The sequence below is a fragment of the Prionailurus bengalensis genome, chromosome E1 (genome assembly GCF_016509475.1).
Source record: "Prionailurus bengalensis isolate Pbe53 chromosome E1, Fcat_Pben_1.1_paternal_pri, whole genome shotgun sequence".
NCBI lineage: Eukaryota > Metazoa > Chordata > Mammalia > Carnivora > Felidae > Prionailurus > Prionailurus bengalensis.
This window is the reverse complement of record NC_057347.1, coordinates 36,381,658-36,518,532: the sequence shown is the minus strand read 5'-3', so window position 1 is coordinate 36,518,532 and position 136,875 is coordinate 36,381,658. Positions and strand designations below refer to the sequence as shown.

Here is a 136,875-nt window from a genome sequence, read left to right as displayed (position 1 = left end):
GAGACTTCCTGTTCCAGCAGGAAGGAAGTCTGAAAAAGTGCTCAGGTCCCCCGAGTAAGAGGGAAGCAACTTTTGCTCAGCCACTGCGATCTCCTCCGTACTTTCTAAGCATTTTCTCGTGACTTGGGAGGTTTTGGTTCTTGTCTCAGTTCTTCCACAGCTGCTGATATGTTCTTGGTCTCTGAGCTTCAACTCGTCCTTGGTAAAAAAGCAGCAGGTGACTTTCCTTCAATCTTCACTTCTAACATTTCATTTTATTTTTTATTTTTTACATGTTTATTTACTTTGAGAAAGAGTGTGTGTGTGTGTGTGTGTGTGTGTGTGTGAGAGGGGGGGGGGGAGGCAGAGAGAGAGGGAAACACAGAATCTGAAGTAGGCTCCAGGTTCCATGCTGTCAGCACAGAGCCCCGACGTGGGGCTTGAAACAGCAAGATCATGACCTGAACCAAAGTCAGACGCTGAACTGACTGAGCCACCCAGGCATCCCTACTTTTTTTTTTTAATTTTTTTAATGTTTTTACTTATTTTTGAGACAGAGGGAGACAGAGCATGAGCAGGGGAGGGGCAGCGAGAGAGGGAGACAGAATCTGAAGAAGGCTCCAGGCTCTGAGCTGTCAGCATAGAGCCCGACGCGGGGCTTGAACTCACGGACTGTGAGATCATGACCTGAGCGGAAGTCGGGCGCCCAACCGACTGAGCCACCCAGGCGCCCCATGAAGCTTATGTTATTTATTTTGAGGGAGACAGAGAGTGAGCGGGGGAGGGGCAGAAAGAGAGAGAATCCCAAGCAGGTTCTGTGCTGTCAGCAAGGAGCCTGACACAGGGCTCTATCTCATGAGCTGCAAACTCATGGTCAGAGTTGAACGCTTAAACCAACTGGCCGCCCAGGCGCTCCACTTCTGACGTTTTACGGTTCTGTTCAAGAACGCACACAAAAATGAACATGAATGTATACATAGGTAATTTTACAAATCAATGGGAAGAGTGTGTTGTTGCGAGAGTTTCCAATCAATGCTCTATCACTGATAAATGTCCTTTGTGGCACTCAAAATGATGATAAATTATCAGCCGTCCTGTCCTGACAAACATCTTTGTGACGTTATCAACAGCCTAGCAACCACACTGAGGCTGTAGCAATGCCAAGGTTGAAAAGGTCAAATGTCCAAACCCAGGACCATTTTGGAAGTTTACCCCGGGTCCAGGGTACTCAGAAGAACTTAGACCTGCTGTTTTTCTGAGACCTGATCGCTCTGATTGATTCATCATTATCCTTTCCACTGCCCTGTTCATCCAATTTAATGACCGCTGCTGAATACCTCCCATGTGCTAGAAAACTTGGCTTAGGCTAAAAACAAATATGACAGGGTGCCTGGGTGGCGCAGTGGGTTAGGCGTCAGATGCGAGTTCGGCTTAGGTCATGATCTCACGGTTCCTGAGTTCGAGCCCCGTGTCGGGCTCCACGCTGGGGGGCAGAGCCTGACTGGGATTTTCTCGCTCTCCCTCTCTCTCTGCCCCTCCCTCTGCACAAAATGAATGAAGTTAAAAATATATATATATGACTCCTTCCCTTAAGACATTCATTGTCTTTTACGTGAAAATACATGCAAACATAGCAAATAAAGGCAATGAAATGCTGTTCAATGTGGTGACAGAAGTCTGAATGGAGGCCACTGGGGGTGCAAGGAGGAAGTGGTCAGCCTATACAGCGTTCTACACGTTAATGCTTGTTGGATGAGTGAATCAGCCAGCAAATAGCCTGGGGTAGGAGATTTCTTTGAGGGGCGGTAGGGAGGGAAGAGCAGGAAGGAAAAGAAATCTACCTCCCCGCCAGCTGTGCTATGAAACAAACCAACCAACTCAGTTAAAGGAAGTAGGAAGGGGGCTACGCATCTCTGAGAACAACCACTTGAAGCCGGAAATAGACATAGCCTGAAGCTAGTGCTGTCTTTCTTTCTGCTCCAACTCTTCCAAAATCCCAAGGCAGCAGATTTCCTGGCCAAAACAAGTTGAGCAGGGTTGGGGCAAAGGGAGGGCTTTCTTCCACCCACACCAGAAGAGCTGAATCCCAGCCCTACCCACTGTTATGTGGAAGCCAAGTAGTCATTTTGCTGACAAAGGAGTTGGATGAGGAGGAACCAGCCTCTCTAATGTTCAGATGATCAAAGGCCACATTGCATCTTGTTGCATCTGGGGCTCACTCTGTAGCTTAGAATCCGCCGGGTACAAAGGAAGACAGAGTTACGGGTTTATCTGTCTTATGGCTCGCAGATTTCACCAGACACCAAGAGGGCTGGATGAGAGCATGTGGGTTAAGCAGCACAACCAGCCCTACCCAGGTGGAAGAACCCCCAAGTACGTGTCCTGCTCAGAGAGGGTGAGGATTGACAGCTTCCTTGTAAAAGACAACATATTCCTTTCATGTATGTTTTGGTGTAAGATACTAAAATGCACGGAGAAGTGTTATAGCTGTCAAATTTACTAATGGGATCTGTCTTTATAGCCCAGATCTTCAGAAAACTTCTTACAGGATAACAATTCAGCCCTCCTCGGAGCTTCGCTTCATTGCTGCTCTCCTGGGGAAGCAAGCAAAAAAAAAAAAAAAGAAAAAGAAAAACCTAGGCATTTCCTACTCAGCCCTGTGTCATTAGCTGCGCTGAAATCCTCTGTCTGGTTAACTTTAGGTTTTTCCCATTGTCAACAATCTCGGAGGAAGCCTCAAACTTCAGCCAACTTTTACAGGCAGATCGCAGTTCCTGTCACCCAGTAATATCTTTCTGCTGACCCCTGGCTTCAAACTTGGCTCAGTCGATGCTCTTGACTTTTCCCACACTCGATGCTTCCAGTCAAAGAAAATGCGGCAAAGCCTGTTTTCCAGTGTAAGCATGTAAATTCCACACTCATCAACTCCAGGCATTTGCAACTCCTGGCTTGGTCCCTACTCAGGAGGCAGACACAGACAATGGAATTTGTTTTTAAGATCTGCCTTTTGGGTTAAGAAGGTGGTGCCCCTAATTCTTGTCAAGAGGCCCTGTAATTTGAATGTTTCTCTAGGACGAGAGAGAGGAGCCACAAAGACCCACAACACTCCTTCACCAATGCACCTTGGTAATCAGCAGCTGCAAGCTCTTGCTAATGCTAGGTAATTCTATTTGGCTCAACAAACATTTGTGGAGTGCCTACTAAATGCCAGGCACTGTGACAGGTGCTGGCAATTATTGCTAACAGCCTGCACTTGTGAAGCAGTTGGCCAGGGTTAGAGATGCTGTTAGATGGCTGCGGGATAGAGGACAGAAGGGACGACCGAGCTCATCAGCACAACGCTCCCTCCTTCAGAGAGCATCTTACTCGTGAGAAAAACAGACGCACAAAGGGGTCGAGTCTCACGATAACTCATTTGCATTGCATCAACCGCTGGTCTGTCCTTCAGAATCATGGCGTAGTAGACAGAGCCAGGGATCTAGAGTCAAAAGATCTGGGTTCAAATTCCAATTCCTCCGTGTAGTTGTGTGAGCGGGGGCAAGTAACGTCACCTCCGGGTCTCAGTTTCCACTGATAAAATGAAAATAATAATACCCACCCTGCCCACCTCACAGGTAGAAGAGAAAATCAGATGAGATAATGTAATATGAACCAGCGCCTCTCAAACTTTAATGTGCATATGGATCACCTGGGGGTGCTGTTAAATTGCAGACTCTGAGTCAGATGTAGCTTGGTCTGAGAACCTACACTTCTCACCAGCTCCCCGGTGGTGCTGCAGACCCTGGTCCATGGATCACGCTTCGAGTTGAAGGCTATGGACTGTTTACTAGTCAAATGAAAAGGATGGTGATACCAATGAGCATCGCCATCTAAGTAAACATCCGGAACTCATTCAGAATTCAGTAGAGTCTTGCTAAGTGATTGGAGATGTATGAGCAGCCATGTTTGGGGCAATGGAAGAAACTTATAGCAGGGCACCTGGGTGGCTCAGTGAGTTAAGTGGTCCAACTCTTTTTTTTAAATTTTTTTTTTTTCAACGTTTATTCATTTTGGGACAGAGAGAGACAGAGCATGAATGGGGGAGGGGCAGAGAGAGAGGGAGACACAGAATCGGAAACAGGCTCCAGGCTCCGAGCCATCAGCCCAGAGCCCGATGCGGGGCTCGAACTCACGGACCGCGAGATCATGACCTGGCTGAAGTCGGACGCTTAACCGACTGCGCCACCCAGGCGCCCCAAGTGGTCCAACTCTTGATCTCAGCTCAGGTCTTGATCTCAGGGTCGTGAGTTCAAGCCCTGTGTGGGGCTCCACGCTCCCCTGCTCCCCACAAAAAGAAAGAAACTTATGGTATGTCTTTGCTTTCTTAGGTGAACCATTAGAGAATAATACCAATCCATCCAAACTCTGCAGCTGGGTGAGAAGAAGAGAGAGAGAGAGAGAGAGAGAGAGAAATCTCCTATCTCTTTCAGTTAAAAACATTTACCCTGGATGTAAAACATTGAGATTCAAATCAGAAGGTCCTTGATCCTGCCAGATCATATCCTGTACGTTGTAACTATCTCCTGCCAAATTTCTATGGAATCTTAAAAGCTGTTGGAACAGATATGCTTGAGGTTAGGCACCTCATGTCATCCCCAGTCCTGACTGGGCGTGGCCCTTATCCTAGTGTTTAAAGACCTTCCTGGGGTCATTTCAACCTGCTTCTGAGCACTGACATTACCCCAGATGAGAAACACGTATCTGTTTTTCAAGTACCTTCAGAAGAAGCTTCTTCATTTTCCTAATAAGAATGATGATTCACTCACACCCTCGGGAATATTAAGTGTTAGTTAACGTGTGTGTATCTCTTACAAGCTCATAGCGTAATCTTAGTAGTATGCAACTGAGAAGAAAGGAGCTTGAATCTAATTGTCCTACTTACCTACAAAGAGATGACCCATTTCTTAGAATGTTCATGACCAGGTCTCCAAGGGCCAGACCAAAGCATCGGGTTGAGGGAATTACTGAGGTAGATAGGAGGGGAGATATTATAATGAAATATTCTTGGTGGGAGGCAGGAGTCCCAGATTTTAGTCTTATCTTTACAACTGCTCTGCTGATCTGGGATGGGGCTTCCGACCACTCTAAACAGAATTGACCCATTTGTAATGTGCAAAAGGAGATATGAAGGGAAAAAAGAGTAGTAAAAAGCAAGAAAGCAGAACACAGAAATTTATTTTCACACAATTCCGGAGGCTAGAAGTCCAAGATCAAGGCGTTGGCAGGGTTAATATCTTCTGAGGTCTCTCTCTCCTCGGCTTGTAGATGGCCATCATTTTGCGTCTGCACATGGTCTCCCCCCACCCCCCACCGGGGACATGTCTGTGTCCTAATCTCCTCTTTCATATAAGAACACTAGCCGTATTGGATTAGGACTCACGGTAACAGCCTCAGTTTACCTTAGTCACGTCTTTAGAGAACATGTCCACATGGGTGCCTGACTGGCCCAGTCGGTAGAGTATGCGACTCTGGATCTGGGGGTCCTGAGGTCAAGCCCCACATTGGGGGTGGAGCTTTCTTAAATTAAAAAAAGAAAAGAACGTATCTGCAGACACACTCCGAAGTACTGGGAAATATGGTTTTTTTAAGTTAACATTCCCCTAGTGGTTTTTACCTGTATTTTTCAGATGGTTGCTGGTTTCCTGCTTCTCTTCGGGCCTGAGAGTTGAGTTCATTGGGAGCTAAGGGGAATCAGACAGGCTTCTCGTCGGAGGTAACTCCGGAGCTTCCCCGGTACTGGGGTAACTCCAGAACATTCCCCGGAAACCAAGTTTGCTGTGCAAAGTGGAGAGTCTTTCCTGGAGAAGGGAGGGCTGGGAGGAGTAAGTGGCGACAGTTTATCTGAAGCTGGCGCTGGGTTCATTAAGAGGCCTGGTGCAGTTTATCTGCTTCTTGTCCACAAGCCTCGAACGCAGAGTCCAGGCCCTGTCACCGTCCCAGCCCAGGCGGCGTCGGGTTGGGAGAGTGCGAACCAGTGGATCCCCTCCCCCCACCCCAATCTCCCCTTGTCTCCACCGGTCTGTCCTCAAGGGGTCAGATAGGAGCTGCAGTTGTGGAAACGAAGCTTGAAGACCTTCTGTCAATGCTTCCTACCCCTCAGACAGTGAGGTCCTGGGAGTTGAATTGGCTGCTCCAATAAAAAAGAGACCCAGAAAGCAGTGGAAAGAGGTAGAGAGAGAAGAGGCATGCACTTACCTTTATCAAAGCCACCTTGCCGGGGCACCTGGGTGGCGCAGTCGGTTAAGCGTCCGACTTCAGCCAGGTCACGATCTCGCGGTCCGTGAGTTCGAGCCCCGTGTCGGGCTCTGGGCTGATGGCTCAGAGCCTGGAGCCTGTTTCCGATTCTGTGTCTCCCTCTCTCTCTGCTCCTCCCCCGTTCATGCTCTGTCTCTCTCTGTCCCAAAAATAAATAAACATTGAAAAAAAAATTTAAAAAAAAAAAAGCCACCTTGCCTTGAATGTAGCCGACACTTATTTTAAAGGGTCCCATTTGTCCTTGTCCTTGTCACATTTTAATGATAGGGAACGCGATAAACATCTTTGCTGCAGAAGAGGAGGCCCAGGGATTAGGTCAAGCCCCTTTCTTAATGTCTCACAGCAACCCAGCAGTAGAATCAAAAATGGAACGCAGACCTCCTACATCCTAGACCAGCCTTTCCTGGGACTGAGGCCCTGGCCTGGCCTGATGTTCCTTCAATGCAGGGGAGGGTGGTGACTTAATCCAGACAACCCAAAACCTCTGTCCCGGGACGGAGGAGACGCCTGCCCGGAGGGACCACGTGTCATTCAACCATTTGGAGTAGACTCCGCAACCTGAGATTATTAACTTCCTGCTCTGTCCAAAGAGTTAGCACCACTGAATCTACTATCAGAGTTCATTTTCAAAGAGTTACTGACTCTTTTCCAGGAAGGTGGAGGGCACCAAGTGGATTTGTCCAAGTGAAAAGGAAGCCGTTGTTTTGATGGGAATCTGCCTCATCAAAACCCCCAACGTTGTCAGCGGCCCCGTGGTCTCCTGCCCCCTCTCCAAATTCAGCTTCCTTGAGGGGCCCGTTTGCACGCCCCCTTTGCTACCCGCTTCTCCGAACTCCCCACCGACGTCTGTTTCCTCAGTCCAGGTTCAAGGACCAGGGTGTCACCGAGTAGAACCAGGCACCGGTGTTCCTAAACGCACGTCAGTGGCCACGATCTCTGGACTCCCGACTCGGTGGCCCACTACACATGCTCGTTCAAGGTCAGCATGGTCGTTCAAGGCTTGGGACCCTGGAGCCGAGCTATCTTGTGTTTAATCTCAGCTCTTCTTACTGGCTGTATACTTAATCTCTCTAAACCCCTATTTCCTCAGCTGCTAAACGGATACAATAAGAGTATTTACCTCTTGGGATTAAATGAGATCAAGGGCTTAGCACAGGGCTTGGGCGCATGGTAAGCACCCCATAAACGTTAGTTATTATCATGAATGTCTCTTTATCTTCAGGGACTTTTAGGGAGGGGGCTTCCGAGCCCTCTGCGCCCACCGCCATCCTTCCAGATGGTTATATCTTACTGGGCCTTTCTCTACTTTGTCTGTCCTTGTCCTTCACAGACCTCACCCTTTGCCTAGTAGATGCCCTTCCTCTCTTACCCCCATGGAGGCAAAAAGAGCAGATGGGTCATTTGGCTACCGATTTCCCAAATCGGTCAAGTAGAGAAGGAGTACAATGCCCCGCCCCCCAGGTAGCTGGAGTCAAGGCCACTTGACCTTCCATCTAAGCCCTCAGCAGCCTCTGCCCCATCCAGCCCTGCTGCCCCCAGACTGGGGTGGGGGTGGGGGGCCGCGGCGAGGTACGCAGGCCTGTACGTGGCTCTCCCCAGCCCCTCAGCAAGCTGCTTTTCGGGGACTGAAACACCAGTCCCAGCTGCCTTAGGCCCAAGCTTGCCATGACAGCAGGAGCTGCCTGAGAAGAGAGGCTGAGATAATGAAGGATCCTTCAGACCCGTCAGCGTGGGCCAGACAGAAACCAGGTGCGAGGCAGTGAGCCTTCATCTCTTGTAAACAACCTTCCATCGCCCACTGCAGCCGCCTGAGCCCGAGACGGGGATTAGAAAGCACAGCTTCTGCAGGCCTGGGGCCTCTCAGCTGGACAGCAAGTTAAAGGGCTCACGAGATAACTCGCTGCTGGGAAAGATGCTTGAGGAAACACAGCCATTCGTCAACAGGGGGTTTGCTTGACCTGGCAGGAGAGAATCTGATATCTAAACAGTTCCCCGCATCCCCAAAGCTCTGAAAGTTCTCCAGCTAAATATTTGATATCACACCGGATAACAGCCCAAGGCTCTTCCCACTAGTGCCAGAAGGCTCGACCTGAGAGAGGCCGCGCCAGCCCTGAATTTGGCTGAAATCAGGCAGGTCTCAAGGTGGACGCGTCCCAACTAGGATGGTTTTGATGTCCTTTAACCCGGGCCGGTCCAATCAGGGGACAAAGGGCGGTCTCCTGTGAACCCGCGAAGAGACCTGGAACCTGGAATCTCTTCCAAAGACAGTCGTCCCCTTCCCGCCCCGGACCACTTGCTTCCCTACGTCTTTGGTAGAAGGTTCCGGTTGCAGGAACTGAAAAGCTAACCGTGACCCCTGTGCTCAGCTTCATCCACCTGAGATTACAAAGCAAAGTTAAGTGCTTGAACCCCCTACGGGAGGTGAGGACAGACAGGCCTGGCCAAATAAAAGAGTGCTTCTGTTTCCGAGTCCTATGTCTCCAGCATCGGGGCTAAGACAGTCTCCAATCCATGTTCAGAGTTTCTCATCAGGGGAGGAGAATGAAAGCACATTTCAAATAGTACTGCCTCCAAGAGGGTGCTCCATTGATGATGGTGTGACTCTTGATCTCAGGGTCATGAGTTCGAGCCCCACGTTGGGTGTAGAGTTTACTTAAAAACAAAATCTTAAAAAGACACAAAAAAGGTGGGGCACCTGGGTGGCTCAGTTGGTTAAGCATCTGATTCTTTTTTTTTTTTTTTTAAGCATCTGATTCTTGATGTGGGTTCAGGTCATGATCTCGAGGTCCTGGCATCAAGCCCCGAAACAGGCTCCACACTGAGCATGGAGCCTGCTTGGGATCTCCCTCTCTCCCTCTCTCTCTGCCCCTCCCCTGCTTGCACTCACTCTCTCAAAATAAATAAATGAACATTAAAAAAAAAAGAATCGGGACACCTGCGTGGCTGAGTCGGTTGAGCGTCTGACTTCGGCTCAGGTGATATCTCAGGGTTCATGAGTTTGAGCCCCGCATCGGGCTCTCTGCTGTCACCGCAGAGCCGGCTTCGGATCCCCCGTCCCCCTCTCCCTCTGCCCCTCCCCCACCGGCACGCGTGCTCTCTTTCAAAACTGAACATAAAAAAAAAAAAAGAATGAAAGATACGGCTCTCAGGCTGGACAGATACAAGTTCAAACCTCAGGTGTGATATTTACTGAAGGTGTGGTCTTGGGCAAGTTCTGTGACCTCGCTAAGCTTCAGTTTCCTCATCTGCAAGATAGGGATAGTAGCACAGTCACAGGGTGGTTGTGAGGTTAAATGGTGAGACATGGAAAGAAAGCACTGAGCAGAGTACCTCATACAATAAATACTAGATAAATGGCAGTCATTATCAGCAATGAGATCTCAGGCAATCAAGAAGACCTGGAGATAGGAAAGTCAGATTTATCTAAGAAGTGTTTCAAAGGGGTATGATTTGAGCACACAGCACAGGTTTATTCTTTTTTTAAAACTTTTTGAAATATGGTTTATTGTTAAATTAGCTAACATACAGTGTATTTAGTGTGCTCTTGGGTTTGGGGGTAGATTCCCATGGTTCATCGCTTACACACAACACCCAGTGTTCATCCCAACAAGTGTCTTCCTCAACGCCCATCACCCATTTTCCCCCTCACCCCCAGCCCCCCATCTACCCTCAGTTTGTTCTCTGTATTTAAGAGTCTCTTATGGTTTGCCTCCCTCTCTGTTTGTAACTATTTTTTTCCCCTTCCCTTCCCCCATGGTCTTCTGTTAAGTTTCACAAGATCCACATAGGAGCGAAAACATATGACACCTGTCTTTCTCTGACTGACTTATTTCACTTAGCGTAATACCTTCCGGTTCCATCCACATTGCTGCAAATGGCAAGATTTCATTCTTTCTCATTACCAAGTAGTATTCCATTGTGTATATAAACCACATCTTCTTGATCCATTCGTCTGTTGATGGACATTTAGGCTCTTTCCATAATTTGGCTATTGTTGAAAGCGCTGCTATAAACATTGGGGTACAAGTGCCCCTATGCATCAGCACTCCTGTATCCCTTGGATAAATGCCTAGTAGTGCTATCGCTTTTTTTCAAGTAATTTTATATTATTGTTATTATTTTTTAAGTAGGCTTCATGCCCAGTATGGAACCCCCTGCAGGGCTTGGATTCCCAACGCTGAGCTCTACACCTCAGCTTAAATCAAGAGCTGGATGCTCAATCAACTGAGCCACCCAGGTGCCCCTAAAACCTTTCATTATAGAAAATTTCAAACAGATACATAAATGACAGGACATAACGGACTCTCATATGCCCAACAATACCCCGTTTCGACAACTTGATCGATCAAGGCCAATCTTCCAACGTCTTTATCTCCCTAGGCAGTTATAGTCTCTTTCAAGCTAGCTCTTTGGGCCACAAATCTAGGTTGTTCTTTTATAGGGGAGGGAACAGGGGATTTAGAGCCTGAAGACGTGTCCCACTCTTGATTCGCTGTATGACCTTGGGTGGATCACTTAATTCATTAAATTCTCAGATTCTTCACCTATACAATAATAATGATAATACTTGCCGTAGGTACGTCACAGAGCTCTTGTGGGAATGAGACGCCTTGAAGGGGCCTTGTAAAAGGAAGTGCTATGCAAACACGGGTTAATGCCTCACCTCTCACTGTGTGTGATACTGTTTATGCTGTCAACAAACATTTACTGAGGCTGTTTTGAAGTGCGAGGCCATGCCAAAGAAAAACCTGCTCTTGGATCTTAGGTTGTGCCCCCGAGCCCAGCTGGTCACACTGCAAATGCCGTCAGGAAGTCACCTAGGCCAGACAGAAAGGATTCCCCCGGGTGTCTCAGCCCCCACCTCGGGGAAGCCCCTCAGCGTGTCCTGCTGGACCAAGAGAGTCACTTCTCATACCCCACGTCCCGGTTCAATGTCAAGGCCTGGAAAATGTCAAACCGCGTCAAGTCTCCAGGGCTGTATCTCCGTTAAGGTTCAGAGTGAGAATCGCAGAGACAGTGGGACCTCAAAGGTTAAAAACCTCAAAATCACATCTTGAAAAAAGAAGCTGTTGAGGACATAACCCAAATCACCCTTTCAAAAATTATTTGGAGAGGGGCGCCTGGGTGGCGCAGTCGGTTAGGCGTCCAACTTCAGCCAGGTCACGATCTCGCAGTCCGGGAGTTCGAGCCCCGCGTCGGGCTCTGGGCTGATGGCTCGGAGCCTGGAGCCTGTTTCCGATCCTGTGTCTCCCTCTCTCTCTGCCCCTCCCCCGTTCATGCTCTGTCTCTCTCTGTCCCAAAAATAAATAAACGTTGAAAAAAAAAATTTTTAAAAGAAGAGAATTCAGAATTTCATCTTGGCCCCAGTCCCTGCCTCCTGGTGGCCCATGAAAACAATATTTTCCTGCTCAGCAGGGCAAAACCTCTTATTTCCCGCTGTCCTTTTCCCATCTCCTAGCTCCACACTGGACTCCTCGCTGCAGACAGATTTCTTTAGCAAGTGATTCTCCCGCCACTGAGCCCTGGCTGTTCAGCATCCCTGGAGCACGTCAGGGCCAGAGCAGAAATGAAAGGACCGAGGCGGTGTCAGCTGCGCTGGGGCCCAGGTCACTGGTGATCAAATTTTTTAATGAACATGGAGGCCAGGGACTTGAAAGGAAGGTTGGGGTTCACCGAAAGGCGAGCACAATACGCTTCTGGATTATTAAATCCTGAACGTGCAGACATCAATGTCCTTCCAACACCCATTACTCCCAGGAGCTCAGTGCTGCACTGAGCAGCCAGGCCCCCAGATCTCCTGGGAAGCCTTTGACGTCATGCTGTCAGAGAAGTATGAAGGACATTTGACAATAGGGATAGGCCCCAAGAGTCAGTATCTTGAAGAGATGTCTGCACTCCCATGTTCATTGTGCATTACACACAGTGGTCAAGATATGGACACAACTCAAGTGTTCGTTGACAGGTGTGTGACAAAGATGTGGTTTGTACATACAATGGAATATTACCCAGCCATACAAAAGAGTGAGATCCTGCCATTTGTAATAACATGGGTGGATCTTGGGGGTATTATGTTAAGGGAAATAAGTCAGACAGAGAAAAACAGGCCCTGTGTGATTTCACTCCTATGTAGAATCTAAAAAACCAAACCCAGGGGCGCCTGGGTGGCTCAGTCGGTTAGGCGTCCGACTTCGGCTCAGGTCATGATCTCGCGGTCCGTGAGTTCGAGCCCCGCGTCGGGCTCTGGGCTGACAGCTCAGACCCTGGAGCCTGTTTCCGATTCTGTGTCTCCCTCTCTCTCTCTGACCCTCCCCCATTCATGCTCTGTCTCTCCCTGTCTCAAAAATAAATAAACATTAAAAAAAAATTAAAAAATAAATAAATAAAAAACCAAACCCCAAACAAACCCAGGAACGGAATCATAGATACAAAGAAGAACAAATTGGTAGTGGCCAGAAGGGATGGGAATGGAGAATGGGTAGAATCGATGAATGCAATTAAAAGGCACAAACTCCCAGGTCTTAAAATAAATAAACCGTGGGGATGAAAAGCATAGGAAATATCTTCGGTGATATAATAGCCTTGTATGGTGACAGATGGTAACCACACTTATCATGGTGAGCATAGAATAACGTATAGAGTCGTCAAATCACTAAGCTATACACCTGGAACTAATAGGACATTGTACGTCAACTGTGCTTTAATTTTAAAAATAGTAAAATAATTTTTAAGTTATATATAGATTGCGATGGTATTAAGCCATAAAAACGAAAGAAAGAACTGCCATTCGCAGTTCTGGAAGAACCTGGAGGACATTACGCTAAGTGAAAGAAGCCAGATACAGGCAGACAGATGTTGTATGATCTCACTGATATGTGGAGACTAAAAAAGTTGAATTCACGGAACCAGAGGGGAGAGTGGAGGTTGTTAGGCACTGAGAGGTAGGGGGCAGGGGGAGATAGTGCTCATAGGATACAAACCTTCAGATCTAAGACGAATAAGTTCTGGGCAACTAATGTACAGCATAGTGATTGTATATAATTAATAACATTGTATTGTATACTTGAAATTTGCTAAGAGAGTGGATCCTGAGTGTTCTCACCCCACGCGTGCACGCGCACGCACTCACGCGCGCGCGCGCGCGCGCGCACACACACACACACACAATGTGAGGTAATAGATGGGTTAATTAACTTGACTGTGGTAATAATTTCACAACGTATATGTATATGACATCATCACATTGTACACCCTAGAAAATCACGCTGGGCTACCTAAATTCCTACAATCTTTATTCGTCAATCATACCTCAATAAAGCTGGGGCGGGCGGAGAGAATGAGATAATATATGCCTACATTATCTGATGATTATAAAGCACTGTACACACGCTTTCTAATCATCATCGCTCTCCTTCTTCTTGGTTGACCTCCTCTGGATCGCTTCAGAATATTTGGCTACATTTAATATTTGTTAGTTCAGTCAGAACCTGTGAGCCAGACACAGGAGAACAAGGACTAACAAGATGATCCCTGCCTTAGAATTAGATCTCTGGGGCGACTGGGTGGCTCAGTCGGCGGAGCGTCCGACTTCAGCTCAGGTCATGATCTCACGGCCCGAGAGTTCGAACCCCGCATCGGGCTCTGTGCTGACCGCTCGGAGCCTGGAGCCTGCTTCGGGTTCTGGGTCTCCCTCTGTCTCTGCCCCTCCCCTGCTCATGCTCTATCTCTCTCTGTCTCAAAAATAAATAAAAACATTAAAAAAATAAATTAAAAAAAAAGAATTAGATCTCTGCCGTTAGAATGGATTGCACTAAGGGCTATAGGGGAGGCACATGCAGAAAATAAGGATGTAGGGTAAAAGCTCCTAACTCAGAGTGGAAGAAGTGACAACAGGGCTGAGTCTTAGAGGAGGCATAGGAGTCAAACAGACAAAGGAAACTAGGGGGGCTTTCTAGGCAGGGATGAGACCATGCAAAGCCATGAAGTTTCACTGAGATAAAGGTAAGCTACTTTGAATTTAAAAGTCACTGTTGCATCAAAGGACACAATCAGCAAGAGTGATATCATCATATATCTGAGAAGGATTTAATAACCAGAATATATAAAGATCCCCTACAACTCTACCACAAAAAAATGAACAGCCCTGTTAAAAGTGGACAAAGGACTTGAACAGACATTTCCCCAAAGAAGATGTACAAATGACCAATGAGCACCAGACAAGTTGCTTAACATCACTAATCGTCAGGGAAGTATAAATCAAACCCACAGTGAGAGGGCTGCCTGGTTGGTCAGTTGATTAAGCCACCGACTCTGGATTTTGGCTCAGGCCATGATCTCACAGTTCGCGGGTTCGAGCCCCTCGTGGGGCTCCACACTGACAATGCGGAGCCTGGTTGGGATTCCCTCTCTCTCTCTCTCTCTCTCCCTGTCTCTGCCCCTCCCCAGTGCATGTGTGTGCTCTCTCTCAAAATAAATAAATAAACTTAAAAACAAAAACCCACAGCAAGATACTATCTCACACCCATTAGGATGGCTACCAGGAAAATAAAAAAAAATAAAATAACAAGTGTTAGTGAGGATGCAGAGAAATTGGAAAACTTGTACACTGTTGGTGGGAAGGTAAGATGATGTAGCCACTCTGGAAAATAATATGGCAGTTCCTCAAAAAGTTAAAAAGACAGTTATCATATACTCCAGCAATTCTGCTTCTGGGTATATGCCCAAAAGAATTGAAAGCAGGGTCTCAAAGAGAGATTTGTTCATAGTAGCACTATTTGTAATAGCCTAAAGTTGGAAGCAACTCAGGCGTTCATCAGCAAATTAATGGATCAGCAAAATGTGATACATATGTGCAATGGTATATTACCCAGCCTTAAAAAGGGAGGAAATTCTACATTTCCCATGCTGCAATATGGATACATCTTGAGGACATTGTGCTAAGTGACATAAGCCAATCATAAAAAGACAAACCCTGTATGATTCCATTTATAGGAGGTACACAGAGTAGTCAAATCCATAGGGACAGAATGTGGTTGTCAGTGGCTGGGGTGGGGGGGGGGGTAGGAAAGTGATTGTTTAATGGGTATAGAGTTTCAGTTTTTCTTTCTTTTTTTGTTTTTAGTTTTTTTTTTTCAGCGTTTATTTTTATTTTTGGGACAGAGAGAGACAGAGCATGAACGGGGGAGGGGCAGAGAGAGAGGGAGACACAGAATCGGAAGCAGGCTCCAGGCTCTGAGCCATCAGCCCAGAGCCTGACCCGGGGCTGGAACTCACGGACCGCGAGATCGTGACCTGGCTGAAGTCGGACGCTTAACCGACTGCGCCACCCAGGCGCCCCAGAGTTTCAGTTTTTCAAGATGAAAAGAGTTCTGGAGTTGATTGCATATTACGTGAATGTTCTTGACATTAGTGAGCTGTAGGCTGAGAAGCGATTACGATGGTATATTTCATGTGTATTTCACCACAATTTTTTTTAAAAGGTATTTGGGGAAAGTTAGAAAAAGTTGCTATGCACTGGATATTATTGCTGATTTTTTTTTTTAGGTATGATAATGGTACCGTGGTTATGTAGAACGCTGTCTTCATTCTTAGGAGATGCACACTGAAAAACGTAAGATCGAAGTACAACCTGTTCTGCAATGCATGGATGGAAGGACAGATGCATAAATAAAGTTACACAAAGCCAACCTGGCAAAATGAGCACAAGTGAATTCAGGCGGTAGATGTAGTGTTCCTTGTACTACCCTTTCAATGTTTTCTTTTTTTTTTTTTTAATTTTTTTTTTCAACGTTTATTTATTTTTGGGACAGAGAGAGACAGAGCATGAACGGGGGAGGGGCAGAGAGAGAGGGAGACACAGAATCGGAAACAGGCTCCAGGCTCCGAGTCATCAGCCCAGAGCCTGACGCGGGGCTCGAACTCCCGGACCGCGAGATCGTGACCTGGCTGAAGTCGGACGCTTAACCGACTGCGCCACCCAGGCGCCCCTCAATGTTTTCTTAATATGTGAGTGTTTTTGTAATAAAAATTTGGAAAAAGAAATGTTACAACCGCTGTATGGACCCAGCTGGAGAAAATACAAGCAAGCCAACATACATGCAAAAATAACTAGATTTTTCCATGTGTGTTAACTCTGATACGACTGCCAAAAAAAAAAAAAAAAATCCAACAAAACAAAAAAATAACCATTAGCTGTATTAATAGAAATGGAATATTTGTGGTGTGACCCTGGACAAGTTATTTACCTTTTGTAAGCCTTGGATTCCATAGGCTGCAAAAGGAGAATTCTTTTAATACCTTTCCTCTTTGGGTTGTGACAAGAATTAGATGACACAATGTATGTAAAAGGCTTGAAGCAAGAGCCAATATTCAATAAAGTCTCCATAAGGGGCTGGTGGGAGCAGAAGAATGAGGAAAATATTGCAATCCTAATCGACTGTGCTGGTGGTGACACCATGAAACACAGTGTTCTCACGGGGTTGTCCTCTGGGTCCTTCCTGGGTGATACAGTCACGTCCTACAATGAGCAGCTGAAGGATAAGGGGGTTGTTTCACCTGGAATGGGAAAGACCTCGGTGGGGAATGCATCATGACTTTCTTCTGGGAGTGGAAAAACAGCACTAGGAGCAAAGGGTAAAAGTTTTAGTAAAACAAATCCCATCTTCAACAAGGAAAAGCAGTCAAAGTAGTGGTGAACAGAAAAGTAACTATCTTGGGAAGTTGTCAGCTCCCTGTCTTTGGTAATGGGTGGGTGGTAATCAGGCTGAACAACCACTCAGTGACAAGGAGATTGGGGGGGCACCTGGCTGGCTCAGTCGGCGGAGCATGCAACTCTTCATCTTGGGGTTGTGAGTTCAGGCCCCACGTTGGGTGTAGAGAGTTCTTAAATGAAAGGAAGAAAGAAAGAAAGAAAGAAAGAAAGAAAGAAAGAAAGAAAGAAAAGCAGATCAGGTCAGTCTGTCCCTTCCAAGCCAGAAGGTCTAAGAATGCTTTTAAAATATGGCATCTGGGGGGCGCCTGGGTGGCTCAGTTGGCTGAGCAAGTGACTTCACCTCAGGTCATGATCTCACGGTTTGTGAGTTTGAGCCCCGTGTCGGGCTCTGTGCTAACAGCTCAGAGCTCAGAGCCCGGAGCCTGCTTCTGATTCTGTGTCTCCCTCTCTCTCTGCCCCTCCCCCACTCATGCTCTGTCTGTCTCAGAAATAAATAAACATTAAAAATAAATAAATAAATAAATAAATAAAATAAAATAAAATATAGCATCTGATGGGCACCTGGGTGGCTCAGTCCATTAAGCGTCCAACTTCAGCTCAGGTCCTGATCTCGCAGTCCATGAGTTCAAGCCTTGTGTTGGGCTCTGTGCTGACAGCTCGGAGCCTGGAGCCTGCTTCGGATTCTGTGTCTCCCTCTCACTCTGCCCCTCCCCTGCTCGTTCCCTCTCAAAAATAAATAAATGTTAAAAAATGTTTTAAGTATAAAATAAATAAATTAATTAAATATGGCATCTGAAAGCAAATGCAATGCTATAGATATGAGTTAGTAAGATGAATATCCCCCTTAATGTAATCACTGGTATTCAACCCTTAAAAATCTTTGTATTATATGAAGACAGAAAACCAAAAACTAAAAGAACTTGCTGTATCTGTCAGTTATTAGTATTATGCCATCTATGCTGTTAGATCGGTCTTATCTTTTTTAAAATTTTTTGAATGTTTATTTTTGAGAGAGAGAGAGAGAGAGAGAGAGAGCATGAGCGGGGGAGGGGCAGAGAGAGAGGGAGACCCAGAGTCTGAAGCAGGCTCCAGGCTCTGAGCTGTCAGCACAGAGCCTGATGCGGGGCTCGAACTCACAGGGCATGAGATCATGACCTGAGCCGAAGTCGGAGTCAAAGTCGGACGCCTAACCAACCGAGCCACCCAGGCGCCCCCCACACTATAAGCTTTTAAGTATTTTTTGTCCGTCCAGTTATCGCTGAGTTTGAAGATGATTTGCAGATATAACAACCTGGCATTGCTCTCTTCCTGGTTGCCCATTTCGTATATTTGACCCCTCCTGCTTACTTTACATGTTGATGGGCTTGTGTTGGATCCTACATTAGATCCAATGTACAAGGTTGCCATGTGCAGAGTGCTTGGTTTCTTCCAAGATCACCTCCAATTAAATGAAATTCTTTGGCCTCCATTGCTTTAGCTAACAAGCAACGCTGACGATGGGGGAGATGAAAGTAAGAGTGGAAAGACTCATGAAGCCATCACGGGACCTTATAAAAAGGAGTGCTAACTGCCTCTCCCCCTCCAGACTCCCACTGCTGTCTAATGATTTTTACTGATTCTCAGCAAAAACTGGTATTCCCTTTGGTTAGGGGGCTAAGTGCCTATCCGCAAAGTAAGTGAAATATGGTGTCCTTGGAGCCCCTTAGCTTGTGAAATTACCAAGACCCATTATTTCAGCATGGTTGTCTCCAGGCCGGCTCCAACACATGACAGAAGAACCGGTAAGATGCGTGGTTCCTGCCTTCCCAGAAACTCTTTAATTTGTTTGACACCCCTTACTGGGAAAAGATTCTGAAGCCGGACGAGGGCTGGGATCTCTAAATATGTTGAAAATGTTATCTGTCTTTTCTCAAATATGTCTCTCTCATTCAGGTGTTTGCTCTGTGATAGCCTTTTACCTTGACAGCCGCTGAGTCTCTGTGGCTTGTATTTCAGAACCGATAAGGAAAGGCAAGATCCCCCCATACCGCTTGCTGGGAGCACCTGGTGAGGAGAAGCCGTATGTGACTGGGGCTGTGTGGCCTCACAACCAATGCTGACCCACCTCCCCCTTGTCGTGCGTGCCTCACTCATCTAGAAAGAAGGTAACAGAGGGGCGCCTGGGTGGCGCAGTCGGTTAAGCGTCCGACTTCAGCCAGGTCACGATCTCGCGGTCCGGGAGTTCGAGCCCCGCGTCGGGCTCTGGGCTGATGGCTCAGAGCCTGGAGCCTGTTTCCGATTCTGTGTCTCCCTGTCTCTCTGCCCCTCCCCCGTTCATGCTCTGTCTCTCTCTGTCCCAAAAATAAAATAAACGTTGAAAAAAAAAATTTAGAAAAGAAAGAAGGTAACAGAAAGGAGAAAATAAATGGACTGTCTCTGAGGGGCTCACACACGCACTCTCTCTAGTGATCTTCTCATCTGCAGACTTGGCAAATACTTTACAACGTCTGATCAAGGAAGGGTTTTGTTTTTGTTTTTGTTTTTTAATTTTTTTTTTCAACGTTTATTTATTTTTGGGACAGAGAGAGACAGAGCATGAACGGGGGAGGGGCAGAAAGAGAGGGAGACACAGAATCGGAAACAGGCTCCAGGCTCTGAGCCATCAGCCCAGAGCCTGACGCGGGGCTCGAACTCACGGACCGCGAGATCGTGACCTGGCTGAAGTCGGACGCTCAACCGACTGCGCCACCCAGGCGCCCCAAGGAAGGGTTTTTTTAATCTGTTTTGTTTTGTTTTGTTTCTGCACCTTCTCGATTTACTGCCCTGCTGCTGGGCTATATGAATGACGAGATGCCCCTATCAGGAGCCCCTTCAGAACTCTTCAAAGTCTGCATCTATTGAAATAAACAGCAAGCCAGTCTCAGAATGTAGCTTCTTTGGGGCTAAAGCAACATTTGCCTAAAGCGAGAGAGTAGATGCCAGACCCAAGTGATCTACTGCCCCTAATCTGGCTCTGTGTGCCTCATGTACCTCACCCCTCCTCTTCCTGTCTCACCCCAGCCTCCCCATCATTCTATCGTCAGGACCCCTGACAATAGGTCCCCAGGACCTGGGCTGAGTTATAGGAAAGGAAGCTGCTTATGGCCTCCAGGTTTCTGCCTTCCATCTGCTTTGTGCCTGGCTCTCCAGACCAGTGCCAGGAGGCTCACAGGTGGAAGGGGTTGGAGATTTGGACTTTTGATCTGCTTATTCCTCAAAGTCTTCAAAGCCCTGACTATATGTCTGCCATGACCAGGATCTCGAACAAGGCCTGGGGGAGGAGGATGGCGGGGAATGGAGAATGTAGAAGAAAGCTGACTCCAATGAGAGTAGGCACCTGGGCAGTGCTATCGTCTCTAACTCCAGGGCTAAAACCCCTACTTCTTGACTATCCGTGTGTTATGACTCCCATCTCCTATGAAGTCCTAGCACCCACACACCCATCATAAGAATTTGGCAAGATATGTCCTCAAAAAGACGCTTTCCGAAATTCACGTTAAAAGCCCCTTTTCCATTTTCCCCAGGTTTTCTATAATATACCAGACTTGAGCCTTTCAGCTTCAAGATCGGTCATGTTCAAAGTGCCTGCATCTTGGGGCGCCTGGGTGGCACAGTCGGTTAAGCGTCTGACTTCAGCCAGGTCACGATCTCGCGGTCCGTGAGTTCGAGCCCCGCGTCGGGCTCTGGGCTGATGGCTCAGAGCCCGGAGCCTATTTCCGATTCTGTGTCTCCCTCTCTCTCTGCCCCTCCCCCATTCATGCTCTGTCTCTCTCTGTCCCAAAAATAAATAAACGTTGAAAAAAAAATTAAAAAAAAAAAAAAAAAAAAACAAAGTGCCTGCATCTTTCCAAACTGGGAGAAGATCATTCCAAGGGGAGGATCCCTAAAGCCAGACCTCCCATCATGGCCAAACTCTGGACCATTAGAGGTTTTCACAGAGTCTAGGAGTCAACCGATATTTGATTTGGACTCTATTTACAGAATTCTCCATCTTTAAAGGTTATACAGAGGGAGAGATTCCCTAGTTGAAGCTGGTGATCTTGGATATTTGGGTAGTCTGCTTGATATCTGTTCCCTAAAAGGAAAAAGTCTATGACCTAAAACCTTGAACAATAGCTAGGGGTACAGTTGGGGCAGGTGGAATAAAAGCCATCATCCTAAATGCATTGCATATGCCAAATATGTGGACCAACATATAGATTCTTTAGGGCCAGGGACAGAAAAAGAAAATCACATGTTGCTTTTCATATCTGCAATCTTGGGTACCTTACTTCTCTGAGCCTCGGGCTCCCCTGCTGTGAAGATAAGGATCATACTAACCAGGTTTCTGGGTGGCTCAGATGGTCGGGCATCCGACTTCAGCTTGGGTCATGATCTCGAGGTTCGTGGTTCAAGCCCCGCGTCAGGCTCTGTGCTGACAGCTCGGAGCCTGGAGCCTGCTTCAGAGTCTGTGTGTCTCCCTTTTTCTCTCTCTCCTTTTTTTTTTTTAATTTTTTTTTTTATTTTTTACATTTTTATTTTTGAGAAACAGAGTGAGACAAAGCGTGAACGGGGGAGGGGCAGAGAGAGTAGGAGACACAGAATCTGAAGCAGGCTCCGGGCTCTGAGCAAGTGGTCAGCCCAGAGCCTGATGCGGGGCTCAAACCCACGAACTGTGAGATCATGACCTGAGCCGAAGTCGGACGCTCAACCGACTGAGCCACCCAGGCGCCCCTCCCTCTCTCTCTCTGACCCTCCCTCACTTGTACTCTGTCTCTCTCTCTCTCAAAAATAAATATCAAAAAAAATTCTTTTTTGGGGCGCCTGGGTGGCGCAGTCGGTTAAGCATCCGACTTCAGCCAGGTCACGATCTCGCGGCCCGTGAGTTCGAGCCCTGCGTCGGGCTCTGGGCTGATGGCTCAGAGCCTGGAGCCTGTTTCCGATTCTGTGTCTCCCTCTCTCTCTGCCCCTCCCCCGTTCATGCTCTGTCTCTCTCTGTCCCAAAAATAAATAAACGTTGAAAAAATTCTTTTTAAAGGATTATACTAACCTCCCAGGGATGTGATGAAAACTAAAGGCTAACAGCAAAGTGCTGTCTACATGTCAATAACAACAACAATTGATCACAAGAAAGTAACTGCTGCCCTCAAGAAGGAGGGTCAGGGTGAAGCACTGTGAAAGAAGTAGAGTTACCCGGACAGCGAGTGATAAGGACATGCAGACCCTGAGCAGCTGGCTTAGCCCAGGTCACCTGCGCTTCCTGCCCTTGACATAATAGAGCCTCTCCTTCCCACCTGTCCATGTGGTTTCTCTACTCTAACGCTCCTTTCCCTTCTCACAAATCACACAGACGCCGCTCAGCAAATGTTTGTTCCCCACAAATGACTGCCAGTGGGATAGTACTGTCCTGGAGCTTGGGGATCTGTATGGATTATGGTACAGATGCCTGATGCAGCCCTAGAGGTCAAGTAGATGGACACACTTTGCAAGAGGTAAAGAGTTCCTCTAATTTCTCACCAGCCACCAGCCTGCCCTGTTACCCTCTCCTGCCCAAGCCATGCTGCCTGCATCAACAGAAATATAGTGGCCAGCCCAAGGGTTAAGATATTCTCACTCTACTTAGAACTGACGCAGTCACACTGTGGATTTTCCGGACAGTTCGTTGTATAGAAACTATTTTTTTTTTATTTTTTTTAACACTTATTTATTTTTGAGACAGAGAGAGACAGAGCATGAATGGGGGAGGGTCAGAGAGAGAGGGAGACATAGAATCCGAAACAGGCTCCAGGCTCTGAGCTGTCAGCAAAGAGTCCAACGCGGGGCTCGAACTCACAGACTGTGAGATCGTGACCTGAGCTGAAGTCGGACGCTTAACCAACTGAGCCACCCAGGCGCTCCTCGTTGTATAGAGACTATTAACTAAGGAAAGAGGAGCAGGATGGGGAAAGTTGTGGCAATGAGGTCTTAGGAGAAACAAATGAAGGAATCAGGAATGTGTATCACTCTGGAGAAGGAAAGACCCAGGGGCACACATGAAAGCTGTCTTCAAATATTTGGAGAGGTAGCACGTGGCAAAGGAATTCAGAGTCATTCTGTTGGCTCCAGAGGCAGCAAAGAAGTAAGGTGAGACCTAAAGAGTCAAATTCCTATTCCATATACAGAAATATTTCCTATCATTTAGAGCAGTCCAAATTGGAGGAATCTTCCTTTACAAATAGCAATTTCCCTATTGCTAGAGGCGTGGGAGCCCAGCACGCGGTCGTGAAGACTGGGTGAGGGTGTAAAGTCTATACAGTCTTTTCCATCTCCACGGTTTTCATTGTCCTTTTGCTTTGATTTGCCCCACCCTCATTCGCTAAGGCCATGTCAAGGGGGTACCAAAGCGGAGAATTCCCAGCAATTGTCGACTTCAGCACTGTAATGTCCCGGGAAATTCACTCACCGGAAGGAGAAATAAAAGACTCTCGGGCTATGTTGAGGGGGTGCGTGGGGAAAGAGAGAAGGGAACAGAAGAGAGCGAGGCAATGCAGATTCCTCAGTTCTATGAGCTAGGAAGCAGCTAGATGGTCAACCAAAGGCAACATTGATCTGAAAGCCAGAGTAGTATCTCATTTGGGGGCAGGAACTTCTCTTCACATCTGCCAAAGGCCAGGAGAAAAACACTTCTCCCTGTTGCTAGAAGCAGATTTACAAGTAACTTACTCCTCCTCTGTCTCCATTCCCATAAACAACAAAACTCCTCCATTAAGTTTACAGAGTTGGGGAGTGTGTGTGTGTGTGTGTGTGTGTGTGTATTGGGAGGAAGGGAGAGTCCTTTCTCTCCAGGCACACTTAGTATGGAAACACCTGCTATTCAGACCTTCGGGGACCTGTGAGCTTTTCTCTCTGCTCTCCCAAACAAGGGCTTCAGACTCCACTGGGAACCACACCCTGTAACTCAGGAAACTGCTCCCAGAATGAAGTGGGAAGGAGGGACTCTGGGGGTGCCGAGTTACATCCTCTGTGCCGGCAGGAAAATTCTTGGCATCTTAAACCTTGCCTCAGTTGAAAGGAGAGGTTGGGAGAGGACTCCCCCAGGCTTCAACTGACCTGAGAGAAGAATCTGAGTTATGCCTCGGCAACTGAGCAAACATTTACACTTGTCACCAAAAATAAATTTGAAAACTAAATTTAAAAGATCTGGGCGGGGGGGGGGGGGGGGGAAGAGAGAGAGAATCAGGGCTTCTCTTGTTTTCCAAAGGAAGAATCTGACATTCAGTTCAGCTCAGCACCTGGCAAATGCAGAGGACAGAAGAGCAAGAGGTTTGTGTACTGATCAAATTAAATTCAAACCTAGGATCCTGTTTTTCTGCTCCGCCTTGGAGATTTGTGAACAAGAGAGCTGGAGGCAGAGAAGGAAAAAGAGCAAAATTTGCTTTTTTTCCAGTCTCGTGTATTCCTTTGACTTAGAAAATCATAAAGAGGTAAAAGGAAGACCCGTATCTATTGTATGGGTCTTTTCTTATTCAAACAGAGGGATTTTTAAAAACGGGGCTTTCTCTAGTGAAATAGAGGGGGTTTTTCATAAAAGCAGGACTTAGGGACACACAGGTTATTTTTGTTAGATTAATATGACTCACATTTGATTATCTTGATTTTTTTTTTGATGTGATAAGTTTGATTTTTTTTTTCTCAAATAGATTAGGATGTTGAAGAACCCGAAACTGGGGTTGGTAATAGGCACTAACCGGATGCTATTTTTCTTGTATTTTTGTATCCGTGCCTTTGTTCTTCACCATTAAATTCTAGGGATAAACACAAGTTCTTGCTCTTTTCCCTAGTCAAGGCAGGAAGACACGGGCAAAGCCTCCTAAACTGTGGGTCCAAAGACCCAAATGAAAACCAAGGGGAAGAAAATCAGCTTTGCAGATCTTTGGTATTTGATGAAGATATTGTAGGAGAACGGCCATGTTTGGGACTTTTTGTTTGTTTATCTGTTTTGCTTTGTCTTCATTTTTGCTTTCCCTCTGAGCGCTTAGCCACCCATCACCAAACTTGGTGAGCTGATTCATTTCCCACCGATTTCCTTTTCGTTTCCATTCTGGGAGTTCTGTAGAGATAAACTCCACCAGGGATTTTTCAGCAAAAGGCCCTCTTCCTTTTCACCTGTATGCCTAGAACGCTTCTGTTTTCCACTCACACTTCTCAGAAGTTTTGCTTTGCACCACTTAGAGTCAAAGTAGAAACTCAAAGAGCGGGAGAGAAAGAGGACATTTTCATGCAGGCATCATTGGCTGTCTCCCCGGGAGCCCGCTTTCTCCAGCTTTTGCAGCCATGTCTGCAAAGCTGTGTACTCGATTTTTGGTCGAGAACACAAGTAACAATGCTTGTTTAAGCGTGAGGGAGGCCAGCGTATCTGTGGGAATGTGTCAAGGTGTGGATTTCAATAGGTTTTGAAATGTTCCCACTGTAGGTGGGGGAGCCTGTGAGCATGCAGGCACTTTCAAAGGCATCTTCGCAATTCTCCGTTTCCAACGCACCTAAATTGCTGGATTTGAATTGCTGAATAGAGACCCCATGCCGGATTCAGCACCCCACCCCCACCCATCCTCCGGCAAAGCCGTTGCCTTCCTGCCCGCCTCTGGCTCTTGGTAGCTTCAGCCCCCTGGGTCAGATCTCTCCTGCCAAACCCCAAAGGTGGGGATTGAACACTGAGTTCTGGAAAATGACTGAGTGTAAATGGGAGACACCGTGGAATAACTGGAGGTCGTGGAAGGGGCGCAGGGGGGGAAGAAGTTTGGAACCGAAGAACAATGTGGGATAGCTCGTCCACCATCTACCGGCCTGTGTTTGCTTACATATACTCTGAAGACTCTTCTCCTGAACAGCATGTTGTCCAGATTTTGCCCCTTCCGACTCCCCGTCCTAAAAAACAACAGCAGCTGGCAGAGGCTGTTTGAAGTGGGGAATCCGAGAACCCTGGCCAAAGGCATTAAAACCATGCCCAGGACCCGTGGCCCTTGACGAGTCTGCAGGTTGCTGCTGAGGCATTCTTTCCCCCAACTTTGTTCCTCCTAAGGGACCCCCGATCTAGAAATCTAGCCCCAGGGTGGAACAGAGGGTGCAGGGGACCGTTCCTTTTCCTAGACGGTTTTCCCTTCCCTTTCCCTTTTCTGTTCCAGGGTGGAACAGAGGGTGCAGGTGCCTGTTTCTGTGATCAGGATCCATGTGTATACCTCGGTGGTAGGAATGATCAAAAGGATGTCATCAATAGCCAACAATTTCCAATGATAGCAACTGACCAGGCTAGGCTGGGTGACCTTCCCGAGAGCAGGGAACTTCCAACAGGCGGCCATCTTTGCCCGAGTTCCATTAAGCATTGAAAGTAATGCTTTCCCTTGTTGTTCCCTTTCAGACCCAACAAGCCCATCATCCCCTGCTCTGTGCCTACTGGCCCCAGAAAGGGAAGATATCCCAAGTATTTTTAGAAAAGATAAAAGGAGGGGCGCCTGGGTGGCGCAGTCGGTTAAGCATCCGGCTTCAGCCAGGTCACGATCTCGCGGTCGGCGAGTTCGAGCCCCGCGTCGGGCTCTGGGCTGATGGCTCAGAGCCTGGAGCCTGTTTCCGATTCTGTGTCTCCCTCTCTCTCTGCCCCTCTCCCATTCATGCTCTGTCTCTCTCTGTCCCAAAAATAAATAAACGTTGAAAAAAAAAATTTAAGAAAAGATAAAAGGAAACCTTAGTCTATCCATGTCTGAGTGACCCTAGACTCTGTGGGGTTGAGTTGGGAGATGGAGAGGGAAAAGAAAGGCTTATTTGCACCAGGAGTGACTCACTGGGATCTCCTCACCTGGATCTCTCTGCAGAAGGACAACCGTTCCATCCCTTTTCTACCAACGTTTCTACAAATCTAAACACCCAGGGGCCCCTGGCTGGCTCAGTCCCTAAAGCATACTCTTGACCTCAGGGTTGTGAGTTTGAGCCCCATGCGGGGAGTAGAGCTTACTTTAAAAAAAATCCATGGGGCGCCTGGGTGGCGCAGTCGGTTAAGCGTCCGACTTCAGCCAGGTCACGATCTCGCGGTCCGTGAGTTCCAGCCCCGCGTCGGGCTCTGGGCTGATGGCTCGGAGCCTGGAGCCTGTTTCCGATGCTGTGTCTCCCTCTCTCTCTGCCCCTCCCCCGTTCATACTCTGTCTCTCTCTGTCCCAAAAATAAATAAGCGTTGAAAAAAAAAAATTAAAAAAAAAAATCCAGCTGGGCCTTCAAATCCCTTACATTTCCAAAGTTGAGTCTTTTCTTGAGTTTGCTAAACTAAAGGAGGCCCAAATAAAACTTCTGCGGGTGAACCCTGGGAACAGACTAACCCTGAAGCTACAGAAATCAACTCTCTCTGTCATTTGCCAGAGATAGACACCTTTAACGTACAAAGGTAGGAGAAGAAGAAAATGCCTCCCGAGTCCCCTCCCATCCGCAACCTTACTTTAATTACCTTCATGGTAACACGTCGATTATGTTAACAAGCTTGCACTAATCAAACACCTGAAACTGACATCCTTTGAGAGCACCATTTGGGGGGTACCTGCCTTCTAGACAGGAACATTTTGCTTCAATAGTCACTTTATCAACAAATACAGCATCTACTCTGTGCCAGGCACTAGAAACGGAGCCAGGAACAAAACAGACAAAAACCTCAGCCTTCGTGGACCGTAAAATCTAGAATGTTAGGAGATAAGAGACTGTTCTCATATGTGGCTGCTGGAAAACCGTGTGTCGCCTCATTATGTACAAGCGCTTTTAGTGTCTTTGGAAAAAGAGCCCAGACTGTTACGAGTTTACCGAGTGTCTCTACGATTAAACATAGCCCATGATACTAATCACGTGCAGAGACATGACCCTTTGTAGCCCTGGACCGGCTGCCCAACCCAACGGGTCCATTTTAGTCCAAAAAGACCATCGTTTGCTGAGTCGTCTCTCCTCTGGGAGGCCCCCGTTGCTTGCCGGTCCAGCAAGAGTGGAGAGACCAGGGCATGACCCCACGACCGGGGCCCTTCCCCTCCCCTCTTCTGGCCTCAGCAATCCCCTGGACAGGCAGCTCCGCCAGGGCTGGGGGTGGGGGGCTGCTAGCCATTTTAGGGCTGAACTCTCCATGAACCAGGAAAGGAAGGGGGGGGCAGCAAAGCAGAGCCAGCAGGAGCAGGCTAGGGAGGCCAGGCTTCTGGGCAAACCTCTCTGGCTGGGTAAATATTGAGCTGCCTCATCTCCAAGGTGGGGGTTGAAATGGAGCTGTCAGACCAGAGTAAACTGAAGGGAGCTTCAGGCCCCAAAGGAGCAGAGAGCACATGCTTTGTGGGGCTCTTTCCCTCCTAGGTTCTCTTGCAGGCAGAAAAGGCTGCAGGACTGAGAATTGTCTGGACTCAGGCCAGTGATCTTGAGAGCCTGGAGGAAATGGACTGGGGGGTAGGAAGAGAAAGAGTGATTTTAATTAGCTCTAACTAGGCCAGTAGACTATATCCAACAGGATGATTCCTCCACCCACCCTCCCACCCTCCGATCCCCCCACTAAGCTTAACATTCTTTCTTACTTATGTCTTCTTCTGTCCTCAGATGAAAGGATGAGTCAAGCTGCAGTGGGATAATCCAATTTACATCAAAGACTGGGAAAGCAGGCCCAGAGAGACGGGGTGACTTCCCTGAGGACGCACAGGAGTCTCTCGATAGAGTAAACTTGCGTCTCCCGACTTCTTACAAAATTCTTTCTTTTCTCTGAAGTATCTGACCCGTTCATTTCCTAATGAAGAGAACAACCGTGGACAAGGGCCAGGAGGCCTTTGAGCTAAAGTCTACAGCTGCTCGAGCCTCTCTATTCTCCCAAGAAGGGATATTAAATAGCTTGCGTCTCCAACTCCTGTCCCACCCAGGACTCACTCTGATTATTGAAAGCATTGAGAAAGCCAGGGAAACAACAAAGCTGAAGCCTCTGGAATATTGCGATTGAGTCATGCAAAGGAGGTCATTCAAGGAAGTCCTGAGACTCCGGACTGAGTCATCGGACAAAAAAAAAAAAAAAAAAAAAATCTAGTACAACTGCAGGGGGTGCCAATGTCGTGGAGTATAGTGAAAATGTGCTCCCAGAGTTCTGTAAAAGGCTATCCTGCCAGGAGCATGACTCATCGTGACACTGGACCAGTCTTCTATGGGGCTACCCTGAATCCTTTTGTTCGTAATCATTCTGTTCCCTCACAGCAAGTCCCGTGGTCATGGTACCAGGTGGGTCTGTGGGTGCAATGCAGGAGGACCATGGCTGGAGGACGTCTGCTGCCATCATGCCAAGACCAAGAACAACTCAGCGCAAGAAAGAAAGAGAAAGGTCTTATGCGAATAGAAACATAACACAGAAAATCTCTACTGAGGGGCGCCTGGGTGGCGCAGTCGGTTAAGCGTCCGACTTCAGCCAGGTCACGATCTCGCGGTCTGTGAGTTCGAGCCCCGCGTCGGGCTCTGGGCTGATGGCTCAGAGCCTGGAGCCTGTTTCCGACTCTGTGTCTCCCTCTCTCTCTGCCCCTCCCCCGTTCATGCTCTGTCTCTCTCTGTCCCAAAAATAAATAAACGTTGAAAAAAAAAAAAAGAAAAAAAAGAGAAAAAAAAAAAGAAAATCTCTACTGAGTCCACGACCAGGCAGTGTTCTTTTTTATTATTATTTTACTTGAGAGAGAGAGAAAGAGAGAGCTGGGAGAGGGAGAGAGAGAGAATCTTAAGCTGGCTCCATGCTCAGCGGGGAACCCGACGCGGGGCTCAGTCCCAGGACTGTGAGACCCCAACCTGAGCTGAAATCAAGACTCGAGACGTTTAATGGACCGAACCACCCAGACGCCCCTACCAGGCAGTGTTCTAAGTAGGTCTCATATACCTCCTTTATTCCTCAACAGTCTCCATTTTATAGCTGAAGAAATGGAAGCACAGGGAAATTGAGTGACCAGCAATAGCTCACCCAGCTAATAAGGGGGGAAGGGGGGGACCGCATTGAAAATGAAGTGACACTTTAGAACCCTTGCCCTCCACCAGTGTAAGTCGGGAACTCAAAATGTCTGCCTTCTTCTTGCCCAGCCTCCCATAATGGGAGGGAGAAAGGTGCGGAGGCCCTGAGAACTGTCCCCCTCCGTGGGGGAGTGCCCTGAGACCTGAAGGAAATGAGAGGGTCCCCCAAACCCTCATTCCTCCGTTCTCAGCTGCTTAGCAGCTCCGTTCTCAGCTGCTAAGGAGGGAATCCCTTCTATGGACCCGTAACTTGCCCTTAGACCCCTAGACGTATCAGGGATCCAACAAGATCTGAGTGTGACAAGTAAGCGTATGTGTGTGCAGTCCTGAAGGTCCAGATGTGCCCTGGAATAGATTAAGGACCATAGAAGTGGGAGAGGACATGTCCTCATCTTATCATGATGACAATTACTATTAGAGCTCACGTTTATTTATTAGGGACTATTCCAAGTATTTTTCACATACGAACTAATTTAATCCTAACATCAACCCTATGCGATAGGTACAATTACAATCCCCATTTTGTAGGCAGGGAAACTGGTCGCAGGGAATTAGACAACTGGCCCAAGGCCACCAGGCTATGACAGGCGAGGTTTGAAGGAGTTGAACCCAGGTATCCCAGACACTTCCCCAAATCCTCAGCCTTCCTTCCAGACTCATCTGGATCCCCACCCACCCCCATCTGAATCATCCCGAGATGCCCCCAGCCTCCCCATCCCAACTCCCCTCCAGCAGCCCAGCGGTTTGGGTGCAAAGGAATGTTCGTAACAAAGAAACTAACTTAAAAGTAAGAACTTCAGCGTTTTTTAAATCTCTTTTTCTTGTCTCTCTTGTGCAGGAGATCAAAGGGCCTCACATTGGGAGAACAAACGCTGAAGAAGAAGGCAAATGAAAGAAGAAAAGTTCACACTTCGGGCTGAGAAACAGATGGTGTGGAGGGAGGCTTGGGTGGAGTGGGAAGGCTCCACCGCCCCCCTCCCCCGACAGTGGGGGAGGGGGGCAGAGATACTCCTCCGAAGCCTTAACAGACTTGCAACCAGCCCTGAGAAGAATTCTGTCTCTGGTGAGGAATCAAGGGGAAAAAATTCTCTTAACATTTTAATTTTCGGGCGCCTGGGTGGTTCAGTAAGTTAAGCGTCTGACTTCGGCTCAGGTCATGATCTCGCGGTCTGTGAGTTCAAGCCCCGCGTCAGGCTCTGCGCTGACAGCTCAGAGCCTGGAGCCTGCTTCGGATTCTGTGTCTCCCTCTCTCTCTCTGCCCCTCCCCTGCTTGCGCTCCGTGTCTCTTTCTCTCTCTGTCTCTCTCAAAAATAAAGGAACATAAAAAAAAATTTTTAAGATTTATATTTTCAAAACAGGAGATTTTTCTCGAGTTGGTTGTGCTAAATGGAGGTGTGGGGGTGGAGGGCTTTCCAGTTCTGCAGAAAATGCACTTTCAGATCTCCTGGTGAATATAATTCTCCTCGCCCCCTCGAGGGCTGTGAAAAACCCACCTTTCTGAAAGCCACAGAGGAATCCATGAGTAAAGCAGTTTGGCATCTATTCTGGAAAGTTTAACAGTGAAAGCCATCAACATACTTCAATAGCGGAAAAATGTGTTTCTGTTTGTGTTGCCATCCTCCTCCTCTGTCAGTTTTGATAGGAAAATGCACAGCGACCTTTTCTTTATCCAACTAACTGCCTTCTGTGTAGACCAGTCTGGAGTCCGAGTGGGATTTAGGGGAGCGCAAAGTGGGAACGATGTTTGCATCTAAGGAGATAGGAGACTCAGGCTCATTGTGGATTATTTTGAGGCGCCCCGCTGTTAACAGAGAATCAATTTGCCCCTCACCCTTCCCCGGGGGAATCTGAGGGTTCCTTCTGCTATGACCAAAATCAAATGGGCCGGCCTTCCCCTTCCCTCCTGTCTCCTCCATCACGCTTCCCTCAGGACCTGTCAGCCCCAGTCTGAGGTCCAGCTCCACCACCCGTGTGGTCCTGCTCTAACCACTGCTCCTTCTCCTTCCCTGCATCCTTGCCCATTTGCTGGCCCCAAGGTTGGAGGGTCCACAAATCCCTCCACCAGAAGGCTCTACCGGCTTACAGTAAATGGCTCCAAGCAAGGGGAGTTTTGTTTCCACAGACACTTGCTCTGTCCCCTCGGTCAAGGTGACCCCCTTTGGGGAAGCCAACCTTGGTGGCAATCTCAATTCAATGCAGAAAAGCAGTTCATAGATTTTTTTAAGGACAGAGGGCAAGACAGCAGCCTCTGGGAAAGCTAAGCACACACTTCCCTTCCCCTCCGGCTGGGCTGTGCCACTCTCGATAACGTTGCCGCTACTATAATGGCATCGTTTTCATTAGGAAGCAAGTGCTCAGCGTTTCTTACGGACGCTCCTAGTCCTTTTCGCAGCCTCTCTTCCTTTGAGGTCAGAATTAAGTAGATGGGGTGGATAAGACAACCCCTTGGTCCCGCGCCCCCACCCCCATGCCCAGCTGTCCGGGCTCCGGGGCCTTTGGACTCCCCGGGTCACCGGAATCAATAAACCGGGCCGAGCCCGCAGGCCGATGTCAGCTCGACGGCGCTGCGGGGCGAGTGAGCGATGGCGGTTTGGTGGCCGTCGCGGAGCTTCCTGAGCCCCGGCCCCCCGCCTCCGCCGACCAAAGGTTTGTCAGTGGGACCGGCCAGGAGACAATAGCTGCCCCCGCGGGCTCGCTGTTGGCTTGTTTGGAAAAGCCCAGAGGCGCTCCGAGGTAAAAAGGTCAGCGCGGGATTGGGATTTACCTCGGGGGGGGGGGGGGGGAGGGCCTCTGCTCCCCGCCCCCAGGCCCTCCCACGTCCTCCAACAGGCCCGCTGGGCGCTGAGCGGGCTACCTGCCCTTCTCCCGAGCCCCACCCCTCCCGCCCCTGTCGTGGCCGCCTCCCCTCTGCCGTCCAGCGGGCCCGGAGACCCGGGACGTTCACCTTGAGCCAGGGAAGGGCCCTTCGGAGGCGGGCCGGCTAGGGCCAGAGTCTCCCAGCTACCCTGGCTTCCTTTGTCCCGATGTCCCCATCCCCGTTGGGTGGGGGCTTGCGGGTGGGAACTGCGGGCGTTAGGGGGTAACCCGTGTACCCTTCTGGAGGTTGTCAGCGACCCATCCTCTTTCTCTGAGCAAGAATTGATTGGGAGGGGGCACCTTACACAGCCTCCCCACCCCCACCTCACTCCTTCAGCAACCTTTCAGTGTGAAGGCCCACTCCATGCCAGGCCTCCCTCTAGGCCTGGGGGAGAGAGCAGGGGGGAGGGGGTAGAGGGCCTTTGCTTTCCCCCACACTGCCTCCTCTTTTTTTTTTTTTTTTTTTTTTTTAAGCACCTTTTCTGTTCTCTCCAAATAATGTTTCTCCCTTTTCCTGCCTCCCTCCCTCTCAGGACCCTCTCCGGGGGCGGGCGATTTCCTTCCCACTCTCTTTTTCCCACCTCTTTCCTGGCTGCTCCAATGACCCAAGGACTGACCACAGTCAGACCTGGAGGCTGGGGCCCAGTTCTGCTTTGGTCCCACCCAGTAAGTCCTCTTGATCCAGCTGAGGTCTTCCAGCTCAAATCTTTCCAGCCCAACCAGCATTCACCAAATCTTCCCCCACATCTCCTCAGGGCTCTTGGAGTATGACGCCTCTTCCACCCTGGGGGGGGGGGGGGGGGGAGGGGAGGGGGAGGAGCAGACGGAGTCGGGAAGAGGGAAAAACACAGACTTTATTGAAATGAGGTAGCTGGAGGTACAGAGAGAACCCGGCTCGCTTGGGGCTCAGGTTTCCAGAAACTCCCGTGGCACCTCCACTGTTTCTAAGGTTCAGAGAAATGCTTGCTGCTTTTGGGAGCTCTCACCGCACCTGGGCCTCCCTAGGCTGCCCCAGGGGTAGAGGTGGATGGGGAGGAGGGTCCTGGGTTTTCCAGGAGGCAATAAATAGGGGAGGAACTAGTGGGGGCGTGCCTGCGCCTTCCTGGTAGAGGCTTGCTGGGGGCAGGCCTCGAACAACGAACAACGTTCCAGAAGTCCCCGAAGTACCAAGTTCCAAAACACTTTGGTGGCTTAGAGATGAGGTCGCCAGTGGAAGGAGGCAGGTCTCAGAAAACAACTTCTGGAGGCTGAGTTAGTGCAATACAAATGTGCCAGGAGGGGGTTAATAAGGTGGGGGGGGGGCAGTTTTTTTGGTCTGTCACAAGGCAGCTGGTGCTGTTGTAAGGTCTGTGGTGACTGGAGAGATTAAGCATCGGTAACAGGCCTGCACCCAAAAACCTCCCTCAGGAGAAACTTCAAGGCCTTCCCTCTGTCCCGGCCTAGAAGGGAGAGTTAGGAACCGAGGGCTCCGGAAGAGTCCTTGAGACTCAAAGGCACTAACCGGACACACGGAAGTTGGAAAGAAGGGAGAATTCAGGAGGGTGTGGCTGGCTCCTACCCCACCCACGTGCTGGTCCCCAGATGAAAGGCGGAAGGAAGCCCTTCCCTCCACAGTTGACACGTTCCGTGTCTCCCATGCCTCTGGTCCTGTAGGGTCCCCAGCCATCAACACCCCGCCCGGACCAGAGAAAAGCGTTTCCCCAGTCTCCCCAAAAGCAGCTGTAAACGAGCGCCCGGCCTTGGTGACGGGTGGCTGGAACGATGAAGTCGAGGCCTGGCTGAGGGAGAGCGCAGGAGAGGGGCTGGACTGAGGCGCTCCAGAGCGGAGGAGCCCCGACGGTCGGTCGGACGGTTTCATTCAGGAGGTGATAGAGCTGGGCGAGGCCTCCGGGGAGGTGCACGTCGACTGGTCGGAGGCGTCTCCAGCCGCCTCCTTGGGACAACCCGGAGGGGCTGGGGGCACCCGGCCTCCCTCCCGCTCGCGCTTCTTCTGCTTCATGCGCCGGTTCTGGAACCAAATCTTGACCTGCGTCTCGTTGAGCTCTAGGGTGGCGGCGATCTCCACCCTCCGGGCCCGGCTCAGGTACTTGTTGAAATGGAACTCCTTCTCCAGCTCGGTCAGCTGCCGCGTGGTGAAGTTGGTGCGGAGGCCGCCGGGCGCGCCAAGGCCCAGCTCAGACACCTTCGCTAGGGGGGGCGGGGCGGGAGAGAGAGGGGGCCACGTCAGTTCTCTCACCTCTTTCTCCTTCCCCTCTCCTCCTCCTGGGCCAGCTCTAGCTAACCACCCCCCCCCCCCCACCGCTTCCTTCCAACTTCAGCTCTCAATGTGCCCTTGGATCACCAGACACCCCCAAATTCAGACCAAGCCCCCTTCTACCTCCCCCATCTCCCCCCCCCCCCCAACATAAGCAGGTCCTGGGTCTGTGCTGGGCACACAGATCGAGAAGCAAGGGAGTGCAGGGGGAGGGGGGCGGTGTGGAGACTTACTCCTAAACGTAACCGGGCACTCGCTGGGCACTCGCTGGGCAGGGAAACCCCAAGTGACCTGAAACTGGGCGGAGCGCTCTTACCTGCCTCTACTGGACTGCTCCACCTGTCCTGCCGTCCCAGGCCTAGGACACCCTCAGTGCAGAAGCAGAGCTGTTTGGGGCCCCGGAGAAGGGGTGGCCACGCCTGTCTCATACCTGTCTTGGGTGGGTTCCTCTTAACCTTCATCCAGTCGAAGGTCCGGGCTGTGGGGGTGCTGGGTTCTGACGGGCAGGGCGATTCCTTGTCCTCGGAGAGGAGATCAGCATAGGCCGATGCAAAGCTCGCCGTCTGCTCGCTCCCAAAAGGGGGCTGCGGGGGAGGGTAGGGCCCCGGGCCCGCTCCACCGGTTCCGTAGCCGTCCGACAAGCCCCCTAGCTGGGCCCCGTAACTCGAAGGATGGTAATAGCCTCCGTCTCCTTCGGGTTGGCCCAGAGGGTAGTACTGAGAGGGCCCGTAGCTGGGGCTGCAGGCGGCCGGGGCGTACCCCGAGGTCGCCGAGCTGGGGAAGGGCACCCCGAGCGCAGAAGGCGGCTGCTGGGGGGGATAGCCTGAGTTCTGCTGGAGCGCGGGGCTGGGCAGTCCCCCGCCATAGCGGGTCTCCCCTGCGTAGCTGTCAACAGCCGGAGCCGAGCTGGGGGGGAAGGAGGTAGGGGCGCTGTGGGCGCTGTGGGCGCTGTAGGCGCTGGGTCCCCGGTTACAGAGTGGGTACTCTAAGAAGGAGTTCATCCTATTATAGTCCATGCGTGGAGGCCGCAGGAGGGTCGGCCCGTCTGGGGGAGACACCCTCTTGCCCTACAACCTTTCGGCAGTATGTCACAACGCTGAAGCTTGCATCCATGGCCTGGCCCAGCTCGCCCGGGCCAGGGCTCCCCCAGGAAGGGGGTAGGGAGTGGGGGTGGAGGGGCGCATGTGATCTCTCCCAGGCCAATGGGCGCAGCGGGCCAGAGTTTGGCAGCCCCAGCGCCCATCCATCACCCCCCAAACATTAGCATGACAAAGACACTTCAATCACCCGCAGCCCATCCATCTGAGAGCGACGTGGAAGCGTCAAAAACATCTTTCTTCAAAGACTTTTGGAAAGAAGGGACCAGAGGGAGAGGGGGTAAAAGTTAGAGGAATATTCAAGACTTTCCTCCCCTCCCAACCCCCAAGGCCTTCAATAGGCTCCTGGGTTATTAGATTTGGACAAATTCAACCCAGCTGCCCCTCACTCTTTCCACCCCCCCCAAAGGACTCTTCCCCCCCCCAAGGCTGTAGACTGGGAGGTGGGGTATCTAGCCTCCTTACTTTGCCCAGAACTCCCACTCCTGGTCTCTGTCTCCCAATTTATCTTGGGGTGATGAGCTAGGACAGCGGGGGGGGGGGGCGGGGGAGGTATGTTATCTTGGGCCAAATGGATACCTGTGAAGGAACGGGGTGCAAAACACCCAAGGGCGAGGCAGGGCCTAGAGTCTAGAGGGAGAATTCATTAACCGAGAGGTGGGAAACGCATTTCAGGGAGCAAGACAGGACGACAGAAATGTGCAGAGGGGGGCGAGAAACGCCCCATTTCTCCCTCCACGTCTCCGCATAAACGCTCTCTCCTCATTCACACATCCATTCCTCTCCCTCAGCCTCGCTTTATATTCTCTCTGTCTCAATCCATCTCTCCATTCGTCCGTCTCTCTCCATATTTATATTCGTTCCCTACCTATCCATCACCTCATCTCTCTAGATGTATTTATCCTCTCTCTAGCCATCCATAGCTGTAGCTGGCTCACTCACTCAGACTCAAATAACTCCTTGTATCTCTCCAGAGAGCCACAATGGGCACAGAGCTAGGTGATGTTTACAGGGGGAAGAGGAGGGAATTTTTATTCTCTCTCTCAAGTGCTCGAAACTAGCGTAGCTCCTGTGTTCCCCCTGGTTGCCTCCTCCCCCTCTCTCCCTCACCACCTTCCATCCCCTGCCCCTGCCCCCCCACCCCACCCCCACTCCCCCACCCCACTCCCATCCCCCCACCCCCCCCACCTCCCGCCACCGCCTATGCCAAACCTCAAATTCCCCAATTCAATACCAATTGCAGCTTAAAGATTAGTCCAGTTTTTTCAGGGAACTTTCTAGAATAGGGCGAGGGAATTTGTTTGGAGAATGGGAGAATCAGTGTGGAGGTCCTGAGGTTCAGGAGTGGAGTCTCACCCCTCGGGGCTCTGTGTCTGTCGGGTTAGGGTTGGGGGAGGGGAGGAGAACAGGAAGTGCCTCCTTCTCTCTCTTCAGACCCAGATGGGCCTGGAAGCGAAGCTCTTAGGTAGACCCCATTGATTCTCCTCCTCCAGACTCGGAGGACAAGAGCTTGGCGCAATCTAACACCCACGCTCATTTGTAACCTGTCAGGGTGTCTGCCTGACCCGAGGCCTGGGGGCCGGGGCTAGGGCAAGTCCAGGAGGGCAAGAGTTCAGGGAAGGGATCTCTGTAAACAACTGAATTCAGGAGAGGAAAGGAAGCAAGCAGGTGAGACAGGTCCAGAGAGGACCCTCAAAACTTCTCAGGTTTCCCCACGCCTTCAAGGGCAGGGTGAGGACTCATCCTTTGCAAAGAACCCCAAAGCTGGCTCTCTCTCCCAGTCTCTGTGTCCATATTTCTGTGTCCCATTTCCCCTCACTTTGCCTGTGCCTTCTGGTCCCTTCTCCCGCTTTCTATCTTTATCACCAGAATCACACTACCTTTCTCTTCTCTTGATAACCCTTCATCACTGCATCGCTTAGCCCCCAACTATGAAAGAGCTCACAGGCCCCTTGTCCCTTTCCCTCCTTACATGCACTCTGCTTGGGACCCTGCTTCAGACCAGAACAAGTTGGGGGAAGGGGGACCAGCTGGTAACTTCTTTAAGGGAGATACAGTGGGGGAGGGGGAGAGAATGTTCACTGCCAAAGGGGTGAGGGCAGACAAAGGAAAGGAGAATCGAGATGGGGGCAGGGGTGGCCTGCAGGGGGGTTGAAAAGAAAAGGAGGGTGGAGGTGAGAACAAGCCTATTTTTTTTCTGTTTTCTCTTCTTGGGTTTACAGATGCCCCTAATGGTTCCCTCTCACTTTAAGATATTCTCCACCGAGACCTTTGCAGAAGAAGGGTAGATAGAGGGTTAGGATTTCTCTTCTAACCCCAAATCTGATTGAGGCCTGTGTCTGACCTGGCTGCCCAGCCTCTGAGAGTTGTCGCTTCACTCTCTACCTTTCTCCCTCTACCCAGAGAGAACCCGCTCATCTCGTCCCTTGCTTTTCCAATTAAGGGAACAATTTGAGGTCTAGGGGAAGCAGTGAATTCCAAACCAGTTTAATAAAATAGCAGAAATCTGTCTGGGAGTTGGGGAAACGCAGCCTCCCTGTAACAGCCCAAGTGACCAATAGTCTATCACTAATGACAAGATGAAAAGGGTTGGGGAAAAAGTGTCTCAAGTGAAACCGTCGATTGCAGAGATGGTTTTGGCCTTAGCTCTCCAAATTCAGTATAATCTCTAATTCATCCCTGAGTCTTGCTCCCTTCGCTCGTGTAGCAGAGAGATTAAAACTTCCTCAAATTCCTGCTGGCTCTCCCAGCCCCAGCAGAAATGACTGGGGGGAGAAAAGTAACTTGGCTCCCTATGTGTTCCCAAGTCCCTTCCTCCTCAAGAAACCGCACCAGACTCTGGCTTGAGGAGAAGGTCTATGAAGCCTGAATTCTTTGCTAAATTCACAGCTGATTATAAAACAAAACAAAACAAAACAAAACAAACAGAAATAATCCATAGCTGGAAAAAAAAACCTATGGGTGTAGGATTTTCTGATTGACCAAACTCAATTCACCAGAGAAATTCTGGGTAGACCCAACACGAAAGTGAAATAAAGCGGGTTGATTTCCTCTTTTATATACTGTGTGTCTAAATAGTGGAGCAAGGGGAACATAGGCATGTTTAGAGCTGAAATTATCTTTGAGAGGTGCCCCTCCTTATCACACCCAGGATGCAGGCAGGGGGGCCATTCTAATCAGAATGGGGGGATGTGTTAGAAGTTTACACCTGATTCTGGCCTCTGTGTGTGTGTGTGTGTGTGTGTGTGTGTGTATAGGAAGCTGCCTTTGCTGGGGGTTAGCAGGAGCTATCTGCACAGTTTTTTCATAAGGTCCCCAAGTGTCTCTCTGCCTGCTCTCCCCAGCCCAGTTCTTGAAGGCCAAGACCAAGATCAAAGGTTGGAACTTAAGAATTAAAAGGGTTGTCATTTTTTTTTTCTCTATAAGAGATGGCTGTTTGAAGAGAGGTTGGAGTCTGAATTCACTGGTGTTTCTTTTAATACAAGCTGATTAAATTGTCACAAATCTGGTTGAGAATCATAGACTGTGGGCAGTACATATCATAAGGGGAAGACTACTAGTTTGGAGGCTGGAATACTTGGGTTCAAGTCCTTGCTTGGCCATTTCTTAGCATTATGACTCCGGACAGATTTCTTGGTCTCTCTGAGTCTCAGCCTCAGAGAAGAAGAATGGGTTTAATTCTACTGACTTCACTGCATCCTTGGTGGGATTAAAGCAAACAAGAAAATATAAACAATGGAAAACTCTATAAATGTCGATATTAACATTGCATTCACATTCTAAAATACTATGAGACAGATTTCTGCTTTTTACTATAACTGGCATATTAAAATCTGGACAGATGTGATAGGAAAATAGCATGTGTGCTATGTTTTCATGTAACGGATCACCATATATTATACATATGTATTTTATCATATGCAAATTTCATCAAGAATTAAGAAGTTTGGCTCTGCTTAGGCACAGGATTCTCTTTTAAACTGCAGAGTTCAGGGGTGCCTGGGTGGCGCAGTCGGTTAAGCGTCCGACTTCAGCCAGGTCACGATCTCGCGGTCCGTGAGTTCGAGCCCCGCGTCAGGCTCTGGGCTGATGGCTCGGAGCCTGGAGCCTGTTTCCGATTCTGTGTCTCCCTCTGTCTCTGCCCCTCCCCTGTTCATGCTCTGTCTCTCTCTGTCCCAAAAATAAATAAACGTTGAAAAAAAATTAAAAAAAAAATAAACTGCAGAGTTCAGGGGTGCCTGGGTGGCGCAGTCGGTTAAGCGTCCGACTTCAGCCAGGTCACGATCTCGCGGTCCGGGAGTTCGAGCCCCGCGTCAGGCTCTGGGCTGATGGCTCAGAGCCTGGAGCCTGCTTCCGATGCTGTGTCTCCCTCTCTTTCTGCCCCTCCCCCGTTCATGCTCTGTCTCTCTCTGTCCCAAAAATAAATAAACGTTGAAAAAAAAATTTTTTAATAAAAATAAAAAAAATAAACTGCAGAGTTCTTTGGAAACTCTGGATTATTATATAATCTACAAAGAACCCAAAGGATTAAAATTGTAGCAGGAAGGTGGAGTTCGATATTAGCAAGAATTTCCTGATCTTCCAAATATTTGGAAAAAGTTTTCTAAGGAGGATGTTATCTCTCCTTCCTTGAGGAATGTAGCTTAGAAACTGCCTTTCTGGGTGGAGTAGGGGTTGAACCTAACTTCTGTATTCTAGATAGATTTCATCTGGAATGAAAGGTGAATCAGAGAGTTGGAATCTTCCTAAAAGGAAAGATTAGAGTGACACAAAGAATTGAAATAATTTTCTCCTTAATTGGGTTTCTCCAAGTGCATTAGCTGTGGTCAAAATACCCACTTCGAAAACTTTATAGAACAATGACCAAGATGAGTTTGTACCTGGATGACTGTCCAGACTTTTTCTGTAGTGTTTGGGAATTAGAGAAGGTTTGAGGAGGGCTCTTTTACTTCTGACTCTGTTCTCAGGAGGAAGCGGTTTTTTAGATGTCCTTCAGGCACTAAATATCTGCTTCCCAGCTGAGTGTGAAGAGGGGGGTGGGGGTGGGGACAGGAGGGCAGAACTAAGCCGGAGAGGTCAAGGGAGGATTTGGGCCACACCAACCACAGGAGGTGGAGGGGATCCCATGGGGGCTAGAGGCCACTTTCTGCAAACTGAGGACATGTATTTGACTAGAAAAAAATACATCTTCAGGAAGATGTACAGCACGGCCACAGAATGCTTGTCAGAAACTTAGGGGAAAGGTGGGCAGGTGAATTCAGCAGGGCTATTTAAGGAGACCCAGAACTTGTACCTGTGCTCTGATGCCCCAGCACTGAGACAAAACCTGTCTAAAAGGGACTTTTAAGATCTAGTACACCGTGTCAAAGAAGAAGTTTGGTGGCTCTTTTTGTGTAAAATGCCCTACTGTTTTTGAAACAAGAGGAAACATAACCAAATGTTGGGGAAGGTGACAAGGGATGAAAGTCAGAGGAAATCTTGGTTAGGACATTTTGGAATACCCATATTTATTGAAAACTTGACACATAACACTATACCCAATTCATGCTTGCTGAAAAGGTTTCTTTCTCTACTAGTTTAATGACACGGGCAGGGGGGTGCCTGGGTGGCTCCGGGGGTGACTGGGTTGGGGGACTCTTGATATCGGCTCGGTCGTGATCTCACAGGGCTGGGATGAAGCCCCACGTTGGGCTCAGTGCTGAGCACGGATCTTGCTTGGGATTCTCTCTTTCCCTCTGTACCCCTCCCCTCCTTGTGCGGAGGTGGGGCACCTGGGTGGCGCAGTCGGTTAAGCGTCCGACTTCAGCCAGGTCACAATCTCGCGGTCCGTGAGTTCGAGCCCCGCGTCGGGCTCTGGGCTGATGGCTCAGAGCCTGGAGCCTGTTTCCGATTCTGTGTCTCCCTCTCTCTCTGCCCCTCCCCCATTCATGCTCTGTCTCTCTCTGTCCCAAAAATAAATAAAAAACGTTGAAAAAAATTAAAAAAAAAAAAAAAAAGAAATGACTCACCGAGAGCAGGGCAGACTGATCCGCAGTTTTGGGGACTGCACTGCAACCTTCCCACTCCAACCACAGCCAATTTAGAACTAGTCTGTGCTCCAGACCACTCACAATGGTCCTGCCCCAAGAGGAGCCCTGCCCCAATCAGAATGGGATAAGTGAGTGTGGCCGGCTGGTATTACCTTCTAGCTTACCATCACTGGTGGTGGGGCAGAAGCGGGGGGGGGGGGTCCGGGGAGAGGGTCTACTGCTTTATCTGGGAATCCCTACCCCTTCTCCTTCCTTCTCCAAAGCCAGCTGGGAAATCTCAGGCTAAATAGGATGGCCGCAGAGATGAAATAAGGAAAAGGAGATGATCTGGGACACAGGGGTCCCGAGTACCAATCCTTTACGAATCCCAAATTGCCAGACATTCCTTTGATTTTGAAGTTGGGTGGGGAGATTGAAAACAGGAGTCATTTCCTTCTGGAAATGCATTGTCTCTTTGTGCTGCTGGAGGGGCATCAGAGACGGTGAATTTTGTGAATATGGAAAAATAGAGACAGAAAGTGTCCTGGGCTGCCTGTGAAAAGAGTTCCAACTTGTCTCTAATAATCAACCAGGGGAAATGCTGGCAGTGCTCCTGAGTCCCTGAATTCATTGCTTCCCACTCTCAGGATACACAAAGTACCCAGATCTAAACAGGTAGATCCAGCCTTTGGCTGGACTCCCCTGGCCCTCCACTCACTTTGGCAGGGAGGAATCAGGACTGGTGCAGCCTCAGGAAGGAGCTGAGATTCCCTATCCTTTGGTCCACTGCTTTGAGTTGGGGGAGGACTGGGAGGGATCAGCTGGGTAAAGAGGATCAAAAATTCTTAAGCACGGGAGGAAGGCAGGAAGCAAGGTGGCACTATGATCTAATAGTGCTTCTCAAATTTTAATGTGCATGTAAATGACTTGGGGATCTGCTAAATTGAGACTTCGCTGCAGCAGACTTGAAGTGGAGCCTAAGGTTCTGCATTCCTAAGTAGCTCACAGGTAGTGCTGATGCTGTGCGTGGGTCCATGGGGCAGCAAGGTTTTAAGAGAACGGAAGCCTCAGAGGCCCCAGAGTGTTACAGACCAAGCCATGATCCCAGGATGTGAATTCTCTCCAGCAGAGCAGAGCCTGTATTTTTGGCATTGATGAAGGGTGCCCTCCTTTTGACCACCAAAGAAAGCTGGAAGGTGGGCAATTAGTAAGATCCTTCTGGTATTCTTGATCCTTGTAACAACCTGCTGTAGCTGAAAGAGCATTTTTAATTAGACCAAATTATCTAGTTTGGCTGTCCACAGAAATCAAAGCCCCAGCTGAAATGTCTGTTTCGTTTTGTTGGTGTAGAGATGTCTATGTGCTGCGGTTTTTAAGATGTTAAGCACTGCCTATGGGCATATTTTATGGAGAAATAAACACACAGCCCAATGAGATGTATAGTGTGGTTTTAATATATTGTATATTCACTTATTTATGGGGAAAATAAATACGCGAGCCAATAAGCTGTGTATTATTACTTTAATATATTGAATTTATTTCATACCTATGTATTTTATGAGGCAAAATAAACTAATAAGATACATGATATTATTATAATAACACATCTAATTGTTCTATATTAATTTATTTATGAAAGAAATAAGTGCAACTTAACATGACATAAGATTATTTAATGCAGGAGATGAATTCCATATTAAGACAGTTTAAGGGATTCAATTCCAGCTGAATAAGATGTGTGCACTTCCCACACTGAGGGGCCAGTTAAAAAAATATGCGAGAGCCTGTCTAGTCCTATGTGTCACGACCTGTGTTGGCTCCTGGCTTTTCCTGACAGTTGTTGCCTCCCCGTGCCTGGTACTCCAAGTCCCCGTCCTGCTGGTCCAGGGGAAAGTCTGGGAGGCCCAGGAAATAAACTGCTTTTCGAGAATGGCAGCATCTGCTGGGGAGGTAGCCCTGCGGTGTCTGTTTCTGAGCCAGAGAAATATTAAGTAAACCTAAGAAGGATGGATGGCTTTCCAGGGCCCTTTAAATCTCCGCGTTCCCCGGAACGAACCAGGAGGCAGATGGGGGAGATCGATCCTGGCTTCCCCGCTCGCCGGGTTTGCAAGCAGCCGGGCCGGGTGCGGTGGGGGATAGGAGACAGAGCTGAGATGGCAAATGAAGCTGTCGGTAAGACAGGTAGGCCTGAATCTGGAGGAAGCGGCGACCAGGCTTTAGATCCCAGAGCCAAGGGTGCACAGTCAGACCCCGCGAGGCCGACCCGGGCCTGCAGACCCGCCGCTCACCCCTGCGCGGCTCACCCCTGCGCCGCCCACGCCGCGCGCACTCCACGTTCCCCGCGCGTCCTCCGCCTCCGCTGGCCTCTTTTTTTTTTTTTTTAATAACACAAAAACGAAAAGGAGGCTCCTGGCTCCCTTTCCTCAGGGGGGCCTGGAAGGTCCGGAAAGGAGAAGGCGGGCGCGGGGACAGAGCCCCGAAGCGGCTGTCATGGCGGCCACCGACTCTCCCCGCGCCCTCCCTGCAGCCCGGCCCCAGCGCCATTTTGAGCATCTTCACGGCTGTCCTGTCGCCCTCCAGCTCTCCTCGCTCCTCCTTCCCGCCCCCGGAGGCCTAGCGCCTGCAGAGGCGGCGCGGGCCTCCCCGGGCTGGCGGCCCCGCCGCTCCTCGGACGCCCTCCCGACCCCGAAGCCCTAGAGTGGCTGCGGGCACCGAGGAGCACTGGGGTCCGGGCCTCGCTCCATTTTTCCGCGAGCCTCCTTCCTGGCCCGCTTGGAAACCTGCTTCCCGAGAACACCCCCCAACCCCCACGCCACTCGGCCCACGACCCCTGGCCTCGCGTCCCCAGGCTTCTTGTGTTCCCGAAAAAGCCTTTCCACCCGGCTTGGGGGCACTGAAGCCAGAAGCTTGGGAAACCCTAGGAGCCCTCCCGCTCCGGCTAAACCTCTGCGCCCCCTGCTACGACCCCAGGTCGCGTCCCCCAGGCCTCCTCTCCCTCCACCCGCCCACCTAGATCTCTAAGCAGAGCCCCGGGAACCCCGACGCGGGATCCAAGGCCATCTGTTGGAGGGTGTGCAGGTGACAGAATTCCAGCAAACTCCCCACTCCTCTCGAGCTGCGGGTCGAGAAGCGGTGGCCAAGTAGGGTCGCTTTTGTACCACCCGGACTTAGCCGACGCGGGGTCGGGCAGCCTCGCGCGGGTCCCGAGGGAATGAGGGCCGGCCTAGGGAGGTGCGGGGCAAGGGGCTGGGGTTCCAACACAAACACTCGTTTTCGTATTATAAAGACATTTATTTAATCTATGAAAATAATGTACAATAAATACTTTCCCCTTTTCCTATTATTAAAGAATTTCAATAAATAATCTACGGGTCTAAAACTTAAAAAGAGAGGAAAACAAGTTCCTCTAGTTCTTTTTTAAGAAAGCCCCCCCCAAGAGTTTAATTATTCCTGAGATTTCGTTGGAAGGAGTCTACCGAACGGAATTTGTCTGTGTGTTTTAAAAAGACACCCGAGTGCCCCATATTTTAGAGAGGAACGAAAGGATATGGATTAAACACGAATTCAGTAATACCTGAATTTTAGCAAAACACAGAAAGAAGTCTAAGCGACTTGGGGGAGGGGGGGGGTCCTCGGGTTTTCCAGCAGACGGGACGAGGGGACGGGGGTCGAAGCGGCCGGGAGGAGGAAACAGGTTAGGGGAACTGCAGGTCGATGGCACAGAGGGTGCTGGTGAAGAAATCCAGCTCTTCCTCGGAAAAGGGAACCGGGCTGTCGAGCGAGCCCTGCAGGCTGGGGGACAGGCCTCCGGACAGCTGGACACAGGAGTCGGCCGCGAAGAAGTTGAGATCGGGCAGGAAAGGCGAATCCTGCCGCTCGGGGAAGGCGTCTTCGGGCAACGGCTCGGGCTCCAGCCTGGCGGCCGCGCGCAAACTACCCCCCACGTGAGCGGTCAAAGGCTGGGGGCCCTGGGCGCCCGGGAGGGCCGGCGCGACCTCGGGCGGGTGACAGCAGGCTTCCCGCGCCGGCCGGGAGGCGGAGGGGCGGCCAGGGCTGGCCGCGGGCTCGTCGGCTGGCTCGCCGGCGTCCTCCAGGGCGCCTGGGCAGGCCGGCTCCCCGTCGGGCGGCTCGCGGTGCTGCGTCTGCCGCTTGTGCTTCATGCGCCGGTTCTGGAACCACACCTTGACTTGCCTCTCGGTGAGGTCCAGCAAGGCCGCGATCTCCACGCGGCGCGGCCGGCACAAGTACTTGTTAAAGTGGAATTCCTTCTCCAACTCCAGCAGTTGCGTGTTGGTGTAGGCAGTGCGCAGCCTGCGCGCCCCGCTGCCGGCGGCCTCCGGCAGTCCCGGACCATCTGCAGGGAAAGAGGGCTGGGTGTCAAAAGCGGGCGGTGTCCCCTGCTCAACCTCATTCAGCTTAGGTGAAGACCACCCCAGCCGCCAAAAACAGTATCAGCAGCACCCCCCCCCCCCCGCCTTCCCGCCTACCGAAGCGGCCCGCTCTCACGGCTTTTCCCGTCCCCCTCTCGCCGGCAGACCCTGCCCGGGTCAGGGCACAGCATTCAGAGAGCCGCCCACGGACCACGCAGGGGGTAGGGAGCGGCTGTCTTTTGCCCCCAGAACCTCAGAGCCTCCATCCCGAATCATTGGCGTGGAGCCCTCAATTCGGCATTTTCGAGCTTAACCCAGAGAGAGGAGGTTCATTAAGAAAGATTATTCCTCACCTCCTGTCCTCCCTGGCTTTCAAATTCCCCTCTTTGAGAGCAGGGAGAAATGGGACTGAATCTTTTCCTGCGCCCAGGTTCAATCCCCAACACCGCTTTGATTCCTCCGTACAGATAAAGGTGAAAAGCTAAATCAAATCCTTTTTCTAACAGAGAAAAGGCTCTTCCCCGACCAGCCTCCAAAATCTGCTATAGTGTTAAAGAAAGAAAGAGAGAAAGAAAGAAAGAAAGAAAGAAAGAAAGAAAGAAAGAAAAAACCAGGCCTGAACCCCAGCAGTGTATTTTTCTTGTTCATCCCTGGACTAGACGGGGCAAGGATCCCCAACAGGCTCGACACCCTTTTTACCTCCCCCATCGCTCTTTCTCCCCCTCTCTTCTAGCTGCCCCTCACCCCACCCCTACCCCGCTAACCGACCTGCTGGCGATCCGACCCCGGAGGCCGAAACGGAGGAGGCGGCTGGAGGAGACGAGGCGGATTGGCTGGGTTTCTTGGCGGATTTCTTCTCTTTCATCCAGGGGAACTCGGGGACCAAGGGGGCGGCGGGGAGCGGCGGCGGCGGCGGCAGAGCGGGCCCATCTTCGCCTCGCTTTTGGCTCCTGGGTCTCTGAAGGGTGGAGGCGCCGGGCTGGAGGCTGGGGAAGGTTTGCTCGAAAGGAGGAGGAGGAGGAATTAATGTCGACTCCTTGATTGATGAAGTTTGAAATGTCTCCAAGACAGCGGGGAAGGAAGTCAGACACTCGGCGAGCGATGGCTGGCTGTTTATAAACCCAATCTCCCTCTCAAATTCAAAATTCATGGCTTTCAATGGTGGGGGAGGGGGCCTGCTGGGGGGGGCGTCAGGAGGGAGGATCGGAAGGGACCCCCCCTCCCGCCCCCCCCAGGTTTATGTGATGGAGCGATTTTGGGAGGGGGAGATTTCGCTCTTTCTCTCTCTCTCTGTTTTTGTTTTTTTTATTTTTTTTTTTATTTTGGGCCTTTATAATTGTATATTGCTGATAAATACAAGCGTATGGGGACTCTCTCTATTAAACCCAGGACTCCGGCGAAATTGCAGGGAATTCATGGTCACGGGACTGGCCTCGGCCAATCGCTTGTCTGGGCCTGGTGGAAAACAGAGAGCATTATTTGCTTTAATTGATTCAAAAACTCTAGAGAACCACGCACGACCTGGACACCGTGAGCCCCCAGTCCTACACTCCCTCTCCCCAGTGCTTCCCTTTCTCCAGAAAAGCTACAGGAACCTTTCTCTCACCCCCTTCAGAAGATGGGAGGCTCCGAAAGGTGGAAAACAAGAGAATCTAAGGGAGAAGTCTTCCTCTCTTCCAAATATTTTTAAGAGAGTACATTAGTGCTTTCTTTATAATGCCAGCCGTATTATCTTCCCCACTCTCCCCCCATTAAAAAAAGAAAGAAAGAAAGCTGAGTAAGGATCTCAGAGTGAAAGAAAAAGATAGTAGAAAGAGACTTCCATCCTTTGGGAAAGGTCAGTGTTAAGGTGCAGTAAGGAAGAGGAGAGATTTACAATCATCAGCACCTCCATCCCCATCCCACCCCCCCCCCCCCAAAAGCAACAGATAAATCTTAGAAAATCGACAGACACTCCCAGGCTGACACAGAGGCGTGAGATAGATGGTGAGGGGCTCTTTGGGGCCTCTGGCAGCCAAAGCTGTGTGGTCTCAGTTCCCTTCTCTGCCCAGTGTTTGCAGCACTTGTCCACCTGCCTTCCTCACCTGGAGCCATCTCACTCCTTTTCAGGCCCCCACAACAGCCAGGGTGTCAGGTGCCTATGCTCTCCCTCAAGCCTCAAGCCTGTATCTGTATCTATACCCAGGGACATGAACAAGAACCAAGGTAGTAGGAGGTTTAACTTAGAGCACTCTCAAACCTCAGGCCAATGTTTGGGGGGGAAGGAATCCCCGCCCAGGACGAAGACAACCCCCCTTCCTATTTTTGCCAGTGTGCTAGTTTTAATCATCATCATCATCCCTGGCAGGAAAGAATTCTCTGAGCACCGAGAGGGTGGCAACAATGACTACTGAGACTATATTCCATTTAGGGGGGAAGGGGAGGATTTTTTTTTTAAATTTTATTTTGAGGGGATCAAGACAGTCTGAACTTTAGAGAATATTGTAATGTACTGGAGAGAGGGGACACAAGACTCGCCCCCCCCCCCCCACACCCCGGAGCAATTGGTGGGAAACTAGATCTCAAAGCAGAAAATGAAAAGTCGATCTGGGGGAAGATTTTTAAATAAGTGGGTCAGAGGGACCGAGAGGAGATGAGGCGATCAATCTTAGCCCCCTGACAGCTCCCTCCGATGGCATCAAAGAATTTGGCTCTTTGGGAAAGCCGAGGGTACAGCCGAAATTCCACATCCCTTTAAAAAGGCCTGGGGGTGGGGGTGATAGCAAAAGAGAAAGGTGATTCTGGGAGAGCAGGGGAACAGATGGGCAATGGGGACAGAGGGAAGGACGCTGAGTTGGGTGGAAAGTTTGTGTGGAGAACTCCCACGGCTCTGGCCTCCCCTCCCCCTCCTCCTCTCGGCTGCCCAGCAAGGAGGAGAAGGCTGGTTAGCAGAGAAATGGCAACTCAGCCGGGAGCTGGAACTAGAAACTTTCTGTCAATGTAACAGCCGCGTGGGTGGCGGTGAGTATTCATCCGCGTGGGTGGCGGTGAGTATTTAAAAAGGACCGAGAAGGCCAGAGGAGAGCCAGGAGAGAGAAAGGGGATTTGTAGGGTGGGGGCTGCAGGGACGGGAGGTGGACCGCTGCGGAGGGCTCAGAACAGAAGGAGCTGCTCTGAACTGGGCAAACTGGCCAGAGACCGTTGTGTCCAACTCCACTCCAAAGAAGGCACTTTTCGCCATTTGGGGGGGGGGGGTGCGGATGGGGCGGGGGAGGGGAGGTGGGCACAGAAGAATCCGAAGAGTAGTTGTCTGGAAGTTGTGCAGGGAGGCCTGAAAGAGGGTGCTCCCTCCATTCACCCCCTTGAGAAGCCCTGGAAGTTTTTCCGCAGCCTCTCCAGCTGGCTGCAGGGTAGAGCGCTTCTCTCCGCATCAGCTCAGGCCGAGACTGTCCCTGCAGGAAATACGGCTCTCTTTAACCCTGCTGACAGATTTTATGGCCAGATTAGAGAACAGCAGAAAAGTTGGGTGTTAAAAGGGGCCAAGAGAGCCCTCCTTCCCAGAGACACCGCTTCCCCGCCTCCTGTTATGCTGTGACTCTTACAGCACAGATATTTTTCCCCCACGACTTTGGCTGCTTAGCTAGAGGCTGGAAGCCCGCAGAAAGAAGGGCGGAGGACACCAAAGCCAAGTGGGCCCTTATTTTTCTTTTGCAATTCCAGCTTCAGGCCAAAGCTCTGTTTTTCAAACTCAAGCTCAATTCCTTCTCTTGGCCTGCCTCTCTCGTGCTAGATAAATAATCAATCCACTCCACCCCCAGAGCCAAACATGGCGCTCCATCTAGTTACATCATTCAGAAAATGTTATTCAGGGAAGAGGAAGAGAGAAAGACAGAAAGAAAGAAAAACCCTTGAGCGTTATTTGATCCCAATCAAACTTTGCACGCTCTTATGCCTTTAAATTATAGCCTGACCCGATGCTAAATTGCTTGCTGCTTGGATGAGCCGAGTCCAGTTAAAACCCTACTTGGTGAGGGGGGGGGGGGTAGAATTCAGGTTGCTTTTTTATTGTTATTTATTGTTGCATAAAGACTGTAATTACTAACCTTGGACTGCCAGGATGCAACATAAAAATGAAAATCAGCCCTCGCTTTAAGGCTGAGGGCCTGGAACGATTCTCACTGACACTGCCCCCCCCCACCCCACTACCACCAAATATATGCTCCTAATTAAGCAATGCGGGCGCATCGCTTACAATTAGAATTATGCATCTCTTCAGCAAGCAGCCATCGCTTCTCTTTCAACGAATTAGCTCCATATTTCAGCCGCCCTGTCTCTTCGCTCTTATCGGCTCCAGCGACGCGGCGGTGACATTTCATCTTTGACAGACCCTCTCTATCCTCGCTCCGATGTGATAAAACTTTTATGGAACCACGACTAAGAAATGAAGTTTTCCCAAGGATCATGGAAACGGAGCTGCACATTTGCCTGGGGACCATTTTATTTACGCTTGGATCCCACCGCCTCGCCCTCCCTCCTCCCTCTCCCCTTTCCTTGGCAGGGAAAATCTAAAGCGCCTCCTCTCCCTCCGCCCCGAGTTTTATTTAGTGATTTAATTTCACTTTAGTTTTAAGGTTTGACCTGAGAAGTCTAGGCCTCAGATTTTTTTTTTTTAATCATTTTCCTTTGTTTTCATTTTAGACCCAATGGTGGTTGGGCTTCGGGTCACGTGACGACTTCTTTGTAGCTCCGGAAGAGAACTGTGAAGTTTAGGTTCCTTGGAAGAAGCAGTAAACGGCCAGATGTTGTTGTTGTTGTTGTTGTTGTTGTTGTTGTTGTTGAAGGTGTGGCCAGGAAGTTGTGGCCAAAGGCGCGAGAGGACAAAAGGTCAATGAGAAAAACGGAGAGGCCAGGATAGGGTCCTCGATGTCCTTCTTTCCTTGGGGGAAGTTTGGCAGTCAGCAGCCTCCCCCTGCTATGTAAATCGGACCACCAGGACAAGATAAAATTGATAACAGAAAGTTTATTCAAGAATTGTTTGACAGACAACCCTTTTAAGTGAGGAAAAAAGTAACTACGGAAGAACAAAGAAAGTTTCGAGAGGGAATTAACTCTAACTCTACGAATTCAGGACTATACAATGACAATAGGAGCTGAGTTCATGCCTTTTAGAACTAATTACAATTGCTCATAAGTACGCGTTTAACATAAATCTACAGCTCTTTTCTAGAGTACAATAATAACTAAAATAGCTGGTTTTACATGACAGGAAACACAACGTCCTTTATAACAAGTAAATACTAAAAAAGTACAATTTGTCATTTTTTTTCCCTCATATAAATACATAATGTAGGGGGGGGATAAATAATACAAAAAAGAAAATATTTTAACAGGCTATAACCAATAAATATATATGAAAATGTTCACTAGAACACACACTTTTTGAGCGATGCCGGACTCCTGCAGACCCAAGCATCTCTCACAGTTGTTTTTATATCCATTAAAATGTAAACTCTAAGTGCAACAAAAGTGTCCTGACAGGGGGTTGAGCGAGGCGCACAGGCCCAGCTGCAGCCCCTGCCTGGGACAGACAGTTTGTTAAAATATACCCTGTTTTCACGTTAAGTCAAGAGAGCAACAGAAGAAAAGAAAAGTGTAGAACCTCGTGTCGCCCGATTGCTTTCTGTGGAGAGAGGGGGATGGTCCTGGAGCTCAGATGGGAGACAGCAGAATGGGCAAAGCTTCAGTCCTGACACCTTGCCTGCTCTGACCTCCCAGCGTTCCATAAAAGAAAAAATATATATATTTATAATATAGACAGCTCTGACTTTCAGGATCTCTCGCCATCCCTGAGCCCTCTGAAAACTGTAATAGAGGGGGGCGGGGTGTAGACATTAGTGTCCTAAAGCAGAAACTATGGGGCTAAAAATGGAGGGAGCGCCCCCAGAAACCTCACATGGGTGGGAGGAAACTTGAGGCTTCAGGAAAGTGGGAGGGGAGCGTGCTTTGGGCCCTTGGTTTTGAAATGGGCTCTCTTTTTTTGTTTGTTTTTTAAAGGAGAACTGCAAGGAAAAAAAAAAATCAAGATTTGGAGGAATTACTCACAGAGATGGAAGGTAAGTTAGCTGGTTGGTTGGTTGGTTGGTTGGTGTATGGCCTAGCCATCTTGTCTGCTTTTTAAAATGTGCTTCTCTGCCTTGTTTCCCTATCTCCTAACTGGGTATTGCTGGAGGCCTAGGGTTGAGGGGATCATCTCCACAGTCGGCTGTGGATTTCTCTCCAGTGGGTTGGCAGGCGGACCGAACAAGGACCGGAGGACCTTACGAAGCAACTTCTCAGGCCAGGGGGAGGGGAAGGGGCTCCAGCCCCGGTCTTCCCAGCAGCAAGTCTGGCTCTCGCCTCCTTGCCTCCCTATTTCAGACTTCCGGGCTGCCCCCTCAGAGCGCACGGCCTGCGCCCCCCGTAGCTCTCACCCACCCCAAGACCTCGCCCCTCCGCCGCCCCGGCCCCCCCGGCCCCTCTCCGATCACAGGTGTGTTAATTTGGGCGCTTCTTGGATTCTACCCTGAGGAGGAGGCGCATGGTGAGAGGAGAGGTCTGTGTAGGTAGGGTGGGGATCGCAGGGTCCGTGGTGCTGGTTGGGGGCCATAGGGGGCGCCCCATTGTAGTCCAGGTTCCCCGAGGGGTGGTGGGAAAGGTGGTTGAGGCCGTAGAGGGAGGGGCCGGCAGGGGGCGGCAGCGGATCCGCGTAGCCGCCCCCGCCCACGTACACGGGGCTGCCCTGCATGGTGGGCGTCCCATAGGCGCCCCCGTTGGCTTGGAGGACGTGGGGCTCGTAATCGGCCGCCGGAGTCGGGGGGTACTTCTGCGGGGCGCCGCAGCCTTTGAGAGGGGGCTGGTAGTTGGAGGGCAGCGCGTAGGCATTCTGGTGGGCTTTGCCGAAGGCGGGCGGGGACGGGCTCTCGTAGCTGGGGGTCATGGAGTGTAAGGCGTTCATGAAGCCGGCCGTGGACTGCATGGGTTGCGGGGGGCTGCCGGCAGGGGAGGGGCCCCCGGACGACGAGGCCAGGCCCTTGGCCTTCTGGTCCTTCTTGTACTTCATGCGCCGGTTCTGGAACCAGATCTTGATCTGCCGCTCGCTGAGGTTCAGGAGGTTGGCCATCTCCACGCGGCGCGGCCGGCACAGGTAGCGGTTGAAGTGGAACTCCTTCTCCAGCTCCACCAGCTGCGCGCTCGTGTACGCCGTCCGCGCGCGCTTGGACGCCGCCGACCCCGGGGGGCTCTTGTCCCCTCCCCCGCCGCCGCCGCCGCCGCCCCCGCCGCCACCACTGCCGCCGCCTCCGCCGCCGCCGCAGCCCTCCGCTGGATCCGAGGGGGAGGGGTGGGAAGGGGACAAAATGAAATAAAAGATAATTACTGAACACGCCGAAATTGAATGCATGGTTTCTTAATAAATCCAGGCCTGGACTCGGAGCCCCCGCCGCCCTCCCCTTCTCGTCCCCGCCTCCTCCTCACCACCCCCCCAACGCCCGTCGCATTAGCGGACACTCTATAATAGTGGCATTTATTAAGAGACCTGTTCTCCTCTTGCTGCCCCAGCTTATGAAAATTTGATCATGTCACGCAGACAGAGCCGCATGGCCATTTATTTAGAGCTGGGTTTTCGCGCGCGCGCTTTCTTCCCCCATCACCAACTCCAGGTTCTGGGAAGACACCCCCCCCCCCAACACACACACACAAACTTCCTGCCGGGGTCCTGTGGACTAGGTGGGCGGCCGAGGAGAACCCCTGGGGGAATCTGAACATTCGGGGGCAGGGCGCGGAAGTGTGGCTCCAAGAGGCTGCCTTGCCTGGAGGCCGGGACCCCGGGCGGCCCGAGCGATTGTGATTAATACCCACAGTAATCATACTTAATAATAATCAATCGTTGACGACTCTGCGTCTACTGGCAGCGTCTCGTGGCTCTGCGGCCTTGCAAAGGGCTGAGTCCGAGCACCTGGCCTTCTGGAGCTCTCGGCAGCTCAGGTGAAGGGTGGCTGGAGGGAGAGGGTGTTGGCCGGGTCAGGGGTCATCAGGTGGGTGGGGGCTACGGGAAAAGCGCCGCTGCAGGGCCGCCACCTGATATTGTTCCCCGGCCGCCGCCTGGGCGCCTAGGGGCTGGGTGCTAGAATAACAGTGACATTCCTGGCCTGGACAAAAGCTGACGACGAGGAAGGCAGAGAGCTGGTACCTGTGCCGGGGGAGCTGTTTTTCAGCTTGGACGTTTGCCTTGACTCTTTCATCCAGGGGAATATCTGTTTGGTGAGGGTGGAGTTGGAGCCAGGAACGCACTTGGGGGTGCCGGTTTTGCTGGGCCCGCCCCCATTATTGCTGTTGCTAGTGGTACTGGTAGGTGCGGCGCTGGGCGGGGGTGAGCCGGGCGGGGCGGGCAGGGGCTCGGGGGCCAGGCCGGGCCTCATGCAGCTGCCGTTGAGCTCCTTGCTCTTGGCATGCGGGGCGGCGTTGCCCAGGGACTGCAAGGAGCACGCCGAGCGCTGGTAGTCGCCCTCCAGGTGCGTGGCGGCCTGAAAGGGGGGTTGGGGGGGACCTTCGTAGCCGAAGCCATTGCTGCCAGGGTACGAGGAGTAGCCTCCGAAGAGTGCTGCCGCGGCGTTGTCGTAGTAGGTGGCTTTCTGCATCGCTGGGCGAGGCCCGGGCAGTGGGTGGCAACTTGCAAGAGCCTGATACCCTCACGACCGGACATTGGCACCCGCGGGGGTCACGTGAGGCGCCGGACCCCCCCCTCCCCTTTCTGCCCCCCTCCTCCCGAGTCCGTTGGGAGCTGCTGACCTGTGGGGTGAGAGAGAAGAGACACAAGGGGGAGAAGAGGACCGGGGCTCGAATCCATCTTAGGAGCTGAAAAGGGAACTGACATCAATAGGGTTTTTTCTTCTCCCCAACCCCAACATCTTCAAAGCAGATGCTGAGGCCACTTTCCTGACCTGAAATGGATTTTTCTTATTTCAGTGCTTTAATTAAAAAAAAAAAATTTTTTTTTCCACTTCAAAAATAAGGATTCTACTCCTTCGGGGACTGCCTAGGTATACAATCTTACTACTGGAAGGCCATTGCTTCTTTCCTGCCTGCAGGCTAGTCCCTGACCTCTCCTCCTCCCTCTCCCTATCTCCCCCTACTAACTCTGGGATAGGGTGGCTCAAGGAGGGGGGGGGGGGACTAGGAGACTCCAAAATAAAGACATCGTCAACACCCTCCTGTGAGCTGAGAGGCCTCCTGCCTGCTGTCTTTGCCTCCCTCCAGGTCCATCTAGGTCTGTCACCCAAGCAGAGTCTAGCCTGGAGAAAAAAAACCCCAAAGATCTCCAAAAGAGACAGGAAGGAGAAGCAAGTTGAGCAGGGAACCTTCTCCTGTGAGGGATCCTCTCTTTCCCTACCCACCTCACGAAGAAGACAACAACAGCCTGACCTAGAAACTTCCTGAACATTTTTAACCTCCAGAGCCAGCAGAACCGAGCCTCCTCCCTGGCCCCTGGAGGAACCACCACCTCCAGTCTGAGTCTTTGCTCAGCCAAGTCTGGGACCCAGCAGCTAGCAGCCAGCGGCCCCCATGGGGCCCCCAAATGGAGCAGGATTGTTTCTATTTCCCTGGCCAGACGGATTGGTGCAGTGACCATTTGGCCCAGGTCTCTCCCCGCTCCATTTTCTTCATCAGACCGAATTTTTTCCCACCCTTTCCTTGACAGTCTGTGTCCTTTGATTTCCCCAAAAGAAGACTTTACTACCAAAAGCTGGACTTTACTACCAAGAGACGCAAAAGTACTTCCTAACTGAGGACATCTTCTCCCAAAGGAAAAAAAGTCCACAGAGCAATTAGAACAATATTATTCTCTGGGTTGGAAACAGGGTACCTTGTTTACTGAAGTTTTCTCAGGCAAAAAAAAAAAAAATCATTATTTTAATGCAGACGCTTAAAACTGTGCAGAAAAAAAATAAAGGTCCGTGCTGTCATAGGATTTTGTATATTTCTTCTAAAAGTTCTGACTGCATTTTTTTCCTCCCTGTCTTCCCCAATTTCTCATCATCACATTTCATAAAACCTCCAGAGTGACCCTCTCTTCTGACATGTGAGTTTAGACTACTTAAATCTCATTCAGCCCAGCTGTTCAACCCCAAAGAAAACTAAAAATAGGCAAATAAAATAAAAGGAGTGCAGGTGAAGAAGTCCCTCCCACACATAAATCCCCTTCTTAATGGCACAGATACACATTCAAAAGGGAGCCGGGGAGCCCTGAGTTCCGATTGGTTTCTGGGAAGAATTTGTTTCTGGGAAATACACATGGGTCTGCAAACAGCAGGTCCTTCCAGGGAGGAGAACTGGAGTTCAATTGACCAGGCTGACCCAATCCCTTTATTATTATTACCATTAGCCTCCGATGATTTAACCAAAATTAGCTTCAGAGCAGCCCTGGATGAAGGGGGAATTAATTAACAGGCATCAGTTGAGTTTGTTATTAATAGAGAAGAGAATGAAATAAAAACGTTGGAAGGGGTTGGCTGGCTGGGCCCTGGCTTTATTTAGTCTAAATGATTGTTACAGCAGTAATGATGATGATGATGATGATGATGATGGTGATGATGATGATAAAGCAATAATCTGACTAGACGCCTGGGGCCGAAATTCCTGTCGTTCCCCCTGCAATAAACCTGCAAACCATCGCAGGACAGAGGCCAGGCGAGTGTGGGAAGCGGAGAAGCCAGAGACGTAACAGGAAAGAATGGAGACTCCGCTGGCGGCGAGAAAAGGGCCGGGAGGTTTGTGGACGGAGCTAGCCCCTGGCTGCCGCCTCCGGGCTGTCTCGGCCACTGCTGCCGCGGTGGCTGGTGACTAGCTATGCTGGCCCAAGGAGGCGAAGAGAAAGCGTTCAGGACGCCTCAACGGCTAGCGGCGGCAGGTTCCAAGCACACCGGGCGGAGGGCAGCAAGTTTGGGCGCTGGAGGTAACCGAATTAAAAGGCGCCTTAGCAACTCCGCTCTGGGACTTTGCCAGGCCCGGATCGACCGGAGGGCGCAGAGGCCTGGCTGGTGGGACAGTGAGAAGAGGTGAAGGTGCTGAGGGGATCTGAGATCTGGGGATCCAGGAGAAGAGGGGGTGGGGAGCAGCTCTACCAAGCCAAACATGTCTATTTCCCTTGCCTCCATGTTGGAAAAATCCAGGCTCCATATGGCTTCTCGGGAGAGAGGGAGGGAGGGAGACGGTGGCTCCCGGCTTCCCCCCAGGGTCTCGTTGGAGGAGGGCGGTGAACCACCCCAAGAACCCCACCTGTCCAGGCACACCCCTGAAAAGAGCCGAGGACAGTAACAATAGCTGGGGAAGCCCGGAGAGAGGGGATAGGCCACCTTCCAGGACTTAAAAAAAAAAAAATTAGTGGAAGGAAGAAAAATAAAAGAACAAGAAAGGAAAGAAGAGAAAGCTTAGGCTCTTCTTAGCAGCCGGGGGGAAATTCAGCTCTGGCTCTGGCTGCTGAAAGAAAAAAGAGGAGAAAAGGAGAGAAGCAAGAAGGGAGAGGGAGAGAGGGAGAGAGAGAGAGAGAGAGAGGGAGGGAGGGAGGGAGGGAGGGGGAGGGAGAGAGAGAGAGGGAGAGAGAGAGAGAGAGGAGAGGAGAGGAGAGTCGCTGCGTGGAAGGAAGCTTAAAGCTTGTGAACTCTTCTTGAACCGAGATTGGAGTCATATGGGCCATAAATCATTGAGACATACTCTCCGCCATTCACAAACTGATAGCCTATTTCAGTCCAGCTTACCTTAGCCACCGACGAGGGGAGAACAGGCAGACATAATATATATTCACATCGAGCCCCAGCGCGAGCGGCAGGCGAGAAATCTCCCCTCCTTGAAGGCAAAGGAAAAAAAGACCACTGTTTAAAGCTGCGTCGCCCCCCCCCCCCCAGTAGCCACCCCGGCTGGGGAGCCCGAGGGGCAGAGCGGCCGGTGGAGCCGCGCGGCGTCCGCTTCAATTCACTCGGCTTAGGAGCGGGGGTGCGCAGGAGGGAGGGGGGTGGGGGAGCGGGGGAAAAAAATAGAAGAAGACCGAAAGGTGCTGGAGCGGCTCAGCTCGCTGAGAATCCAGCTCCGGGCTCCGGCTTGGCCAAGCCGCCACAGTGTGGTTGCCCTACAAGACTGGTACGCCCTACTCTCCGTAACAATGGCCTCTGCTTTTGCACAGGGAAAAAAAAAAAAACCACACACACACACACACACACTCACACACACACACACACACACAAGCTCACACACACCCCCACCACTCCCCCTTTAGTAAGCTTAGATGCCAGATAAGGAGGGAAGGTGGTGGTGGTGATGGGGGCGGGGGAAATTTTTTAACGCCCCCCCCCCCGGGAAAAAAAAAAAGTGAGAAAGGAAAGAAGGCAGAGATGTTTGTTTGTTTGTTTGTTTGTTTAAAGAACAGGTAAATTTTTAAATTGAGATTTTGGCGGGGGAGGAAGAGGAGAGCACGGGCAAGGGAAAGCTGGTGGAGTTCAGCTCCCCCCGCCCTCCCGCCCCGCACCCCACTAATAAGCCATTATGCTAACTGAGAAGTAGGTGGGGAGGCCTAGTCAAAGGCACCCAAGGTGTCTGGGGGTGGGGGTGCTGGGTGCCTCTCTGCATTCATTGGCAATGGCAACACCAAGGCTTTTTTTTTTTTTTTTTTTTTTTTTTTAAGTAGTTTCACTCCTCCGGGACTGGTGGCTGGGTCTCCCGCCCTCTCACCCTGGCTTCCCCCCCAACCACACTCTGAGTCTCCCAGTCTGTCTCGTCTCTTCCCCCACACCCTCCCTACTCCTCTTCTCCCCCTGCAAGTCTCCAGGCCCAGTTTCCAACCGGTAGGGGGGACAGCCAGACGTTTTTTAAAAAACACCCCCCCCCCTTTTTTGAGAACAGACAACAAGCGGTGAGTGATTATTTTAAAAATCCAGACCATCTTGCAGCAGGAGGGGGGGTTGAGGAGAGGGTGACAAAAGGGGGACTCTGTTTAGCTCGAGCTCCAGACACGGCTGGCAATAGAGAGGCTGTAAGAACTTAACAGAGAAGTTTCTGTTAAGATTCTCACCTCGGGATAGGCAGAAGGGGCTAAGAGGTGATAAGGACATTTGTACTTCTGAGAAGGTGAGAAGAACTACCAAAATGGCTTCATCTTAAATGCGCTGGCAGAAGAGAAAGGCGGTTATTAGTATTGTTCCGCACAAACCTGTTTGTTTCTCTTAGCTCTGCAAGATTTATGACTCTTGGCACAACTGAGGAAGACTACAAAAGCTAAACTTTTCTTAGGGTGTGTTTGAGAAGGGCAGGAAAAGGCAAGGAGGCCTGTAGGAGGGAGCCAAGAGCCAAGAATGTAGGTGTCTGCAGATTTGGGGCGGGGGTGGGGAGAGCCATTCCCGCTGGAGGAAAGAGACAAAAAAGAAGACCAGGACGTTTCCCAAAGCAGGAGTGTTTGCAACTCTGCCTAACTGCTGAGTCGGGACTTAGGGGATGACACAGAACGCAGAGAGTCTCTCTTTTCTACAAAGGCAGCTTGGAAAACTTGTTCTCTTTAACTTGGAGTAGACAGAGCCAGCCACTACCCTGTGGCCTCCTGGTTAGAATGCTTGGCTTTTGCCTTCTCCCATCTGGACGCACCAGAGGAGATGGGACTGGGAGAACAAAGGTGAGAGATGGCTCCAGCTATTGTCCCCCTCCGGGAGAGGGTGGCTGTGTCTGGCAAAGGTCCCCTCACACCCTATTGCTCCCCACTCACAAGCTCTGCTTTGGGCTGAGAAAGGGTCCTATTCTCCCAGGGTCTCCTCCAGCTCCTACCTCTTTGGGGCCTGCTAAGTCAGTTTTCATGGGCTGGAGCAGCCAGTTTTGGGGGGCCTTGCTGAACGGGGTGGGTGGGACCCATGGCCTCCCTGCCCTCCAGCAACAGGAACCACATGCAGAACCTCCCACTGTGATGCTCCAAGGACCCTACTACCACCTGCCTAGAGAGCTGGTGGCCGAAGGAAGGGGTGGGGGGGGATGTGCATGAGGATGAAGGGTGGGGGCCATTTTTCTGTTTATCAGTAGTACCAAGAAAAGAAAATGCTCAAGCCAGAGCCGATGTTGCGGCTCAAGCCAGGACCCTCAAAGAGAGCCATTAGGGCTGCCTGTGTACGTGGCTGCACAGAGCCTGTCCTGAGATTTCTAGACCCTGGTCAGGGGCCTACAGTGTTGGTACCTATGTAGCTTTGGGCCTCGTGGGTTGGGGACTCAGCCCAGGGAGGCTTCCAGAGGCTTAAGGGAACCAGCACCTTTGGGTCTTTTCTCTGACTCCCCCAAATTAAAAGTCGAAAATGGACCTCAGACCCTCCAGCTCTCCTAGCTGTTGCTACCACTGGCTAGAGAAGGTCATTGCAAAACTGAGAGAAGAGGAGAGCCTGGTGGCTATGGGGCTGCACAGCTTTGCTTCGAGGAATAAAAGAGAGCCTAGAGGGCACCCAGCCCAAGGCGGGCCTGTGAGACTGGGGCTGCGATGCTTTCCCCAGACAGTAGCGGACCCCTCCCCTCCCAGAGCCTCCTCAACTCATTGTGGTCCCTTCTGGTGACACAAGGAGCTGGAGCACGGTGGGATGGGGGGCGAGAAAGAGGACTGGGGCTGGAGAAAGCTAACCTGGAGAAAACTTTCAGAAGACACGCACCCCCCCAAATGCGGTAAGAGATGGAGTGGGGGCTTCTTATTAAACCTGGAGAACAAAGTCCATTTGAAATGCTTGGGAGGCAATTAGATCCCAGTTTGGTTTCTTTCTTGCCTTTTTCCTTCCTTTCTTGGAGATTTCTGGCGGGCCGGTTGCCCCTGATCGGGGCTGGGAGATGGGAGGCTGATGGTAAAGAGGCAGCCTGGCCGGCACCCATTCCACTGGGTGGGCAAAGGCAGGGCAGTGAGGAGCTGGGCCAGGGGACTCGGAGTAGGAGACATCAGAGGGGTGTGAGCGAAGACCGGAGTCTAGAAAAAGACAGGGGAGAGGAGTTTCTCACTCCTGACAACACAGTGGTGATTTAGGGGCAGACCAGAGAGAGGAGTGACCAGTTTCTTCCTGAACCCAAGAAGGGAAACTTGGGCAACTTACCGTGTGCGTGTGTGAGAGAGAAATTGAAAAGGAAAACTCGAGAAAAGATTAGGACAGATTTTATGATAATCTAACAGAGGCAGAAATTAATAATAAAGGTAAATATTAGAAAGAAGAGCCCCCTTCATGGGCATAGTTTCCTCTTCCACTCCCTACAGCACTCCCCTCCTCCATTCCTAATCCCTACTCAATATCAGGGGACAAGGAGCACTTTAAACCTCTTTAAGCCATTCCTGGCGCCCACCCTCCCAGGCCTTAGAGGGATCATGTCTCTTTCTCTCCCCCCTCCCAATAAAACCCATTAAAGAGCAAACGAAAATTCTCCTCTCAATAAGGACAAAATGGCTGGCTCCTTTAAAATCGATTTCTGGTTTCAGCTTTGGGGAGACCAAGGATCTGACCCCCAGTTCAACCAACCCCCGGCTCACTGAGAAGCGGAGACCTGGGAGCGGGGGTGTGAAGCGATTCGAGATCTGTTTCTTTCTGGTCCTGTCTGGGCTCCGGGTCCCACACTCTTCCAGCTTCACTGCCCCAACTTTGTGGCCGCTGCGGACTCGTGTGAAGTTCACACACACACGCACCGGAATGTCCATCTCTTCTTGAATATTAATAAAGATTTCAAAGCTGGCGGTTGTAAAATTAAATTGCTAATGAAGATGGCTCTTGGTTTGTTCATTCCCAACCCCCACCTCTCTAAGATGCCCTTGCGGGAGGAAACAAAGGGGAAACGGGGCAGGAGAAGATTCGGTGCCTCCGCGGAGGCCAGTGTAGACCCGGCTCAGCGGAAGCCGGGATCGAAAGAAGACGGAGTACGGTCAGAGAAGAAAAAGGCAAGCTGTGTTCTCTCTGCCCCGAAAGTGTAGGGGCGCGAGGGGGAAGCAGGAAAAAAAGGGGGGAGGGCAGCCACGTGGGTTCGCAAAGTGTCTCGGTGACCACGGAGGCCGCCTGGATGCGCTGACCATACGGAGCCGATGGAGGTGCCGCGGGGCCGAGGCTGGAGTCCGGGGCAGGCGGGCGCCCTGGGGGCTCAAGAACCCGTTCTGAATCCGGGGTCCCCGCCGCATCTGGAAGCTCAGTCCCGGCCTGGCAACCCCCCACGCTGGCGGGTGTCGAGACAAAGGTGGGCAGCCCGGAAAAGGCAAGAGGGAGAAGGGCGAATCTTGGACAGCTTGGGGAGGAGGTGGGCTGCTGGGGAAGGGAGGGAGAGGCAGGCAAGAGAGGACAGGGGCCCAGCCTGCTGCCAGCGACTGCGCAGGTCTCTCCTGACAGATTGGATGTCTCTCTCCCTGTGACCTCTGTTTAGCAGACAATAACTCACCGGATTAATGACCAATCAGCGGAAGGCCTTCCCAATTGCCTCCAAATATAACCCCCCACCCCCCCCACCCCCCGAGTCAGAATAGGATAGGGCCAGAGTCTGGACCTGCCAGCCCTTTGAGTCCCCGCCCCCCACCTCTCAAAACAGAGCTTCTGATTTCCAGAACCCCAAAGAGTTCTGCCCATCTCTTCTCACTCCTCCATCAGAACTCATGTACCTGGCCACACTTCCCAAGGCAGTCTGGAAACCTCTGGTCCCCTGCTGGCCTCCCATGTCCCTGACCCTATAAGAAATCTCCCTCTCACAACTCTGCAACTTCTGAGAAGCTCTCTCCTCTTTTGAATGTTATCTACTTCCAGTTGGGTAAAGAGATGAAGACAAGAGCAAGAATAGGGCAGGGGGTGGGGCGCCTGGGTGGCTCAGTCGGTTGAGCATCCGACTGAGCGTCTCACTTCAGCTCAGGTCATGATCTCACAGTCCAGTCCGTGAGTTCGAGCCCCGCGTGTCAGGCTCTGTGCTGACAGCTCAGGGCCTGGAGCCTGCTTCAGATTCCGTGTCTCCCTCTCTCTCTGCCCCTCCACTGCTCATGCTCTGTCTCTCTCTGTCTCAAAAAGAAATAAAAACATTTAAAACATTAAAAAAAAAAAAAAAGAATAGGGCAGGGGCTCATCCACCTCATAAGCCTCCTGTCTTGGCTGCCCGGGGAGGAGACCTGATACAGTGCTGTGGCACCCTGTGTGTGTCATCTCCCAAAAAGAGAGGGCTCAAAGGCCCTGGGGTCAGAGTGAGGCTGGGGGACAGACAGTGGCCTACCATTACAGAATCTAAATTCTGAAACCATAATTCAGTCTTTGGGCTGGAGTAGGAAGAATTTCAAAAGCTGAAGTCTGAACAGCTCCAGACTCAGCCCGGTGCCTGTCAAGGAAAATGCCTTGCTCTGTGAGGGGAACCCTCCTCTTCCTTAGCCCCTCACCCCCAAATGCCAATCCCAGTCCAACCCAGCTAGCCAGCCCCTCTCCACTGCCTTCTGTTCCTATTGCTCTCAGCCTGGGCTTCTCTGCTGAGAATAAAGACACCTTCAAGAGGAAGAATGGTCCAGATTCTAATAGATTTCCTAGAGCCAGTCAGAGTAACTATCCACTGCTCTGGGTGAACACAAACTCCCTGTATATTGCAAATAAGCGTGTGCGGTAACTTCTATACCCAGATGCTCTCAGGACCCCAAGCACTAGAGAGTTACCCAAGGTTACACCTAGGGAGAACTCAGACACTGTCCTGTCCTACCCCTGCTACTGTAACAGACAGGGACACTGAGGCTCAGAGCCAGGAAGTGGTTTGTCTAAAAATTTGGCATAGGCGTAGCAGTTGGGAGGCTAGGCTTCTAGGCATTCCAGATTGGCTATGTGCTCTGAAGCAGTGAACTCCTGGGGCCTCAGTGTCCCCTCTATAAAGTTAGAGAACATGTGTGGAGGGGAGGGATTGGGCTTAAATGATCTCTAAGGTCCTTTTTTGGACTGACAGCTTGTGGTTCTCTGTGTGCTAACGTAAAAGCGAATGACCATTATTGCGCAGTAGTAAACTGAGTTCAGACAATAATGGGCACCATCTCTGGCAAAAGCAGAATATTTCTTCTTGGGATTTAAATGGGACACCCCCACTGCCCAGCCCCCACCCCACTCCTGGTTGTCCTTGCCCCCACAGAGGCTCATGCACGGTTTTAACTGCTTTTCTGTGTGTGTGTGTGTGTGTGTGTGTGTGTGTGTTGTGCGTGGAGGGGGGGGTGGTTTTCTACCTTCATCATCAAATCAAAAGTGCTATTTTTGGACAGCAACCTAAGCAGTAAATAATTAATTTGTATAATTAGAAGGGGAAGGCTTTGACCTGGCAATTTTTAACCAGGAGTCAATGCACCCATTGTACCAGCCTGGCTTTCTCACCCGACCCCCAACTCTGCCCACACACCTACCGGCCTCCCTAACTGCCCCCTCCCCCCCCCCACCAGTTGGAAACCAGCATTCCCAAGATGACCAGCAGGGTTCAGAGTCAGATTCTGCTCCCTCCCCAAGAAAGTTCCATTCTTTGCCTCGCTCCCTCACAGAAACAGGCCCTCTGGCAGCACCCCTCACAGCTTGCTTTCCCGACCCCCTAATGCCCCTAACCCCCTAACACGGGTTCCAGGTCCAGGCTCTCTGCTCTTGGGACACATGAAATCCACCTCCCCAGTTCGAGATGCCCCAACAATGCAGCGGAGTTTGCATTTCAAGAAACTCCCATTAATATCAATTTACTTCACTGAAACCTCGGGTTCTTCATCAAGTTGATGATTTATGATAAAATCAATTAAATTACGGCCACTTAGGGCCCAGCCGCTTCCTCTCAGATTTCATTGGTGCGGGGCCCAAGTGTCTGGTGGAAAAATGCAAGTTTAGCTGGAGGCGAGGAAAGATAATTCTGCGGCTGAGAAAATTTAATGCAAAACAATTTCCAGGCAAAGCCAGGCTTCTAGAAAGAAATGCAAGAGCCACCAGTTGGCCTGAGGACATAACTATCTGGGGTCAAAATATTCCTCTCCCCACCCCCAGCATCCTGCATGGCTCCCGTCCTCTGTTCCACTTTGTGCTCACTTGTCCCTTCCCAAGCAGAGACTTCGGGAGAATTGGAGAAGTAATGGTGGAACTCAAGCCTGCCAAGGCCCAGTGTCCAAGCACCGATGATCTCGGCTACCACCCCAGGCCTTTTTCTTCTCTCCCCCTCCCCTCCCCCCTCTCCACGCAGCCATGCTCACTAATTCCTTAGTCTCCCATAGCAAAGTTAAAGGTTCAAAGGGAAGATCAGGCAGCGTGGGCAGATGGCACAGAGGGGCCAGGGACCAGGCCAAGTGGACTGTGCTGCATGTGGCTGTGGGAGGAAAGAAAGCACGGGGCAGGGGGCAGGGGTGGGGGGAGCATGGTGAGAGGACGGGGCAGCAAAGCGCGGAAAGAGCTATCACATCACAGAGTACCAGGACCAGAGAACACGGAGCCTCTCTCCCAGCTCCCTGTGTGCCCACTCCCAAGGCGATGCTGTACCCCCACAGACCCCAGCCCAAGCGCACGTGTGCCCCAGTGTGCGGACGCTCTCACACAATACACAAACACACCTCCACGTGTGCACGCTTGCACACTCTCCTTCTGCATCACACAGACCCACCGCATCCTGCGCCTGCAAAGGGACGGGTCCCACCAGCTCCTCACATCTGGGAAAATAAATCCCAGCCAGTGAGCCTGGCATCGTCTCCCACTACAAGGAGAGGGGCTCCTCCCGCCTCTGCTCTGTTTGGTTTTTGGTTTCCAGAGCAGTCCCGGAGTAAACATAGCTTCTCTGAAGCCATAAATCACCCCCTCTCCTACCTTCTCAGTTTAACACCCGGCCTCACCGCAACCCCTTGTAGTTTCAGCTTCAAATAACCCGCCAGGTGCTAAAAGGCTCACCAGGATGGCAGCTGGACTGTGGGAGCGGGGCCCAGCTGTCCCCCCAACTCTAGGAGATGCCCCCACATTTCCTCCACAACCCACAGCTTCCGGCTCCCCTGGAAAACCCTCCCCAGCCTCCAACACTCCCTTCCTAAGCCGGAGAGCCCCCCCCCCCACATTCCCTAACCCGGCTCCCGTCCACACACCCGCGGCGGGGCGGCGAACAGCCCCACATTCCTCCACATTGCCCTGCACACCCGGATCCCTCTACCCCCTCAGCACCCACCCACCCGCCTCTTTAAGGTGCTCACATCTTTGTCTGCCACGATTCGGATCCAGCCTCTTTCCCGACCCAGGAGAGAGACCTAGGGGCTGGGGTCTCGGCCGCCCCACACGCACACCCTTAGCCGGACCTCCCCCCGCCCCACACTCCCCGCGCTGGGCCGCGGGGCTCCGCACCCCCACTTACCTGGGCGGACTCCCGCTAGGGCGCAGGCCGCGGGCGGCCGGGAGCAGCGGACGCGCGGGAGCCGACTGCCAGGCCCGGGTCCCTCGGCCCCGCCTGGGGCGCCCCGGCCGCAGCCGGCCGCATCGCGCTGGTGCAGACCCCGGCGGCCCCCGGAGCGGCCGGCGGCGCGGGGAGAGGCCCGGAAGCGCTCGCCCCCTCCCCGCCCCCGCCCCCGCCCCCGGCTTTGTTCGGCCTTCGGGGCGGCGGGGCGGCGAGGCGCGCGCGGAGGCTGCGCTCTCGGGGCGCGGCCGGGGAGGAGGGCCCCCCCGGGGCCGGAGGAGCCCGGAGCGCCCCCTCGGCGAGGGCCCGCGTGGGGGCCGCGGGCGGCCGCGCGCGCCTGGCACCGAGCCCGGTCGGGGCCGCGAGAGCCGGCCGAGCTGCCAGGGGAGAGGAGCCGCGAGTGACAGGGGGCACGGCGAGGCGCGGGGAGCGCCGGGGGCGCCATGGCGGAAGGCGGGCGCACGGGCGGCTCTTCAATGTCACCAGCGAAATGGGTTCCATATGTCCGGCCCAGCGGAGAAGGGAGGGGAAGGCAGAGAGTTCTGGGCAGGACGGGACGGGAGGATGGGGGTGGGGGTGCGCAGTGGGGAGAGAGAGCGGTGGCGAGGGGGTAAAGGGACTGGTGCGAGAGAGAGGCGCGAGAGGCTTTGCATTTTCCAGGTTCCCTGGAGTTTTCTAAAGCTGCTTAGGCTGGTAGGAGCTTGCTTCCCCTTTTTCCTTTTCTTTCCTGAAAGATGGGGGAGGGAGGAGATCAGTGAGGGCAGCGTCCGTCGGTTCAGGCTGGGGGTTCCAGGGAGGAGATGTGGATTGGAGGTGAAAGGGAGAGTTCTTGGGCGGCTGGCAGATCAACTTCTTCTCCGCGTCCCTACAGGGGGAAAGGAGGGACCAAACCCGCCAGGGGGAAGAGAGGCCGAGGAAGGGTTCCAGGGCCCAGGTGTGAGAGCCTGACCCAAATCCACCGCCCGCTACCCCCTCCCCCCCTTCCCCCACCGCCGCAGTGGAATTCTGTTTTGGGAGATTCCAGCCATTAAGTTACTGGCGGGAGCCGTGGAAAAGTGCTAAGGTAGTCTTGGCCATTCCCTGACACTTCAGTTCCTGCCCCAGCTGCCTCAGACCTGATTTAGCACCCCCAAGGGCCTACTCGAGAGGCAGTTGCTTCTGGGACGGCCCCAGCTTTGGGCAGCTGCCTGTAAAGAAAGCACCGAGTCTGGAGGAGCTTCCAGACCCCTGCAGCCCTCCCCTCTCCCTGTGGCTGCCCTCCCCAAAGGGTTGGGCTCTTTCTCCATGTCTCTCTCTCCCTCTCTCTCCGCACCCTCTCTAATAACCATCTCTGCGGTCTCTGTCCCTTTCTCACGGCCTCTTTGTCTTCTCATACTCTGCCTCTCTATCTTCAGGGAGTTTGAACTGAGTCCCGGGAAAGACTTAGTAGCTCCAGAAATTCACTTCTGGGCTCGCTTACTAGGCTGCCCCTCTCCTTGGGGGCAACGCGGCCCCTTGGCCTGAGGGCCCTTTCATCTGTAGGGGTAACACATCCTTCCATCACAGAGACATTCTCTTTGACAGAGAAGGGGGCAAAGTGAGTGGTTCCCTTCCCAGTTCCCTCCTTGTCACTTAACTGTGTGTGTGTGTGTGTGTGTGTGTGTGTGTGTGTGTGTACCCATGCAAGTTGTGGAACTCCTTATCCCAGGACAGCCTCTCTGCCCCTCTGACGGGCCTTTGTCTCTCCCTGTCATCCCCTCCTTGGGCTCTGCCTCAACTTCCCCCCCTCAGGAAGGGATCTTACTGCTGCTTCTCTCTCTGAGGCCCTCTCTTTTCCTTTGGCTAAAACATTGGCAAGCCCAGCTTCTTACAGGCAGGGGGATACACACTATAATTACTAGAGAAAGTGTACACCAGCAGAGTTGGGAAAGAAGATGGAAACAGCCAGCAGCTTTCCGAAAGCCCCTGCCACTAAATACGTTCTACTTCATCCCCTGAACAGCACAAAAGCAAATGGGGTGGTGTGTGTGTGTGTGTGTGTGTGCGCGCGCGCGCACGCGCGCACACAGAACTGATAAGAGGCAGGATGCTTTGTGGCTAAATAAACCAAGGGTGTGTGTGTGTGTGTGTGTGTGTGCGTGTGTGTGTGTGTGTATTTAAACAACAACAACAAAGTCATTGCAAACTTACGGATTTGGGGGTAGGCCTATATGCCTGGGCATCAGGCCTCACATGGAGAGATTCAACAAGGAGCCAGCAACTAAAAGATAACATAATGGTGGAGAGGGATGATCTCCCCGCTTTTGTCTCCTGGGGGAAGACTCTTGAGTGTGAGTTGGGGAATGGGAAGGGGCGGGGGGGGGGAGCATCCCCAGGGCCAGAAGAGACAAAGACCTGAAGGGGGGCGCTGAGAGAATGGAGAGGATAAGAGGGGGATCAGACATCCACGTCAAAGGCAAAGGCAGCAGGGGGAAGAGGGACAGAGAAGGAAGGATGGTTGGTAACCCGGGGTAGAAGCCTGTAGGACTGGCTCCCAGCTCACCTACCACCCCCCACCGCCCAAGCTGTGACCTGTCCCAAGGAGCAAATCCTTCAGCCTTCCCCCTCTTTTCCCCCATCCTCCAAAACAGGCTGAATTCAGAAGCTAATAAAACACAACTCTACCCTCTTCCTTCTTCCTCATGTCCCTCCTCCTCTCCAAGGAAGAGGTAATCCTTCTCCCTTCTCAGGGATTCCAAGACTTTGGCCTAAATTCTGGAACACTGATCTGGGGGCGAACTCACCCTCTCCACATTTACACCCGCCTTGCAACTTCCCAGGTGAAGGAGAAAGACATACTCCCCTCTCACACCCAGAGCGAGCACGTATGTGTGGGATTCTCCAACACTGAAAGAGAGAGGGCCTGAAGGGTCAGAGCCTCTGTCCCTCAAGTCTGCCTCCCCCCAGCCCTTCCCTCCTCCCCCACAATCTCCAGTCCTGTCAACAGCTACCCCTGAATCCAGATTCTCCCCAGTTCCTTTTATCCAGACCAGATAACACCCCCACCCATCCCAGCCTAGGGTCTTGATCTCTTTTACCCTAAACCCTTTTCAACCCAGACTCCCACCACGCACCCACAAAGCTGTCTATTAACAAGGATGGGGCTCCCTGCCACTTGGAGCAGAGCATGGGAGCGAGTTCCTGGATGCCCCAAGACTGGGGCCTAAGCCGACACTCCACGAGGCTGATGCCATGAATAATTAACACCTGGGCACGGCGTCACTCTAATTTTTTTGCTCGAAGGTTTACACTAGCAGGCAGAGTTAAATATCACAGATAATCGTGGCTATAAAGTCACTTGGCCAGGCTCCAGCCAGAAAAGGAAAAGCCAGCAGCCCCGATCGGACTTGGCAAAGGTTCTGGCCCTCTGCTCCTCACCCATCACAACTTCGGGGCGCAGTGTAGAACATCCCCAGAAGCTATTTCTGGCTTTGCTCTGGACCCATCAGGCTCTTCCCTAACGGGAAGGGACTGAGCACCCCCCCACACACATAAAACCCGAGGGGAAAGTTACCAGCTCTCCTCCTCCCAATATGCACCCCATTTGCTCCCTCTTTGGATGGGGGCTGAGGGAGGGGAACACACCCCGTGTTCTGGAACACTCACCAACTTTCTGGGACCACCTGATTCCCGGAACATTTCTTTTCTAGAAAAACTTGGAGAACTTCTCTTTGCGTTAGCCCCAAACACACATAGTCCCTCACTGCTGAGGAAACTTTCTTTGTTTCAGGAGGTCGAAGGAAGGCTACTGGGGTGTGAATTCATTTCCTTGTTTTGTTAGCCAGGAGGGTAAGCAGCCAAGGCTTTCAGCTTCTCTCCCTGCCCTTCACCCTCCGACCCCCACCCCATCTCCCCCAATGTGGGTAGCTTCTTCTTCACCCTCGACACCGTGCCACACACATCAACCCTATAGATGACGCTTCAGTACCATAACTGAATCCTTCTAGCCCCTTCCAATTGCAGAGGGCTTCAATTTGCTCCCCATCGATTACAAAAACCTTTGCCTTCAACTCCAGTAATTTCTTCCTCCACCTGCACTTCTCTTGCCCCCAGGCTCCTTCTGCCTTCAGAGTTGGGTCCTTTACCCTGGGCTGCAGACAGAGCAGCCAAACTCCTGGAGGGGAACCACTGAAAAATGAGGCTCTGCCTGCTGCTTCAGGAATGCTGGCTCTATCAGGCTTGCAAATATAATTTTTATATTAGGTCGTGGTCTTTGACTGGGTTTATATGCCAATGAGGCATTTCTGGTTTACCAAATTTATACAAATCTTGCCTTAATTGATAATCACAGATGCTGTAATTTAAGACCTCCAGCTATAGAGCTTTCATATTAACTGCTGATATATTACTGTAAATCGTCTGAAATAACCAACTCCTGGGAGCAGAGCAGAGAGGGAGGAGTAGCTCCGAGAGCCAGTCTCTCCCGGCCGCAGAAATGGCCCAGCTTCCACATCATTTTCCGTGAGAAATGATTTATCGAAGACATGGCCATAAACAACACAACTCGCTCACAAACACACACAGACGCGCGCGCGCACACACGCGCTCACACACACACACACACACACAATGGCTGGCATGCCGGCCGAGAAGCTGACATCCATATTGCTATAAATCAAGAAAAAGGTTGGAGGAGAGAGAGAGGGAGAGAGAGAGAGAGAGAGAGAGAGAGACAGAGAGAGAGAAGAGGAATATTCCTAAATTCTCTATGCAATGCCTCAATGGGTATAAACACACAGAGCACCGTGTGAAGAGAAATGGCAGGAAATGAAGATGGCTATTTGTCACATTTTACGACAATAACATTAATAACAAACAATAAATTTACATGGACATATAAGACGCGGTAGGTAGTGAGAAATCCCTTCTACTTACAATACCCCAGCCCGCGGTGTGGCTCCGGCTGCGGGGCTGTTTTATTGCTGCCTCCCTCTCTTTTTCTCTCTCTCCCTCTCTCTCCCCCTCTCTCTTTTTTTTTTTCTCGGGGTACAGGCTTGTTTTTCAAAGGACAGTTGAATTGCACGTCAGAAACAGGGAGACCGAGCCCGCGATTTTCCTGACGAATACATATCTATTCTGCAACCTCGGCATTAATTATTTAATGAATCACGTGACCAGGAGGGGGAAGGGGGTCTTTCGATTTCAGACTCAAAGGACCACTATGACCTTCCCCTTCAGGAGGAGAAATTTTCCTGCAAAATAGGTTCCCCCCAACCCACCAATGGAAGAGTAGCAAGTTCTTGTCTCCCACATTCACATCTATACCTCCTCTACCTACGGCTCCCTAACCTCCCCCCAACCCCCCGCCCAGACACACACTTACCTACAGCCCACCTCTCCTCTCTCCCTTCTCCTCCTGCTTCTGCTTAGTTCGTGGAGGTGCAGAAATAGTCTGCAGGGGCGTCTGGGGGGTGGGGGTGGGGTGGGCGCAGAGCCCTGCTCCAAGCCTCTGGATTTCTCAGCTTCCAGCTCGTCTCTCTGCGTCCTTTAAGATTAGGATTCCCCCCAGCTCCATTCTCTCCCTCACTCCTAGGATATTTATTTTAGTGGGACCCACTCCCCCTCTCCTAAAAAAGCAACAACATTTCTAAAGGGACCAGCTTCAAACGAAGCACTCCCCACAAGTCCGCGGTACATAGGCATGAAGAATGGGGCTTCTGGCTTTAATGCTCTTTCTGATCTTTTGTGGTACATTTTGAAGGGGCAGAGAGGGGACAGGATGAAGAGACGACTCTGGAGCTCCCAGAGCTGAGAATACCCGCAAGGGGGACTTCCCCCCCGCCTTGTGTTACTACCACCACGAGGAATCAAATTCTACTGACCAACTGAGAATATGTTCTAGACACAAAGACTCAGACTAGGGTTTCTACACAAAAGAAGTGGGCACTCAGGCTCTGTCTACCTATGTCACACACCATCTCGGTGACCCCCTCCACCCCTGACACACCAGGGAAGACGGCTTAAGATTTGAACTAGAGGGGAAGGAAAGGGAAAAAAGACGAGGCTTTGAAGTCAGTCTGGCAGCCCCAGGGTCCCTATTCCCCAGGTGTCAGTACCCTGAGCTCCCAATCAGCAGACAATGGAGACCGATCAATGGGCAAAGAGGAGGGGGGGTCGCATATTAAAGGGTTAAGCACAGGGATGATAGGGGAAATCCATTCCCTAGGCCTGGAGAGGGAAGCGGACACACAGTCCTTCATCTCGGATGTAAACAAAACAAAAACAAAAACAAAAACCCAAATCCCCCAAACCTTCACTTACAGCTTGGCCCCAGAATGGGCAGACCAGTAGCAACCAGAATCGGAGTCCTGGGCCATCGCGTGGGGTGGGGGGCGCAAAGGGGAGCAGAAAAGACATTCCTGCAGGAGCCCCTGTCCGCACATTCCCAGTCTTATCTTCGGCAGCAACTGGGGCAGCCTGGCCTCCGCCGCGCCGGCTGGAGCAGACACGAGAGAGAATCAATGCGGCTTAGGGTAGGGGAGCAGGGGCCGCGGGGCCGCCACTGGTTTGTTTGGAGAGGTCTGACCCAAAAACAACTCAAGGGGGAAGAGGCTGAGGACCCAGATGCCTCAACCACCCGCAAAGAAACAGCCACCCTGCACTGGCACTCGGCAGCCCCCGTAAATTCCAGCTGTGGCGGCAGCTTGGCCCCGGCCGCCTCCTCGGAATCCCGCTCCCGACGACGACGACGCACGGGTGGGGCGCCGGCGGGGCCCAGACTCTGTAGGGGGGTGGTCGGCTTTGATTGTCCCGATACAAAACACAGACTGGGATTGAATTCAGCCGGCTGCGGCTCCCGATGTGGGCCCTGCGCCTGGTTCCAGCCAGGGCAACTCCTTGCAAGGTCCTGGCCACAAATGCATTAAAAACGGTCCCCTATAGGAAAACAGTCCACTAAAGTCTGAAAGAAAAAAAAGGAGAGAGAGAGAAAGAGCGAGCGAGCAAGAGAGAAATTGGAAGCAATATGCAGGAGCAGGGGAAGACAGCAATCTCTGAAACCTGAGAAATTGTCTTTAAGGGCAAGGAAAAGAAACCGCAAAATGACACGAAGAAGACACGCTGGGCAGGTTCTGTTAAAATGCCCACACTCTTTTCGGATCCTGGGAATGTCCGTGTTCAAATAAACAAGCGCCTGAGCGCGCGCTGAGCGCTTTCTTGCTGCCGATAAAGCGAACGTTCATTCTGCGAGAGAGGCAAGATTGATTTACGAATCTGAACGCGCCGGTTTTATGGCTGATCACAAATCCGTCAGCGCTCAGCTCACGCTGGGAAACTTCCCAACTCCGTTTTCCAAGCAGACTCCCCTCCCCAGCCGGCCACTCTTCCCAGGGAGACCCACCACGGGCGCTGGGGTGGCCTCCCCGGGCTCTGGCAGGACTGAGGAGCCCCTCTGCCCCAGTAAGTGCAAGGAGGAAGGTGAATCCGGAGGGCCCAGGGGCCTGGAGGGAAGAGAGGCCAAAGATGAGGATGGGGTGGCCACCAGAATTGTAGAAGGTGAAGGTGAGTCTGTCTAGCTGGGGAGACTGCCCAGCCCCTGAAAAGACTGGGGTCTGGAAGTGAGGGAAAAGGGAAATCTGGAAGCTCTGGCCTATGGGGCTGAAACCCTTGAATGAACCCCAACTTTCCCTTCCATTGTTTCCCCCCTCCTTCCCTTTGATGGACCCCTCACTCTGCAGAGAGCAGCTTTGTAAAGTCCCAGGTGACTAGATCTTTGCCACCTGGGACTATAAGAAGGCCCACAATTGGTTATCTGCCCTTATGAGTAATGGGTGCACGTCTCCCACGAACCTCAAACATTTCCAATCCAGGAGCAGCCCAGCTCACCTTTCTACCCACTTCCTCTCCTGCCCCAGGCCTCCAGCCCCTGCATTTATCATGCCACTCAGGGACAAAGGAGATGATACCAACCAACGCCAGTTAGTTCTTGCCTGAGACTGAGTCCCCAAGTGACAGGAGACCGATTGAGACGATTTACAAAATACAAACCAACATCCCACACGCATCCCAGCAAGGTCCTGTGTCTCCTGGTTTTAAGTGAAGGAACATTTCCTCCCTTCCCAGCTGGAGTCTCAGTCTGTCCGTGTGTCTCTCTCTCACCCTCTCTCTCTCTGTGTCTCTTTGTCTCTATCTCCTCTTTAAAAAAAAATTGGTTGCTGGTATGGATTTTCAGACACATCAAGTAGAAAACAGAATTGGAAAGGCTCCATGTTAGCAAATTCTCCACGCATCTCTTAAAATTCAAAGTTGCTAAAACTCTGGTTGATGTGGCAGAACTGTCCTTGGAAACGGTCAGGACAGCCTGTACTGACCCTTCTCCCATCTCTCCTGCTCCCCCCTGGTGGGAAGGTATCCATGGGCTGTGTGAGAAGCTGGGGTGAGACTGGGGATTAGGGGAAGGGGGCACAAGTGATTGCAGGAATAGTCTCCTAAACAAAGGAACTTCAGAAAAATGGGTTAAGAAGCTGTGAATTTGGATATCAGACCTTGAGAGACAGTAACCTCCAAGGGACTGTTAGTGGGGGAGCCTTCCCTCTCTTTAGAACCCAGGGGCTTGTCCCTTAAGCCCTCTGAAGCCCTGTGGACCTGTCATATCGTCTCCCTTTGTCTCTCTTCCCTCCGCTCTCTCCAAGCGAAACAGGAAACGAGAGATGAACTGGACATGGGGGGGTGCGGTGGTTAGAACCCGGCCTAGGGAAGGAGTCCTACACAGAGAGCCAGATCAGCACCCTACTCCCTTCCCCCAACTGCACCCCAGGGCTAAAATTTTCACTCCTTTTCTCCCCAGGGGACAGTAATAGAAAAACAATCCAGAAATTCCCAGTTAGCAAAGAAGGGGTTGGGGGCTAGAGGGAGATGACGAAGGTGGGCCACGACAACAGCTCAAAGTACCCCTCCCTGCAGAGGTAGGACTTTCCCTCCTGGGCAGGAGGCAGGAGCCAGCCCACTGTCCAGTCTCAGAGAGGTCAAGGGGCTTCCGAGGTCATTTTGTGGTTCTAATACTGAGCTAATCGCCTAGAAAACGTGGCCTCTCCATGAACTCTCTCTCCTGCCAGCCTCCTGCCTCCAAACCCTTAGTGAGCCCCAGGGTAAAAGAGCCAGCACATTCGGGCACAGCCCACTGGCTACCTCACCCTCAGAAGCAGGGCCCCAGAAGGGGGAACAGAGACCCCAAAACAAGAGAGCAAAAGGAAACCAAATTGAACACTGAGCCTCCAGGAAGAAGAGGGGGGCAGAGTTGAAAAGGAAGATTCCGGCATCAACGAACGTCGCCTGTAAACGGAACAGTTTCCTGCTCCAGAGTTGCAAATATTTGTCTAGAATCCCAAGCTAGACACAAAAAGAAGGAAAGGAAAAACAACAACAACAAACCGACATCTACCTATACCCTGCTCCAAGCCTGGGGCATTCCATCCAAGAACTGCATTCCATTTTTTCCAGGAGGCGGCAGTGACAACATCTCACCGGTAAACAGACATATGGGACGCAAGCCACCAGTGTAGACAAGCGAAGTCACAGAACACACGGGCCACATGTGCACATCACCACACACGCACACATGCACACACGCTAGCCCCCCCCCCCCCCCCCCCCCGCCAGGCCCGCCTGCATTTTCCGAAACCCGAAAAAGCACTTCTGAGAGCTGCCTCACAAACCACCCTCTCTGGGGTTTTTCAGGGGTCCTGACACCTCAGTCCCAAGCAGTTCAAACACTCTCCAGGTGTGAGGCCCCTCTCTCTCCCTCTGACCCGAGCATCAGTCATCATAAAAGGCAGCAAATCTGACCAAGCATCCCCCATAAAAAAAAAAAAAAAACTGCGAAGAAAGTTGAAAAAGGAAAAGGAGGGGAGAGACTTTCTTCTTTCCTTTGTAAAAAGAGCTCATAAAATGATCAAAAAAAAAAAAAAAAAAAAAAAGGCAGCCCAGGCAGGGGCTTTGTTACCTTTGCGCCTCTCGCCTCCTCTGGCCTGAATTCTGCGGATCCCATTCATGACGAAGGGCTTCTTCCAAACTGAGAGAAAAAAGTTTTCAACTTTATGGTTCCAAATTTTTTCCCCCTCGCAGATCCGGGAGAGCCAGCTAACACTTTTTTCCCCCAACAGCCGGTCTGCGGAGATTTGCTGTTGAATAATAACAAAGGAGAGAGGATACGTATTTAAAGAAAAGAAGTGATTAATGGTTTTCTGTATAATTCTCACATTTTTCTTAGCTCTTGTCTACACAGAATGGCTGTGAACTTTAAGCTCCATAGAAATCTTTTTTTTTTATTCTATTCATACCTTCCAAGGAGCAGCTTTGATTTGGTTCTATAGAGACATTCCTGGGGGGGGCATATGCTTTTTAAGGACTATTTTCCCCCTCCACTAAGGGCGGCATCCCTTTGGCAGTTAAACATCACACCGCGATTCGACCAAAACAAAGCTCGCCTCCAGGTCCTGTCAATTTTTTTTTTTTTTTTTAAATGAGACCTCCAGGAGCATTTCAACGGGCAGTTCCAGCGCCCTTTCCCCGTGCTGTGGACACCGGCCCTGTGTGTCCCAGGCCCTACCCAGCCTCAAACTCCCGGGCGCTGCAAACCGGAGGAATACAAAAGAAATAACAGTAAAAAACGTGCTGGTGGAATCAGCTATGTTTATTTTCTGGAGGGAGATGGGACTGAAAAACGACTTTTAATTGCATACGCTCTCTCGAGCCCCAAGTTTTTTGGAGGCGGGTGGCTGTATCCTGGGCCACCACAAGACCAGAGACCCCGAGGCTGGAGCCCTCGGACCTTAAGCACATCTCTTGGGTGCTGCCCCAAAACGGCCCAAGCCCGACAGAGCTTGTGAGGGTCATCGGCACCCCCACCCCCTTCCCCCACTCCATTCTAGGGGTGACTGGGACCTCAGAGACAGAAAGCTATTTGGTCCCCGGTCTACTTTCGATACTTTCTATGAGAAAGAAAATGAAAATTAATACAGGAGCAGGGCTTCACAAAAGAGGCCATTTGTCTTCTTGATTATCTATTTGCTTGTCAGAGTTTGAGCTATGGCACCGGCTAGCTCCTTTGTAATATAAAAATACTCTGAAAACCTGCAAACACCCAGAAACATCTGTGCAAAAAATTAGACTCATTAAAGCTTTAAACACCTCAGAGGAAAACGATACCTTCTTAGGCGGGAGGAAAGAGGCCGGCCTCACAGAAATCCTCCCTCCGAACCTTAATAAGCAAAGAGCCGTCTGTCTAGAAAGAGACAGCTTAACCGCATTTTATTTGCTTATGACAAATAAATCACGATATGAAAGGCTTTGCCATACTTAAGCCTCTCGTGTCCTACAATGAAACATTTTCTCCCCCATTAGGGATTGGAGTCGGCCCTCCCAGTACTTTCAATCCATTTTTGGACTGGAGGGAAAAAATTAAAAGCCCCAAACAAAACACACCCACCCCAAAAGGAAAACAAACCAGCTACCACAATTTGGAGTCCTCTGAGATAGAAATTCTCCTTGGACCCTTCGAAAAAAAATCCTCAACCACATACAATGTGAGGCCGAATGGACCGAGATGCTTAAAATATACGCTGGGTGGCATTCGTCTGTATCTTTACATCAAGGTTTCAACAAAAACACGCCGTGCTGGTCACAAGAAACCAAACATTTATTTCTATCGTCACTCTGTACAGGACACAAAATTTTCACGCCAACGAAGGGTTCTAGACTCAGGCAGCCCCAGAACTAGGAAGGGACCTGGTTTGGAATGTCAGAGAGAGAACAGGAGACAGGACGCGCATGACATAAAATAATAATAATAATAATAATAATTAATAATAATAATAATAATCAATGCAAAACAATGATAAACTATGGGAGAGGTCTCTGCAATATGTCTCCCAGACCGGGAGGCCCCACCACATTTTCTGTGCTAGTCTCACATTCATTTGCAGCGGAGGAGAGAAGGCCTGGCTGCACAACTCAATTGGCCAGAGGGTTGTGCCCAGCTTCCAGAACTCAGCTGGCCCCTCACTCTGCCAGGAATGGCTTGACCTTCCAGAAGAAGGCCCTCTCGGGTCTCCGGGTCTCTTTTCTGTTGGACTCAATTTCCCTGCCTGGTCCTACGGTGCCAAGGCCACCCCCCACCTCCACGTGTCCTCTTCCTGCTGCTGCCCCCCACCCCACCCCTTGGTGGAAGGGGGTGAGCAGTCAGTGTGCCCGTGGAGGGGCACCGAGGGGGAGGAGGGTGTGTGTGTGTGTGTGTGTGTGTGTGTGCGCGTGTTACCGTGGCCAAAACACTGCGCTATCTGGCAGTCACAGGGTGCTTTCGCTGGGTGTCAGGAATGGGGGACAAAGAAAGAAAATCCAGGCTGTCTTCCAGCAGCGGCAGCAGCAGAGGCGGCGGCGTCGGAGCCGGGCCTCATTTGTTAGCCGGGTGTCGAGGTAATGGTCGCCACCGAGGCCCGTCCTCTCCGCGGCAGAGTAAACAAGACAGATGGGCCTGGGCCTGGCGTGATTAAAGATGAAACGTGGATCCATCTTCGCCAAAGCTGAAAACGAGGAGTGCAGCCTCCTATTTCTCTTTCTGTCTTTTTCTTTCTTCCTTCTTCTTCTTTTTCTTCTTTTTTTTTTTTTTAAGGAAGAAAGCAAGAGACTTGAACCTTGCTTCTGGGGGGCCTCGCCTGGCTCCCTATTGTCATTTCTATAAATAAAGCTTCCCCTCCCCCTCTTCTGCGTTTATTCGTGTAATAGATAAAGTAGGGGGAGGGCAGGTAGGCTTTTGCGGACCCAGGCCCCAGGGTCCCCTCCCGCATCTCCCCCTGCCGCTCCCCCCCCCACCCCCCGCCCAGCGCTCACAACCCACCCCCGCCCCGAGGTTCGCGGCTCCCGCGCGGGGGGCACTAGAGCGCGGGGGGGCCTCCGTTGGGCCGGCCAGGGGGCCCTCCGGCTGCGCCTGCGGTGCCACCCGAGCGGATCTTGGTGTTGGGCAACTTGTGGTCTTTTTTCCACTTCATGCGCCGGTTCTGGAACCAGATCTTGATCTGGCGCTCGGAGAGACAGAGCGCGTGGGCGATCTCCACCCTCCGGCGCCGCGTCAGGTAGCGGTTGTAGTGAAATTCCTTCTCCAGTTCCAAGACCTGCTGGCGAGTGTAGGCTGTCCGAGAGCGCTTGGGCTCCCCGCCGGCGTAATTGGGGTTTACTGGACACACACAGAGAGAGGGAGAAAGAGAAAGTTTTATTGCCCCGAAAGGGAGGAGGGAGAGAGCCTTTTCTTCCAGCTAACACAGCGTCTCCCTCCCTCCCTCCCTCCCTCTCCCGCCACCTCTCCTTCCTTGGAGGGGGGGGGGGCGGTGGGCATGAAAAGGGAAGAAAGCGGCCCCCAGGAAGAGAAAGAGACCTCAAAGTTCTGGAGGGTTATGTTGTCTCCACGTTGTTGTTTGGGTGTCTGGAGAGGGGGGTGGGGGCAGAGAGGAATCTCCACAAGGTTTTAACCGCTCCTCTCTGCCCCCTTGGCCTGGGGCCCCGGGATGGGAGAATGAGGGGTGAAAGAGGGAGGGGGGCTTCCCTAAACCTTTCTTCTGTTAGTTCCCACCCTCTGTGCTCAGATTCCAAGCAGCGCCTGCCCCCAGTAAAAACTTTTGCCCACTTCTCGAGCCAAGGAGCCAGACTAGAGGAAAGAAAGGAAAAAATAAATACTGGGAGTTGACTCAACTCTCCGCTCAAATACAGATTACCCCCTCCTCCTTCTCCTCCCCCACCTCTCCCACCCCTCCCCAACTTCCAACTTCACTGAGACTGCATCTCCCTGGCGAAAAAGTCGCTGGTGAGAATGGCAAAGAGGATGGGGAACCGACTTCAAAGGCGCGGGGCCCACCAGGCCATAAAAATTTATGGGGGATGTAATTATGTGGCTCTGAAAACAGGCGACCGTAAATCTCCGGCAATGGCGAGTTTATAGCGGGGACAATTGGCTTCCCCCAGCTCCCCCCCCCCCCCATGCCTCCGAGGTCCCTTTGGTGTAAAGCACCGGGGGTGGGAGGGGGAAGGGGTGCCCACGCACTCACCCGTGCTCACGTGAACTTTGCGCATCCAGGGGTAGACGACGGGCTCTTTGCACGCGGAGTGGGACGGGCTGGGGTGCAGGGGGTTCTGGGCGCAGGGAGGCGGCGGGGGGCTGCTGCTGACCGCCTCGCAGCGCTGGCCGGGCTCCGGGAGGAGGGCCCCCGAGGGCGGCGGCGCAGGAGCCCGAGGGGACAGCCCGGGCGGCGGCGGGGGTGGCGGGGGCGGCGGCGGAGGCGGCGGGGGCCCGGGGTCCCGGCAGGCCGCGTAGCGCTGCACGGTGCACGCCGCGCGCCGCCCGAAGCCCGCCTCCGGCTGGAAGCCGCTCTCTCGCCTCTGGCCGCCGGCGTAGTACCCCGGCGAGGGCTCGCTGGGTAGGTAATCGCTCTGTGAATATTCCTCGCACGGAGGGAACTTGGGGTCGACATAGTTTGAGTTGATCAAAAAAGAACTCATAGCCATTAATTTCTGGGAATTGCCCACAAAATATACTAAAATTTATTCCGACCCCTGACTCGTTTTCCTGTTTCCGAAAGCCCTCCTACTTACTGTCAAGTGAACAAAGTTAGGGGCCCACGTGATCCCCGGAGCCAATGGCCGCCCCGCCTGCGATTCCCGGATAAGGAAATCTGCTCACCCGGACCCTACTCCAGCCAAAGAGGTTTATTTCCCCTTCTTCTCTTTCCCCCTCCCCACCCACCCAACACCAGGATTTACATAGGGCTCCTGCGGGGCGACCGCCTCCTCGCCAGGCTCTCTCCGGGATCAGAGAGAGAGAGACAGAGAAGGAGAGAGAGAGGAACAGGGCAGGTTGCCGCTGGAGGGCCTGTTGGGGCGCTGGGCAGAGAACAATCCTGGATCCCCTCGGAAGTTGGGGTTCCCGGTGCAGCCCCTCCTGTCCTGCCTCGCCTCCACCCCGCATTCTCTGCCTTCCATAGGCCCCCATCCCTCCTCAGGACGGCGAGGAGCCCAGGAGTCTGTGTGGGGAGTTAAGTGAGAGACAGCCTGGGGGCTCTGCCTGGAGAAGGGAACCCACATTGGGGGCGAGAGGCACTGAGCATGGGGCTTTTCTCTGCAGTCGCCTGGGGAGGGGTAGGGAGTGAGAGAGGAGGCGTCGGGAGCAAGCAGGCGGGTGCACGGAGGGACTTGTCAGAGATGAATGGAACCGCGGGCGGATCGATAGGAAATTCATGCACTAATTCGGGGAGACCTCGCCTTCCAAATCGCATTTAGCTGCGCTATTAGTTTGGTTGTGTCAGTCAGTCCTTCCGTTCCCTTCTCCTATCCACTCCTCCCCGTGCCCAACGCGGCCCAAGCGGGGAGAAATGACTTGGTTTCTCACACTGAACACGAGCGCTGGAGTAAAAATCTTGCAACTTTTGAGAGCACACTGAATAGCAATTTGCTAATTCCAAAACCACCGGAGCAATGCTAATCACGGTGTGCAGACTTTCTAATTGCCGCTAATGCAGCCGCCTCTGCAGTGCAGAGAAATCTCACATCCTTATGATGCTGGGGGTAGGAGCCCTGGGGGTGACCCACACACAGAATAACACCCCTTCGTAACTGCATATTTCCAGGCCCTCTTGTTCTGATCCCAAACGAAAAGGAGACCTCAACATCCGTTTGAAAAGCGATTTTCTGTGCCTTTGCCCACTGACGACGATAGTCGTTCCCCGCCCCCCCCCCGGATTTTCAGTAAAGCCTCCCTGATCCCAGAGTAGAGAATTAGTGGGCTCGAGGGAGAGAATAAAATTAAAACACCACCAGCAATATTAACCTATTAAGAGAAGCGAAAAGGGACCAAGCCTTCCAGGGGCAGGCGTGGGAGAATTCAGGTAGATGCTTCCTCTGTCTCTAACCAGTAAGGGAGGAAAAGAAAGAAGAAAGAAAAAGGAAGGAGTCTTCGTGTGGTCAGTCACCGGATGGTCCTCATTTGGGAAAAAAAAATTTTTTTTTCTTCGGGGAAAAAAAATGAGCGGAGTGTTTATGTCAACTACATATTCCCCTAGATACGAATTTGTGACCACAAAATTCCTTACACAAATTCGGATCTACAGGGTATATACAGAAGACAGACAGATCTTCTTGGCCCAGAAATTTTCCAGTTCTCCCACTTTGCGCGCCTTCTTCTCGTTTGGGGTGTGATTTCAGTGCTTTGATTTTATTTCGTTTTGTTCTACTTTTGAGCTCTGGGAGCAGGAAAAGGCACTGCGGGTCCATTTTGGGGATTACAAGGTTTTCAACTCTCTTTCTCTTCTATCAGAGAGAAATTGAAACCGCCGGTTCCGCAAAGGGACGCGAACCTCGCGGCCGCCGCGCAACCCTGGGCGGCGCATGAATTATGAGATGTAAACATTAGCTAAGCACAAAAGGAGGAAGGGTCATCCTGAGGCTGCAGCATAGTCAGAATCAGGCCCTTCTGGGTGCCCTCGCGCCCCTCCCCTCCCCCCAGGACTTTTATTTTTTTTTTTTTTAAGAAAAACAAAACCCCAATCGGTTCCTCCATGCCCCTCGAAGCCTTTAGTTTGCCATCAAACGAATATCTAGATATTTTCCAAGGCGCCTCTCAGCAAAGGGAGGAGGGAGAGTCGGCTGGGTGTGAAGGAGGTGTCATAAAAGTCCTTTTGGAAAAATTCAATGGTAAAAAGAGAGAGAAACAGCTGTAAAGAAAAATGCTGGGAGACCAAACAGATGGGGCCCCGGATATTTAATGACGGGCAATTCCATTTACAACCTGAGAAAAAGATCAAAGGCGTTTCATTTCCGAATGAAGGGCAATGAGGAACCATAAAAGATGCAGCCAGATGATATTCTGGCCCCTCCCAAACTCCCATACCTCCTGGGGCCAGGAAAGGGGGATAATCCCTGAAGTGTGCGAGGAACCCCGCTTCTCCCACCTCCCTAGCCCCAGGCAGACTCTCTCTGTCTAAATTTGCTCATTCTGCCACCTGCTAGGGTCGCTGGCAGTGCGACCAAAATGGGGATCTGGGAAACCTGGGGGAACCTGGGGTTTCTGAATGAACTTCCTGACGGTCCCAGTAACTGCTGAATATACTAAACTGGGAGACTGGGGACTGGGCTGGAGGGAACTGGGTCCTAGACTGAATGCTGAGGGCCAGCACAGGGTTAGGGGAATTGGCGCAGAGAAAGCCTCCGCCTTGCCCAGACTCCCTACCCATCTCCCTGAGAAATACTTGCATCCCTGGTGAGCAAGTCAGAATCATATCAATTTCATTAACAAATACCGCGCGATAACACACACACACACACAAACAGCCCTCTAACCATCACATTCCAGAAGTCTCTGTCCATCCACAATTCTGGGACCCTTGCAGGTGGGTAGGAGGAGTGCTCCCACTTGCCAGAAACTATGTCCAGAGACCCTCTGATTTTCTATCCTAAATCCAGATTGCCAATTTTGGCCTCCGGGCCTGATTTCTAACAACAACACTCTCCCAGCCCAGCCAGGCTGACTTGCATATATTTGAAAAATCACACACACACACACACACACACACACACACACACCCCACACCACACCACACTTATATTTTAATGATCTTTGCCAAGAGAGGGTCCAATAGACCCCCCCACATGGGCACCTAGAGAGACTACTAGAGTCTGGCCCTGGGCCCACAGACAAAATGCCTGGGTAGGACCCCCACCAGCCCCGCGACCTCAAGCAGGGATCTTTCCAAGTCTTATCAAAGGCCAGTTAGTCAGGGGTTCCACGACCCATTCCAACTGGCCAGGCCCCTCCCCCACCCCATACCTCCTGTCCTTCTCAACTCGCTCGCTCTCTGAAACCCGTCCAACTCAGTCGGCTTTTCCGAATTTGGGGAGGGCCGCTAGGCCGGCCACCGGGCCTCTCTGTTGCTCTGCACTTCACAAAGGATGCAGCCCAGGTGCTCGGAGCACCCCAAGAGAGAGGTATGGGAGACAGAGACACTGCGGGGCTGGGTATGGCTGATCTTAGGGACAGAGCGCAGAGATTTTCTCTTCTGCGCGCTGGGAGCCGCCACCTGCCCATCCCACCGAGGCGCCGCACCCCCCCCCCCACCAGCCCAGTGCAGCCGCGATGGGTGGAGGACAAGGTTTATCAGCCACTCCCTAGACGGATTTCACCAAAACCGGGGGCTGCCTCTCCCTTCCACCCTCAAAAGAATGCTAACAGGAGTAGTCATAATAAAAATAAGAAAAAGCAAAAAGCTTTGCGCGCGCATCCCGAGCCACCTCCCCTGTACTCCCCGCTCGCTCGCTGGCTCGCCGGCCGCCTTCCCCCCCCCCCGGGGCAGCCACAGGTTGCTAGAGTGACCTCTCACTGCTCAGCCCCCTTCGCTGTCCCGGGCGTGCCCAGCCCGCACGGAATCCGTCTACCTTTTGTCGCCCGGGAGAGGGCACAGAGCGAGGGAGAGAAACCGAAGGGTCGAGGAGGCGAGCCCCCAGCCGGCCCGCGCACCGGAGGCCGCACCGAGGAGTGGAAGGCCCCGAGAGGGAGCGGGCAAGAGTACTCACCGGCCCTCCCGGCCGCAGACCCGCCCTCGGGCCCGCTCGGCCACAGAGGAGCTCGCTCTTGTCCACTATTGTGTGTCCGGAAAACCGAACCGCGGCGGCGGGCACAGCAGCTCCGGGCCTCCTTGGAGGCCGGAACAAGACTTTTTTTTTTTTTTTTTTTTGATGTGTTTTTGTTTTTGAGGCGCAAGTTTTCGTATTAATCTCATACTTTGTCAGTCTTTGTTAAACAGCTAGGCGCGTCACGAGGCTCTCGAACATTTTAATAATTTTTAGACGCTGTGACCTACGGTTCACCCCTCTCCGGGCCTCCCCCACGAGCAGGCAGTTACTATAATACGCTGGCGCAGTTCGCTCGGTCATATTGAATTTTGCGCAGGTCATTACTTGGGAGAAAAATGACGGAGCAGGAATTTGATTCAGCTCATCCTCCCCAGCTCTACTTTTTTTTTTTTTTTTTTTTTTTTGCCAGAACCTTCTCTTCCCTTCACCCAACCCCCACCCCCAAAAAAGTCCCATTCCGATAGGGCTCAGCCTGCCCCACCTTCACCTTGATATTCCATCACTCCTGTATTTTTGCCAGTTCTGGTTCCCAGGGAAAAGTGGGAGAGGGTAGGATGATTCCACAGGGGCTCCTTTTGGGGCCTATGAGGGAGGATGGCACCTGGAGAAGCGGCCTTCGGGATCTGGGTCCCTGAGAGCAGGCCGGAGCCGGAGCCCCCTTCCCTCCTGCCTTCACTATTAAATGGCTGCATTGGTAGGGCCTGTATGCCCACCCCCTTGCATACTCTATCTGCTTTATTCCATTCCCCAGTGCCAGAGATAGCCCCCTTTCTGCCCAAACTTTGGAGGCTCCAGGGCCCCAGGAATGAGTCCTCCACCTCGTGGGGGTGAGAATTGGTCCATAGGCCAGCACATTTGGGAAAGACAGAGAACCCTGAGAGAGGAGCTGGACTGTGCTGGTCAAAGCTTGGGACTTGGCTTTCAGAGGCCTTAATTTCCCTTTAAAAACAAAACAATACTCCGCTCCCCCCCCCGTTTTTTGTTTAAAACCACTTCTCATCTGTACAGTAACTCTTTTTACCTACCCCCATCACCACCACAAGGAGGTACTGGAATAAAGCAAGGAGGCATTAAAAATACTCAGAGACTTTCTTTGATTTGTCTCTCAAGGATTAGAATTGGTGGATTGTCAACAACACATTTCCCCCTTTCTCCAGCCTCCAACGGACCAGCAGAGGTAGGTCAGGTGACTCCCCTGCCACCCAGTTTAAGTCTAGGGCGAGTGTCTGCAGGGAGATATACCCCCCTAGCCCAGGGAGATGGGAGAGAACATCTCCAAACACCTGGTTTGGCCAGAATGGCTGAGGACCCTCTTTTCCCCTTCCCGAGGCCTCTCCAGCCCAGGCCCTTTGGCTGCTCCAGGCTAGTCCACAGACCCATAAATTTGCTAGCATTCTGTCCTGGAAAGGAGGAAGAAGACACAGAGGAGGAACAGGAGTTCCTGTTCCGGCTTTGACCTCTACCCCTTCTGGACTTCAGGAATTCCTTCCTGGCCTGGCTCCTCAGAGAAACGTGTCCCAAGGCTGAGTAGAAATGGGGACCCACACCCAACTGGTTAGGCAAAAACTGGGGCAAACTGATGTAAAATCTGCCATTAGGTTGTTGTCTCTTCCGGCCATATTTCAAAAGGCATCTTTATGAAAACTCTCAGGACAAACACCCACAGCGCACCTCCTATACCCAATGCTTAGAACAGAAGATGAAGACATTTCATAACACAACAAACAGTCATTTAAAGACCAAAAATAGGCATATGCCCTGGTGTTATAATTACAGAGTCCCTGTAAACATGTTACTTATGAGCGCAGCCTAATGCATGGATTGGAGGTTCATTTCAGGTTGCTTGTTTCAACTCCAGTTAAAAAGATCTCTGTGAGGCCATTCAGTATTTTTCCTTCTCATTTCCCCTCCCTCCTCCACATAGGAAGAGAGGGATTCTGGATGAACACACAAGTGGAGGTTTGGGAGAGTGCGAGGATTAGCAAGCCAGCCTTCTTTCCAATATCCACCTTCTTAAACCCAAGCAATTTGGAAAGAGGAATGGGAGTTCAGAAACCCTCCAGTCCTAGCCCATAGGAGTCATGGACTCCAGCTTCCTGGACCCAGCCTGGGGGCTAGGAAACCCTGAAAAACAGGCCTGCCTGGGGGCAAAGGGGGGAGTTGGGGGAGTCAGCTGTTTGGCCCCTTTCGGGGAAGCAGGGTGGGGCTGATGTTGGTGAGAATCAGGCCTTCACCTTGGAAGCCTTCTTTGGCCCCATCAAATGTCCTGCAAGGACGTGTGGGTAATTGGATTTTTTTTTTTTTTTAATGTGTGCGGCTGGGTAGGTTTTAATTAAATTTTATATGGTGACTCAAAGGTTATCTTTGGGAGAGAAAATTGCGCAGAGGATTCCATGCCCCCAGCGCTCTTTTGTGCGGCTCCCCCACCCCACCAGCTCCGGGGTTTGGAGAAGGGTTTCTCCTCTACTCCAGTGTCTCCCTTCCCAGGTGTCAGTCTCTCCACCCCACTTCTGCTCCCCCACTCCCCAAGCACACGTCTCCCATACCTCCAGCACCCCTTGCTCCCTTGCTTCTCTCTCCACTCACACAGCCTCCTCCCCTTGCCCAGCCCGCCCCCGCCGCTAGACGCCGCCGCCCGCTCACGCACGCTGTAAACTTTTGACCCTCCAACTTTGCGACCCCTCTGGCAATAACACTGGCCTCACGGCCCAGGGTCTCATTCTGCTGTGCCGGCTGCAGAAATGCAAGCGCAAAAGCGCTTTTCGTGCCCCTCCCCCGCTCACCACCGTCCCCAACCTCCCCTAAGGGCCTTAGCTCTGGGGAAGAGGAGTCTTGATTATTAAATAGCTCCTTCGGAAAAAAACAAAAACAACAACAAAAAACGCCACCCCACTTCCTGCCTCGACCCCACTTCCCGCATTTCCACCGGTCTCTCCTGTGGAGTGCCTGGAAAGGCTTTGGATGACCCATCCTCTCCATTCTTGTCCCCGAGTGGGGCCGCGGGTGCTGGGCGTGGGGACACACAGGGCGCGGTACGACGCGTCGGCTGACCTGGAGGAGGAGGGAGTTTCTGGGGTGAAGAGTGGAGAGAGCTTGGAGCAAGGGTTCCTTGAGAGCGGAGGGAGCCACAGTCCCCAAAGGGCTGGAAAGAGAGCTCAGTGTCCAGGCCGTGCGAGACCCAGCGGGCCCCGGGGCCACCTTGCACGGCCGCTCGCTGGCGCCTCAGAGGCCCCAGCCTGGCTGTGAACTTGGTCTAAGGCGGACTCTACTGGCAGCTCGGGGACGTTACAGCCTCTGCTTCTCGGCCAGCGCAGCGGCCATACGGGGCGACCTGCGCTCTTTCGGTTTCCCTTGTGCCCAAATATCCCCTCTCAGGACCCCACCTCTCACAGGGACAGGTTTCCTTCCTCCTTCCCTAGGGGCCCGTTGGGAGTCAGAAAACAGAAGAGAGCAAATTAGAGAGGCACAAACACAGAGAATGGAACAAGCTTGCAGAATTTCCAAAATACAGAGATTATCCTGCATCCCGCCTTCAAGCTCCAAGGGGAGATGTTCTCACATGCTGGCACTTTCCCTCAACTTTTCCTCCAGATGCTGCCTTCCGAGCTGAATCCTTCCCTTCCCACCTGGCCCGGGGTCATCTTGACCAGGCAAGCCGGACTGGGGCCTGCGAGATCCCTTTCCTCCCTGGGCACATTCATCCCTACCCCACAGGGCTCCGAGGTCAGGGATCGCTATAATCAAAGACAGCGTCAAGGCTCAGAGGCCGAAACCAGGGCCACAGCTATGTGGGCTCAGCCCATAACCACGCGGACTGCAAGGCCAGAACCCGGCCGGGCAGCCTGGGAGCCTCTTCCCCGGGGAAGAGAAGCTAGAAGAAGCTGCAGCGAGTGCATCTTCCTCTTCAAGTGGAAATGTGGGGAGAGAAGAGACAGGACAGAAGACGCCTGAAACAGGGAAACGGAGAAAAAAAAGGTGGAGAAGAGATTAAAACTTGGAAAGGTGGTGACATGCCAGGTGCGACCGGTCCCAAATCGCTCCCAAGTCCAGTCCTCTCCCGTCTCCTAAATCCCCCACATCCTCTGGGAGCCCGAAATCTGGGTCTCAGTAAATTCACCAAAAGGAAGAACGAAAAATCCGAAAATCAGCCTAAACCTGTCGGCAGGCGCGTCCCCGGCCCAAGCCGCCGCGGAGGTGGCGGCAGCGCGGCCCGCGGCGCGTAATGTATGCGGCAGCGGCTCCAGCGGCTCGGAGCCCCAAGCAGGCCGGCGCTTCGGCCCCGTCTGCTGACCTCTGCGTGATCCCGGACTCTATGAATTATTGATGAGATATGAGCGTTGATTTCCCCTTTCAGGATGCAAACTCCATTATATTGTTAAAATGGCGATTTAATCGTTGAGAATAGCTTTGGTGTGGGTTTTTTCCCCCAACTCATTTGCGCCTCCTTCCTTTTCATTTAACTGTCTTAATTAAATCCTTTAACAGATTTTAATCACTTTTTGGAGGGAGGGGGAAGACGAAGGGGAAGGCCATCACCACCACCACCACCACCACCACCACCAAACACTAAAAACAAAACAAGCCCCCAAACCATAAAAAAGCTTCTACCTGGAGGAAGTTGGAAGGAAGGTGGGCAGGAGGCGTGAAGCCCTCTAGAAAGGTCGTGCTGCGAATATCCACCAAAGGATCCATCCCTTGGAGGGCTGGGGCAGCCTACCTCTGACAAGGAAGAGTCAGGCCTGAGGGGTGTTTAATTCCACCCCTGAGAATATTTGTGTGTGGATTCTGACTGTGGGGAGGAAGGCACGCTTGCCCCTGCTGAGAAGTGCGGGGACATCAAGCTTGGGGAAGGCCACACGATTCTGGTGGAGAAGGACTCTCCAATCTGGGCCCTGGGGGCACTTAGGGAGAAATGTCCATTTTCCTTAAGGGGCCCCTATTTCTCCCCTCCTCCTCCTCCCCAAGCAGCTCAGTTTCCAGGCCGGTGTCTGGGTTAATTAATATGGATGTGTAACAGCGCTGCAGCAATCGATAAATCCTGCTGTGGGCAGATCCCAGCCTCGAAATCTGATTACTTCTAGAAACTCCAAAAATGGAGAGAGTGACCCTAAAGCATGGGAGGGGTTCTCCCTAGCTCTGTCCTCCTTGGTCGATCCAGTTGGTCCCCAAGCTGAAAAGCCCATGCAGGGAGAGCCTTCTCCTCACTGCCCTGGAAGGGGTTGAGTTTGGGAGAGCGGTCTGTTTTCTCTCTTGCTCCAAATCCTTGGCTTCTGCCCCAGCATTCAGACCCCAGGGACGGGGAAATTCAGAACCGGGCCGGGGAAAGGAGCTTCTACTTGGATCTTGCCCCCACACCCTGTCCCCACCACCCCCAGGGAATACATTCTCACAGCCAGGGAAGGGTTAAGTGTCCTGCTGCAGTTATGGAGAGGAAGCCGCCGATGAAATATGGGCGCTAAGAACTCCAGGGCCGGCTGGCTTTCCTGTTTACACTTCTTTATACTTCCTCCCGCCCCGTGGCGCAGAGAAACAAACCAAAACAAAACAAAATAACCAAATAAAACAAAACCAAAAAAATCAAAATCAAATTGTCTGCAGAGTGCTGGTCAGGCTGGCCTTGGGGGGGGGAAGGGCAACTAGCGGCCTCAATCCCTGGCTGCCTCCTCCGCCCTGCCCGGGGTTGAGGGTGCTGGGCAGTTGCAAGGATGGGCATAAGGATCTGGCCAGAGGGTACCAGCCTGTAGCTCACAAGGTTGAGGCCTGGGCTCAGCCGGGGAGGGGAAGCAAGTGGGTGAGAAGGGAGAGAAGAGTCCTCCAGACTGGGGAACAGCTTTCCCAAAGAACATCTTGGAGGGAAGGGCAGGGCGGGGGCGGGGGGGGTGAGAGGGGGGGCTATAGCAAAGGAGAAGAAGCTCCTTGCACCAGAACCCCCTTCCCACCTCTCACCCCCTCCCCCAACACATCCTTGTTGGGTTTTAAGGGAGACCATTGCCCAGACAACCTAAAGTAGAAAAGAGGAAAACCCAGGCGGAGGGTCTTCAGGAGCTGCTTAGAGGAGGAGACCAGACCCTTCAAGGGTTTTGGCCTCTGGGGAGGAAGTGGGCACCCCCGCCTCGGGCTTCTTTTTGCCATTCCGGAAAATCTGTCTAGATATGCCCAGCAGATGTCCCTGGGACACCAGCCCCACACGTTTCTTTATCAGAGTTTGCAGAGCTGACATGGAAGGGGGCAAAAAAAAAATCGTCCAGGCAGGCCTGGTGGTCTGGGGTTTCTGAGAGAAAGAGGCGGCGTTGGAGGGAGGCCAGGGCACATGGCAATGGGGTTTCCCAGGAGGCCCCAGGTCAGATTCTGCCCCTGCTGCACTCTTCCTCTGCACCTTACTCAACTCATTTGCCTTGTCCAGAGTGGGAGCGTGGGGAAGCTATGCCTCCAAAATATATTGGTAGCTTAAAGGATGCTGAGGATCCTTTGGGAACTGAGTCTCCTTTCCAAGGGATACCAATGCCTCATCATTCTTGGGGAGATTCATCTTCAAATCAGGGTGAGGACACCAAGCTCTCTGTCCTCCTTGCTCTCAAACCTGTGAAGGCTCTCCTAAGTCAGGCCTGGGCAGGGACTGGAGAGCTCAGGGAACAGAGAGTGGCTGCAGGGAAGAGGGGAGAGAGGCAGAGGGCAGGCATCCTTTAATGGGAAATGAAGGGAATCTTGTGGCCCTCTCCTTGTCCCAAAGATCAGAAGCCCCTTAAGGCGCCACATGTCCAATTTGAGGAACTACCCACAGGAGTTGATAAGCTGGCAGGCCGGCAAAAACAGGAGTAACAGGGTGGCAGACCCCTTCGATCTTAAAAGGGGGGGGGGACGGTGGTCAGTTTGGTGGAGAGGAGACCTCTGGTTTTTAGAAGAGGGTGACTTACACTTAGAAAATAACAGGCCCCCTGGGGGTCAAATGATGAAATCTCTCTGGTTTGTGGTGCCACAAAACAAAGGGGCTTTTAAGGGTCTGGTGGAGAGAAAAGAAGAGGGCGAGAGAGGAGAGGAAAGAGAGAACCTCTGATTTTTCTCTCCCAGCTCCTGCGTCCCTTCTTGCCCCTCGCCCCCTCCGGACAGTTGGGGTCTGTGTTCTGGAGCAAGTTTTATTTATGGAGGGACTGCCAGGGATCTGCTTCAACATCTAACTCCTCCAGGCAAGGGAAGAAGCGCTCCCCTTCCCGCCCCCCCCACTCCTGGCCAGGAATTAGGTTTGGAATTTGAGGGGATTGTGCCCCTCTGACCCTACTTAGAGCCAAGCAGAAGGGTCGGCTTGGAATTAACAAGCTGAAGCTGGGTGCGGAAGTGCCGCGCTCCCCATCCTGAGTAACCCTCTCCAACAGGCCTTGGAGAAAAGGCAGGGACCCCCTTTCATAGGGTTCAAAAATCTGAAAGCCAAAGAGAGCCCCAGTGCAAGGCAGCCCCCAGCAGCTGCGCTAGCCTTCCGGGTGCTTTTTCTCAGCTCAGATGTATCCAGATAAAAGTGCCCAGCCGCGCGCGCGCCCCCACACACCCCTGACAAATGAATGTCATAAAGTTTCTTTCCTGGGGGTGGGGAGATGTCTGTCTGAAGATATCCAGCAGTGAAGTGGCCCCCCCACAAGGGGCCCTTGCTTCAGTAATACACACCCTTCCCTCTTGCTCCCTAAATTTCCAAGGGCACCGAAGGAGCCCCCACGAGCCCCTTTCCCCACAAAGAGCCAGACACTCCTGCGAATACAAACCAGGCACCCCAACCGCTGAGGCCTTATGGAACCGAGTGCCCCCACTTCAGACACCCAGCCTGTCAGGACTCCGTGCAAAACGCAGACTAAATTTCCCCCACCTTATCATCTCACAGCCCTGCGGCCGGAGGCAAGATTTCCTTCCCCAGTTCCAAGCCCCAAAATTGCGAGGGGAGAAAGCGAAAGCTGGAAGCCACTTACCGCCGGAGCGCCGGGGGCCTGGGCTGCCGCCACCGCCTTCTGGGCTGGGAGAGCGCTCACCTACCTCTGCCCCCTTCCCCACCACAGCGAGCAGTTAAAGTGTCACTTAACATTCTGGAGAATGTGAAATATACCGCGCGGTGTCAACTCCCCAAAACCATAAAACTAACTTTATGGACCTCACGTGACTTTCTCGAGCCAGTGAGGGGTATCTGTCTGACTTCTCGGCGATTTTTACGATCTAACTTCGAGATAAAACCCCTATCCATTTGACATCTAAATGTCATAGCGACTTTTGGGATAGTTTGCTATGGACAAAGGGGGACAAAGTCAAGGGGTGAGGGGGAAGGAGGGCCCAGTAGAGCCTCTACGACCCTTGGCTGCCTCCTCACCAGTTCCCCCTCCCCCCCCAAGTCCTGTAAGAAGTTGGGCCAAGCTGGAAGGGATTGACCGGGTAAGTGTCCAGACTTGACTCTTGTACTCAGGGTGGAGGCGGACTTGGATGGAGGAAGACTGGGCCCTAACCCTGGGCCACTCGGGCTGGCAGGGGAACAGGGGTCTTTCAGGAGGGACCCCAACTCTTAATCAAGAAGGAAGATCAGCTGGGCCCCTGGAAAGAGGGAGCCCTTGATAAGTATAGAGAAGACTGAGGTTGAGAGAAAACCTTTGAAATTGAGCTGATTTTTTTATTATTATTATTATTATTATTTGGTCTTAGTGGGTGGCAGAGCTGAATTGGGATTGGGGCCAGGGGCCAGGGGATCTGAGCAGGCCTGTACCACTCCCAAAAGGCCAGGAGCCTCCTAACAGGACTTAGGCCTAAACTGCTTTCCCTGAAGAGGTTTCTAGAGGCTTTTCTGGCTGGCTGGTGGAAGGCCAGGGTAGAGTCCAGCTCGGCCTTTCCCTTACTCCAGCCCCGTGTGGGATTTCTGGGCCTCCCAGTCCCCCAGACAGGGGAAAGCCTATCCCTTGGCCCAAGCACCGCTGACCAAGCCAGGGATGTAGGTGGCTAAGAGAGGCTGCTGGCAAGCACCCTGCTTTCCCTTCCCTACACCCCAGATCTGTCAAGAATGGTCTAGGGTGTGCCCAGTGATGGGAGAGGCAGGCCCCCAGAGAAAAGACAAGTGGGAGGGCAGTGGAGTAGGGGAAACATTTATTTGACTTCAAGGAAAGCTACAAACAAATACCAAAAGCGAATCACTGAGACAGGCCCGGCAAAGGCAAAGACAGATTTCACACGTAGCACAGCATCCACTCACTCACTACAAATGGTCTTAGAAGCGAACTGGGGGTGGGGGGGTGGGGAGGGGATGGGTCTGACCCAGACTATCCCCATATTTACAAGGTTTGGGCCCTCTACTCCAGACCCATGGACTCACAGAGAAATACACAAGACATTTTACACTGAGGATTATTTTTGTTTCCCTACACTCCCAGGCCAGGCCTTGTGGGGCCTACCCAGGCGGCAGGAACCTTACTCTCAAGGTTTACCTTCCCTCTTCTCCGTATCACCCTCTCTGGCCCTCCCTGCCCCCTTCCCACCCCAGGACCAAGCCACGGGGAGACTTGGGCCTGGGGAGTGGGGAGGGAGGAGGAGGAGGGTGGAAAGAGACAGTCATGGACTCCATCGCGGAGGCCAGCTCAGCTGGGCCAGGGCGCTGCGGCACTACCCCACCTCAACTGCTGCCCCTTAGAGAAGTTTCAAGCTGAAACTCAAAATACAGCGATCATCCTTTTATAAATAAGTTAGAAGAACACAGATGGGGAGGGGAAAGTTCACATTAAACATGCGAGTTTCTTTCTTTCCTGGAGGAAGGGGTGCAACCACAGACACGAACATTCAGAAATACTGGCGGATTTGGGGTGAGTGGAGGGGCGTGGGGAGCATGGAGGGAAAATAATAATAATTATTATTAACAATAATAACAAGATTAACCAGTCCAGGAGAGAGGGAGCCACAGGAAGACCTAAGACCGAACGAAAAATCGTAACACAAGGCCGGGGCGAGGCAGGCTCGTGGGAACCGGTCCCCAGCGGGCAGTGGCAGCGCAGGGAGGCTCGGAGGGGCCAGGGCTGGGGGCGGCAAGGGCTCTTGGGCCACCCAGGGCTCCTCCCGGCGGGCTCAGGGCTGGAAGGCGCTGCCGGCTGTAGCCAGGCTCATACTTTTCAGTTTGTTGTCTTTCTTCCACTTCATGCGCCGGTTCTGGAACCAGATCTTGATCTGGCGCTCGGACAGGCAGAGCGCGTGGGCGATCTCGATGCGCCGCCGCCGCGTCAGGTAGCGGTTGAAGTGGAACTCCTTCTCCAGCTCTAGGGTCTGGTAGCGGGTGTACGCGGTCCGGGCCCTTTTCCCGTCCGGCCCGGTCATATCTGGAGCAGACAGAGTAGAGCCGCGAGGCAATGTTATTCCGGTTAAGGGAGGGGGGCACTGGATGGGAGAGGGGCGTGGAGCAGGACCCAGGCGTCCCTGGCACCCAGCTCACCGCAGCTCCAATCCTCCCCACTCCAGACGCCCGCATCCGAGCTCGCTTCTGCACCCCCTTCTCCTGCAGCCCCCACTTCTGCCGGCAGTGAATGCGCCCGGCTTTGTCTCTTGCTCCCTCCCTGTGCCTCACCCTTCGCTGGGCTCAGGCGGCCGCTCGCCCCGGGAGGGAGGAGAGCGGCTGCACTTTTGCCCTGGAAAGCTCGTTTTACTGCTCGCCCCTCCTTTGCTAGCAGCAGCCTCAAAATTTCGGGGGTAAGCACGACCCTTCCCCACGTTGCATAAACCCCATCCTTCCTCCTATAGCTAGTACAGCTGGGCGAATAAAACCTTAGCCGCATCTGGGGACAAATGATTAAAAATACTCCTCCCCAGCTAAAGACCTAGACCTTCTTTGGCTCTATCCCCCCGAGCTGTGAGGACCCTCTTAGAGACTTCTCCCCCCCCCCCCGGAAAAAAAATAAATCTATATTTGAGGAAAAGCCAAGCTCTCCTCGCCCCCCCCCCCAACCTCCCCAAACGCAGAGAAGGAAAGCCGGGGGAAGACAAAAAAGGGAGCGAAAGCGACAGTTACCATGGCTGATGTGAAGCTTCCTCATCCAGGGGAATATCTGCGGAGTCTGCCCCTCGGGCGCGGCTGTGGAGGTGGCCATGGGCTCTGGCTGTGCCCGAGCTAGGCTCGGGCTGCTTAGCTGGCTCGCCGCTTCCTCAGGCTCCGAGGATGCGCTGGCCTCGTCTATTTCGGTGAAATTGGCGCTGGAGCTGGCCGGGGTCGCCTGGTCGGAGGGGGACGAAGCAGAGGGCTTGGCGCTGTGGCTGTCGCCGTTGGTGCAGGGCAGGGACTCGGGCGAGGACAGGGAGCAGCTCGACGCCGCCTGCCTGAAGCGGGGCTCCTGGGCGGGCGCGGGGAAGGCGCGCGAGCTCTCGCCCACCGCCCCAAAGTGGCTGGAGGAGGCCGAGGAGCGGTTGACGCTGAGGTCCATCCCATTGTAATTGTAGCCGTAAGAGCCGGTGTGCATGGCAGCGGGATCCCTGTAAGAGCCGCTCAGAGAGCTGCCACTGCCATAATTTAGCAACTGATAGTCCGGGCCATTTGGATAACGCCCCGAGAAGGAGTTTACAAAGTACGAGCTCATTTGGGTGATTTTGGAGGGCTTGATTTGTGGATCGTGGTCGTTATAACCCTGTGCTTCACGATTTATGATGTATTAATGAATTATAGCGATGCACTGTACTTCGTTTTGCTATGTATGCGGCCAAATATGGGGGGGGGGTTGGAAGGGGATGGGGGGGCGTTAGAGAATCACGTGCTTTTGTTGACCAGTCGTAAATTCTCGCTGATGACCTCAAGAGGTAATTCATGCTCTATGGTTACAAATAATGACGATCCGAGAATCGTTAGGGCCGATTCAATGCGAGCCTCCGAGAGAGGGGGAAAAAAGGAGAAGGGGGAGAAACCGGGAGAAGGTTGGCGGCGGCCTCTGAGCAGAGCGCGCCACCTCCCGGCGATCGGCGGGAGCGCGGGCCGCAGACTGCCATGGCGGCGACCGCTGCCTCCCTGCTGGCTCCCTGCAAACGCCGGGCGAGAAAAGAAACCTGGGCCAGGCTCACCCGCAGAGTTGAGTCTTTTAGAGGAGGGACCCAGTTGAGCCTTTACCCACTTTCTTGAAAGTGGTGTTAGACTACTGGTGTCCTTCTCCTTGTCATTATTATTATTATTATTATTATATTTTCACTCTGGATGAGATGATCAAAAACTGAGTCGCTTTTCCCTTATGTGGGCTTTGCAAGTCTCCGAGTTGGGGAAGGAAATGGTGGGGGGAGGGTTGGAAGATGTGTGAAAAACAATTATTGCAATGCGTTTCCCCCTGAGTTCAGCCCGGCCTGCTTCCTGCCTGGACTGCTGTGGCCCATGCATAGCGTCCAGGCGGAGCTGGCAGGGCTGGGCCGAGGGTTCCACGGAGAAGCTTTCACTTCTGTGCCCTTTAGAAGTTTGGAATCCTCCTCCTGACTTCCTCTTCATCCTTAGCCCAGGCCCGGAAAATGGCAAAGCAGGACAGGGACCCCAGAGGAGGAACAGGGCTGGGGCTAAGCGGCCTAGTTTAGGGGAAAACGGTGGCAGAGTAGGTGCCTGGGGTTTGAGGTTCTGAGAGTCTGGGATGAAGGCAAGACCCTTTCACCAGATGCCCGCTATTGCATTGGGAGGCCCCACTGAAGGCCCCTTGCTGGCATCTGGGTAGTTTCAGAATGTGCTCCGCGGCCCACATCTTCCCTGGAAAGGGGTTCCGAGGACCAGCGGCGCCTTGCTGAGCACGCTGGGCGGCCAAAGACCGCCGCAGCTGGGCTCCTTCTGCCGGATGGCTATTTTCTTTAAAAATAAAAAAGCGAGAGAGAGGGAGGAGGAAGAAAGGAAAACAGTGTCCGCAGATTGCTGCCTGGGTGAGGGTGGGGGTGGGGAGAGAATGGGTCGTTTTTTTGGTTGAGGGCATGAGACCAAAATGCCCCATCACCTGGCCTCCTGCCCTCAAGTGTCCAAGGGGCAGGGGAAAGTCGTGCCCTCCACCCCGCGCCCGCCGGCGCCTTCAAATTCCCCTACTTGTCGATGAGCTCCTGCTTGAGGCAGGAAGGGGCGCCTGGAGCCTTCAGCTGCGCGCGGAGAGATACCCGGTGGCCCCGATTTTAGTCTCCAGAGGCACGGGCCGGGAGCCGAGGGCCAAGGCCGGAGGAGATCAGGCCATGTGGACAGGCCAAAGGCTACCAGCTTCGCGATCGTGAGGACAGCAAGGCGCTGCTGAGGCGCCAGACCCTCCTGGCTGTCTCTGCAGGGGCTCCGGGCTCGGGGCCTCGGTCGTCCCTCGTGCCACGGACAAACGAGGAAAAGCTAAAGAATGAGAGGGAAACGGCCCTTCTCCGTCCCCCAAGTGTGCACCAGGAGAGGCTGTTTGGAGCCTCAGCACTGGCGAGGCGCGGCGCGGGAGCCTGGGCAGGACCGCTCCAGCCTTTATCTCCACTGTAACTTCCGAGTCGTGTCGGGCCCGCTGGGGCCGACCAGGGCTCCAGCCTTTGCTGCGGAGTTTCCGGCACTGGGACGATGGGGTGGCCTTGGGGGTGGGGGAGTGGCAGGGGAGGAGCAGAGGTGACCGAGCGGCGAGTTTTAACGTCTTTATTATTATCATCATCATCATTATTAATAATATTAATATTATTACCGAAGTATTTCACGTCCAGAGCTAAGACAAGACTACAAACACAACACATAGAAAATTAATAAAATAGAACTTTGTTTTCTTCTGAGGCTCCTCTTCTTATTTCTAGGTAGTATGTGCTCCTTCCAGTGGCTTTAGGGAGGGGGTGGGAGAGAGGTCTGGGGTCAGGGAGTCTTCGAGGCCCCCGCTGAGGGGACTGCGAATCTACCATTGAACCGTGCACCGGGGACATGGACGAAATGAGACGCGACACGGACAAGAGCATTTTGCTCTGCTTCCAGGAAACATCAAGTGAGTCCGGTCCTCAGTTCTCACAGGGGAGCCTGATGGGGCTGAAGCGGGTCCCGCAGGGATGGAGGGGGCGCTCAGGGTGCTGGGTGGGCTCAGGCGGCAGGGCCTCCCAGCACCCAATGAGAGCTCTGCGGGCGGGGGCGTCCAGAGAGCGCTGGGTCCCCCCGCACGTGTCGTGCGCTAGAGAGCAGGTCCCCCGGGTCCCCCGCCCGCAGAGCCTTCTCGGGGCTCTCCGAGGCCCTCGGCTCCCCACAGGCCGCTCCCTTCGCGTCCCCCCTCCCTTTCCAACGCCTTCACTCCGCTGGTTTTTCTTCCTCCTCCTCGGCACTGAGCTGAGACGCGCTGAGCAGTTTGCTCTCCTTTTTCCACTTCATGCGCCGGTTCTGGAACCAGATCTTGATCTGCCGCTCGGTCAGGCACAGGGCGTGCGCGATCTCGATGCGCCGCCGTCGCGTCAGGTAGCGATTGTAGTGAAACTCTTTCTCCAGCTCCAGCGTCTGGTAGCGCGTGTAGGTCTGGCGGCCGCGTCGGCCGCTGGGCCCAAAGGAGGAACCTGTTACGCAGAGAGAAGATGCTGAGGCCTGGGGTCAGCGGGGCCAGAACCCCCTCCCCCACTCGACCCTCAGACATGGACTCTAGCCTGTCCCGGGATGCCCTCCGCTCTCCGAGAGTTCCCTGCTCCCCCCGCCCCCCTCTTTCACTCCTCCAGCGCCCCCTCCAGATTCCCTCCGGGTCTCCCAGGCCTGTGCCTCTGGTCTAGACTCCAGGTGGGGGATGGGAGGAGGGCTTAAAATCCCACCTGGGCCGAGGGGGAGGGGCTGGGGAAGCACTGGCCAGGTGTGTCTCTTCCTAGCCTCATCTTTTCTTTCCATCTATCTGGCTCCCCCACCACCCTGTGATAGATTCCAGCCCTTAATCCGTAATGACGTGGATCGATCCATAGTCGGCATTAACGGCTCCTCACTTTCGTGTCCCGCTAATGGACATCAATTTGGGACTTCAGGCCCACAAATAATCCAACCTGAGACCCAGGCGCCTGCTTCTCCCTCTCTCCCCCTCCGCCTGCCTGCGCCTGCTCCCTCTCCCTTTCTTCCCCTTATTCGCCCTCCCTCCTCTGACTACCACCCCTTTCCTGGTGCCTCCTCCTTCCCCAGCCCCGGACCCCCAGGGAAACACAGTCCGGGACAGACTCAACTCTCCCTCGCCAGCGTCACGCCGCCCCCCTTCCTATGACGCACTCCGTTTTTAATGGAACCGTCTTCGGGTGGGGGACCCGACCAGGGCTGGGGGCACGAGGGAAAGCCATGCCAGTGGCTGCGGCCCCTGCGCCCTCCCCTGCCCCGGAATCCGGCTCTGGCGTGGCGCTCCGGGAGAGCCCACTCGCTCCCCCTGGCTCCCAGTGCAGCTGGGACTTTGCAAACTTTGTAACTCCTGAGGGCCAGAGGACAGAGCGGGAGACCCGGGGCAGGCGCCCAGTCCTCCCTTAGCTCCTAACTGAGATGCCCACCCAGCACCCCGGGGGGGGGGGCGGGAAGGAGGTGGGGGCGCTACTTCTGTCCCCGGGGGTGGGGGCCCGCGGGGGTCGGGGCGGCCGCGGGAGGGCTCACTCACTGTTGCACGAATTCATCCGCTGCATCCACGGGTAGACCGGGGTGGAGCACTTCTGCTCCTCCGCCTCGCCGAACACGCTCTTGTCCTGCGCACAGTCCGACTTCCGCGGCTCAGGGTGGAACCGAGGCGGCTCTTCGGCGCCCGAGAGCGCGCAGGCCGACTCCTTCTCGCGGTAGAAGGCCGGCGCCGGCCCGTAGTCGCAGGGCGCCGCTCGGCCGTAGCCGCCGCCAGCGGGCGGGTAATAGGAGGAAGCGGCAAAGCCCTTGTCCTGGCCGGGCCCGGGCCCGTAGGGCGCGGGGTAGTGCCTCAGCGGGTCCGCATAGCCCGACGAGTAGAGCGGTAGCTGGCCCAGGAAGGACTCCTGCCCGCTGGCCAGAGTGACGGGGAAGGTGGAGTTCACGAAATAGGAACTCATTGGGAGGGGAGGCGCGCTCGGCCGCTGCTGCTCCGCCGGGTTTATGATTTGTTGTGTTTTATAGTCCGAGCGCCGCGCCTATTAGTAGTATATCTGAGATTGGGTTTTAGCTGAGGGGGGATGGCGAGGTGCCAGTGAGGGCCAGAAGGAAATACAACCATCTGATCCAACACTGACCAATGGCAGAGGCAGGAATTGTCAAATAGCACCCAGGAGGAGCGCAGCCCGCGCGAGGGACCCGCGCACAAACCTATCAACCTTTTTTTTTTCCCTCCTTCTTCTCCTTCTCCTCTCTCTCTCTCTCTCTCCCCGACAACACAACGCGTCCTGTTCCACCTACGTAGGATCTGCGAAAGAGGCGTCTGTGCCTTGGAGGGAGGAGGGAGCATTTGGATTGAGACCACCCCATCCCCCAGTGATTAAATAAATATATCCCTCCCCTCCCCACGCAGGATAGGAAAAAGTTAATTGTGTTTTCAGAAAAGTTAACCCCTGCGTGGCTTGAGCCCCGTTCCCTCAAGGGAAGGGTGGGTAAATGTCCCCCCGAATGAATCTCCGCGTGGTGAGGAGAGAACTAAGGGAAAAGGTTTGTTTCTAGGGTTTTGTGTAGGTAGAGAAGGAGAAGAGTTCACTGTTTAGCATCGCTTTCAGAAAGAGAGGCGAAGAAGAGGAAGCACTCTCCTTCCCAGGTGAAAACTGTTTTTCCTGCTTCTCAGGTCTACTCTGTCTCCTCCAAGCCTGGGTTTATTATTCTCGCTTCTTCACAATTCTTATGGTCTGAAGGGCAGGCCAGAGCCCAGAGGACCCAGAAGTCTGGGAAATAGGAGGGTCTGAGCCCAAGGTTCTCCCTCCGGCTCTGTGGCTAGGTTAAGCTAAGCGAGGCTAGGAGCTTCTTGGAAGGCTACAGCGGCTGCCCAAGACGTCCTGCCTGGTTCCAGCATCGGCTGCTTGCTCTTGGAATGGGAAGGGGCACTGGGGAAAGGGAATAGCCTTCTCTTCGCTTGTGGGATAAGGAGAGGAAGAGGAAGGGACATCCCCCAGCCTAGGTTCCCCTGATCCCTACCCTGCCTGCAACCCGCACTCCACCCCCACCCCCTGCCCCCCAAATCATTAGAATATCCTGGGCTACAGATTCTTAAGAATCAAAGATATCTCAGTACATCTGGGTACAGGGAAGAAATTGTTCCCCCTCCAATTCTGGGTCCTCAAAACTGCCTAATATTTGAGGCAATCAGAGACAGCCAGGAAAAGAGGGGACCTTGCTCCTTTTCCAGGTCTCTCCAGAAGCTGGCAGGTCTCTTTAAAATGAATTTTTCCCCAAGACTCGGTTTGGGCTTAGTTTTATAAGGAGGGAGAGGTGTTCAGGTCCTCCTGGGGACTCAGCAGGCAGCTTACAACTATCAGCCCGAATCCCCTCTCCAGAGGCTCACCACCCTTCTGTCAGACTCTCAGTGTCTCTCCAGTCCCTCCCACATCTCATATTTGTATCACCAGCTTTGCTGCTGCACAAGCTTGAGTGTGAGAAAGAGTGCTCATCTCTGTTCCTCTCTCTCTCCCTCTCTCTCTCTCTCCCTCTCTCTCTCTCTCTCTCATCTAAGGAAAATGAGCCTTGAAGCCAGGCTGGAAGACTGAATCACAATATGTTTTCAACATTCTAACTATGCACATGGAAGCCAGGCACTAAAGGTCGATAATGTTCAGACCTGAGTTCAGGAATGAGCCAGGATGTGTGACAAAATCTGATGATGAAGGGGCCAGCTGACTGTCTGCTATCTCATACTTTGGGTTCCTTTTTGTGGGCCAGGTTTGCCCACTAAAGATGACACAAGATACTAGGGAAAGTGGTTGGGATACTAGGGAAAGGGCTGAGCTTGGTGACCAAAAGTGGGAAATTGGTTGGTTGCACAGTGGCCTACAAGGATCCCGGAACTCGGGAACGCTTCTAGGCTATACCTTCATGGCCGCGTAGTGATCCCTGGATGTCCCACCAATCACTTCCTAGCCCAACTTGGGGGGGGGGGAGGGGGTTATCAAAATTTAAGGAAATAAACTCAAGTCTTCTAATGATGAAGAATCCTAAGTGCCCCAATCTAGCTGTGATTGGGCCAACTCCTAGAGAGGAATAGGGAACATTTGGGCTGGGGGAGCAAGGTCAGGAGGGTGCCTGTATGCACCTCCCTCCTCCTTGCCACTGAGGCTAGGCCTTGGGCCATATCTGTCCTGCCTCCTCCCTGGTCACAGTGTCCCCTTCCTAGAAATGCACAATGTGAGCTTTGCTGTGGAGTCGGGACTAAGTAGGATGCTGTAAGACAGGGAGACTTCCCTGATACAGAAGCATGAAAATAATCTCCTTATCCTTAGAGCCACAGCCCCAAATGAACCTCACCTCTGCAGGTTGCCTGTCACGAGATGGAGCCCGAAGCAGGGCCTGGGCGCCTGGAGTCCGGCATGAAAAGAAATAGCGCCTCATCGCTCTTATCTAAGCCCAGAGGTATTTATGAGCGTTTATTCGTCTGATCCGTTTGTTTGGGAGAAAGAGCAGACAGGGCCCGGCCAGAGGCCGCCTGGTCTCTGGAGCCAGATCTCTACGAATCTGTCTGTGGTTCGGTCCACTGCCGTCTGTCTGTCTCCAAGGGGGAATATGTAAATACCCAGCAGGCACAGCCGTCTGCCAGTCTGGGGTGTCTCTCCCAGCCTCATTGAGGAAGTGTGTATATAGAGAGATGGATATAAATGTGTACCAAGTCTTGAGTACGCAACAGAAGGATTGTACAGAAACCCCACAGGCAGAATTTATAATTGTAATATTCTATGCTGTAGATCCGAGCTCCTCTGGATGCGCACGCATTTTCATTTCCCAGGGAAATGCCCGAGTTGTGCTCAGCAACTGAGTAAAATTCTCCTGCACCGGTAACCTCAGGGAGGGGTTTTTGCCTGTATGTGTACGGAGGAGAGGAGGATTGAGACACTGTCCAAGTTTCCCATTTCCTCACAGCTCCAAAGCTCCCCCCACCTCCGGCTCATTGGGTTGTGGACATCTTCCCCCAGCCCACTCCCAATTCTGGCCGGGATGGATGGAATGAAAATAACTCGACTCAATTCTTCCCCTAGACTCTGTGATTCTCTGAATTTGGGAAACATAAATGTTCCCAGAGGGAGTTCCCAACCTAGGGGAGCTGTTTGCTAGGGATATTGCCTTAAAATTAGCCCGCCCAAAGCGCCGGTACAAAGACCTCATTTCCATTATGCAAATGAACGGCACCGTCTCTGATCTTGGGGGGTGGGATGGGCGGTGATGCTCAGCTCACGCTCCCTGTTCCCGGCACCCAGGTCCATGGGCACCCCAGGAGCCCCAAAGTGTTTCAACCCCCTGTACCAGCCACCTTCCCTCCCTACCTGTCCTTCGGATTGCCCACAAGAAAAGAGGGGCCCGAGACTTTCCGGGCAGGCTCCCTCCGGGCCTCCGCACTGGGCCGGGCCTTCTGGCCTCGGAAAGTCACTCTTTCTGCCCAAATGCTGAAAGGGCAGCTCTCCTGTGGTCCAGACTCTGGAGGCGCCACAGCCGCTGGGTCTGCCCCCCAGCACCGCCGGCCCCCCTCCACCTCGGCAGTTCTGGCCCAGACCCTAGTAACACCTCGGCCTGCCTGGCACCGCAGGCAATTTCCTGGAGCCCCCGCCCAGGAACTGGGGCCACAGCACCTTGAAAGGAGCGGCCAGAGCTTCCTCCTGCGGCTTGAAAGCCCGAGCTAATCAGTAACCCGTGAGACAGGGGCCAATATTCAAACTCGGCAGCGGAGGCCCGTACCCCTGCCCCCGCCACCCCCTTCTGGGAGAGCAGTCGGGTTAAGCGGGTGTGAGGGGTCCTGCAAGAACGGAAATCACAATGGTCTGGTTCCTTAATGATTGATCCCTGCTCCCACTCCCAATTTTTACCCAAAGCATATTTGTGTCGATTTTGCTTGAAACGGTCGAGAATGGGGGAGGGGACCCACACTCACTTGCAGACACCAACAGTTTCCAGAAAATTCGGCTCAATTCCTTCACCACGGACTCACCGGCCAACCCGGAGAACACAGACCCGGTCTGTCTTTAGACAGCCGAGTGGAACTGCGGGACCGGCGCCTCCCCTGCTGGCCCCCTCCTTTGGCCGAAAAGAAAACCAAATAAACCTTGAACAGCCTTGGCCTCGCATCTCCCGAGCAGCCCGGATGATCCCCTCAGTAGCCTTGGAGGGGTAGGAGGGTGAGGACTCTCGACTCTGATTCCCCCAACCCTTTGGTTCAGGGCCCCCTGCCCGCGGGATGCAGTATTAGTCCTTTTTAAATATGTCCTAGAAAAAGCCGCTTTCCCAGCCAGCCGCTGGGTTTGGAGCTGGAATGGGGCGGGCCAGGAGGAAGGGACACTTGTTTTCTAATCCACACGCGGAATGGCGGGTACCAAGATCCGGCGGAAAGCGACAATCTGGGCCCGAAGTCCCCGCAACCCGCCGAACCTGAGCAGCAGGGGCTCCGGGCGTCGCGCACGGTTCAGGCAGTGAGTGTCGCCCGGCTTGCGGCGCCGAAGCCGCATGTCTCCGAACGGACGGTAGATGGCAGCAAACCGCATAATTTGGGTCAGAGCAAACTGTCTAAGGGATGATTTATAACCACACCAAGACTACAGGAGAAAAAGACCTTCAGTCTGGATGGGTTTGGGGAATTTTTCCTTTGAGAATAGGCCCCGAGTACCGTGGGTGCTGGCCGAGAACTTCTCTCGCTGTGCAGCCGAGGGTCCCCGCAGGTACCCAGTCCGGGCCTGCTTCTAGGCATCTACCTGTGCCTCCAGGGACCCCCTTCCCGCGCCACAAGTGGCCTGCATCCCTCTCTTCCCAGCTCAGGATCCAGAATGCCAATATCCCCCTACCGACCCCCATCCCCCGCGATCCCTGGGCCACCAGAGGCCCCAGGCCGAACGCTCTGCATTTGGTCTTTAAAAAGAGGAAAGCAATCACCTATTCGTGCAAACCAAACTAAATCATAGTCTCTCCTGCCCTCCACGCCCCAAACCGCTTATCTCTCCGCTGGCAGCTTCCCCGGAAGCCCTCCCACTCACTCTGTTTTTAGGTTCTCACCAGCTTTCCCCTTCTTCCACCCCACCAGCTACTTTAGGAATTTCGGTCTCCCTCCCAACGATCCTTCTCCCCCCTCCTCCCCACCCCCAGGAGGCCTGGCTGGAGAATGAAATCAGGCGCCGGAGGGACAGGACTAGCTGTCTGAGCTCAGCGCCAGGCAGCTCTCCAGTCCGGACACCATCAGGTTCCCTAACTGGGATTTCTTTTTGATTTTCTTCTGCTGCTTCTTCTTCTTCTCTCTCTGTCCCTCCCTGTTTTGTTTTTGTTTTTGTGTACAAGCCTCAAACACAACAACACACTCCACAGCTTCTTCACAATCACCACGGTTGGATCCGGGGAAAGTTTGAGGTGCTCCCACCTGAGACACACACATGGCAATTTCCTCCACCGAAATCCACACACCCATAAAACACAAGTAATAGAATCAATATTGCACAGACACCAACACGCTGTGACCTACCGCGTTAAAAACCACAAAACTGTCTCCCTGCAGAGCGACGCTCCCTCCTGCGGGAGTGGCGACAGACCTGGGCATTCTCAGGCTGGCTTCCTGGGGGGAGGGGGTCTCCCTCGATGTTGGTGCCTCCACCCACAGCCCTTGAATTTCAAAAATGTCTCCGTAAGGGAGATAATGAGCATTTCTCTGTGAATTGTTCTTTCTGTGTCCCTCTAGCCGCCGCCTCCTCGCCCTCGCGGGCCTCTGCGGACATTCCAGGCCCTCCAGAGACCAGAACGTCCCTCGGCACCACCTCCCCTTGTGCCAATGCCGCCGGGAAACCGCCGATACCCATGCCGGGCAAGAGAACTGCGCGGGGGGCAACTGGGGGGAGGCCGGAACAAGGCGGGGGGGTGGTGGGAGGGGGAGGGGGCGCGCACCCACAGAGGCCATAGCGACAGGCTTCTAGGGCGCCCTGGAGCCCAGACGCCCCCATCGTCTCCTTTGCAGCCCCCTCGCTTGAGCCTCTCTTCCCAGCTTAAAAAGGCGACTTAGAGCTCGCCTCCGTGGTCCCTTTTCGGTTCCTCCTCCCGTCTTCCCTGCCTTGGCTCCCCCTCCAGGAAGCAGCCACCCCTCTCTCTCCGGCCACCGAATTTCCTGGGAAGCCTCTCCCTGAAGTGCCCAGAGGTGGGGTTCGGCCCCCGTCTTGGAGAGAGGGGGGGAGACGGAGACAAACCCAAGCCCCACCCCCTACAAAATCGATGCAAAAGAATAAGAAGAGAATTGTAGAATCTCCCTTACCTTTGTAGACCTTGGGATTTCTCTCCTCCGATTGATAGGGGTGAGGAGGAAGGAGGGGGAAAAGCGTTCTGTTTCTTCTTCATCTTCCAGATAATATTGTCCCAACCTGAGAGCCGTCGCTTCCCCTTCTCTGACTTGGGAGAGAGGGTGTTTCGCTTTTCTGACATTTGCATAGAAAATGGAGTAAGTTCTGGCTTTGAAAAATGGTATCAGGCTGCAGTCCTGGGCAGATTGTCCATTTACCCTCCATGATGACTAAAATCCCAGATCAGCAAGCAAATCAACTTAGAAATTAAAATTATTTCTGGTTCTCTCTTTTGTGTAATTCCCACCCCTCCTTCCCCCTCTCTCTCTCTCTCTTCTTTCCTCTCCCTCTCTCTTCCTCTCTCTCTTTTTCTTTATCGAGTGATACTGAAGTATAAAAATATCAAGAGGCTGGAGCCCTGAAGGACGACAGTGCTCCGACCTAGGTGTGGTGTCCAAAAGAATGCTGCATTATAACCACCAGGGAAATGATAAAAAGTTCATGTTCACGATCGCCCGGCCACATGACCGGCGCCGGCCAATCGCTGGATTCAACCACTCATAAACTTCTATCACAAAGTTGTAAATTTTCATAAAACAACAAGGAATTTATTGCATTTCTTCATGGCTGCTCCACCAGCAACCCTTTTCTCAGTCGCCATCTTCTTTTCTTCTCCTTCTCGCTATTTGGGGAAACCCCAGTATGAGAAGGGGTGAGATTTGGGGTGCAGGGAATCAGGCAGAGGAGCCACAAGGGTCCATCTGGGAAGGGGATTCTTTCCAGAACCTCCCTATTCTCACAGGAGCTCTGCCCCCTCTTCTAGTAAGAATTCACCCCAAATCCTCCACACAGGGGCCATTCTAAGATAGTTTTGGGGTGAGTCGGGAGCAGCGGCAGGGATCCAGAATTGCCACTTGCATCAGGGCAAAAGGAAAGCTTCAGTGCCCCCTCTCCCCTTCTGAATGCCCCCCTCATTCCCAGCCCTCTAGATGGCAAGACCCCCACCTGTGAGGCTTGTGGCATTGCGGGTGTGGGGGCCCTAGATCCCCCAGGGCCTAGTTTTTGCCCGGGGAAGAAAGGTAGTCCTGATAGAGGCCAAGGCGGACAGTCTAGCAGCCAGATTCTCGCCTCTGCACCCCAGAAATTAGAAGACGATGAAGCAGGATCCCTGCCTCTCGCGCCCAAATGCCCGCACACCCAGGTTCCCAATGACAGCTCTGTGTGCTCTCAGGGGGTTCTGCGGTCATTAATGGGGGAAACTGCAGGTCCAGGGGACTTTTACTTACAAATTCAAATTAAACAGATCCTCCTAAAATGTGCTTCCCTTCCAAACTGCTTCCCCCCCCCCCCACCTCTGTCCCCATACCTGTTCTTTACATTTAAAGGATCCAAGGCTTATAATCGAATAAATTCTAAACCTCAGCTCCACAGGTCTAGATGCCTAGGCGCCGTCTTCCAGGTTTACGTTCCTCAATCAAGGGGTGTTTTGGAGGAAAACAAACAAACAAACAAACACCACCAACAACCAACAAAATCCACCCCGTGTTTCCCAGGTCCCCTGAAATACTTCTGTATTTTGAATTGAGCTACCAGCGCCCAGATGCAGGAAACGAAATTACATCCCCCCACACATGTTTTTTTTCTCTTTTTTCTCTTTCTCTCTACTCCGGAGAAGATTCCAGGTTGCCGGCCGCGCGGACCGCGGATAGCAAGGCGCCGAGGAAGCCGGCGGAGCTGCGGCGGGAGGCGCGGCCGGCTCGGAGCGGCCCGGCTGCGGCCACACTAGCCGGGTAAACTTGCCCCGCTCAGGTTCTCGTTCTCAGGGCTCATTCTCCACCATTTTAAAGTATTGTTCGGATCGCTGTGTTAATTTAGATGAGAGAAATTAAAATGCACGAAAGCAAAAGAAGTGGAAATAAAAGAACCGAACAGGTCTTGCGGAAAATGTGTGCCTAGTGAGCGGGAAGCCCGGAGCGCCCTGGCTTTGGAGGCCGCCTTGGGCCGGCCGTGCGTCTCTGGTCGCCGGCCCGGCTTCTGCTCAACGCCGCCCAGGAAGCGGGAGGGGATCTGGGGGGGTCACCTTCCCTTTCCTTCCACTCTTCCTTCCTATGGGGCCTAACACTTTGGATTTCAGCTCTGCGTTTGGGCCCCAGCCTGGTCTGAAGGCCTGGAGGAGGAAGGGTTCGCGTAACTGTGGGCGTTTTGTTTTGCGAATGTGTGTGACTGGGCGTGCGGGCTCGTGGATGTGCTTCCTTGGGGGGCGAATGTGAATCCGTGTTTATAAGCCAGCGTGTGAATGTACGTTGGTATGCATAAATGTTTCTGTGAGTGAGTGTGAATGTGTGTTTACTCGTGAGTGTGTGTGAACGTGAATGCGTGCGTTCCCGGGGTCGAGTTGGGATGTGTGGATGCCTGTATGTTTATTTATGAACGTGCGAGTAGGGGTGTTTATTGGCGACTGTGCGTGGAGATGTATATATTTCTGTATGCGTGATGTCAGCCTGTGAATGTGTGTCATCCGTGCATTTGTGTATGACAGAGTGTGTAAGGGGGATGTGTGTGTGATATCAGGGTTCGCTGGCTAGTAGCCCCCAGGGCAAGGAGGAGGAAAGAGAGCCGACCCCAAGCATGGAAAGAAAAGACTAGCAGCAGAAGTTGAAGCCAAGAGGCTCTGGGATGCATAACCCTGACCCTCTCTGTCCCCCACCCCCCTGGTTCTAGGGAAACACAGCAAATAAGGCATCTGTTCATTTTTAAATTGTGTTTTATTTCTCCACCCTTCAGGTACACATACATACAACGTAAAGAGGATCACGGGGGCTCATGGGAACAAGGAGCATCGGGCAGGCCAGGTGCACAGAGGGGACACTTGAGCTAGTCGGTGGGTCCATGGGGCTCCCTAAGGCCCCTTCAGTGCCACTACTGGGAAGTCAGGGGGGCTCAGGAGGACGGAAACCACACACTGTAAGTCCAGACCCACAGACCACAAAGACAGCGTCAAAGAAAGGGGTTTACAAAACAGCAAGATTTTACAAAGACCTTACAATAGCGACATAGAAAAGGGGCGGCAAATCCCAGAAAGCTACAGAACAGGTAGATGATGTCCTCACATCGTACAAAACAAACCCGACGGACGTTTCTATAGGTAGTATTTTCTTTTTCAGTGTCAAGAAACCAAAATTTCACCTTCTCTCCTTAAAAACTTTTCAACTGCTTTCCACTATTTAAATAGTTTTCCCCCTCCCGATTTAATTTGAGTTTCCTGGATCAGTTCTCAGAGCTGGGCTTCACCTCTCTCCCTGTCTCAGCTCTCTTCCTCTGCCCTTTCTCCGGCTCTCACTCTTCCTCGTCCTCCTCCACCTCGGCCTTGTCCTGGCCTGTGGCCCCAGCACCCGCCGTCTTGTTCTCCTTTTTCCATTTCATGCGCCGGTTCTGGAACCAGATCTTGATCTGTCTTTCGGTGAGGCAGAGCGCGTGCGCGATCTCGATGCGCCTCCGGCGGGTCAGGTAGCGATTGTAGTGAAACTCCTTCTCCAGTTCCAGGGTCTGGTAGCGGGTGTAGGTCTGGCGCCCTCGCTTTCGGTCAGTCCCTGCACATAATATTTAAAGGAGAATAATCAGTGCATGTAGGAGAAGCCACGAGAAGTGGTTGGGAGAGCCCATTTCTCCACTAAGCCAGATTCTTATTTTCCATACCCCCAGCGTGTGCAGGGTTTTCTACAGGCCTCCTGAGGCAAACATCCCCACTTTCCACCCAGAAAGTCCTCCAGCCTCAGGCTTCTGGATGAAGGATTTAGCCTGCTGGCTCTTGTGGGATGAGGGCAGGTTAATCCTCCCATCACCCCTGGGACCAAGGACCCCAAGCCTCCCTTTTTGGATAGTGACTCTGATGTCTTTAGGGCAATGGGGCAATGGAAACCATAGAAGTGACCCTGGAGTGGGGCTCTAGGCCTGACCTGAGTGCTTTTCCCAAAAAGAAAAGGAAACAAAGGAGCCTTATAGACCCAGTCTCTCTCTCTCTCTCTCTCTCTCTCTCTCTCTCTCTCTCTCATACACACACACACACACACACACACACACACACACACAGCCTGTTTTGGTATGAGGTGGAGGTGAGAATTTGCAGATTTCCTTGGAGCTCAGAGTTGGCCTGAGAGCAGTTGCCCTCTGATGACCATTTTCCAGTGAGTGGCTGAGGTTCAGACAGGGCCAGGCTGTCCTGCCTGCCCACCTGCCCAGACGACCCAGTTCTCCAAATCAATATTTGGGCCTCCAGGAAGGAAGGCACAGGGGAGACAGCAGCCTGGTTTGGGGTGGAACGTGGAGTATCAGGGTGGTGGGGGCTGAAGGCCAGAGGAGAGCTTTCCAGGTTAGGCCAAAACCCTGAGGAGCCTTGGGGGAGGCTGCACTGGGGGCGGTGCCGATGCCAGCCCTCCTGGGAAGTAGACGTGGGAGGAGGGACTAGGGGCCCTAATTTCAAGTCAGATAAAAGCCAACGTGAAATGTTTACGAGCAGAAAAATTTGGGCTTTGATAAATCAACTGGAAAGGCAGTTGAAGTATGGAGCAGGTAATGGGGACAGTGACCGCCAATACGGATGGTGTAGGAGCTGGGCTGCTTCTGGTTGGATTGGGAGCCTCTGACCACAAGTCTTGGGCCTTCTGAACCTTGGGGTTGGGCCCTGAGACCAGGAAAGCATTAAGAAAGATGTCTGGTTCGGGCTAGTCAGGAGACTCTACTCTCTTGGGGCTCCTGCAGTAGCCTCTTCAGTGGCCTGCACTCTCTAACTTCTGATTTGGCTCCATGGAGACCCGCTCCTAAGAGGACATTCACCCTTCTGGAATGATACCTGCAAACTTGCTGGCCACTTCTCCAGAGGCACTTAGAAACCCTGGGAGGGGGCACCTGAGGAAGCCAGCTGTACTCCTGTGAGGCTGCTCACCCTTTCTCTCGCTCTGCTTCCCCCTTCCCAAGTTCACTGGGGGGTCAGGAGCCTCCTCTCTCTTGGTCTCAGCCCCCCTGTCTCCACCTGCCTCTCTGGCTCTGTGTCCCTGGCTGGATCTTCATCTCTCCTCATACCCCCTCCTCCCGCCAAGCCTCTAGAGCCCACCTCTAATTGTCCAGAAGGGAATAATGGGGGAGCGGGGTTGGCTGGGAAAGAAGGGGGAGGGGAGAATTGCTGAGCGCTGCGGGCCCCCTCCCCCAGACCTCCAAGCTGGGGCTGGGGGACACACCCAGAGCTGAGATCCCCGGCGGGGGAAGGGAGAAGGGAGGGGGGAGACCCTAATGGCTATTCTCTGCAAACCCCAGCCTTCCTCCACAAGACAAACGGCCTCGTCTCCAGCCCGTGCCGGCGCGGCTGATAAATATTTAAAGCTAAAAGGCCGGGAGGAAAGGTGGGGGGCGGGCGGGGGCTCGGAGCGCCACGGCGTCGGCGGAGAGAGATCCGCCAAGGGAGCAGAACGAGCCTGAGAGCACCGATCAAAAAAGAGGGGTGGGGGCGGCGCGCCGGGCTGCGGCCGAGGGGCTGCCGCGTCCCCCCACGGCCGACCTCCTACCGGAGCATTCTGGACGCGGAAAGGGGCACTCGGCCAGGAAGGGGGCGCCTTCCGGGGAATGTGCCCAGGCCACTGCGGCTCGGGATGGCTCGGTGCGCGGCGTTACCTGAGCTTCGCATCCAGGGGTAGATCCGGAAGTTACTCTCGGCCGCCAAGTCCGAGTCCCTCTGCTCCTTGGCGCCCGCCGCCTTGGCGGAGTCGCCGGGACACACCCCGGAGAGGTTCTGCTCAAAGGGCGCGCAGTGCATGTTGAAGGAACTCGGCTCGAGCCCGTAGCCGGCCGCGTAGACGCCGGCTGCACTCTGGCCCGCCATGCCCCCCCCGCCGGGGTACAAGCCCTGCATCGAGGCGGCGAAGGAAGCGCCCGAACCCGCTCCATAGCCCGGGCGCTGGGGGTTGGAAGCAAACGCGCAAGAAGTTTGTTCAGGGAAGGCTCCGGTAGCGAAAACCGAACTTGCGGCTGGATATTTAGAAAATAAAGCATTCGCATAATACAATGAACTCATAATTTGGCCGGATGATTTGTAGGCAGGGACGTTTTAGTGTCGGTTTTACGAGATTCCTTGATATATTACAGAATTAGAGTCCAGATTTACACCAAAAAGGACCCCCTTTTTCCTCTCCGGACCACGTGACCCCGCCCACGTGACGTGCCCTCCGCCAATGGCCGGGCGGCCTCCCCACGGCTCCCGGTAATGTGGAAAAAATTGTGTGGCGTTGGATTTATAAAATATGATCAATAATGAATGGGAAAGCCAAGCTCTGTGGATTGGGGCTGGGGGCTCAAGGGCCGCTGCCGACCCCCTTGGGCTGGAGGCAGCTTGCAGGCGAGATTTGGGGAGGAAGGGATTGAGTAGAAGGGAAAATAAATAACCTCGGAGCGATCCGTGTTGTCACCCCCCCCCCCATACACCCACCTCCCCAGCCGGTTACCCAGCGAGAAACAAATGCAGGGACTGCCCGCAACTGGGTGGGTGGGTGGGGGCAGGGCAGGTCTTTATTAATCTGGGCCAATTCAGCCTGGCTGGGCCTTTGGGGGAACTTGGTCCCGTTCTCCCGAGGTGAGGAGCGGAGGTGAGCCTGGCTTCCTGGCTCTCTCTGGGTGCCCCCGGACATACGGGCAGGGATGGAGTGAGGCTTCGAGGGTGCTCCTACAGGCGCGGGATCCAGCCCACAGGCGTTGGATACTGCGGTTTCTGTTGGCTTAAAAAAAAAAAAAAAAAAAAAGGTTTGAAAATAAAAAAGGAAGGGGGTGGGGTGGGTGGGAAGAGAAAGGAAGGGAGGAGGGCGGCCTGGGTATGCTGCTCTCCTGGTTCCGGGAGGCGGATGCCTCAGTCGAGCGTGGCTGCCGGAGAAGCAGAGGCAGCGAAGGAAGGAAGGCAGCGAGCCACGACCTCGGAGCTGGGCGAAGGTGGCCAACTCTTGGAGAGGGAGAGGTGGGGAAGAGCATCTCCCCTCTCCTCCTCCTCCCCCCCCCCAAACCCGGGGGGTGGGGAGGGAATAAATATATAAGCTTGTTCAACGGCCCTGCGCTCCACTTTTACCAGCCCCCCCCCCCCCAATGCACACACAGGAGACAGGAGAGGGCCCACAGAAACAAAAGGGGAGGTGGCGAGGGATAGAGCCACCAACCGGGCGCATCTCTCCAGCTTGGCCTGGGCGCCTGGGTCTCGGGCAGACAGCCTCAGAACACGAAGGGAGGGGGTTTCTCTGGGCTCCCCTCCCCCGTTCCTCTCTCCTCCAATCAGGCGCAGCCGCCTCCCTCACCCCCTGCGCCCCTGGGCCAAGGGACTCGCACCACCTGCCTCCAGCCCCCGCCCCCTCCTCTGGGCTGCCTGGCCTGGAGGGCGCAGGAGCCCGGTGACCGGCTCCCCCCCAGCTCTGCAAGGCGCCGGGGGCAAATGAGGAGCGCGGGCCGGGCCAGTCTCGGGTTCTCGCTTGTAAACTTTATTGTAACTCTTCCGCCCTTTTCAGGCGCAGACAACAGAACAAAGTATAGAGGAACAACAAAATATATAATTAGCCCTCCCACCCCCCAATAAAGCAATTCACGGATACAGGATACATTCTCTTCACAGTAAACCTAAGAACACTTTTAACAATTGCCCACAGCGCGCATGCTAACTAAAGTAACCTCTTTTGAGAAACACTTAAGACGAAATTGCCAAACCAAAGGGGGCGGGGGTGTTGGGAGGAAAAGAGAGAAGCAAGAGAGAAAGCCAGCGAGCTAGGGAGGGCAGCGGGGAGAGAGGGGTTGGGAGGGGGAAATGAGGACGAGAGAGAGAGAGAGAGAGAGAGAGAGAGAAGAGAGAAGGGGAGGGAGACAGAAAGAATTACGGCGTGAATAGGCAGTTTCATGTTGTTGGGAGAACTTAGCAGAAATCGGTACCTCGGTCATTACAAAGAAGCACGTTCAAAGGAAAAAAGACCATTGCACAAGGAGGCTTTTTACACGGGGCGGGGGCGTGGGGGGCTCAGCCAGGCCGCAGCCGCTCACCCTCGCAGGGCGAGGGAGTCCTTGCTTAAAATCCTTTTCTTTTCCCTCCCCCGGCCCCCAAGAGAAGGGAAGGAGATCCACGGTAGCTCACACACAGAAGCTATTACGAGATACTACCACTAGCGGGGACTGGCGCGGCGGGGGACGCTGCGGCGGGAGGCCAGGCTCCCGGCCCCGCTCGCGGGGCCAGAGCTCTCTCGGGCGGGGGCGGGCGACGGCGGCGTGGTCGGGGGACCCGCGGACGGAGGGCAGCCGCGGCCCTGGCAGTCCCAGCTGGAGCCTACTTCTTGTCGCCCTTCTGCGCGTCGCCCTCGTCCGCCGCCTCCGGGGCCCGCTCCAGCTTCTGTTTCTCCAGCTCCTCCTGCTCGCATTTGCTGCTGGGGAACTTGTCTTTGTTGTTCTCTTTTTTCCACTTCATCCTCCGGTTCTGGAACCAGATTTTGACCTGTCTCTCTGTCAGTCCCAGCGCATGCGATACCTCGATCCGCCGCTTGCGAGTCAGATAGGGATTAAATAGGAACTCCTTCTCCAGCTCCAGGGTCTGGTAGCGGCTGTAGGTCTGTCGGCCTCGCCTGCGTCCGGCGGCTGCTGGGAATGGGGGAAAGGGCGAGACAGGGGGGAGGGGAGGTTGGGGGAGGGGGCAGAGATGGAGAAGGTTGGAAGATTCGTGAACCAGCCTAGGAGACCAGTATAATAAGGGCAAGGGACCTTCTACCCCGCTCAGGGGCGGGGGCGCTGGGAGGCCGCGGTCAGAGGAGCGAGGGGAGGGGGGGGGAGGGGGGGGTCAGACACCACTGAATCTAAGGGAGCCAGAAAGGGGGAGCCCCCTCCCCTGGTAAGGAACACCAGAGTTGGGTAGGGGTGGTTCAAATCTATTAAAAGTGCCATAAACTTTAGAAGGAAGGATGTGAAGGGGGGGGGGGGGGAGGAGGATATAAGAATTTAAAAAGCCAGGATGGGGACGAATGGACCCACCTTGAAAAGCCCCCAGAGCCTCTGCCCCAGAAGAAAAGTTTCTTCAGGGTAATTAAACTATAAAGCAATTGAGAAGTGCAAAAGTTGAGCGCCCCCACTCCCACCACCCTCTCTCCACTACCCCCATAAAACACTAAAAGGGGAAAAAAAGGATGAGAAGAAGAAAAGTAAGGCAGGGTGAGGGGTTTATGGATTCAGGAAATGTCGCTTAGCGACCCCCTTTCGAGGGAAACAAAAAAGAAAGGAAGGAAGCAAGGGAGGGAGGAAGGAAGGAAGGGAGGGAGGGAGAGAGGGAGGGAGGAAAGGAGGGAGGAAGGAAAGGAGGAAGGAAAGAAGGAAGGAAAGAAGGAAGGGAGGAAGGGAGGAGGAAAGAAACGGGAGGCGATCGGAACGCAGCAGGCACGTCTTCCAGGAGCTTCAGGAAATGCTCCCGGCCTTCCCGGCCCCCTGCCCGGGCGTCGGGCCCTCCGGTCTCCCTTCCGCCCCGGCCGTCCCCGCCGCGAGCTCACCTTGCGGGCGCATCCAGGGGAAGAGCTGTGTGGGCGACGGGCTCTGCTCTGAACCCTCGGCCTCCTCGCCCAGGCCGCTGGCGGCGGCGAGCTTGCAGTCGGCGTACTGCACCAGGTCTGGATCCTGCGCACCGAACAGGCTCTGTCGCTGCAGCGGGTCGTAGCCGTAGAAGTTGCCCGGGTCCCCGTGGCACGCCACGGCGCACGGGTTCTGCTGGTAGGGAGCGGTGGACAGCGACGACGGCCCGTGGTAGAACTCCTGGATTTGCGACGGGTGCTGGAAGCTGCCCCCGCTGCTGGGACCGTACACCACGGTGGGTCGGCCGCCCAGGTCCTGGGCGAAGCCGCAGTCATAATAATTGGGGCGCAGGGACTCCCCGGTTTTGTATTTGGAGAACAGTGAGTTGACGAAATAAGAGCTCATTTTATTGAATTTTGAGGCGGCGGCGGCGGCGGCGGCTGTAGTTGGGGGCTGTTGGGGAGGGGGTGGGGAGGGGGAAAGGGAGGGAGAGAGAGAGAAAAAAAACGCGGATTCGCCGGCTCCTAGTCACCCTCGCCAGGAAAGGAGAGGGAAAGGGAGGAGGGGGAAAAAAGAAAAGAAAGAAAAGGCGAAGAAGATCTCGAAGCCGCCTCACTTTTTGTGATTTCCAGGAATAGAAAAGGGCAGCGAAGCCTCCAAAAGTCTAAGCTTGCATGGCAGCCGCGGCTCGCTCGCCCTCCCCCCACCCCCCACCCCCCAAACAAAAATATACCGCCACTTAAAGAGGTCCTCGCTTTACATTTCGAAGAAGGGATGCCAGTTCATAAACAGTTTTTCGGTGATTTACTTCCCTGCAAATGAGTTGTTTCATATTTTGCACTGTCTTTTCATGATCATTTGCATCCATTAGAGACCCCGCATCCTATTGGCTTCTCCGTACTCCTCCCGGACAGAACGCAGAGCGAGGGTGCGAGCGAGAGAGAGCGAGCGCGAGAGAGAGCTAGAGCGAGAGAGCGCCAGGGAGTGAGGAGGGCGCGGAAAAAAAAAAAAAAAAAAGGAGGGGAAAAAAAAAAACACCCAGGGAGAGCGAGGGGGAGAGGGGGAGAGAGGGGGAGAGGGAGAGGGGGTGAGAGAGAGAATGAATACGGATTAAATCTGTTTAACTACCTACATTAATGAGATATCTCTCGCCTCACAACAAATCAAATACCTTCGCAGACCACCCCCAAAGACTGATGTGGGGGAGTCACGGAAAAAAACACGCACACACACATACACAGCGCGCCAGGCGGAGGCACGCTGTTAATTTCGCGATTTTAACGAGGCAGTTGGAGTCTTTTTAAATGTCAGGGTCGCTTCGGAAAAATGTAAAAGAACACGGTTTAATTGCGCCGAGTTTTAAAAGGTCCTATAAATGTAATTGGTATTTTAATACAAGTTATCAAATCATACAGCTTCCTCTCCTAAACATATTTTCAAACAAACGAGGTAGTCATATTTAAGGCTTTAATGATCAATTTCCTTATTATTGATAAAGGTTTAACTATCGTGTGGAGGGAATTGGCTGGGTAACCGGCCCCCAAAAAACGGCTGTAAACTCTTTAACAAACTATAAAACGCAATAAAGCCGGAGTCTGTTGTTGTTTATGCCGCAGCGCATAAAAGCTGTTAGCATTTTACGAGTTCTTTCCTCTACAGCTATAAAACTGCAGCTTCGATCGCCCCACCGCCCGACTGCAGCGCGGTGGGGGTGACGAAGCCGAAATGAGAACGATTATGGTTTTTTTTTTTTTTTCGGCGCAAACGGTGACTTTTCCGAGATTTTCGCCTCCTTCAGCTGTGGCCAGCACCTGCCCCCATCCCCTTTCTGGAGCCCCCCCCTCCTCCCCACACCACCTCCTCTCTGCCCCATCCAGGCCACTCACCAACTTTCCCTCATTAAACAAACAAGCAAGGATTTTCTTTAGAGCAGGGGTCCCGGAAGACATGAGGAGGGACCAGGAGGGGGGAAAGAAACTTTCTGGTTAATGGGCACTGGTGAAGCAGAAAGCAAAATTCGCCCTGCAAAGGCCAGTTCTGCAGTTCTGCACAACCCTCTTGACCTGGAGAGCAGTGCTGGGATGGGGAGGGGGGCACTGACTCTAGTCCGTGCCTTGGGGGACCATCTTCGTGTGATGGGAGAGGGGCCTGGTGTTACTAGCAGGATGACACCAGGTTGGGCTGTCCCGCTCCTGCACCCAGGCCTTGGGACCTTAACTAACCAAGCTCAGTTGGCTCCCAGCCTTCCCAGGCACCTTCGGCAGCACCCTAGGGTGAGCGGGCATCACCACGCCCATCAGCACATCAAAGGGAGGGAAGGGCCGCGGCGGCCGCTGCTGGGCGCCCACCAAGGCCCACGTGCTTGGTCTTGATGTCCCCGTTCCTGTGCTGTCCTCTCCTCTGCTCTAGGTAGGGGCTGCAAGACTGTATGTGTGGGGCAGGGGCACCTTGCGGCTTTCAGCATCCTTTGAGCCATGGTCACTGCCTAAACCGACCTTGGGATAGAGGGGATTTGGATGCAGCAAGGCCACAGAGCTCCCCATTTTCTCTCCTTTCCCCTTGGGGAGCCTGTAGTAGTTAAACCCAACTCTCTCCACAGACCTGAGGACCTGGGGCTCCAGAGGCACAGCATACAGGGCCGAGCTGAGTGGGTGCCACTCTCTCCTGCCTTAGCCTTTCCCAGCCTACTGGCCTGCTGGGAATGGTGGCCTGGTTTTAGAAGGCCCCAGTCCCAGGGTCCCAACCAACGGCCTCCTGAATCAGCTCACTGGCCAAGGAAAGGAAAGGAAAGGAAGAAGGGAGGGAGAGACAGACAGAAAGAAAAATTCTAACAACAAAGGTTAGAGGCTTTACAAACACAGTCGAGCCATTGTGTATTCACCAGAGTGCTTTGCTTTGGGAAGGGTGCTTTTGGGGGATCCCATTTACCCTAACCTTTGCAAAAATGAAACCATCAGCTTTTGCCAAGGGGAAACTGCCAGTAGGGCCCCTTGGTCCTTTAAAAGTGAATCAGGAGAATGGGAGAGGGGCTGAAAGGGAGAGAGAGAAAGGAGAAAAGGAGGGGAGAGAACCAGGGTCTTGGATTTTCAGTGCAAGGCTGAGGGGGGCGGTGAGGCAGCAGAAGGCAGAGTTAAGTTGTTGCCGAAGAGAACATTTTTATCAAGTGCGGGGGATTTTATGGTCATGATTTGAGGACTCACCGGTGAGGTAGAAATTCAATGACTTGTTCTAAATCATCCCTACACCGTGCCAGAAATTCCTGATGGAAGGAAAATGTTTCTATTATAAGAAAAAAACAAGAAAGAGCGAGGAGATAATTTATAAACACCCAACGGAGCGCAGATTTATTAGAGAAACTCAAGTTGAGAAACTCCGCTGGTCTCTCTGCACCCGGTCTTGGGGGAAGAGAAGAGAGACCGCGGCGAGGCTAATTTTAAGGAGGGGGGGGGGTGTCTATTTCTCAGGCAGGTTTGTCCGGATTGGGGGACACGCATCAGGCTGGGCCAGAAGGAAATGGGAGATTTGGAATCAGAAGGGTTATGGACAGACAGCTCGTGGGTCTCAGAAGGAAAATTACCCCCAGTCCAAGCCTCCAGCTGCTAAATTTCGGAAGGACCCTTGTCCCCGAGGTTTGCCAGGAGCAGGGCCGCACGGATCCGGAGCTCTCACCTGGAAGCCACGGACCGAACGCGGAGAACCGAGCTCCTGCTTCACGCCGCCGTGCCCGCCCCCACATCCAGCCGGAAAACGCACACTTTTTGGGCTGCCCAACTTGGGACGCGCAGAGCAGCCGAGAAAATATACGAGACCTCCCGCGCCTCGCCGTTCTGGGGAGCCCCTGCCCCGCGCCTGGATCCCCCGGCGCGCGCCCAGCCCCGGACGCGCACAAAGGCTCTGAAGCCTCCGTCCGTCCGTGCTGAGCCGCCCCGCCGGCTTTGGGCACCGACGAATCCCCACCAACGCCAAGGATCCATTTCTCCCCCACATGGCAACCCCCAAACCTTGGGCTGGCTCACCCGGTTCCCTCTCCTGCTGATCCCGTCTGGGGGCAGCTTCCTCTTCATCCGACCCTCTTCTACCCGCTCGCCCCTTTCACCTGACCTGCTCACCCGCATCCGACTAGACATTCCTCTAGCTCCCCTCCCGGAAAATCTCATTTTTCCCAACCAGTTCTCCCCTTTTATTTTGCCCATTTCCCTATTATTATTATTATTATTATTATTATTATTATCGTTACTACTGCTACTGCCCGTTTTCAGGCATTGGTTCCTCTACCGACCACAGAAACTGGGTGAGAAGCGCTGAGACCTCCTCCTGGGGGAAATTCAGAAAATTGACCATTTGAGGGGAAGGGCGGGGGAGGGGGGGGGAGAAACACACTATATCTGAAATCTATAAAATGGGGGAAACGGCCATAATGAACCCTATATTTTTATTACGCGCAAATTATTCATGACTTTTGGTAGCGCTCAGTTCATAGATTGAGGGCCGACCAAGGTGCGCGGTGCCGCCGCCAGAGTCCGCAGCCGCCGCCGCACCGGGGATTTTCGCGTGGAGCAAGGGTGCCATCTAGCGGCCGTCCTGAGAAAAGGCGCCGCCGCCACCGGCTCGGCCAGTTTCTCCCGAGATGCAGCCGCCGAGGCGACCTGCGGGAGAAACTTTCATTATTAGCAGAAAAGGGGGAGGGAAACGAGAGCAGGCGAGAGACAAGGCATCGGAAATCAGGAAATGGCTCATGAAATTGTGCAGATAAGCTAAAAAAAAAAAAAAAACAAGGAGAGGGGCTAGGGAGGAAAAAAAATGAAACCATAAGCTTTTTTCTTCTCATACTTACCCCCAACCCCCCCCCCCCCCACCTCAAGCCCCTGATTTCTAGCGGAGACCGCCAATCGGTGCGTCGTTTATGGCCCGTAAGGGGGAGCCGAGTACTTTTCAAACCCAACACGATTGTTTCAAATTCTGAGGAAGAAACAATTGGGCTTTTTGTGGGGGGGAGAGGAGGCCCGGGAGGGTGGGTTGGGGCTGTAAAAGGATCAAGAGGCTGCCCGCGCCCAGACGTCTGGCCCCGCCGGACTTTGTGTGTGTGTGTGTGTGTGTGTGTGTGTGCGCGCGCGCGCGCGCGCGTGTGCGCAGGGGGCTTCTCATTTATGACGCCCGATCCTGGAGGGGGTGTAGGGAACAAAGACAAGAGTCTGAATTGTGACAACAAAGTGTTCTTCCCTCCCCTGTCCCTCTTCTCCCCCTCTTTGCCCCCCTCCCCCGGGCCTCCCCCCTAAACCCCAAGCCTCCGGGAGGGTGAGGGTGGGGGCTCCGGAGCCAGGCCCACCCATTCGGCCGCCAGCCCCCCGGAGCCCAGGCCCAGCTGCGGCTCCCTGCGCTCCGGAAAGTTTCCCTTCACTGTTTGCTTTGCTGCTGTTTAGTTTCTTAACCTTCAGAAATTTATACGCTATAAACTTTTATAGCGGTCATATTCTTTTATTGCTGCGCACACGGCATTGAATTCCTCTCCCGGCCGCTCTCTGTCTCGCACTCTCGCGGTCTCCCGCTCCGAATCGCTCGCTCTCTTTTATGACAACAGATTTCCCCATCTCCGGCTTCCCGGCCTCCGCATCTTCGCCTTTGTTTGTCTTTAAAGAAGCCACCCCCGGGCTCGGGACCCTGACGCCGGCGGCGGCTTCCCCGGGAGGCCTCGCCCCCCAACCCCGCAGCTCCGCGTCCCGCTCCCGCCGCGCCTTCGCCTTCCCTCCCGGCGGATGCTCGCCCGCTCGCGGCGCCGGGGAGCCCAGGATGCGGAGGGAGCCTAGTCTACACAAGCTCTAAAGCCAGATTCATTTCATAACCCGAATGGAACCCTCCTTGGAGGATGCGGGTCCCGGGCCCTGCCAGACCCGGGAGCTTCGCTTTTCCCCTGCCTTTTGCTCTCTGTCCGACTAGTTCGTGCTTTCGTTCGCTGGAGAGGGGTTGGCCTGGCCTCTTCACTTCCAGGCGCCTCTCACTCGGGCCACGCTTTGTCCCCACCGCTACCCCCAACCCCCAGGGTCTCCGCGGGCTGCCGCGCCGCTGGGGTGGGCCCGGCGGGAGGCTCCGGGGGCGAGCGGCCGCTTCCCCACCGCCCGGCGGGCAGAAGCCGAATCCCAACGCCTGGCTGGAGAGAGGCAGGGCTGCGCGGGACAGCGGCCTTCAGAAGAGGTCCTGGCGGGGACCCCGCAGTCTGTTAGGGACGGAGAGGTGCCTCTGGAGACCGAATTTAGTTCTGGGGTCCGACTGGGGAGGGAGGTTTGGTTTTCTCCTGAGACATTTCTGTTGCATCCGGCCACCTCTACCAAACTCCACCCGCGTGATACCAAGGCTGCAGCCCTGTGGCTCGAATTGGAGCCTCACACTCCTGGTGGGGGCCAGAACCCTAAGGGGCTCACTCCTTCTGAGCACAAGAGAGGACTGTCTGGCCTTCCTAAGGCCTCCGTCTACACCCAGTCGCCCCACTGCAGGGAATGGCTGCAGGAAGCTGGTGCCTTCCTCACTCGCATGATATTTTGAAGTGGCCAAAGCAAGGCAATGCTCTCAGCCAGCTGAGAGAGGAACTATTTCCAGGAGTGGCGGGGCTCTGGAGTTGGTGGGGAGGCCTCCTGTGCAACTTGGGGGGGAAGATCTCATTGCTCCCTGCAGACCCAGACCCCTCTCCAAATCACTAATCTTTTCCTTCTGTCCCCCTCTGGTCTCCCGGCTCTCCTGTGGGAAGGCTCTTGCTCCCTTTAAGCAGAGGTCTTGGGACCTGGGGTCCAGACCAGTTCTCAGCCCCACCAGGAAGCCCTGCCCTGCAGGGTCTAAAGGAGGCACCTCTTGGGCTCAGGAGTCTCTCTGTTTTCCAAGCTGCCCTCTTGGAACAAGGACCTCTACCTCTGGCCAGGTGAGGAGAGCCAACACAGAATAAGACACAAGGAGAGATTTATTTTCTAGAGTGATATATATTTTTTGTTCTTTTTCTTGGTTTTTTTTTCTTCCAAAACAAACAATCAGAGCTCTAGGCCCCTCACCCTCCCACTCCCACCCACGCCCCCCTCCCATATAAGCGACAACTGAAAACAGGCGAGACAATCACCCCCAAAGAAATCACGAAACACAGCACAATTTCACGACAGCCACCGACAAAGCAAAGAAGTTCTACTGGAGTGTCCCCTTGCAGGGTCGGGAGAAGCAGGAGCAAGAACAGTTCATGGAATTGAAGGGGGACTGGACAGTTCCGGGGAGCGGGGTGGGTGGGGGGAGGGGAAGCAGGGAAGCACAGAGTTAGCTTCCGGCCTGCTGCTGAGGTGCGATTTCGCCTCTTTCCTTTGCACGCGGGACCGCGTTCCCCAGAAGCGCGCGCCCGGCAGGCAGCCGCGCAGGCCACCATCCAGGCCCGAGTCGCGGGAGGCAAAGCCTGGCGCTGGGGCAGGTCTCATTCTGCACTGGGGCGGGCAGCCGCGAGCCCCGAGGCTCCTCTGCCTGGGTCGAGACGTGGGCAGGATGGGGAGGCATGCGCCAGGCTCCGCGCGCCCCGCCGGAGCCTCTGCTCCCCCCTGTCCACAAGTTATCCCCGGAAGGGCGCTCTCGGGGAATCGATTCACAATAAATTCTCCATAGGACTCTCCTGACCTGGCTTTCCTGCCTATAGTAGGGTTGAGCTAGCAGGGGATGGAGGGTGGAGGGGCTTTTCTACAAGGGGCGGCTTGATTCGCTGGTGCAAGGTGGATTTGGCCGAACAGAGTTGATTTCAGAGCTGGGGAGGATGTGCAAGAAGGCAGGGCCTGTGTAGAGCAAGAGAAGCTAGTCTGTGTCAAGCGGGGCACAGATGAACAGACAGACGACATTGTCAAGGCTTACGACCCACGATTTGACCTCCTTTTGTTGGAAGGAGAGGAAAACAACATGCGGAATTAAACATTTCCTGCAACAAAACGTGTGTGTGTGAAACACCTTCATAAATCCTAAGATGCCTCCATAAGACCACTGCTGTCTTTCCTCGCCCCTTCTAGCTTTGCAGCTTGGGGGCTGAGTTTACCCCATTTGCCCTTGGGTCCAAATGGGGTATAGTTGGGGATTCCATAGAGACGGTGACGTGATGCCGAGCCCTTTGGGCTACAACACCTCATTCAGGAGTGCGGCTCTAGACATCTTCTGGATGTGGATTTGTGTCAGGGGTAGAATCTGGGCTTGCTGGTGGTCTGAGGGCTGTTCTGCCAGATTTGGGGTGCGATGGTCTGCATTTGGGGTGTCACTTCATTGGAGTGTTGGCTGTGAGCTTTCCCCATTATCACTGTGGGCTCCAGGCTTTAAGTGTGTGGGCTTCTGTTGGGCTGTATGCAGCTGGAGTGTCCCTGGGTGACTCAGGATAGGGACAGGGCGGGGGGGGGGGGTGCTGCGTGGAGACAGGTAGGCTGGAAGTGAGGGGCTGGGGCTTCCCAGAAAAATTAAGGGGATTGCTAGGGGCTCAACTAGGGGCTCTCTTTCCTTGCGGCCCATCACTTTGTTAGAAACCAACTACGTGTCTAGCTTCTAAATCAACAAAACTTCCTTCTGAGGCTCAGGGAGAAGAGAAGGACAGGTAAGGGCAAAGGAAAGATGCTTGAGATGCAGAGAAGGACTTTGAAGAGAAAGACCCCCTTCCCCATTCACTTGAATACATCCCAGACAGCGCTGGCCCTGCAGCCATCACTTATAAATAAGCGTGAGATGGGGAAGGGGCAGGGAGGGCCGGGCGGGGGTGGGGGATCTTCACTCTTTGCCCTGTTCCTTATTCATTTTCTTCATTTTCATCCGCCGGTTCTGAAACCAGATTTTGACTTGTCTCTCACTCAGATTGAGGAGTCTGGCCACTTCGTGCCTACGGTCCCTGGTGAGGTACATATTGAACAGAAACTCCTTCTCTAGCTCCAGCGTCTGGTATTTGGTGTAGGGACAGCGCTTTTTCCGGGAAGAGCGAGCGTGCAGCCAGTTGGCGGAGGGGTTGGCTGAAAGAGAAGCAGCGATAGAATCAAAGAAAGGAAGGGGGGGCTGAAAGGCCCCCCCCCCGTGCTCTCCTTCCAAGAGGATGTCCCCCTGGTCTCCACTCCCCCATCTTGCGTTGCGGAGGGGGCGCTGGGCCTTCCAGTTCCCAGAAGGGGTCCCAGAGATGGGCCAGGAGTTGCTGTCGACATCGCCCGCCAGGTGACAGTTACTGGGACAGAGTGGGGCCAAACAGGCTGGTCAGCGCTTCCAAAGCTCTGCCTGTCTCAGGTTCTCGCTCAGTCTCTTTCTCCACTTGGGTCGCCACTGGTTGGGACTCAGGTCAAAGCCCAGCATGGCTAAAGCCCCTCCCCCCTCCCCACCGGCACCACCGGACTAACCAGAGGTAGCTGACCTGGAGGGTCCTGGCCCTAGGTCCGGGAGGTAAGAGGAGGATTGGGCCCAGGGGGAGCCGGCTTCTGTTCGGCCACGCCAGAGAGACCTCCTGGCCCCTCCAAGTCCAGTCAGGGACACCCTGCCTTCATCACAAGTTTGCATCTCTTGGCCACATGGCAGCAGGCCTGTGTGTCTGTAGATACCTTGTCGCCCCCCCCCCCACCGCCACACACACACCCCGCAAACATGGGTCTGCACTTAGAGACTCCAACATCTAGCATACTGCAATTCACATGCAACCCAATTGCAACCATTTATCAACTCCAGCCTGTGGACAAGGGAGCGCCAGGGGCTCACAGATAACTTATGGTTGCAATAGTCTCTCCTTTTCCGCTCCTGCTCAGCTCGCAGTTTGGTTAAAGCAAGTTCAGGGAGATTGGGAAGCAAGACTGCTCCGGTCCCAGGGTGGGGGGCCGTGGATGATGTGGGGGTGACAGAAGGCCCTCCACGGCACACCTAACTCCAACTGGCTCCATGTAGTGAGGACGAGCAGAGAAAGGGGTAATTGAATGGAAGAAGGGGAGGCGGGGGGTGGGGGGGGGAGAGGAAACAAAAATATACACGGGCTTGTCTTCCTTTCACTGTCTCTCTCCCTACCCTGGAACTCAGAAAAGTTGCCAAACAAAGCAGAGCCAATTAAAAATAACACTCACCCTTTGCTAGATTCTCCTCCCTAAACGAAAAGCACTGAATGTATTTTTGAAAATAATAATCTGGCTCATCCTACGCTAAGTACCGTGTCTTACCAATTTGCAGTGCTATGTCTTTAATGTGATTGCCTGGGATGGGACCTACAGCCGCATTAAATATGAAAGAGGGGAAAAAAAAAACTGTTAATAATTGATCCCAGCCCAACCGCCGCCTTGCAGTAATGGGCTTTCCAGGCAGAGTTTGGGGGCTTGGTGTGGGGGGTCTGTTTGGGTGTGAGTCGGGAGGTTTGGGGAAGAGCCCGTGTTACCCAAACGGTAGTTCTTGTTATTAACCCTGGCAGGCTGGAGGTGGTAGGACCTGGCAGGGACCTCAGGGGAGTGGGGGCAGCTCTCTACCCTCCAGCAGACAAGGGCGCCCCAAAGGGCCCGCGGGCCACCACCACGTTGACAGGAAATCTGGCAGGGCAAGCAGAGACCAAAAAAATCTGACCCTCGCTCCCCCAAAAGAGTGAGGGGTGAGGACTTGTTCCGGTCAGCCTGAGGCTTATTGTTCGGAGCTAAGAACCCCCAACCAATTTGCTTCTTCTCAACCTTAAAAACGAAAACGGTGAGACTCCCCCTACCCCACATCCAGCCAGCAGCACCTCCTGGAAATTAGCCAGACTTGGGCTCCCGGCGGGGGTGCTTCTGGAGCAGTGGGAAAGATGAGGAGTAACTACCATCGGAGGGTAAAGTTTTCCGCCTTGCCGCAAGCCTCTCTTCCCCCCACCCTTCCTCTCCCCAGGGTCCCTTCGGGATCTCTCCTTCTCCACTCCGGCGGTCGGCCCCCGAAGTCCAGAAGCGATCCCCGGACTCCCCGAGAGGCGGACGGCTCCGGCTGGGGCTATAGGGAGCCCCGCGGAGCGCAGCGGGGGCTGCAGAAAAGGAAGCGAGGGGCGAGGATGCCAAGGAGGGGAGGGGGCGGCCGGAGGGAAGGCTCCCGGGGAGGGGCCGGCGCATCCGGGGAGGGGGCTCAGTCACCGGGTCCAGGGCTTCCCCGCCCCTCCCGGCGCCGGCTGCGGACCCTGAGCGGCTACTGCGCGAGACCTGCTAGGAACAATCCTCCGCCAAGCTGTTGCATCGCAAATAAAATCCTAATGAGCCCCCTCCCACTTCCCCTTGGCCGGCTTTTACGGTCTGCGCGTGGCGCGGGGAGCTCTGCCAGCCGCGCGGCCCCGGGCAGCCCCGTGCGCTCCCGCCCTCGCCGGCGCGGGCTCTCGGCCTCGCCGGCTGCCGCCCGGGCCCCGGCCCCGCCGGCCCCTCTCCCGGCCGGCCGCCGACAGCCTCCTCCCGGGCTTTGAGCCCGAGCCCCGGGGGAGTGGGGGAAGGGAGGCCGAGAGGGCGGCGAGGTGGTGCCTGCGCCCCAGTCCCCTGCAGGACGTGGCAGCGGTGGGGGCGGCGCTCCGCCAGCGGCCTCAGTCTCCCCTTCGGGGGGCACCCGGCTAGCGTTGCCTGCTTCCTTCCTTCCTTCCTTCCTCCCTCTTCCCTCCTCCCCCGCTCGCTCTCTCCGGCCACCGCCGCGGTCTCCCCTCCACATTGTCCGCAGTTTATTGCCTCTCCCCTCCCCTCCCCCCACCTCGCCTGGCCTTCGGCCTGGTATTTCCTCACTTTTTATAACTTACTTTGATCCGGCCTCTCTTTGTCCTCGCTTCCTTCGCAAATTTTATTGTCCCCGTAGCCGGGTCTTTGATTAGACAGGACGGCCTCCCTGCCCGCCGAAGTTTCCAAACTGTACTCGGGCGTGCCCTGTTTGAGCAGCTCCCCAGGCGCGCCCAGCAGCGGCTCCGCCTTCACCGCCGCCTGGCCCTGCCCCGGAGCAGCTTCGCCGCGCGGCGCCGGCTCCAGCCAGGTGCGGAGGTACCTGCTCTCGGCCGGCGGGACGCCCTGGGGCTGCAGGTAGGGGTGGTAGACGGACGGCAGGCTTCCGGACGCGTGCGGGCTCAGCGGCGCCCAGGAGGCGCCGAACACCGGCGCTTTGGGCTGGAAGCTGCACGAGGGGAACTCCAGGTGCTCCGCGTGGCCCGGCTGCCGGGGGCTCGCGTACTGGCCGGAAGGAAACTTGGCTGGAGGAGCGTCCTCACTCTCGTGACTTATGATCGAGTCGACATAATAGCTGCTAAGCGTCCCAGAAATGGACATTCTCAGACATTATCCGGGCGCTCGCAGGGGGAAGGGAAGCGCTCGCGCGGCGGCGCCCAAGCAGGGAGAGGTGGCACCCAGACCGGTGTGAGGGCTTTCGGACGCGACCCCCCCAGCCCCCCACCCTCCCACCCCCACCCCCTGCTCAACTTCTCAGCCAACAAAGTACAGTGGAGCAGCCCGGCTCAGCGCTCCTTGCAAAATGATTGGTCAAAGTTTTTCCGACTGCCTGATAAAGCGTCAGCTCCAACATAAATCAATCGGGCGAGGGGGCTGCGCTCTCGCTGTCATCCGTCCGCACCGCATTCCATATCGAGGATGGATTGTTTTATGCTGATGCAATGTGCTATCACGTCAGGGCTCCGGCGGCCACGTAACCTCAGCCCGAGCTGCCGGCCGCCCTCCCTCCCCCCCCTCCCCTCCTTTTGCAGGAAGGGGGGTTGTTCTCGACATGGGGCGGCGGGGGCGGAGGAGAGGCGGAGGGAAAGCAGCGGGCTGCCTCGGGAGGGATTCAGGCTGTGGAGCCCTCTCCCCAGGCGGGTCCGGGAGGAAGAGAGGGAGAGCTGGGCAGAGGGAGGGAGAGAACCCCAGCCCGGGGAGCAGACCGAGAGGCCCACAGCATAATTAAAGAGGGGGTGGGGACAGGACCCCCAAACGCCACTCCACCCCGCAGGCCTCGTTTCCTCTCCTCTGTCCCCTTGACACAAGATGTTTATTAAACAACAGTGCGGCAGCAATCCACTGGAGATGAAGTAAAGGGGATGGGAGAGAAGTTGGGGGGTTTTATAGGGCATTATCTGCTTTGGAGGGCTCTCTGTGACTATGTTGGGAGGTTTACAGGCCTGGGAGCTTCTCCTGACCCCTCGGTAGCTGACAGAGGAGAGCGGGGTGAGTGTCCAATGACCTGGTCCTAAAATTTAGCTATCCTAAAATCAGAACCTACAGGAGGTTAGAGGTATTCACCAGGCCCTGAAAAGTTGAGCCTCAGAAAGAGTTTAATACAACTAGCCAAAGGTCCTTTAAATTCCTGGGGCCTCTCTCTGGCCCCGGTCAGAGGGAAGTAGGGGGTGGGGGGGGTGGGGGCATAGCCATTACTCTTTTCCTCCCCCTGATAACTGCCGGGGGGCCCTTAAAATTGCCCCGTTGCGGGAGCCGAATGTGAGAAAGGGTTAAGGGAAATTCCCTAAGGTGTCAGCAGAGCAGAGGTGTGGGAAGGGGTCCCGCAGTTATCTCCCCTTACACCCAGTGAAGAAGGGGCCCAGTTTTCGACTCTTCCGGATGGCTCTTCTCACCCGGCATCGCCTTCCTGATAGATTTCCAAATACCGGTATTGGGCACCAGTGTAGACCGAGGGCCTGCAGGTCAGTCTCCCTCCCGGCCACCCGCCGCCTCCCCTCCTGTGAACTCTCTGGCTGGAGCTTTCAGATAGCCGGTTTTATTGGTCTCTGCTACGCGGCCCTGCGCGGATTCTCCCCTGGGGCCACCGGCTGGCTTCCTGGCTCATCTCCCGGCCGCAGCTCCTCCAGCTTCTGCCCTGGGTACAGTGGCTTCTTGTGGTGTAGAGGCACAGGGAGACGCAACCCCTGGACAGACCGGGCTGTCCTGCGGTTGGGGCCCGGGAGCAGGCTGGGGTGGGTTTTCTCAGCATTGCCGGGCCCTGGGCCCTTAAACGATCGGCTGTCCCCAGCCCTGTCCTTTTATCTTTTTGGCCATGTACCCCTCTGCCTGCAGAAAGCTGCAGATCACCTCCGCACACACACAGACACGCTCCCGCCCGCTTTTCTTTCCAAATGAAGCCATCTCGTGTCATTACGTGTGAAATACGAGGGCGAAGCGCCATATTTCTTCACATTATGGCGATTTCAAAATGATTTTTTAAAGATCAATGCCAGCGCCCAGCCGGCCCCCTCCTTCCCCACCCCAGCTCTCCGAGGGCGACAGCCCAGCAGATCCGGAACCAAACGGCGTGAAGATCTGCTTTTTCCATGGGACCCAAGTGGGGAAACAAAAATCCGATGCAAATTCTTCTAAGTAGCGGTTGGACGCTTGGGAAAGTCAAGGGAGCTCCCCGGACTCAACAGCGAGAAAGCTGGGCACAGAGCGAATGAATCACAGTTAAGGCAAAGCACCTGTTCTCGATTTGCCAGACGTATGGAGTCTGCTGTTGGCTTTACCTGTAATAAATATATTCTTCAAAAAAAAAAAAAAAAAAGCGCCTCTCCTGCCATAAATAATGGTGTTATGAAGCATGGAGGGCTGAGTATATGACTTTCTGTAGTATATAAATTAGGGCCCAAAAGGCCATGTGGAGTGTGGGCAGGGCCTTTTTTATTTATAGAAAAGTCACAGTGCTGGGCTGCTCTGAGGACCCAGGCCCGTGCAAGCGTTGGGCTCTGACTGCAGCCCTCTGGTTCCCATTCCTGGCCCAGACTTTGTTGCTGCCTTTCTTTGCGATAAGAGAGAAGTGAAGACGGACGCTTCCTTTAGGGAAGAAGTTAGAGGCAGCACATTTGAGCTCCTGACTTGTGCCCTACAAGGGTGGGGAGGCCCAGGAGACAGGGTTTAGGTTTCTGACTTGCCCGTCTCCCCTTGTGGCTGGCTCCTAGGTGCTGGGTAAGGAGGAGACCCAGGCCTCTTTTTCTGAGACCAGAGCTTAGCCTTTGCTCCTAACACCAGAGTGTGGGAACAGTTTCAAAATGACAGGTTTTGAGGTCTCAGTCTTCTCAGGAGAGAGGGCTCTGGAGGGAAGAGAACGAACCAGCACCCCAACCCTGGGTCTTGCACCCCAGCTCATCTCCCAGGTGGGGAAGCAAATGCACCAAGCGATAGTCCCACCCCAGCCAGCCTTTCTAGCAAATGCTGCTATCCCAAACTGGAGCTCAACTCCAGTTCAGGCAGAGGGCTAAAGGGTCAGTGGGGAGGGAGCCCCCTGTTTGGGTGCTCTGAGGGTCTGTGGACGCCCTCAAAACCTTGTTTCCTCTCCCAAACAATGGTACCCACCGTGAGGGAAGGAGGCAAACAGGACTGCCGGCCGTCCCTGGAGCCCAGCTTCTAAAGATGCTTAGTAGAGAGGTTGCTTGAGTGGGGGTCACTTTGTCCGGAGACAGCAAACTGCTCCCCACGCCACTCCTAATCCTAAAGAGAAAGAAGGAAAACCTTGCCTGCCCCCCGCCCCCCAGTCTCTGGCCATTCCCAGCACAGGAGCTGCCGCCTGAGCACAGCTAGGGCCAGTAGCTGGTGGCTCGGAGAAGGACAGGCAGGGAAAAGCTGCAGCCCTTGGCCACACTGGGGCCCAGAGCAGCCAAGAGCGAGGCAGAAGTGGGGAGAGCAGAGGCCGACCCTGGCCAGGACCAGACGGTGAGTGCCTGTGCTTGGGGGGGGGGGGGCGGCTTTGGGAAAGATCCTTGTCAATAAGAAGAGAGAGGAAAGAAATCTAGACAGAGGGAAGGAAAAGCAAGAGAGGAGGAAAAAAGAAAAAGAAAAACAATAAATGGGAAAAGGGGGAAAAGTTTGTTTTTAATAGATAAGCTAAGCTGAAACTTAGGCATTTTGTATTTGAATAGATGTGGATATCCTGTATGTAGATTTCAAATCGATATTTATTTATGGGGACCCAGTGTGCAAATGTGCTGTACTCTAGGTTGTGTATAGAATATGTAATAAATAAATACACCCTACTATAATAGCGGATGTGCTTGGGTGTTCACACAGAAGACCCAATGGTGCATATGTGGAGGCATGTATAATCCCTGTGAATGATGTGAGTTTACGATTCTGTTCATAGAAGAAGATCTGTTACCCAAAAGCTTGTGCATACATTTTTATAACTATCACACACCTACGGAAAGGGCAAAAACTTGAGTATTTGTGTACTTGAATTTTGGCTATAAAACATCAGTTGATCAGGAAGCCTTGCTTGAAAATCTCCTGTTGACTTGATATTCAGGCAAAATATATACCGTATCCTCAAACAAACGCATGTGGCTTACATCTGAATCCTTTGATAACTTTCTTCCAAAATATTTCCGTGGAAGGTAAAGGAAATGCCTCAGACTGGCCCAGGGGTGGTCATGAAATTTTGTGACTTTTTTTTTTTTTTTTTTGGTCCGACCATGACCTCCTTTACTGTGTATCTCACCCCAAACTGCAGGAACGATGTACATCGTGTGATGTTTCTTTCATGCTAGTGATGGACACAACGATGTAGGCACCATTACCTGCACACAAGCGTGTCCCTCACAAGTGTGAATCTGACCAGTGGGCAGAGATGAGCTGAACGTGAAAGCCCTCAGGTAACTGTGGGGGTCACACAAAAGCACTGCTATCTACAACGAAATTACAAAGGTCCCCAAGCCTATGTCTCCAACCACCCAGAGATATTTCTTCTGACCCAGAACCAGAGTCCAGACCCACTCTGGGAAAGAAAGAGGGGTGGGGATGTTTGCTCCAAGGGGGAAGAAATCAAGGTCCCCAGAACCTTCAGCCTTTAGACAAAACCACCTCTAAACCGGGATCACATCGAAGCCACACACATGGGTTCAAACCTCAATGCTGCCACACCCTCCAAGTGGGGATTTTAATTGCAAAGTAACGAAATCTCCTGCCAAATCTCCCTCCCAGGATGTCAGAGGTGAAAGGAAGAACGGAGAGGTCACCGGCCCAAGCAGACCTCAGGAATCTTCTTCCCAAGTCTCAGCCATCGGGGGATATGGAAGGCGGTGGGGGTGGCTGACTCTTTGGGAGGGGGCATCCAGGAGGCCAAACGGGGTTGGGGGCAGGCGGGGCGGAAAGGAGCTGAGCAGGTAGAAGGTTATTACAGAATTGCTTCCATAAAACCTGAGGCTGTTGTAAAACCCTCTGCTTTCCAAAGACTTGATTTCCTCTTTTCTCTCTAACATCCCCCTTTTTTTCTTTTTACAGCACTGTTCCTGGGAGGGGGTGGCCAAGAGACGCCGCCGGGATGGAAGACAGTCAGGCTCCAGGCTCCGGGTGGCTGGGCAGGTTTGTGAGAGGCCCAGAGAGAAGTAAGGTAAGGCAGCAAGACACCCTAGACCACCTTCACCCAGGCTGGAGGACAAGAAAATGTCAAGGAGTTGTGCTGTTGGCCTTTGCTCACCAGGGGGGTGGATTGAAGGCTGCATTTCTCCCAGGGCCAGAGGTGGGTCTCCCAAGGGCCCTTCCACTCCTAGCAGATGCCCCTTGTTCACAGACTGCCCCCCCCCCCTCCATGTCAGCTTGGCGCCAGAGCCCCATCCGGTCGGGCCTCTTTCCCGGCCCCTTTCCACATTCCCTTGCCTCAAGCAGGGGGGAAAAGTTTGGGAACAAAAGTTAGCTTATGCTTTGGACCGTCCCCTCCTTCCGCCAGTACTTCTAGCTATTCCTCTCCTGGGCCGGGAGCCAGCAGCCTAGAATGGGTTGGGGTCAAAGAGGGTATCAGGGCTTTGCCCCTGCGCCACCACCCCCCCCCCCCATCATCTCCTGTCAGACCACCAGTCTGGAGTGAACTGCCCAACAGCCTGGGCTCCCCATTTAGCCTGCACATCAGGCCCCTCTCCCAGGGGGTGGCCTTTAGGACCGAGGTAAACCTGTAGCCCAGCACAAGGGTATATGGGGAAGCCTTGGCCACTCTGTGGAACAGGAGCTGAGGGATTGGGAAGCGTAGGACTTTTTCTGCCCCACCTCTGCCCCACTAGGGGGCCCTAGGAAGGACCCTGGAGGCGTACAGGCTGAGGCTACATGGGATCCTGACATTTCCCCTTTAGAATGGGACATACTGAACCCTCTTGAAGGACCTGACGTTTCCTGTTGAAGTGGAGTCCTGTCCCACCACCCCCCCCCCACCAAGGGTTGCAAAGATCTCAAGGATCCCCTGTATCTCTTGAAACCAAGCATTTGCCAAGTTGGAGAGGCTTTCCTTGAAAAGTCTAAATGTAGACAGGAGCCCAAGATCCCAAGGCAGAAAGCCTGAAGCCCCAACCAGCATTCTTTGGCTCTGCAGAATAGCCCAGCAAGGTGCCTCTGGAGAGTAGAATGTTCTCCATTCCCGCTTTCCCTCCCAACACCCACTTAAAAAATACGGAAGTGGAAAGACACCCTAGGGCTTCCCACCTCTTTTCTCTGGGGAACATCTTCGCTGTTTCTGGGTGAGGGATCTCGAACCTCTTCACCATTTGGCAAGAGTGATACACTGGTCCTTATGCTGCCTCCCTGCCCAGCACCCACCCCCCACCCCCCACGCACACTCCTCCAGCTAAGCGAGGAGCAGTAGCTGCCGTGAGTCGGGTGGTTTAATGTCGTTGTGTTCAGAAATCCAGGCCCAACAACATGAAACTACCTAATTCACTCAGCAGCTCCAGGTCAAGGGCTCACTGAGGGGGCAGGCCCCCGTAGCCATCTTATGGGCCAAAAAAAAAAAAAAAAAAACACAAAAAAAAAACGGTTGGCCAACTCACTTCATTTTCCTCCACCACTTTCCCAACAGAACCCAGTTGCTAGTAAACAACCCATCCAAAGAACTGGAGGCAGGACTCCAGGCACAACCATTCAGGAGCCGGTGCCACCAGCTCAGAGATTCCGGGAACTTTTGTTCTCTTCCAGGAGCCCCGGTGGAGGAGGATGGGGACCCTAGGCCCAGCCCCAGACCTGGACAAGGCCTCACGGTTACACCTGCCTGGTCACCACCTCTCAGCCTCCATCTCTGCAGCTGGAGGTCTCCACAGATAAGATTTCTCAACTTCAAACTGTCATCAAGGTGCATCTCCACTCCCCGTCGGCGGGCTAGTGCCTATATTCCAGGGTCACCCGGGGTAGTTCGGAGAGGCCAAATCTTCAAGCCCTACACCACCCCCCTGCTTTGAGACTGGAGTAGAGACCGGAGAGTGGAGAGGGAGAAAGTGACTGCTGGAGACATAGGTGGAAAAGCAGAGTGTGAGAAAATACCAGGAAGACTAGGCATGACAGGCAGGCAAAAGCGGGTTGGCCTGGACAGTCGCTGCGAAGTCGCCCTGCCGGAAACGTCCGGGGTAGGGGTGGGGGGGACCTGGTTCCGCAGAGGCTGAGCCGTCCCAGGTAAGAGGATCCGCTCCGAATTCACAAATGAAACCTGGAGGCTCAGCTTGGGACGCAGAGAGCAAGGCTGCTTCTTGCTTCCT

At 53.3% G+C, this 136,875-nt stretch overlaps 9 protein-coding genes and 1 long non-coding RNA gene across 13 annotated transcripts; 1 reads left to right on the top strand and 9 right to left on the bottom strand.

The window, feature by feature from the left end:
• Positions 1 to 33,684: 33,684 nt before the first annotated feature.
• On the bottom strand, positions 33,685 to 36,222 carry HOXB1 (homeobox B1). Its single transcript, XM_043582687.1, has 2 exons — positions 35,533 to 36,222; positions 33,685 to 35,035 (listed from the first exon to the last, which is right to left on the bottom strand). The coding sequence occupies exons 1-2, from the start codon at positions 36,116 to 36,118 to the stop codon at positions 34,707 to 34,709; spliced, it is 915 nt and encodes a 304-aa protein (XP_043438622.1). The 5' UTR covers positions 36,119 to 36,222; the 3' UTR covers positions 33,685 to 34,706.
• Positions 36,223 to 45,477: 9,255 nt separating this feature from the next.
• On the bottom strand, positions 45,478 to 48,463 carry HOXB2 (homeobox B2). The gene is made up of 2 exons (XM_043584169.1): positions 47,346 to 48,463; positions 45,478 to 46,561 (listed from the first exon to the last, which is right to left on the bottom strand). Exons 1-2 carry the CDS (start codon positions 47,725 to 47,727, stop codon positions 45,903 to 45,905), a joined length of 1,041 nt encoding a protein of 346 aa, XP_043440104.1. The 5' UTR covers positions 47,728 to 48,463; the 3' UTR covers positions 45,478 to 45,902.
• A 97-nt stretch (positions 48,464 to 48,560) lies between these two features.
• LOC122485422 lies at positions 48,561 to 56,559 on the top strand. Of its 3 annotated transcripts, none has more exons than XR_006297856.1 (4): positions 48,561 to 49,577; positions 51,255 to 51,343; positions 52,611 to 52,669; positions 55,851 to 56,559. It is a non-coding gene; the product is annotated as an uncharacterized LOC122485422 (long non-coding RNA). The 3 variants fall into 3 exon arrangements; XR_006297854.1 differs by lacking the exon at positions 55,851 to 56,559 and adding an exon at positions 53,675 to 53,785; XR_006297855.1 differs by lacking the exon at positions 55,851 to 56,559 and adding an exon at positions 52,974 to 53,273.
• HOXB3 (homeobox B3) lies at positions 53,070 to 107,991 on the bottom strand. Its single transcript, XM_043584168.1, has 5 exons — positions 107,894 to 107,991; positions 76,924 to 77,101; positions 58,349 to 58,436; positions 54,784 to 55,382; positions 53,070 to 53,915 (listed from the first exon to the last, which is right to left on the bottom strand). The coding sequence occupies exons 4-5, from the start codon at positions 55,229 to 55,231 to the stop codon at positions 53,080 to 53,082; spliced, it is 1,284 nt and encodes a 427-aa protein (XP_043440103.1). The 5' UTR covers positions 55,232 to 55,382; positions 58,349 to 58,436; positions 76,924 to 77,101; positions 107,894 to 107,991; the 3' UTR covers positions 53,070 to 53,079.
• On the bottom strand, positions 79,199 to 86,899 carry HOXB4 (homeobox B4). Its single transcript, XM_043584171.1, has 2 exons — positions 81,017 to 86,899; positions 79,199 to 80,151 (listed from the first exon to the last, which is right to left on the bottom strand). The coding sequence occupies exons 1-2, from the start codon at positions 81,471 to 81,473 to the stop codon at positions 79,853 to 79,855; spliced, it is 756 nt and encodes a 251-aa protein (XP_043440106.1). The 5' UTR covers positions 81,474 to 86,899; the 3' UTR covers positions 79,199 to 79,852.
• Positions 94,678 to 99,046, bottom strand: HOXB5 (homeobox B5). Its single transcript, XM_043584170.1, has 2 exons — positions 96,598 to 99,046; positions 94,678 to 95,911 (listed from the first exon to the last, which is right to left on the bottom strand). Exons 1-2 carry the CDS (start codon positions 97,157 to 97,159, stop codon positions 95,664 to 95,666), a joined length of 810 nt encoding a protein of 269 aa, XP_043440105.1. The 5' UTR covers positions 97,160 to 99,046; the 3' UTR covers positions 94,678 to 95,663.
• HOXB6 (homeobox B6) lies at positions 99,173 to 108,005 on the bottom strand. Its single transcript, XM_043584174.1, has 3 exons — positions 107,894 to 108,005; positions 101,132 to 104,480; positions 99,173 to 100,073 (listed from the first exon to the last, which is right to left on the bottom strand). The coding sequence occupies exons 2-3, from the start codon at positions 101,544 to 101,546 to the stop codon at positions 99,814 to 99,816; spliced, it is 675 nt and encodes a 224-aa protein (XP_043440109.1). The 5' UTR covers positions 101,547 to 104,480; positions 107,894 to 108,005; the 3' UTR covers positions 99,173 to 99,813.
• Positions 108,006 to 110,664: 2,659 nt separating this feature from the next.
• HOXB7 (homeobox B7) lies at positions 110,665 to 114,118 on the bottom strand. The gene is made up of 2 exons (XM_043584175.1): positions 113,583 to 114,118; positions 110,665 to 111,508 (listed from the first exon to the last, which is right to left on the bottom strand). The coding sequence occupies exons 1-2, from the start codon at positions 113,980 to 113,982 to the stop codon at positions 111,255 to 111,257; spliced, it is 654 nt and encodes a 217-aa protein (XP_043440110.1). The 5' UTR covers positions 113,983 to 114,118; the 3' UTR covers positions 110,665 to 111,254.
• A 1,284-nt stretch (positions 114,119 to 115,402) lies between these two features.
• Positions 115,403 to 118,471, bottom strand: HOXB8 (homeobox B8). 2 transcript variants are annotated; one of them, XM_043584172.1, is made up of 2 exons: positions 117,458 to 118,471; positions 115,403 to 116,561 (listed from the first exon to the last, which is right to left on the bottom strand). In XM_043584172.1, exons 1-2 carry the CDS (start codon positions 117,879 to 117,881, stop codon positions 116,254 to 116,256), a joined length of 732 nt encoding a protein of 243 aa, XP_043440107.1. In that variant the 5' UTR covers positions 117,882 to 118,471; the 3' UTR covers positions 115,403 to 116,253. The 2 variants fall into 2 exon arrangements, with proteins under 2 accessions (XP_043440107.1, XP_043440108.1); XM_043584173.1 differs by having other exon boundaries at positions 115,403 to 116,558.
• A 6,717-nt stretch (positions 118,472 to 125,188) lies between these two features.
• HOXB9 (homeobox B9) lies at positions 125,189 to 129,927 on the bottom strand. Its single transcript, XM_043584167.1, has 2 exons — positions 129,208 to 129,927; positions 125,189 to 126,466 (listed from the first exon to the last, which is right to left on the bottom strand). The coding sequence occupies exons 1-2, from the start codon at positions 129,722 to 129,724 to the stop codon at positions 126,231 to 126,233; spliced, it is 753 nt and encodes a 250-aa protein (XP_043440102.1). The 5' UTR covers positions 129,725 to 129,927; the 3' UTR covers positions 125,189 to 126,230.
• Positions 129,928 to 136,875: the final 6,948 nt, after the last annotated feature.

Bases quoted from the DNA above. Each gene is read 5' to 3' on its own strand.
- HOXB8 (XM_043584172.1), bottom strand. From the start codon at position 117,881: ATGAGCTCTTATTTCGTCAACTCACTGTTCTCCAAATACAAAACCGGG. The intron at 116,562-117,457 runs GTGAGCTCGCGG...CCCCATTCCCAG, and splicing joins CCCCTGGATGCGCCCGCAAG to CAGCCGCCGGACGCAGGCGA.
- HOXB4 (XM_043584171.1), bottom strand. From the start codon at position 81,473: ATGGCTATGAGTTCTTTTTTGATCAACTCAAACTATGTCGACCCCAAG. The intron at 80,152-81,016 runs GTGAGTGCGTGG...GTGTGTGTCCAG, and splicing joins CAAAGTTCACGTGAGCACGG to TAAACCCCAATTACGCCGGC.
- HOXB2 (XM_043584169.1), bottom strand. From the start codon at position 47,727: ATGAATTTTGAATTTGAGAGGGAGATTGGGTTTATAAACAGCCAGCCA. The intron at 46,562-47,345 runs GTCGGTTAGCGG...CTTTCCCTGCAG, and splicing joins CGGGGTCGGATCGCCAGCAG to ATGGTCCGGGACTGCCGGAG.
- HOXB9 (XM_043584167.1), bottom strand. From the start codon at position 129,724: ATGTCCATTTCTGGGACGCTTAGCAGCTATTATGTCGACTCGATCATA. The intron at 126,467-129,207 runs GTAAGTTATAAA...CTTCTCTTTCAG, and splicing joins CAAAGAGAGGCCGGATCAAA to CCAACCCCTCCGCCAACTGG.
- HOXB5 (XM_043584170.1), bottom strand. From the start codon at position 97,159: ATGAGCTCGTACTTTGTAAACTCCTTCTCGGGGCGTTATCCAAATGGC. The intron at 95,912-96,597 runs GTAACTGTCGCT...TGTCTGCTCCAG, and splicing joins GAAGCTTCACATCAGCCATG to ATATGACCGGGCCGGACGGG.
- HOXB3 (XM_043584168.1), bottom strand. From the start codon at position 55,231: ATGCAGAAAGCCACCTACTACGACAACGCCGCGGCAGCACTCTTCGGA. The intron at 53,916-54,783 runs GTACCAGCTCTC...CCTCGGATCCAG, and splicing joins AAACAGCTCCCCCGGCACAG to CGGAGGGCTGCGGCGGCGGC.
- HOXB1 (XM_043582687.1), bottom strand. From the start codon at position 36,118: ATGGACTATAATAGGATGAACTCCTTCTTAGAGTACCCACTCTGTAAC. The intron at 35,036-35,532 runs GTATGAGACAGG...CGCCCCCCCTAG, and splicing joins GAGGAACCCACCCAAGACAG to CGAAGGTGTCTGAGCTGGGC.
- HOXB6 (XM_043584174.1), bottom strand. From the start codon at position 101,546: ATGAGTTCCTATTTCGTGAACTCCACCTTCCCCGTCACTCTGGCCAGC. The intron at 100,074-101,131 runs GTGAGTGAGCCC...TCTGCGTAACAG, and splicing joins GCGGATGAATTCGTGCAACA to GTTCCTCCTTTGGGCCCAGC.
- HOXB7 (XM_043584175.1), bottom strand. From the start codon at position 113,982: ATGAGTTCATTGTATTATGCGAATGCTTTATTTTCTAAATATCCAGCC. The intron at 111,509-113,582 runs GTAACGCCGCGC...TATTATGTGCAG, and splicing joins CCCCTGGATGCGAAGCTCAG to GGACTGACCGAAAGCGAGGG.